General features: G+C 38.3%; 3 protein-coding genes across 5 annotated transcripts; all 3 read left to right on the forward strand.

Annotated features, from left to right (window-relative positions):
* Nucleotides 1-20,500: 20,500 nt before the first annotated feature.
* Nucleotides 20,501-38,206, forward strand: LOC104230725 (uncharacterized). The gene is made up of 27 exons (XM_070156530.1): nucleotides 20,501-20,763; nucleotides 20,961-21,153; nucleotides 21,256-21,383; nucleotides 22,922-23,044; nucleotides 23,189-23,332; nucleotides 23,441-24,093; nucleotides 24,278-24,399; nucleotides 24,498-24,589; nucleotides 26,973-27,195; nucleotides 27,382-27,442; nucleotides 28,544-28,692; nucleotides 28,804-28,874; nucleotides 28,960-29,133; nucleotides 29,218-29,289; nucleotides 32,863-32,964; nucleotides 33,051-33,140; nucleotides 33,512-33,587; nucleotides 33,680-33,776; nucleotides 33,912-33,981; nucleotides 34,084-34,263; nucleotides 34,492-34,614; nucleotides 34,693-34,776; nucleotides 34,938-35,122; nucleotides 35,236-35,374; nucleotides 35,503-35,562; nucleotides 35,824-35,928; nucleotides 37,770-38,206. The coding sequence occupies exons 1-27, from the start codon at nucleotides 20,677-20,679 to the stop codon at nucleotides 37,881-37,883; spliced, it is 3,717 nt and encodes a 1,238-aa protein (XP_070012631.1). The 5' UTR covers nucleotides 20,501-20,676; the 3' UTR covers nucleotides 37,884-38,206.
* A 2,469-nt stretch (nucleotides 38,207-40,675) lies between these two features.
* Nucleotides 40,676-94,511, forward strand: LOC104230727 (thiamine pyrophosphokinase 2-like). Its single transcript, XM_070156284.1, has 6 exons — nucleotides 40,676-40,818; nucleotides 40,898-40,994; nucleotides 41,744-41,816; nucleotides 42,766-42,888; nucleotides 93,883-94,132; nucleotides 94,355-94,511. Exons 1-6 carry the CDS (start codon nucleotides 40,686-40,688, stop codon nucleotides 94,471-94,473), a joined length of 795 nt encoding a protein of 264 aa, XP_070012385.1. The 5' UTR covers nucleotides 40,676-40,685; the 3' UTR covers nucleotides 94,474-94,511.
* Nucleotides 94,512-95,586: 1,075 nt separating this feature from the next.
* On the forward strand, nucleotides 95,587-107,692 carry LOC104226501 (DNA mismatch repair protein PMS1-like). Of its 3 annotated transcripts, XM_070155877.1 has the most exons (11): nucleotides 95,588-96,127; nucleotides 96,666-96,989; nucleotides 97,942-99,174; nucleotides 99,328-99,602; nucleotides 99,690-99,816; nucleotides 100,396-100,464; nucleotides 100,617-100,690; nucleotides 101,834-101,899; nucleotides 106,461-106,564; nucleotides 106,856-107,037; nucleotides 107,369-107,692. In XM_070155877.1, exons 1-11 carry the CDS (start codon nucleotides 95,894-95,896, stop codon nucleotides 107,498-107,500), a joined length of 2,820 nt encoding a protein of 939 aa, XP_070011978.1. In that variant the 5' UTR covers nucleotides 95,588-95,893; the 3' UTR covers nucleotides 107,501-107,692. The 3 variants fall into 3 exon arrangements, 2 of the variants coding, with proteins under 2 accessions (XP_070011979.1, XP_070011978.1); XM_070155878.1 differs by lacking the exons at nucleotides 106,461-106,564; nucleotides 107,369-107,692 and having other exon boundaries at nucleotides 95,587-96,127; nucleotides 106,856-107,027; XR_011402143.1 differs by lacking the exons at nucleotides 106,461-106,564; nucleotides 106,856-107,037; nucleotides 107,369-107,692 and having other exon boundaries at nucleotides 95,587-96,127; nucleotides 100,617-100,813; nucleotides 101,834-101,888.
* The last annotated feature ends 6,781 nt before the right edge of the window (nucleotides 107,693-114,473 follow it).

Below are 114,473 nucleotides of genomic sequence, written 5' to 3' on the forward strand. Positions count from 1 at the left end.
TATAGATCTCAACTAACCTCTCAGAAGAATAGGAGATTGCCATAGGAATAAAATACGCTGACTTGGTCAGCCTATCAACAATGACCCATACTACGTCGAACTTCCTCCGAGTCTGCGGGAGTCCAACAACGAAATCCATAGTGATCCGCTCCCACTTCCACTCGGGAAGCTCAATCCTCTAAAATGAACCATCGGGCCTCTGATGCTCGTACTTAACCTGCTAACAATTCAAACACCGAGCCACATATGCAATGATATCCTTCTTCATTCTCCGCCACCGATAATGTCGCCGCAAATCCTGATACATCTTCGCGGCGCCCGGATGAATAGAGTACCGGGAGCTATGGGCCTCCTCTAAAATCAACTCTCCGAGTTCATCCACATTAGGAACACAAACTCGACCCTGCAATTTTAAAACCGCATCATCACCTAAGGTAACCTGCTTGGCACCTCCGTGTTGCACCGTGTATTTGAGGACACACAAATGGGAATCATCATACTGCCGATCTCGGATACGCTCCAATAATGAAGAGCGAGCGACTGTGCAAGCTAACACACGGCTGGGCTCAGAAACATCCAACCTCACAAACTGATTGGCCAAAGCCTGAACATCCAAAGCAAGCGGTCTCTCACCAACCGGAATATAAGCAAGACTGCCCATACTGGCTGACTTCCTACTCAAAGCATCGGCCACCACATTGGCCTTTCCCGGGTGATATAAGATAGTGATATCATAATCTTTCAACAACTCCAACCACCTCCTCTGCCTCAAATTCAACTCCTTTTGCTTGAACAAATACTGAAGACTCTTGTGATCCGTGAACACCTCACATGCCACGCCATACAGATAATGCCTCCAAATCTTCAACGCGTTAACAATGGCTGCCAACTCCAAATCATGAACCGGATAGTTCTTCTCATGAATCTTCAACTGTTGCGAAGCATAGGCAATGACCTTGCCATCATGCATCAACACTGCACCAAGTCCAATATGAGATGCATCACAATAGACTGTATAAGGCCCTGAACCTAAGGGCAATACCAACACCGGTGCCGTAGTCAGAGCTGTCTTGAGCTTCTGCAAGCTCGTCTCACACTCATCCGACCATCTGAACTGGGCACCCTTCTGGGTTAACCTGGTCATCGGGGCTGCGATAGATGAAAACCTCTCCATGAACCGACGATAGTAGCCTGCCAATCCCAAGAAACTCCGAATCTCTGTAGCTGATGCTGGTCTAGGTTAGTTCTTGACTGCCTCAATCTTTTTTGGATCAACCTGAATACCCTCCACTGATATAACATGACCCAGGAATACAACTGAACTCAACTAGAACTCACACTTTGAGAACTTAGCATATAACTGACTATCCCTCAAGGTTTGAAGCCACTCTAAGATGCTGCTCGTGCTCCTCCCGGCTGCGGAATAAATCAAAATATCATCAATGAAGACTATCACGAACGAATCCTAATAAGGCCTAAACATGTGGTTCATCAAATCCATAAAATTTGCTGGGGCATTTGTCAACCCGAATGACATCACCAAGAACTCATAATGCTCGTACCGAGTGCGGAAAGCTATCTTAGGGACATCGGATGCCCTAATCCTCAACTGATGGTAGCCAGATCTCAAGTCAATCTTCGAAAATACCTTAGCACCTTGAAGCTGATCAAATAAATCATCAATCCTTGGTAATGGATACTTATTATTGATTGTAACCTTGTTCAACTGCCGGTAATCAATACACATTCTCATTGATCTGTCCTTCTTCTTAACAAACAACACTGGCGCACCCCAAGGCGAAACACTCGGCCTAATGAAACCTTTCTCAAGCAAGTCTTGCAACTGTTCCTTCAACTCTTTCAACTTCGGCGGGGCCATACGATATGGCAGAATAGAAATGGGCTGAGTGCCCGGAGCCAAATCAATGCAAAAGTCAATATCCCTTTCGGGTGGCATACTTGGCAGGTTTGAAGTAAAAACCTCAGGAAACGCACGAACAACGAGCACAGAATCAATAGAAGGAATCTCTGTACTAGAATCACGTACATATGCCAAATAGGCCAAACGCCCCTTCTCGACCATACGTCGAGCCTTCACATAAGAGATAACACTACGAGTAGAATGACTAGGAGACCCTCTCCACTCTAAACGAGGCAATCTTGGCAAAGCTAAGGTCACAGTCTTGGCATGACCACCCCGAAAACTCTGGAGCAGCGGTGCACTAATAGGAGCTGGTGGTGCACTGTAGGGCTGTTGATCTAGATACTGCATGTGAGAACCACGACCACCTAAAGCACTGTGAGAACCTGAAGCGCTGACTAAAAGGGCATAGGAGGATGGCCTCTACCATATGAATCCCTGCCTCCATGCGAGGCACCACTGAATCTTCCTGAATGACGGGGCCTCTTGTCCAACCCATAACCACCTCCCTGCGACAAAACCATCTCCACTCTCCTAGCCACATTGGCCGCCTCCTGGAATGTAATCTCACTCCCAGTCTCCCTAGCCATCTAAAGACGAATCGGCTGAATAAGTCCATCAATGAACCTCCTCACCCTCTCTCTCTCTCTCTCTCGGTGGGAAGTATGACAAGAGCATGATGAGCCAAGTCGATGAATTTGGTCTCATACTGGGTAACAGTCATAGAACCCTGCTGGAGATGCTCAAACTGCCTCCGATAGGCCTCTCTCTGAGTGATTGGGAGAAACTTCTTCAGAAATAGCTGAGTAAACTGCTCCCAAGTCAAAGCTGGTGATCCGGCTGGTCTAGCCAAACAGAAATCCCTCCACCAAATCTTAGCAGATCCAGACAAGCGAAAAGTGGCAAAATCGACCCCATTGGTCTCAACTATCCCCATGTTCCTGAGAACCTTATAACAGCTGTCTAGATAATCCTGGGGATCCTCAGTAGATGCACCACTGAAAGTAGCAGTAAAGAGCTTGGTAAACTTATCCAACCTGCACAAGGCATCGACAGACATAGCTGCTCCATCACCGATCTGATCTACCACACCCGGCTGAACTGCTCCAATTGGCTGAACTACTAAAGTCTGAAACTGAGGAGCTACCTACTCCAAGGTGCGAGTAGCAGGAGTCTGGGCTCCTCCTCCAGCCTGAGAGATGGCTGGTGCTACAAGAAGCAAGCCTTCCCGGGTGACACTCTCCATAAGGCCCACTAGACGGACCAGAGTATCCTGAAGTACTGGGGTAGCAATAAACCCCTCTGGGACCTGAGCTGGGCCCACCAGAACTGCTGGGGCTGGAACCTCATCATCAAAGTCAACCTGAGGCTCCGCTGCGGGTGCTGCTACCCTGGACTGAGCTCTGCCCCGGGCTGAGCTCTGCCCCTACCTCGACCTTGCTCTCTGCCCCTCGTGGGAGCTGCTGTTGGGGGCTCGGGATGCTAGTCAGTGGATGAGGAAGCACGTGTTCTTGCCATCTGCGAAAGAACCGAGTAGAATTTCAATTAGCATTGAGAAACCAATCCACACGACAGGAAAAAAAATGTGGAATGTTTCCTAACTCTATAGCCTCTGGGGATAAATACAAACGTCTCCATACCGATCCCGCAGACTCTACTAAGCTTGTCCATGAATTGTGAGACCTATGTAACCTAGAGCTCAGATACCAACTTGTCACGACTCATATTTCTCACCCTCGGGAGTCGTGATGGCGCCTACTCGTAGAAGATAGGCAAGCCACTAAACATAGAAAATTTCTAACTCTTTTATTTTTAACCCTTTTTAACAATCTGAATTAACAGGTATCCAACATTTAGGTATTAACGATAAATGAAATCAAGCGAAAGACTTAATCTAATATAATAACTAAGGCCAGTACGATAATGACAACACACATCTCTACCCGGAATTCGGTGTCACAATATCACAGGCGGACTAAGATTACTACAACAAATGTCTTAAAGAAATACAATCTGTCTCGAAATCTAATGAAAACAGAGTACATAATAAAGTAGAAGAGAACGTCGGGCCTACGGACGCTTGCAGGACTACCTCGAGATATCTGGTCGGACTGAAGGTAGGCTCCCCAAGTGCTACTGTCCAAAAGTTGCTCCGGAATCTGCACATAGTGCAGAGTGTAGTATCAGCACAACCGACCCCATGTGCTGGTAAGTATCTGGCCTAACCCCGGCGAGGTAGTGACGAGGCTAGGGCCAGACTCCAAATAAACATGTGCAATTATATAATATATAGCGGAAAATAAACAGGAAAAAACAATTAACATAGGAGGGGTACATGCTACGGGGGAAATATCGAATCCAGCAGAAACTTAAGAGAATTATGAGAGAACAATTCAAGCTTTACAACAAAACCATAATAACACTGTTGCGGTGTGCAACTCGATCCCTATCATTTAACACAGTTGCGGCGTGCAACCCGATCCATTTATATCATTATTGCAGCGTGCAACCCGATCCAATATAATATTGTTGCAGCGTACAACCCGATCCAACATAACATTGTTGCGGCATGCAACCCGTTCCATATATAATATTGTTGCGGCTTGCAACCCGATCCAACATAACATTATTGCGGCGTGCAACCCGTTCCATATATAGTATTGTTGCGGCGTGCAACCCGATCCAACATAACATTTATATACCTTTAGCAACAACCATACCAAGATTCCCGGCAAGGGATCAACAATAAGCTACACTATCCCGGCAAGGGATTCGACAGTAAAAATAAATACGGCCCAGCAAGGGAGAAACAACTATAACCAATCTTAACCCAACTTCTACTCATCTCAGCTAACACCAATACTCAATCATAAGTAATTTCCACGAAAACAAACTTAATCCTTGCTCAATATCGAGAATCATCAATTAAAGCATCTGTAGTACTATTTAAGAACACAAAATAAATTGCAATTTAAGACTCAGGGTCATGCTCGACACCAACTTATAGATAATCGTCACCATTCCTATACGTCGTACTCAACAAAAAGCAAATAGCAAATACGACACAACTCCTAATCCCTCAATTTAAGGTTAGACCGAACACTTACCTCGATGCCACGAGCACAACTCAAGATTCAATTATAGCTTTACCCCTTGATTCCACCACCAATTCGCTCGTATCTAGTCACAAGTTACTTAATTACATAAATAAATGCTAAATGAATCAATTTGAATGCATGAAAATGAGTTTTCCAAAGTTTTGCCCAAAAAGTCAAAAATCGCCCCCGGGCCCACATGGTCAAAACCCAATGTTCAAACCAAAACCCGATTACTCATTCCCCCATGAACCCAAATATATAATTTATTTTGAAATCGGACCTCAAATCGATGTCCAAATACCCAATTTTTTGAAAAACCTAGGTTCTACCCAAAACACCCAATTTCCCCATAAAAACCATTGATTTTAAATTGAAATCATGTTAAAAGATGTAAATGATTGAAGGAAAGGAGTTAAAATTAACTTACAATTAATTTGGAAGAAGAGTTGTTCTTGAAAAATTGCCCAAAGGAGTTTGTGTTTTGAAAATATGTGAAAAATGAGTTTAAAATCGTCTAAGTATAAAGTTGCAGGTCGCAGGTATGGGAAATGTGAACAATGGTTCGCAATTGCGAACCCGACCTCTGCTAAGTTGGGAAAAGCAAAATGGGGTTCACATTTGCGAAACCTTCAGGAAAGCTGGACTTTCGCATTTGCGAAAGGGACCCTCGCATTTGCGAGCAAGACAGGCCTGGGCTGGTTTCGCACTTGCGATTCAGCCTTCGCATTTGCGAGGCAGGCTTCGCAAATGCAAAGCCTGCAGACCTGATCATACCAGCAAAGTTTCTGCAACTTTCTAAGTCTAAAAATCAACCCCGTGGCCTATCCAAAACTCACCCGATCTTTCGGGGCTCCAAACCAATTATACACACAACCCCAAAAATATCCTACGGACTTATTCGTGTACTCAAATCACCAAAATAACATCATGAACATCGAATTAGACCTCAAGATCAATGAAATTTCTCAAAACTCCATTAAACATCAGATTTGAATTTAAGGTCCGAATCACGTCAAACGAATTTCATTTCTTACCAAACTTCACAGAGTTATCTTAAATCATATATAAGACCTGTACCGGCCGCCGGAACCAAGGTACGGGCCCGATACCAACACGTTCTAATCAAAATTCATTTCCAAAACCTTTAAACCATTTCAAAAACTAATTTTCTTTAAAAAATTCATTACTCGGGCTTGGGACCTCAGAATTCGATTCCGGGCATACGCCCAAGTCCCATATTTTCCTACGGATCCTCCGGGACCGTCAAATCACGGGTCCGTGTCCGTTTACCTAAAACGTTGACTGAAGTCAAATTAATTCATTTTATAGTCAAATTTTTTTATTTTTCACAGATTTTCACATTTAGGCTTTCCGGCTACGCGCCTGGATTATGCACGCAAATCGAGGTGATGTTAAAAGAGGTTTTTAAAAGCCTCAGAACGCAGAATTTTATTTTAAAACAAGTGATGACCTCTTGGGTTGTAACGACCCGACCAGTCGTTTTGCCTTATAGAACCTGTTCCCTTAAATAAAACTCTTTGTGCTTGCTTTAGCTAATTTATGACTTGCAGGGATGGTTGGTGCGGGATTCGGAAGAGTTTGGAGTGAAATATGCCCATTTGATTCCTTAGAATTGTCTTAACAGACTAAGTTTGACTTTGGTCAACATTTTGAGCAAACAGATCCGGATGAAAATATGGGACCTTGGCGTATTCTCGGAATCGAATTCCGAGGTCCCTAGCCCGAGTAATGAATTTTTATTAAAAATTATTAAATTGAAATTCTAAGAGTTTAATGAAAAGGAATAATGCTTGATCATATTGGTATCGGGCTCGTATGTTTATTCTGGATCCCTATACAGGTTCGGTATAATATTTTAGCCTTGACTGTGAAATTTGGTGAGAAACGGGACTGATTCGACATGATTCGGACGTCCGGTTGTAAATATAGGAATTTGAATGTTTTTAAGGATTTCATGCATTTTGGTGTTGGAGTCGTGGTTTAGGGTGTTATTTCGGCGATTTGATCGCTTGAGCAAGTTTGTACAGTGTTGTTGGACCTGTGTGAGTGTTTGGAGTGGAGCCCCGAGGGCTCGGGTGAGTTTCGAGCATGGTTGGGCGTAGAAAAGCACCCCAGTTTTTCTGGTGTTTTTGTTGCTGCTGCAGATCTCACAATTGCAAGATGGTCATCGCAATTGCGAACTCGCAACTGCGAGGTCAGCATCGCATTTGCGATTAGGCCGGCTGGGGGCAGTGGTCGCATTTGCGACTTTTTGCTTCGCATTTGCGAACCCAGTAGATCCCCATTTGTGACCCCTCTATCGCAATTGCGATCAAGGCAGAGGGAGACCTAGTTCGCATTTGCGAACATATTGTCGCAATTGCGACTTTGCAATTAGGAGCCTGGTGTCGCAAATGTGACATCAAAGGCCTGGACACAGCTAAAAACGGGACTTAGGCCATTTATTTCGTTTTATCTCTACACTTGGGCGATTTGGGAGCTTTCAAAGAGGGGATTTCAACATAGCATTGTGAGGTAAGTTAATTCTACTTAATGTGAGTTTAATACTTGGGTTTTGGGTAGATTAACACACTAAAATTTATGAAAATCATGAGATTTGAGTAAAAACCTAGGGTTTTGGCAAAAGTTAGATTTAACCACGAAATTTGTTACGAAATGAATTAGAAATCATATATTATTGATCCTTAGGTTATGGAGCCTTCGAAAATTTTTGGAATCCGGGCACGTGGGCCCGGGGTCGGATTTTAGGAAACTTGTGTTAAAGGTTGGAAAATTGCTTAAATAGCTAGAATTCAATCTTGTGAGTCTATATTGACTAGTTCCTACCTCATTTAACTAGTTTGGGATCGTTCGACTCCGAATTGAGGACTTGGACTCGTTCTTAGTATTGGAAGAGCACTTTGGAGCGAGGTGAGTCTCCTTTCTAACCTTGTAAGAGGGAATTGTCCTCATAGGTGTAATAATTGAATAAATTGCTTCTATATGCGGGGGCTACATATGCACTAGGTGTCCGTGCGTAGCTACTATTATGCTAAGTTCGGGTAGTCTAGGACTCAAAAGTGTGCTTTATGTAATATTCTTGTACCTTTATGTCTACTTCGGATTTGTATAAATCATGTTGATTAGGGTAAATGAGACTAATAAGAGGAACATTATCCTTCTTGGCCTTTTAAAGAGAAATTGATTACTTCTGTAAGTAACTGCTTCCTAGATATACACTATTGCCTGCTTGTTGTTGTGTTATTTATATTTGACCACGTCGCAAGTTTGATTTGCGAGCGGGGTAATAGATGCATCTATGGTTCGAGCCGTTCGACCCTCGGTAGTGCACAATTTACTTTTATGTTGGATCGGACCGCACGTCCTTCGATATTGCTTGCGCATGCTTTACTTAGTATTTCTCTGTGGACTGAACTTCTTATATGCCTTGAAACGTAAATGGATACCCATGATATTATTTGGAAAAAGAATTGTTAATCCTTGCCATGCAATGCAAATAAACTGTGTTATCCATGCTTATTACAGATTCTTTCTCACATTATTTGACCCTAGTAAGTATCAAGTCGACCTCTCGTCTCTACTTCTTCGAGATTAGACGGGATACATATTGGGTACATATTGTTTATGTACTCATACTACACTTCTGTACTTAATTGTACAGGATCTGAGGCAGGTGTATCTGGCTATCGGTTTGGTGCGCATCCCTGAGCGGACTCGAGACTTCTACGGTGAGCTGCTTCCATCCCATGCCGTTTAGCAGCCTAAAGAAGTCTTCCTTATGTATTTTTTGCTGTCTATTCTGTTTCGGATAGTAGGATAGTATGATTCTTTTGTATTTTCTACTAGTTGTCCACAGCTTGTGACACCAGGTCTTGGCACACACATTAGTAGACTATCATTTTGTGGTCGTATGATTATTATGACTTTATTAACCATTTTCGATTTTTACTTCAACTTAAGAAATTATTTCAACTATATTCGGGTAAAGGTGAATGAAAGTTTATTTAGTATCTTCCGCGTTGGCTTGCCCGGCGATGGCGTTGGGCGCCATCACGACCCTTAGTGAATTTTGGGTCGTGACATGGGTCATCACACCATCACGATCTATTATGGAGATGGGTCGTGACATAGCATTATTATGAATATAATCTATGTAAAATACGCAACCTATTAGAAATATAAGGAAATTGTATAACTCTTTTTTCCCCGCCTTGAATAACAATTATTCTAGATAAAATTGTACGTTAATATGAAACTACTATATTTGATATTTATGGATTCATTCCAATCATAATCACTAGAGAATAATTATATATTCCAAGCCGTAGAAATCTAAATTGAAAATTGGAAGTCTATTTCAAGTATAGATTTGTAGGTTATTTTTTTCAGTGCAAGATAATAGAATAAAATTTCTGCTAATTCCAAATTGTATATCATATACTTATTTAACACGTATAATATTGCAAATGCATAAATATAAAATCAACTACATACATTTTTTTTTGGTTTCCTTCCTTTCTTTGTTAAGGAAGTATATGTAGAGAAAAATCTAGTAGAGATAGAGTTACCTCTTTAAGAACGGTCATACATTTGGCTGAAAGGACACTGGGTTGTAGTGGAAAGAAGATAAGTTCATCTTCAACCCTACTTCCTTCAAAAATATTGTGCCGTGGATAAACTCGATGAGTTGCATTTGCTTTTTGATGGCGAAGAAGAACAAAATGACTTGACCTTAATCATGACTAATAATCTTAATCTCTTAAAAAAAATTCAGCCACCCCGCAATGCAATATATGTTTCTTATCATGCGCTAATCTTAATTATTTTAAAGAGAAAAATAGGAATAGAATTGCCTCTAAGAAACGTTTGTCCTTTTGATGTCCCTGCAATAAAATAAGCATGAAAGATGCCAAGTTTTCTGTAACTGTTTTTATGATTAATGAGATGTAATGAGAAGCAATAACATGATAGTAATTAAAATGATCAATTTCCAATGAGTGGAATGAAGGAAATAGGCAAAAAAGGAGAAAAAGGATAAATAGATTTCTTGGCCAAAGAGAAGCGTCAAGTCATCTTTTTTACTAGTATTAGTACCTGCGCGGATGCGCGGACACTAATCATGTCAAATATTTAAGTTATTTGGATTGTATGTAAATAATCTTAAAATTTACATTTTTTTAGTAAATATAGATAATCATTGAATATTAATTACATGAAAAAATTAACAATTTCTTCTATTTTTCTTTTTTGATACAATTCTTGTCAGTGTCATTGAATCCTAAAAATAGTTAGGAAGCAAAATAATAACTCATATTTATGGCAACACAATCAAATGTTGAGACAATGAATGACTCTTTGGATAAGACTTAACTCTTTTACTACTACTTGAACTCTTATTTGATGTGTTGATATCTCTTAAAAAATATTTCTTTCTTAAAATTTTAGTTTTTAAAACATTATTTTTTAATAATAATTATTTTTATAATAATGTAATTGAAATATTATTCTTAATTCAAAACTCATTTTAGTTGGCTATCAAAAATTATAAAAAATTCTTTAGCTAGTGAATTTTTTTTTACTCCATTTTGATATTTGACATTAAACATGTTAAATATTTGAGATATTTGAATTATATGTAAATAACCTTAACATTTAGACCTCCTAAATAATTATAAATAATCGTCAGATATTAGTTAAGAAGCACTACATAAAAAAAGACTAACATTTTCTCAATTCTCGTAGTGATAATTTTATTTTTGCAATATTCTCATAGGTCTCATTGGAACCTAAAAATAACCACAAAGGGAAATAATAACTCATATTTATGGCAAAGCACAAAGGTTGACACGATATAAACGATTCTTTGATTATGACGTGACTCTTATACTACGACTTGAACTCTTATTTGGTATGATTTTATCTTTAAAAAAATATTTTTATTTTGAAATTTCAATTTTCAAAACTTTATATATATTATAATAATGATTATCTTTATAATGATGCAAGTGAAGATATTATCCTTAATTATAAATTCACTTTAGTCGGCTATTAAAAATTTAAATGATTCTTTGGTCGGATTTTTTTCAGTATGACTCCACTTTAAGTTTATCGATATCTCTAGCCCTAGAATTTGAATTTTTAATACCCTATATATACAAAAATTTTGTTCTTTGAGTCATTAAATGTTAAATTAGTTGATTATTATTATAAAATATTGCATATATTATCTTAAAATTATCAAGTAGTTTATTTTTCGACACCATACTTGGCCTAACCTCAACGCAAACTACTCAAATTGCATTCCAATTCAAATTCGAATATCATATCATTTTGTTAGTAATGGTGATTTTTTAAAAATGACATATATTGTAAATTAAAAAAAAATATTCGAAGATATCCTTATCTTATAATCTATGTATTTGAGTTGAAAAAAAAATTGAAATCGATGAGATTAACTTTCAATATTTTATACTCAACAAAGATGAAACATAAGAATAAATTGTTGTCATCTTTTATTTCTTGTTTTCAGATCTTTCTAACATTTTTTTCAATATTTATTTTCTTTTATCTTTTTTTTTATGTCATCATCTGTTGTTACAAAAAATTAATTTATTCCACTATAAAAGGATGAGTTTTAATAAAAATTGTCTACATATGAACTTTAATTATATTTTTTGTCTTTGGATAAAATTATTTCATATTTTTCTTTTGGCTTTATCTAATCAGTCTAAATAGGTGCTCATCCGACCACTTAAATTAAAAAATTGAATGATGTGTAATTTATATATAACCATATCTAATATGTGTATAATCGTGTATTGTCGATATATCATCTATTTATATTAGCTATAAAAAGTAAACAATAAATATGGCCGGATATTATTTAAATATTCCATAAGATTTCGATTTTTCGAGTTTATCCATGATATAACTTCTATTATAATAATTTTAAAACTCTCTACTAATGTTCAAAAATATATTATCTTTTTATTATCTTTGAATCAAAAAAAGTAAAGAGATTTTTCGAAATAATTTGTTTACATTTTAAAAAAAATATTTCACGTCATATCAATTTTTTCTTTATATATACTCTTTGTTACACTTAAAAGTCGCTATAGAAACTATCAATTAAAAACTAATTTATCTCTTATTGAGTTTGAAAAGAAAAACCTTTCACATAATCTAATGATTCAAAACTAATATTGTTCAACGAAAAAAAATTATTATACCCTTGCAACATTGGTTTGACTACAGCTAAATGAAGGGGTTTCAGCTTATACCCTTCAATTCCTTGAATGTGCTAAATTGAAATTAATGATAGCAATTGTATAGCCAAAGTTTTGTTATTTGTTTGATGTCCATTTATGCAAATTGACTCTTCAAACAAATATTCTTCAAGAAGAAAAAAGAAACAATTTTTTTTTTAATATTGACTGATTTTATAATGTTTTTTTCTCGAGCATGTATGTTTACTTTATTATATACGTAAGTAAATTTTTTTGTAAGGTCATCAATTGTTTTAAAAGTGAATTCTGCATTCTGAGGCCTTAAAAACTCTCGGCATCACCTCGATTTGCATGCGCAGTCCGGGTGCGCAGCTGGAAAGTCATTTTGTGAAAATCTGTGAAAAATGATGAATTTTGCATTTAAAATGAGATTAAGTTGGCTTCGGTCAACATTTTGGGTAAGCGCACCCGGACCCGTAATTTGACGGTCCCGGAGGGTCCGTAGAAAAATATGGGACTAGGGCATATGCCCGGAATCGAATTCCGAGGTCCCAAGCCCGAGAAATGAATTTTTAAAGAAAATTATTTTCTGAAATTATTTATGAGTTTTGGAAATGAAAAGTATTTAAAACATGATGGTATCGGGCCCGTATTTTAGTTTCGGTGCCCGGTACAGGTCTTATATGTGATTTAAGATAAGTCTGTGAAGTTTGGTAAGAAGCGGACTTGAAACGACGTGAATCGGATCGTTTTTTGAGAAAAATGGAAAATTTGAAGTTCTTGAGAAATTTCATGATTTTGATGTTAAATTCATAGTTGTTGATGTTATTTTAGTGATTTGAATGTACGAGCGAGTCTGTATGATATTTTTAGGTTGGTGTGAATATTTGGTTTGGAGCCCCGAGGGCTCGGGTGAGTTTTGGATAGGCCACGGGGTGAGTTTTTGGACTTAAGGAATTGCAGGCTTCAGTTGTTTTTGTGCAGGCCTGCAGGCTTCGTAGCCTGGCTCACAAATGCGATATCGCAAATGCAAAGGCAATGTCGCAATTGCGAAAGTAGCCCAGGCCAGCCTATCTCGCAATTGAGAGTGTTTTAATCGCAAATGCGATCCCCCAGCTTGTGGCCAGTCGTCGCAAATGCGACATGTTGGTCGCATTTCCCAGCTTGCAAATGAGAGCCCATTTTCGCAAATGCAAATTTAGCAGAAGTTTCGGTTCACAATTGCGAACCCTGGTCGCAATTCCCATATCTGCAACCTGCAATTTTATAACTTAACTGAAATTTTTTCATTTTTCACACTGTTTCAAAGCCAAAACACTTTTGGACGATTTTTCAAAGACAACTCTTCTTCCAAATCGATTGTAAGTCATTTTTAACTCGTTTTCTTCAATCATTAACATCTTTTCACATGATTTCAACTCAAAATCAATGATTTTCATGGGGGGAAATTGGTGTTTTGGGTAGAACCTAGGTTTTTCAAAAATTGGGGATTTGGACCTCGATTTGAGGTCTGAATTCAAAATAAATTATGTATTTGGGTTCGTGGGGGAATGGGTAATCAGGTTTTGGTTTGAACCTCGAGTTTTGACCATGTGGGCCCGGGGCGATTTTTGACTTTTTGGGCAAAACTTTAGAAAACTCATTTTCATGCATTAAAATTGATTCATTTAGCATTTATTGATATAATTAAGTAACTTGTGGTTAGATACGAGTGAATTAGTGGTGGAATCAAGAGGTAAAGCGATAGTAGAGACTTGAATTGTGTTCGCGGCATCGACGTAAGTGTTTGGTCTAACCTTAGCTTGAGAGATTAGGAGTCGAGTCTTATTTGCTATGTGGTATTTGTCAAGTACGACGTATAGATATGGTGACGAGTATCTATACGTTGATGTCAAGCATGCCCGTGAGTCTTATATTGTGATTATTATGGCTTCGTTGTATTATTCATGCTTTGATGATGATCTCTATTGTCGGGCAAAGTTTTTGGAAGTAATTGTGATATTTGAACATTTAGGAGCATTGGCTCAAGTTGTACAATGAAATGTGAAAGTATAAGTGAAAATTGAAAAGTGAAAATTGAAACTTTTAGAGCATTGGCTCAAAGTTATGAAGTGAGTTGTGAAGTAAAAGTGAAAAAGAGAAGAGAATCATTATATTATCTCCCTTGGCCGGAATTTGTTGTTTTTGATGTTATCTCCCTAGCCGGGATGTTGATGCTTCTTTTGATGCTATTCCTTTGCCGGGACTTGATTATTGAATTATTGTTCCCTTGCCGGGATTCTTATTGTAATTTCATTTATTCCCTTGCCCCAATATTTGTGATTGTTGTTTGGGTGAGGAAAAGTGTTAAAGCACGAAGGGTGATGCCGTGTATTATTTTGGTGAGAGAGTGTTAAAGCACGAAGGGTGATGCCGTGTATGATTTGTGAGGAAAGAGTGTAAAACACTAAAGGTGATGTCGTATCGCACAATGTACAATTCTGTGCCGATTGTATTGATTATATGGTGAGGACGAGAGTAAAAGCACGAAAGGTGATGTCGTGCACATTTTCATTACTTGATTGATTTGGTGAGGACGAGAGTAAAAGCACGAATGGTGATGTCGTTCACTTATTGATTTCTGATTCTTTGTTGATACCTGAGATATGTTGTTTCTTTCAATTATCTGTTGTCTTTCTATTCTAAATTGATAGTTCCCCCGCAGCATGTTACCCCTCCCATACTTGAATGTACATTACTGTTCTTCTTTTTCGCTGTATATAGTTGAATTGCACAAGTTTATTTGGTAGTCTGGTCCTAGCCTCGTCACTACTTCGCCGAGGTTAGGCTAGGCACTTACCAACACATGGAGTCATTTGTGCTGATACTACACTCTGCACTATATGCAGATCCTGGAGCAGCAGCATTTGGACTGTAGATTGGGTGGCTGACTTCAGTCCACGCGGAGATCCAAGATAGACCTGCAGGCGTCCGCAGGCCTTGGCGTCTCCCTCTATTCCTTTATTCCTGTTTCATTTCCTTAATTTAGAAACAGTATATTGCTTATTTTCAGACTTTGTATGTAGCATTCTTAGATCGTCTGTGGTACTGTGACACCAGTTTTAGGTGCTCGAGGTTCAAATAGTTGTATTGGATATATATATCAGATAATTTACTGCATTTCTTCCGCTTATTGAAATTTTCCGTTGTCTACACGCTTTGGCTTTATAATTGTTAAAGAGTATAAATGGATAAAGAAGTAATTTGTTCAAATAATTGGCTTGCCTAGCTCATATTAGTAGGCGCCATTACGACTCCCGAAGGTGGGAAATTCGGGTTGTGACAAGTTGGTATCAGAGCTCTAGGTTACATGGGTATCACAGTTCACAGACAAGCTTAGTAGAGCCTGAGGGATCGGTACAGAGACGTTTATATTTATCCCACAGAGGCTACAGAGTTAGGAAAAACTTCACATTTATTCTTTCCTATCGTGCGGGTTGGTTTCTCAATGCTAATTAAATTTCTACCCTGTTCTTTCGCAGATGATGAGAGCACGCGCTTCCTCATCCACTGACCAGCAGCCGAGCCCCCAGCAGCAGTTCCCACGAGGGGCAGAGGGCGAGGGCGAGGCCGTGCTAGAGGCCGAGGTAGGGGCAGAACTCAGCCCAGGGTAGCAGCACCAGCGGCGGAGCCTCAGGTTGACTTTGATGATGAGGTTCTGGCCCAGACAGTTCCAATGGGCCTAGCTCAGGTCCTCAGATTTTGGAGGATATGCTCCGAGCTTGTGTCATTGACTTTGGAGGCTCGTGGAATCAGTTTTTGCCTTTAGCAGAGTTTGCCTAAAACAACAGCTACCAGTCGAGTATCTAGATGGCTCTGTGTGAGGCTTTGTATGGCAGGCGATGTCGGTCGCCAGTTGGATGGTTTGAGCCGGGGGAGGCTCGGTTGTTGGGTACGGATCTAGTTCAGAATGCCTTGGACAAGGTCAGGATTATTCAGGATAGGCTTCATACAACTCAATCCAAGTAAAAGAGTTATGCCGGCCATAAGGTTCGAGATTTGGCATTCATGGTTGGTGAGCGGGTATTGCTTCGGGTGTCGCCTATGAAGGGCATGATGAGATTTGGGAAAAAGGGCAAGCTTAGCCCTAGATTCATTGGCCCGTTTGAGATTCTGGATCGAGTGGGAGAGGTGGCTTACAGACTTGCGTTGCCTCCAAGCTTATCAGTTGTGCATCCAATGTTTCATGTGTCCATGTTTCGGAAATATCACGGCGATCCATCCCACGTGTTAGATTATAGCACTGTCCAGTTGGACAAGGACTTGTCATATGAGGAAGAGCCGGTAACTATTCTAGACCGGCAGGTTCGTCAGTTGAGATCGAAGAGTTTTTCTTCTGTTCGTGTTTAGTGGAGAGGTCAGCCCGATGAGGCATTAACTTGGGAGTCCAAGTCCGATATGCAAAGCCGTTATCCTCTTCTTTTCCCCGACTCAGGTACTTCCTTCTTCTGTCCGTTCGAGGACGAACGCTTGTTTTAGAGGTGGAGGTTGGGTCATCACTTGTTTTAAAAGTGAATTCTGCATTCCTAGGCCTTAAAAACCTCTTTTGGCATCACCTCGATTTGCGTGCGCAGTCCAGGCGCGTAACCGGAAAGCTATTTTGTGAAAAATTTGTGAAAAATGATGAATTTTGCATTTAAAATGAGTTTAAGTTAACTTCGGTCAATATTTTGGGTAAATAGACCAGGACCCGTGATTTGACGGGCCCGGAGGGTCCGTAGGAAAATATGGGACTTGGGCGTATGCCCGGAATCGAATTCCGAGGTCCCAAGCCCGAGAAATAAATTTTTAAAGAAAATTATTTTCTAAAATTATTTCTGAGTTTTGAAAATGAAAAGTGTTTAAAACTTGATGGTATCGGGCCCGTATTTTGGTTCCGGTGCCCGGTACAGGTCTTATATGTGATTTAAGATAAGTTTGTGAAGTTTGGTAAGAAACGGACTTGAAACGACGTGAATCGGATCGTTTTTTAGAAAAATGGAAAATTTGAAGTTCTTGAGAAATTTCATGATTTTGATGTTAAATTCATAGTTGTTGATGTTATTTTAGTGATTTGAATGCACGAGCGAGTCCATACGATGTTTTTAGGTTGGTGTGCATATTTGGTTTGGAGCCCCGAGGGCTCGGGTGAGTTTTGGATAGGCCACGAGGTGGGATTTTGAACTTAAGGAATTGCAGGCTTCAGCTGTTTCTGTGCAGGCCTGCAGGCTCGCGAAGCCTGGCTCGCAAATGCGAGGGCTATGTTGCAATTGCGAAAGTAGCTCAGACCAGCCTATCTCGCAATTGCAAGTGTTTTAATCGCAAATGCGATCCCCCAGCTTGTGGCCAGTCGTCGCAAATGCGTCATGTTGGTCGCATTTCCCAGCTCGCAAATGCGAGCCCATTTTCGCAAATGCAAACTTAGCAGAAGTTATTCCTATATCTGCAACCTGCAATTTTATAACTTAGCCGAAAATCTTTCATTTTTCACACTCTTTCAAAACCAAAACACTCTTGGGCGATTTTTCAAAGACAACTCTTCTTCCAAATCGATTGTAAGTCAATTTAACTCGTTTTATTCAATCATTAACCTTTTTCACATGTTTTCAACTCAAATCAATGATCTTTAAGGGAAAAATTGGGTGTTTTGAGTAGAACCTAGGTTTTTCAAAAATTGGGGATTTGGACCTCGATTTGAGGTTCGATTTCAAAACAAATTATATACTTGGGTTCGTAGGGGAATGAGTAATCGAGTTTTGGTTCGAACCTCGGGTTTTGACCATGTGGGCCCGGGGGCGATTTTTGACTTTTTGGGCAAAACTTTAGAAAACTCATTTTCATGTATTAGAATTGATTCATTTAGCATTTATTGATGTAATTAAGTAACTTGTGGCTAGATACGAGCGAATTGATGGTGGAATCAAGAGGTAAAGCGATAGTAGAGACTTGAATTGTGTTCGTGGCATCGAGGTAAGTGTTTGGTCTAACCTTAGCTTGAGGGATTAGGAGTCGAGTCGTATTTGCTATGTGGTATTTGTCGAGTACGACGTGTAGGCATGGTAACGAGTATCTATACGTTGGTGTCAAGCATGCCCGTGAGTCTTATATTGTGATTATTATGGCTTCGTTGTATTATTCATGCTTTGATGATGATTTCTATTGTTGGGCAAAGTTTGTGAAAGAAATTGTGACATTTGAATATTGAGGAGCGTTTGCTCAAGTTGTACAATGAAATGTGAAAGTATAAGTGGAAATTAAACCTTTCTAGAGCATTAGCTCAAAGTTGTGAAGTGAGTTGTGAAGTAGAAGTGAAAAAGAGAAGAGAATCATTATATTATCTCCATTGCCGGGAATTTGTTGTTTTTGATGTTATCTCCCTAGCCGGGATGTTGATGCTTCTTTTGATGTTATTCCCTTGCCGGGACTTGATTGTTGAACTATTGTTCCCTTGCCGGAATCCTTATTGTAATTTCATTTATTCCCTTGCCCTATTATTTGTGATTGTTGTTTGGGTGAGGAAGAGTGTTAAAGCACGAAGGACGATGCCGTGTATTATTTTAGTGAGAGAGTGTTAAAACACGAAGGGTGATGCCGTGTATGATTTGTGAGGAAAGAGTGTAAAACACGAAGGGTGATGCCTGCCGCACGATGTACCATTCTGTGCCGATTATATTGATTATATGGTGAGGACGAGAGTAAAAGCACGAAGGGTTATGCCGTGCACATTTTCATTACTTGATTGCTTTGGTGAGGAAGAGAGTAAAAGCACGAAGGGTGATGTCGTGCACTTATTGATTTCTGGTTCTCTGCTGATATCTGAGATATGTTGTTTCTTTCAATTACCTGTTGTCTTTCTATTCTAAATTGATAGCTCCCCCGCAGCATGTTACCCCTCTCATACTTGACTGTATATTATTGTTCTTCTTTTCCACTGTATATAGTTGAATTGCACATGTTTATTTGGTAGTCTGGTCCTAGCCTCGTCACTATTTCGCCGAGGTTAGGCTAGACACTTACCAGCACATGGGGTCGGTTGTGCTAATACTACACACTGCACTACGTGTAAATCTCGGAGCAGCAACAATTGGGTCGTAGATTGGGTCGCTGCCTTCAGTCCACGCGGAGATCCAAGGTAGACCGTTCGCAGACCGTGGCGTCTCCCTCTATCCCTTTATTTCTGTTTCATTTCCTTAATTCAAAAACAATGTATTGTTTATCTTCAGACTTTATATGTAGCATTCTTAGATCGTCTGTGGTACTGTGACACTAGTTTTGGGTGGTCGAGGTTCAAACAGTTGTATTAGATATATATATTCAGATAAGTTACTACATTTCTTCCGCTTATTGAAATTTTTCGCTGTCTACACGCTTTGGCTTTAAAATTGTTAAAGAGTATAAAATGGATAAAGAAGTAATTTGTTCAAATAATTGGCTTGCCTAGCTCACATCAGTAGGCGTCATTTCGACTTTCGACGGTGGAAAATCCGGGTCGTGACAAAATGTGTAAGAGTTTTATAGTTATATGGAGTAGTATTTTTTTTTTCCAGAGGCGAAGTAGTATTTAAATAATTATAAAAAATAACAAAAGTTCCTAACATGATTGCATATGATCATTAACTGAATTAAGTATGATAACATGATAAAAAAAGATAAATTTTATTTTTAATTTAAATTCGAATTTTAGAACTTTATCTATAAACTCAAAATTATATTTGTATTTAACTAAAATAGTCAAATATAGAATAAAGTTACCATATACTATTGACATTTATTAGTTTGTCACTTGGCTTAACTATAATGTCAGTTATATATGGTAACTTTTTTGCTTTAATATATATATATATAGATTTTTGAAGCGCTGGAGTTGGAATTAAATTCAAAATCAAACTGAGTGGGTTGATTTCTTTTAGCCAATTTCGACCCAATCAAAGTAAGCATTGGATAAATTAGGTTTTGACATGTTTGTTGACTCAAATGGTTTCAACTCGTAAAAAATTAACTCATTTTATTTATTTGACGCCCTTATATCTTTTTAATTTTTTTTTTTAACATACGGTCTTTACAAAACAATACAACGGTACTATTTAATTTCCAGAAACGAAAATCAAATGAAAAAAAAAAGACTTGTTCCCTAATTCCTACTACTATCTTGTAGCTGGTCCCTGCCACTTTAAAACTTAGCAGCATATAAATTCAGCAAACAGACGGAACTCTATAACTGATATTCACGCAATCATTCACCTTCTCCCCTTGTCTCTCTATCTCTCTCTCTCCCCATTTTCCACACACACACACTAGAATTCTCTATTTATTACTCCTAACATCCAAATCGGTTTTTGCTTCATTTCTCTATTCTTTGGATCTGTAGAAGAAGAAGGAGCAAAAATCAAACATGGTTGAGACCAGACGCAGCTCTTCGTCCTCCAAGCGTTCTCTCTCTTCTCCCTCCTCTCCTATTTCTAACGGCAAGCGCTCCAAGGTTAGGGTTTCTCTTATCGGATAACTCCTAATAGATTCAGATTTAGGGTTAAATTCATGTAAACAGATTTTAAAAAAATGTATAATTTAATAGACCAGACCACTAAATCTTGATTTTTTTTACATGCCTGCATGTACCCTGCATAAAAGATTTCTTTTTCCTTTGAAATTTTCTATATAAATTGATCCGCTTTGTAGGCGACGGAGGCATTGTCATCGTCGACTAATGATACGCTTGGGGAGAAAATCCAGGGTGAGTTGAATGAATCAGGGCCTGAATCTGCTGAACAAGAGGTTCGATCAGCTGATCTGGCCGCTGCTGCTGATGTGCCACAAAAATCGCTGGAAACTGAAGCGGCAAACGAGCCTTTGGTATCACCCATGACTTTAGGTACAATTTTTTTTCTTGCATGTGCTTTGAGTTTTTTTTAAACATTGATCTTTTGATGTTTCTTTGTGTTGGTTTCTTGAATTTTTATGTGATGGGTTTTAGGTGATTCTGTGATTGATGTGGAGAAATCTAAGGCAAAAGAGTCGGCATTGAATCGGGGAAAGAAGCGGCAGCTGAAATCTAATGTTGGTGCTGCTGCATGGGGTAAACTTGTTTCACAGTGCTCTCAGGTAGGTTTTGCTTCTTATCTTAAACTTTCTATATGTTTATCTTTGATTCTTGTAACTTGGTAAAGTAGTGAAGATTCCAGAAGAATTTAAGATGAAAATTTGGTAAATATGTGATCTTGATCGAATTTTGACGCGAAAATAGTAACCGTTAGCTAGCACACTGCCAATGGGAACCAGCGAGATCCCGGTGACTTGGAGTTGAGAATGAGGAGAGAGGAGGAATATTTGGAGGTTGAGAATGAGGGACAGAGGAGGAGAACGTGGAGGCTAGCACGGTTGTGCCATTTTTGGATGATATGGAAGAGGGGAAGAAAGGATGTTAAAGAAGTTGAAAATATATGGAGAGAGGAATAAATGCCGTTCAAGGAGTTGAAAAGCCGACATGGAAGATCCAGGGTTATCTTTTAATTTACTTATACTGTGGCACGCACCAACTTCCTTTTTTGTATATAGCCGAATTGGTTTTTTTTGAAGCTCAATGCAAACTCTTTGTAAAATTTGGCATTGTCTTGGTTCATGTTCAATAAAATGATTAGCATAGGGCTTGTAGCTTCAACTTATCCATCTTTTGCCTTTCCACTTCTGATCTTCAGTTACTCCCTCCGTTTTAATTGAATGTCTTGATCTGATTTTGTACAATTTTCTGCTGAAACTCTGTGTTTTTAGTGTTTAGATGTAGGGAATGCGTGAGCACACATAATATTTTAAGTTTTCCCTCAAACTGTAAAAAAAAGAGTAGATGTGGATCCGTAGTCTATATAGGGATATTAAATTTCTAAATGTAGTTGCTAAGTCTGGATATTTGTTGCTGATTAAAGGTATTCTTTTTGTTTTTGTTGGTTCTTTTTTGTTTGTTTGTTTTTGTTGATAAAACTAATTTGAAGACTTGTTCAAAGAAGGATTTATTTGAGATTATTCGGCATTTCACTTCTCGAGAAAGCTTGTTTTGTGTGCTGGAAAAGAACTTGTAGAAAAGCATAAGACTGTGAAGTAGTGTCTCATTTCTGTTCAAAAAACCAATATATGTGCCTGAGGTGGGTGAGATGAGTGCTGAAATACCAAAAAAGAAAAAAAAAGAGAAAAGATATAGACATGATAGGTTGGTGTCGGAAACCTTTTGAAAGTTGAGTTAGACTTAAAACTCGAAGTGCAATTTATATTTGTCTCCAGACTGCTTTGGTCTCAACTAACTCCAACTAACTCAATTAAGTCTGGTTATAATTATTCTTATGATAGGGGATCCGGGGTGCAATTTCACTTTAGTGTGTTGAGCAGACAAAGGCTTGGCCCTGGCCAACTCAATTGGCTGTCTTAACATTAGCCATAGGGAAGTTAACAATTAAATTGTTTCTTTATATGTTGTTAAATTCTTTAAATCTTAATAATGTTGAGCTCTTTTCACTTTTTAAAAGTAAGCTGGATCACTTTACATATTTACCATATCAAGTATCAACAACATCCCAGATGCTTACTTTTCATGAGCTTTCTTCTGAAATAAACCACCTAATTCACTAATTTACTTTTATTTGCCTTTGCAGAATCCTCATGTTGTCATGCATCGTGCAACTTATACTGTAGGTCAAGGTCGTGGCAGTGACTTGTGGATAGGAGATTCTTCTGTTAGTAAAACTTTATGTAATCTCAAGCACACTGAGACAGAGGTAAACCTCACTTTTTCTTAAGATGCTACTTTGTCCAGGCTCAGAAGTAGTATTTCTTCATCATTTAACAGTGTTTTCCTTTGTTTTCCACTTGGAGTAGAGAAACAACATTATTCATTCTGTTTATGGTTTCTTTATGACTAGAAAGGGGTATCCATCACTCTGCTTGAAGTTATGGGGAAGAAAGGCGATGTGCAAGTCAATGGCAAGGTCTACCCTAAAAATTCTACTGTCCCTCTCAAAGGAGGTGATGAGATTGTTTTTGGGTCATCTGGTCAACATTCTTACGTATCCTTAATTCATTGTGTTTGAGAGTTCATATACATGTAAAACGATGTGAAATCCGTTTTGGTTACTAGAACTGAGTTACCAGCGTTTCCTTGACTTATACGTTAGATCTTTGATGACAACTTATCTGCTGCAAGTTTTGCTCGTCCTGTTAGCATATTGGAAGCTCATAGTGGATCAATCAAAGGACTGCATCTTGAGGCAAGGTCCAGGGATCCCTCCACTGTAGCAGTTGCATCGACCCTGGCATCTTTGTCAAATCTTTCAAAAGAGTTGTCCCTTCTCCCACCATCATCTCAAAATGGTAAGGATGTAAAACAATGTTCAGAGTTGCCAATACTACCCGCTGCCAGTGGAGTGGCAGAGAAAGATGATTTAGATACTGATATGAAGGATGCTTCTGATTGTAATGATGTACCTCGTGTTTTGGTGGACGAGAAGAATGATGTGATATCTCCTGATGTTGGAAATGATAACTTGAATCTTGATAACACTGCACTAGATTCAGTTGATGCAGAGATTGGGAAGGTGCGACCTCTCCTGGGAGTACATGCTGGATCTTCTGCTTCTGAGTTTGATTTAAGTGGTCGCATTTCCAAAATTCTCGAGGAGCAAAGGGATTTCCGAGAGCTATTCAAGGATTTTGATCCTCCAATTTCGGCTTTAACTAGGCGCCAAGCATTTAAGAATGCCTTACAGCAAGGAGTACTTGATTTCAACAATATTGAGGTCTCATTTGAAAATTTTCCATATTATTTAAGGTGAATCTTGGTCTCACCTTTTTTATATTTAAATTTTAATTTGCTGGTTGATATTGCTTTAGTGTTGTTTTCATTACTTCTCGTTGCAACATTTAGTTTGTTCAAGTTAAAGTTGGTACTCGTATAATTCTGGAATTTGTTTGATTGATTTCTGCACTTATTAATGTTTTTTGTCCTATGACAGTGAGAACACCAAGAATATTCTCATTGCTTCCACTTATATACACTTGAAGTGTAACAAGTTTGCAAAATATACTTCAGATCTCCCCACAGTGTGCCCTAGGATTTTGCTATCAGGTCCAGCAGGTAGTTATTGCCCATATATGCGTAATCTCTTCCTAGTTTTATTGAGTTCTATCCAGCCCTCAATATCACATTTTTGACTCAATGCTGACTGCTCACAGGTTCAGAAATTTATCAGGAGACATTGGCCAAAGCACTTGCTAAACGCTTTGGTGCTAAGCTACTGATAGTTGATTCTCTCTTGCTGCCTGGTGTAAGTATCTTCTGTTACTTGGCTCATATCGTATACTCCTCAGTTGAGGGCTCATATTTTTCCCCACTTGAACACCCCAGATGCCTACCCACCTCATTCATGTTTAGTAAATTTAGTTCAACGCTGTAAGAGAAATACGCAACAAGCTAATATTGTTTTTGGAACACAGTCTATTCCACTTTTTCAATTCATTGTCATTGTAATAAATGGAAATGGGATGGCGTGTTTATTCAGGTTAAAAAGGGAGATTTCTCTCTAAAAATACCGCGAGCCATTTGCAGAGAGGCAGATATTTTTTTATATTTTTAAGTGTAACCATTAAGAGAGAGTACGCTGAAGCTACTGTGCTTAAATGAGATACAGCAATTGAATCTCTTGGACATAAGATTGCTCATTTTCATATCTATTCTCCATTGGTAGCAAACCCCATTACCTGCTCTGTTTCTCTTGTGCAAGATAACTTTACACCCACCACTCTCTCACAGATATACGACAAAAGGTTGGATTCTAAGTGCCCTTTAAGTCCACACCATCTTCGTCTTTTTCTCCCACATAGAAATACTTCTTTCCTCATGGTCAAGTTTTTACGTGAGTTATGGTGAAGCTGGTTCTGAAGTGGATTGCTACTGGATCTCAGGTGGAAATATATCCAATATCAACCAGAAAAGTGGTCTAAGAATTTGGGAGGTGGAACCAAGAAACCATAAGAAATTTTTAGCAAATTGCAAGAAGAAAAGTTCCCAGTTCAAACAGCCAAACTATAGAGAGTAAGGAATATAATGATAAGTGTCCTACATTGGTTGAGGGATGGTTGAGGGATGGTTGAGGGATAGTTGCTTGTCTCATGTAGTTTTGGGCAGCCATCACCTCATGAACTAGCGTTTGAGTTGAGTTAGGTGCAAAGTCCATTTCTTATATTAGAGCCAAGTCTATTCCTGTTATTGTGTGCGCCAATGTTGGGCCCACATGTTATGTAGTCCACGCTCCAGTTGGCAGGCCTCGGCGAGCGGAGGTGTTAAGTATCCCACATTTGTTGAGGATGAGTTGTTTGTTTATGTATATGGTTTTGGGTAATCCTTACCTCATGAGCTAGCTTTTAAGGTAGAGTTAGGCGGAAGGTCCATTTCTTAACAAAGAAATTCAAACACGTCATCTTGTCCCTAGGTCAGAAATATCCTTGCCAGATGCTAAAGGGAACATTTCATTTTTCTTGCCAAAGTTCGTTATTTGCAATTCATAAGCTCTATTGCGCATCCTTACACAACCATGGCCATCATTGTGTTATATTTCAGGTCTTTAGCTCTGTTTTAGCTTTACAATACCTGAAATATACATGGATGCTTATTAATGTTGCATTTCTATATACTTGTATGAGGTATAATGATATGACTCAGTTCGAGGGCTAGATCATAGTAGAAAAGACATGATTTACCGTCATTGTTCGTTCGTGCAATTCAAACAATTTTAATTCACTAGGACATGTATGACAGTTCATTTCATCTCTTGACTTGCTGACAGAACATATGCAAAATGACTTGAAAATCAGGAGAAAAAAGGCTTGTGTAAGGGGGAGGGGGTGAGGGGAAAGAAAGGAAAACATTTTTGGTTGAGCCTCGACCTCAAGAACAACAGAGATATCATTTCGATGGGGAAATAGAGAATGGGATTAATGTTGCATTTCTATATACTTGTATGAGGTATAATGATATGACTCAGTTCGAGGGCTAGATCATAGTAGAAAAGACATGATTTACCGTCATTGTTCGTTCGTGCAATTCAAACAATTTTAATTCACTAGGACATGTATGACAGTTCATTTCATCTCTTGACTTGCTGACAGAACATATGCAAAATGACTTGAAAATCAGGAGAAAAAAGCTTGTGTAAGGGGGAGGGGGTGGGGGAAAGAAAGTAAAACATTTTTGGTTGAGCCTCGACCTCAAGAACAACAGAGATATCATTTCGATGGGGAAATAGAGAATGGGATGGAAACTTGGCTGCAAATTTTCAATCTTAGCTGGGATGTCCCTCTACCCTTTACCTCGTTCCTTAGGGATTTTGTTAGTTTGCTCGTGTAGACCCACCGCAAGCCAAATTAGAAGTAAACAGGGAGGTGCTTGATGGCAGGCTCATCCGCTCAGGGCAATCCAATCTAAACTTTTGCAAAATTTTCAATGATCATATGGAGGGTGGTCAGAATATTTGAAGAGTAATCTATAACTTCACTGCTGGCTATAGTCACCTGAGAGTGATTTTGCAGTATTAAGTGAAATGGGAGGGACGAGTACTCACAACATTTTTGTTATTGTTGATGTACGAGGTTGATGTAATTGAACTTTCTTTATCCTGCAGTTAATTTTTTCCTCTTTAATATACCATCTAGGGTTCAATTGCCAAAGATGTCGACCCTGTGAAAGAAAGTTCAAAGCCAGGGAGAGCTAGTGTATTTGCTAAACGTGCTGCACAAGCAGCGGCACTGCATCTTAATAAGAAGCCAGCTTCAAGTGTTGAGGCCGATATAACTGGTGGTTCAACGATTAGTTCTCATGCTCAGCCCAAGCAGGAGACATCTACTGCCTCGTCAAAAAATTACACTTTCAAAAAAGGTAATTGTTGCTCTCGTAGCGAGAATGCTTTTTAAGGTCTCTCTCTCTCTCTCTCTCTCTCTCTCTCTCTCTCTTCCTTTGACAATGACACAAAACATCATTTCATATTTTATATATGTTGGGTTAGAAAATATCCTGTTGTGGTGGAAGTTTTATGCTTAATGCTAGGACCTGTCATTTTGACAGGTGACAGAGTGAAGTATGTTGGATCTTCATCAGGCTTTTCTCCGCTGCAAACACCTTTAAGGTAAGTGCAATAAGTTCTGTTAAAAATCTTTTTCCTGTGAGATGTTAGTTCAGTTCTCTCATTGATTCTTATATATGCTATGCTTGAGGTTGCATTTTGAATCATTTCCATCTGTTAACTTACTGTTTAATTGTGATGTCTTATTCAAGTCTTCATATGGATAGAATTACGGACTTCCACAATTAACCTGAGTATTCTCTGATATTTACTACGTACTACTTTTAGACACATAATTTACGTGGTTGGCTAGTGCAGGTGCCTAACTTTGTTAGGGCAGCCTATAATGTGCTACCCGAGGAGTTGATCTTAGTACCTCACCGATGGCCGTTTACTTGAGTTTCTGATTTGAATCATTTGTATGGATCAGTTGGAACATTAGTCAATTCTGTAATTGAGTTAGTGGTTGCTTATTAGCCCTAGTACTCTATCTATTTATTTGTATGAATTAAGTGGTCTTATGTGCCTATGAAAGATCTTCCATAGTCCACTTTCTGAAATTACGACTCTGTATAATCTGTAATATCTTCAAAAGTTTCATGGAACCATTATGGGCCAAATTTTATTCGGAAGGTCCAATTAGAGATAAAAATTTGAACTTTTCTTATAACACGCTTAAATCATAATTTCTGTTTGATTTATGTAATTTAAAGTGTTGTGAACAAGTTAAAACATTTGAAATCTTTTGATTCCTTACCTTAGCCTTATCCTTTCTCTAAATGTGAAAATAAAATAGGAACATGGCTATAAACATTTTAGTCATGAAAGGCTTATAAATAGTTTTGAAAGTACCTTATTGAAAAACAATAAAATTTAAATGTTTTGGATAATGTCGGTATATATGAGCACTTAATGCTGTATTTCTTTAATGAGGTTTTTTTCTGCACCAAAGATTCTTAATTATGACCCCTTTGTGCTTTATATGGCAATACTACTATGGGGATTAAAATGGTTTTTTCTTGTTATTCTTTGTGCACAGAGTGGATTGACTTGTTTAGTTAATATTCCCTTTATTCATTGTGAACAGAATGCTCTATGTCTCTATTGGATTTGTCAGTAACTCCTTTATTTTTAAAATCACGTCATCAACACACATGATTGCAGGGGTCCAACATATGGTTACAGGGGCAAAGTGGTTCTTGCATTTGAGGAAAATGGGTCCTCTAAAATTGGTGTCAGATTTGATAAATCAATCCCAGAGGGTAATGATCTTGGTGGTCTGTGCGATGAAGATCATGGGTTCTTTTGTGCTGGTAATACTCTACTGCCTCATTTAACTCATGATCCGCTTTTGTTGCCCGGCTCAGTTATGCCGAATAACAGAGCATGTCTTTTCGGTGGCCTGATCTTTTTTTCTTCCACAGCTGACTTGCTCCGCCTTGATAGCTCAAGTACTGATGAAATTGATAAACTTGCTATCAATGAACTCTTTGAGGTATTTGCTAATATACCTCTCGGTGTTACTATTCCATTTCAGAGTCGAGTGTCCTTGCTTTATTTACTATGTTTTATATATATAGGTTGCTTCAAATGAAAGTAAAAGTAGTCCTCTAGTTTTGTTCATCAAAGACATTGAGAAGTCTATGGTGGGAAACCCTGAGGCTTATGCTGCTTTCAAGATTAAGCTCGAACATTTGCCAGAGAATGTTGTTGCCATAGCATCCCTTACCCAGTCGGACAACCGAAAGGAGAAAGTATGCAGTGACGGTTATTTTCACATTCCTTCAGGATAAAGAAATTGGCTTGTGATTCTGATTGCCTTACCTTATGCTTTACAGTCGCATCCTGGTGGCCTGCTATTTACGAAATTTGGAAGTAACCAAACGGCATTGCTTGACCTTGCCTTCCCCGTATGTACAACTTTCTTTCCCATTGCCTTTTCTTTTGGTTTTTCTATTTCTTTTTCTCGGTGTTGTACCTAAGAAATTCGATGGAATGTAAATATCCACGTCTGAGGGGAGATGTTTTAATATGGATTTTCATTTGTTTTATTGATCCTATAACTGACACTATGGATTCCCTAAGTCTTTCCAATTGGTCATTAAGAATTGTATAGTTTGGGAGCATACAATACAGAACAAACTTTTTTCCTCATGATATAATATGTTGTGGTCTAGGGTTTCAAAGGTGGGTGTCAATTGGGTTTTCAGAAAATGGCTACCGGACTTACCCAACCTACCAAAACCCATTTAATTGATTTCCTCATACTTTGTTCTTATACAATGTCCCCAAGGGCCAGCTAATGCGTCGCTCGAAACATGGTGGATGATGGGCTTATCCCTCTACCCTTGTCCACTTAAATACTAGGCTTTTGTCTGCGGTTGGTTTGAACCTGTAACATGCGCCTAACCCACACATCACATGTTGTGTTCTTGTGCTCTTACCCCCGGGGTCCTATTTTTATCCATTTTTCTCATCTTTTAATTTCCCAAACTACTTTTACCCATCCATGTCTCTTATATTTATATGTGTGTGTGTCTGAAAAATAACTTTCTGATGGCAATTTTTTTTTTTTTGTGTGTGTATGATGTGTACACATTAGTTATCTGAATGTATGCTTGTCGGAAGTAATCTACACAGGCCTTACCCAACCTACCCACGCCTTACCCAACCTACCCACGCTCATTTAACCCATATCCTTATTCTTTCTTCTTATACTACACAAATATCTCTATCTTATTCATTTTGTACCATATATACCTTTCCACTCGGAGGCGGATCCAGAATTTGATGGCTGGGTGCCACCAGATTTAATGTAAACTTGTCACTAATCAAAGGGATTAAATTGGGATGTAAATTTGATCGACTCATTTTGTATTAATTCACTTCCTTTCAATTCGATCCATTTTGAAATTACTTCGGTTTTCTTTACAAAAATTTTGATGCATAAATACCTAGATGATAACCATACTAAAATTTTTTTGTTTTTTTTTAATCAAGGAAAAATAAATTAGATGGATAAAAAAGAAAAATAACTAAAATTAAATACAAATAGTTTTTTTGTGATCTAGAAACTAGAAAAAAGCAGATATAACTTTATAATTTAAGAAAATAATAAAAATAGAATTGCACAAAGAGAGTTACAAAGGTGAAAAAAGTAAAAGAAATTAAGAAAAAGACAAGAAAAAGGAAGATAAAAAGGGGTAAGTAGAATTGGAATGCTAAAAGCGTGAAATGAGTGTTGATCACATGTATTTTGGCTGAAAAGCTAGCCCTCAAACCATGGCACCCACAACCACCTTTGTTAATTAGGGTGCCACTCGTTCTTTATCTACGTTCTTTTGCGTGAAATGTTAGTATACACAGGAAATTTTACCCGAGCAACCGGGTGGCGGACCACCCCTTCTTGTCTACACAGATCCGCCCCTGTTTCCACTATTACCAAATCTCATATATTTCAATCACCAAAACTACTACCACCCACCAAAACTAATGTGTATGATGTGTACACATTAGTTATCTGAATGTATGTGTGTCGAAAGTAATCTACACAGGCCTTACCCAACCTACCCACGCTCATTTAACCCATATCCTTATTCTTTCTTCTTATACTACGCAAATATCTCTATCTTATTCATCTTTTTCTAGATATACCTTTCCACTATTACCAAATCTCATATATTTCAATCACCAAAACTACTACCACCCACCAATGGCCACTAGAAAGTTTTCTTTCACCCACGTGCATATATATGTAGATGCATATGTATGATGTGTCATTGTGTATGAGGGAGGGAGTTATAGAAAGAAAATGCTACAGGGAGGGGCATGAAGATGTGGTAAGTGTCTTTTGCTGGGGTGATCTAGGGGTGGGTATTGGTTGGTTCGGTTTGATTGTGAATGTTATCAGTTCGGTATATCGGTTATCAGGTATCGATTATCAATCGTTATCGGTTTACCCGATAAGATAACTCAATTTTAGAGCGAAAGAGCATAGTGTATAACACTAATTGATCTTATAATCTTGACCCCTTTCAATTATATTTTAAAGAGGGAACACAAGTTTCACGAACACATGTCAACCCTCATCAAAAAGTTTGTCCAATTATAAATAGCAAACTTTGCTCAAATATACTTTCATATTCATACTCAAATGAACATCAATGAGATTATGAAATAAAACAGGATGACTTCACCATATTAACTTGCATCTGACCAAGACAATGAATGAAAAACTCATTATTAATCTTCATCAAACGTGTGTTATATTGTTTAAGATAGAAACATTAAATTTACTGATACCGTAAAATGCATTGATCCAACAATTGTAGCAGGAGTAACAATATATTTTGGAAAAGTGGCACATATACTCAGTGGCTTGGAAGCAAGCTACCTTGACCGTCTTCCGAAGTTCTAAATAATTTACTGATCAAAGGCGGTAAGGGCGGATTGCTCTACATTCAGTCACACCACAGCGACCCCGAAGCGATCTTCTTCTAGTTGCGGGACGAAATCCGACAGCCAATTGCTGGCTCTGAATAACCAGAACAACGGTAATCACAAAAGCTGCTTTCGTATAAGGAATTTAAGAGATTTGCTCAATTCCAGTTGTCCAGACACAATAGAAACAACACAAAATAGTAGTAGCAATTACACCTTAAAAATTAAGAAATCCAAATATAGTACTAATAGAGAATGAAACCTTAAGGTGATTTTATATAATTAAGGGTAAAATTATAGTTTTGATATAGCTTATTGGGTTATCGGTTAAACTGTTAATAAAATTGGCCAAACCGAGACCCGAACCGATAATCCAGTAGTCTAATAATATCAAACCGTTATCGAATCATTATTCCAATATCCCAATACCAATAAACCAATTCGGTTCGGGCTATCGGTTTTACCCGATATATGCCCAACCCTAGGGTGGTCGGGGGAAGAGGGTGGCAGGTGTGTTGTACTAACAAGTTGACTAGAACATGTTGCTATAGTTATGTGCCTTCAAATCCCTTAAGCTTCTGCCTTACCACCCACCCCCTAATTCCTAGACCACCCCCACCCCCCAAAAAAAATGAAGAAACTTAACATTTCTTAAACCCACACCAAACCCATTAAAAATGGGTTTGAAACCTGTTTTAACCATTGCGTGCTAAACCATTTTTTACGAACTAATATGGTTCATATGAGTCAGATACCGACGGACCTATGGACTTTGGTTTTACGTGCTAGCTCTACTCGACAATTGTGTAGTAAAGAGTCGTCGTCATTATTATTAATTTTCTTTTGATAAGTTGTTATTGGTTATCCAAAAAAGTTGTTTTTCTTGTTATTAATATTCTTTTGATAAGGTCTATTGTTGTTATTATTATTGGCATCTCCTTGAAGCTTCTAGGTGAACTTTTGGTTATTACGAATTGCATTCTAGAAGTACTTGCCTCTGTCAAATGGTTGACTAATATGCATTGAATGGCATCTCTTTCCAGGATAATTTTGGTAGGCTGCATGATAGAAGCAAAGAAACCCCCAAGACAATGAAGCAGCTCACCCGCCTGTTCCCCAACAAAGTTACCATACAGATTCCTCAGGTAACTTTCAGTTTATGTTTAGACTGCCAAGTGCCAACTGTATTAACTTTTGATTTAAGTATGTAATATGGATCTTCTTGTGGCAGGATGAAACCTTATTATCAGACTGGAAGCAACAGTTAGATCGGGATATGGAAACTATGAAATCTCAGTCAAACATAGCAAGCATTCGCAATGTGAGTGCTCTATTCTGACCAGCTATGGGCAAAAACCTTTTATCTTAGATCCCTTCATTGTTTTTGGGTTGTGGATTATGTAGGACACATAGGCAACACCATGAACATTTCTTTAGCACTTCAATTTTCATTTTCTTACTGTCTTGTCCTGGATTCAGCTGAAAGGCTGAAACCACCTTCTCATCAGTGCATCCCTTGCCAGAAGAAAAGTTAATTTTACTCCACCACTTGTGGAGTTAGCATAAGATAATATTTACAATTGACAGTTTATGATGATTTGTATAAGAAAGATAAATGAGTATGATGCTTATGGAAATGTATCCTCAATGAACTGATTTATTGAGCTGTTCTAACTATATGTGCGATTTCAGGTTTTGAATCGAATCAGAATTGATTGCCCTGAGCTGGAAACTTTATGCATAAAAGATCAAGCCCTCACAAACGAAAGTAAGTGTTTTCTCGTAGTTTTTGGCCTTTTAGCTTTGAAATCGTTTACTTGATTATAACAGTCTATCATATTTCTTGATGTGGCTGTCAAGGCGTTGAAAAGATAATCGGCTGGGCTTTGAGTCATCACTTTATGCATGAATCTGAGTCTTCTGTGAAGGACGCCAAGCTAGTTATCTCCGGTGAAAGGTCAAATTTAATTTTCACTCTCTAGTCCATAATGTTATAACATGTAAAGAAAGTGTCCTCTTATTTCACGTCTCTAGGGGCCGAAGGTTGTTTTGGGTTGCTTTACATTTCACTGAAATGTCTTTTTATTTGCAGCATTGCTTATGGGCTCAATATCTTGCAAGGCATTCAGAGTGAAACCAAGAGTTCAAAGAAATCCCTCAAGGTGGCTCTGATTTTTCTTCTCTGACTGTGCAAATTTACTTCTTAAAAAAGGTGCTTCTCATTCTGAATTACCTGAAATCTGAGATGGATACTTGACTTTCAGGATGTAGTTACTGAAAATGAGTTCGAGAAGAGACTACTCGGGGACGTAATTCCACCTAGTGATATTGGTGTTACTTTTAATGACATTGGGGCCTTGGAAACTGTCAAGGATACTCTGAAAGAATTGGTGATGTTGCCTCTTCAAAGACCAGAATTGTTTTGTAAAGGACAGCTGACCAAGGTAAAGGATTTGCTTTATGTTGAAGTCCATTTGGATCTTCTTTCTTCTCTCTCTCTCTCTCTCCCCCTTGGAGTAGCTGTCCAAGGTAAAAGTAATTTGCTTTATGTTGAAGTCCATTGGGATCTTTTTTCCTCCCTCGGTTTTTTTCCTGGGGGGGGGGGGGTTAAGGCAGATAGAACTTGGTCGTCAAGTATGCACTCATGTTTCTGAACAAGATGCTATCTACAGCCTTGCAAGGGAATATTGCTCTTTGGACCTCCAGGTACTGGCAAAACAATGCTTGCAAAAGCTGTTGCTACTGAGGCTGGTGCAAACTTTATAAACATATCAATGTCAAGCATTACGTCAAAGGTATCACTGATATCTGCTTTCTGTTGTTTTATATCTGACTGGCCCTTCTTAAAATGGTTGACAACTTTTTCTTATCAGTGGTTCGGTGAAGGAGAGAAGTATGTCAAAGCAGTCTTCACATTAGCTAGTAAAATAGCGCCTAGTGTTGTTTTTGTTGACGAGGTTGGTGACATTTTCTGCAGCTATTGCTGGGCTAAGCTTTTTTCCTATATAGATTACAAAGCTAGGTTTTCTTTTTTCACACCCTAAAAAGTTATAAAGTTTTCTTTACACCGTTCTTTGTTTATATTGTCCTTTTGCCTCCATTTCTTCTTGTCTACTAGGTGGATAGCATGTTAGGAAGACGAGAAAATCCAGGAGAGCATGAAGCTATGCGAAAAATGAAGAATGAATTCATGGTAAATTGGGATGGTTTGCGTACAAAAGATAAGGAACGAGTGCTTGTGCTTGCTGCAACAAATAGACCCTTCGACCTTGATGAAGCAGTTATTAGGAGGCTTCCGCGCAGGTAAAATTTGAATAAATTATTTCCTTATGATTTGTGTAAGTGTAACTGATTGATCAATGATTGATTTTTAAATGATTTACGGCTACTGGTGCTCCAATGATTGATCAATACAGGTTGATGGTAAACGTGCCAGATGCTCCAAACAGAGAGAAAATTTTAAGAGTGATATTGGCGAAGGAAGAATTAGCGCCAAATGTAGATGTAGAAGCTATTGCTAATATGACGGAAGGGTACTCAGGGAGTGATTTAAAGGTCTGGATCAAGATTACTTGCACTTCCTAATGCATTTGTTTTTGCAATACCTCCTTCTAAATAACTGCATTATTTTTAAATCTACATTTGATATCGTACTTACTGCTGTCTGAAATTTCCAATCCCAGAATTTATGTGTGACAGCTGCGCATTGCCCGATTAGAGAAATTTTGGAGAAAGAGAAGAAGGTCAGTTGCTTGAGTTCATTCTAGTTGTTCGTTATAATTCTGTGACCTTCCAACATTTGGTTGAATTGGTGACCTGGATCACAACATACAAAAGTGCTATTACTAATTTTGTTTGGAAGTCTTTTTGTTCTAGCTTCATGATGTGTTTCCTTTGGCGATGTCTTAAATTAATTAGTCATCGTCATCTCCTATGGAGTCTTTACACTTTAATCTGCTAAATTTATTGACTTATTGTTCTTTATTTTTGGTGCATGATTTCAGGAGAAAGCATCGGCAGTTGCAGAGAACAGGCCAACTCCGGCATTGCGTAGTAGTGCAGACATCCGTCCACTTAACATGGATGATTTTAAGTATGCACATGAACAGGTACACAATTGCACGTACTTTGGTTAATCTGATTTTTGTGCCATGCATTCTACTTTCTCTGCAGAGTATTTGGGGTTCAGGAGAAATGTTAGTAGGCTTTATTTACTGCCAAGAAAAGTTTTTAGTAGGCTTTATTTACTGCCAAGAAAAGTTTGGGACTTTCTCATGGATCTTTCTGATATCACACTGTTGCAGATTTTCTAATCAAATTCTCTTTTGAAAATAAACAACTAATCCGCCTTAGATACACTTTCAAGATCGAATTTCTAGTTTGTAGTTCGTACCCAGGCACAAATCCACTTGCCAACTGATCTGAGTTTGAATTGGTGAACTAACGATCTACAATAAGGAGGTAGCTCCAGGAAGGTAGCTCTTTCATCCAGTTCCTTCAGTGGACTTGGGCTCCAAATCCACATCCACTTCACAACAAAGAAAGAGAATGCAGGGATCATAGAGGAAGGAATCGAACATCTCTCGTAACGTCAGATATATATGTACTCACGTGATTAGTTTTTATTTATTTATTCGATGGTGCGAGATACAGATTTGGGATTTGAGAGCTGTTGTCATAAAATTATGGGGTAAGTCATGTTGACTGGTTTGTTGAACTACTTCTCAGCAGCATGCAGAAGACTGAGAGATCAACAACATTCAACCAGTTAACACAACAAATCACATTGACTGGTTGAATGTTGTCGGTCTCTCGTGTCTTCTACATGCTACTGTGAAGTAGTTCAAAAAGGAATTTTGTTCATGTGATTGCACAAGAGACCACCACAACATTTCGGGGTTTCGATCAGCTAGTCTCTATATGTAACTTGAAAGATCAATAGCTCCTCAAACTGATATAATCCTCTCTTAGCGAGTGGCTTTCTTTCATCACTGTTTCATGGAGAAATGATTCTCTATTTATGCTAGTGTATCTCCTAGTCAGCCACTAGTATAGGTACTTGTACCTTCACTGGCTGGCCTTTGCTTTTAAGCCACCAAGCTTCAATCTGATGATCAAATATAGTCTCAAATTCCACTAGTCTTCTCTTCTAGTCTGGTATACACAGTGGTTTCTTTAATTTTACGGAGCCTAATTATATGTGGTGAGTGTCCTAGTTCATCAGCTAATTGCTTTGGCCCCTATACAGAAAAAACACCATCTCCACGGTGGTGCATGACTGCTAATAATGTGGTAGGAGGATGTCCACTGGGTAAAGCCACTGTTGGGGGTCCGAGGAACTTGGGTTCTTAGTCTTGTGAGCTCAAATTCCAGTCTTTAGGCAGCTGATCTTGTTTGGTGCCTCATTTCAGTAAATTCTAGCGGGTCCACTTACATAAATCTATGCTCATCTCTTATCTTTGTTGTTATGCTTGCACACTTCAGTAGACCCTGTATCTGTAATGAAGAACTAAAGTTGAGTTCATGCTATCAGATGACCATCACAATTGGTGACTCCATATATAGCAGCTAATTCATTTCAGGTGGAATAGATAGCAGCTAAATTGATAACCTCAATCTAAATATCGTGTCCTTCTTGAAATGTTGCTGCATAGGCGATGTAGATATCATGTTCTTATTGCAAGCTTTTGTATTTGACCTACCTGGATGACCAACCAGGAATCTTTGATGGTTTTGTACCAATTTGTGCAAATGAAATTGTTTCTTGTTAGCGTGGGGAAAAATGTTTAAGTACTACTACTTTCTTGGGCCCTTGCGTGTTTTTCTTGCTTTATCATCACTGTGGAGTATAGTTTGGTATAGTGTGTATGCATTTAGTTGATTCATGACTTGTTTATAGTGTGTATGCATTTAGTTGATTCATGACTTGTTTATGTGTCAATGAATGCAGGTATGTGCTAGTGTATCCTCGGAATCTTCAAACATGAATGAGCTTCTCCAGTGGAATGACTTATATGGAGAAGGTGGATCAAGGAAGAAAACATCTCTCAGTTACTTCATGTAGAGGAAATATGTTACTATATACCATTGGTTTATTTATTTTCCTGTTCTGCAACCCGAGATCGCAGTGGGACCTACATGGATAATCCATTTCAGGTTCCCCTCAGGCCATTGTGTATCATATTAGTTCATAGGATTTTATCTTAGCAATTGCTAGTCTTAATGAGTCTCTCAAATCTTGTCTTATCCAATTTTCTCCTTTGTAGGTCTCTTCTCTGTATATACGAGTTGACTAATTCAATAACTGTATTCTAATATTCTTTTTCTGTATTGAATATTGTATAGTTTGAATTCTTATGATGAAGCGGGCAAACTTGTTGGGGTTAACTGGAGGAGTAAATACAGACTATTTTATTGGCCTCCATATGTCCGTTCCGTTGAATGTTTCTATTTACTTTGGATAATATTTTGGCTTTGTTGAGTACTTCCACCACCTCAATAACTGGCCTCTCTCACGGGATTGTCCGCAAATGCTTTCATCTGCGAATTGTGGTCACGTCTTGGCATAAGGTCATCGACATTCCTGGACTAAAGCTAGTGCTAAAGTTAATTTGTGTTTGTATTACTGGGACGACTATTTAGGAGCCTGTGTGAAGCTCTCTCCTATTAATCTCCTATTAATTGTTAGGTGAGATTTTGTTATGGTTCCCCATTCATTCCCAGTTGGTCATTGTTTCTCCTCTGGGTGGTTGCCATGACCATAAATTTCATAACTGATACTGACCTGTCACAGTCAAACTGACATTGTCTAGCTGGATTTGCGTGGTTTCATTTTGCTGTATTAGTATCAGCTAGCTCTCTGCTTTGACCAATAGATCTTAAGGTACGCTTATTTAATGTTATTTTTATTATATATTTGTGTTGCTTTCCCTCTTCCTTTCTTAATGTTACTGTTGACAATTGTAATTCTACTTAAATTTTCCAAGGTCATCAGTTTAAGCAATTAGAGAGCGGGCAGTTAAGCTTGATATCTTGTTAGAATTTTGTGACTACTTCATTTAAATGCTTTGGTTATTAGAGGGTGCAATTTAATTACTTAGTAATGTCTTCAGCACCAATGTTTGCATAAAGTACGGAAAATGTTGATATTTCAAGGGAAAGTATTCTCCGTTTTCTAAAGTGTATAGTTTTCTTGATGCCATATTCACTACTTATAGATGAATAAAGATCTCAACGATCATGGCGGAGCTAAACAGAAATTAGAAATCGTATTGGAAACTAAGTAAACAATGAGGAAAGTAAAAGAAAAGTACAAAACTTCACAAGTCACAAACTAAGATGGTTCAGTGCGGTCGAAGAAGAGGACTAAAGTCGAGTCTGAAATTTGGCCTTTATGCCAACCTGGAAAGGTAAATTGCGGAAGAGAAAGGAACAAGTGATTTAGCAGTGCGCAAAAGGACCTTTAGGTTACAACTTGTGATTACTAGTATAGTTGTAATTGTTGTATTTAGCCACTTGATTTTTCCCAACTCCCAAGGGCTTTTAGGTTAATTTGTATGATGAAGTAGAATACCACTTGGGATTACACAAATAGCAGGCCAAATTTACTGTTTACTTTTTCTAGTCGGTGTACAAAGATTATACACATATTATATATGAATTTTACATATATTATACATCCGCCGGATTATTTTTAGTTTAAGAAATTAGGTGGACTACTATTTGAGGTTAATTCTTCATATTTCTATTGCGGAGTAATGCCACGACGGTTAAATTTTTGGGATAAGAAGAAATTACTAGAGTTTGTGTCTATTTCCTTTCACATAGGTCATAATAGAGTTGTTTGACCAAGTTTTTGGCAAGCTAAAAGTACTTGTTTATGATTGAATAAGGATTGTGGTGGAGTGATAAGTATCTTTTATCCTTAACTAGAATCTCGGGTTCGGCCTAAGCATGGAGTTTATCTTTGCTAGGTTGCGCTTTACTCGGAATGTGGAACATTTCAGTGCATATTTGCATTTTATTGGATGTCAGTCAATACGAATACTAGACACCAAATGAAAAACAAACAAGAAAATATTTTTTGTGAAAATTTGAGGTTATTTGGCCAACAAAAAAGTATTTTTGAACTGCGCAGTTATTCTGTCGTTGAAAAAAAACTAGAAGCAGAAGTAAAAAATTTATTCTTCAAAATAAAAAATATTCTTATCAATAACTTTCATTTGGAAAAGTACCTCTTCATTTCAACAAGAAAATCAACCATTAAATTTGGCCTCTTCCTCTTTCATTGTATGCGTTTTTTTCGTTATCTCTTCAACTCTTTTTTTGTGCTAATCATATCAAATCTCAAATAAAAGATGAAATATTTTAATTAAGTAAAACTGAAAAACTTAATCAAAGTCTCTAAAATTAAATCACTAAAAATTATTTTCTAAGATAATATTAAGCAAATGCGTACATCTCCTTCCTAATGTGACTTAAAAATTGGTTAAACACAACCATAAAATCTGCATGTAATAAAGGGGTTGGCCAATCGAAATATTTCCACGAAGTTCTACATTCTATATTAAAATTACTTTTGTGTGAAATAATTATAGTGTTTGACCTGAAATTTCTTCCGTCTCAATTGTTGACCGCTTCTAATATTCTCTTTTCTTCTATCAATCTCGTCTTTAACCCCAATCCTTTGAGGTTTGTATAAGCTTGAGATTTAGAGCACCTTGTCTCTACTAAATAACTTTAGTATTAAGACGTAGTTAATTAATCAATTGATTGATTGGTATATAATGGGGTTCGTATGTTTTCTCTTTCTTAATTGAAAAAACTGAAACATCGGGGCAATTTTGAGGGGCGCAAGTTAGCAAAGATGGGGACGATGTCTCATTCATCTACTTTCCTCCTCCCAAATCTTCCTACCGACAACGGACCTGCTCTAACGTATGCGCTTGTTATCCTTAACCAACACCTCCCTCGATTCACTCCTTTGCTCTGGGAGCACGGTAATGGTCCCTGCGCCTTCCTTTTTTCAACCTTTTTTGAACTTCTCTAATGGTGACATATGTTTGTTGTTTAGAGCAGCACAGGTTCATGTTTGCGCTGACGGTGGAACGAATAGGGTGTTTGATGAATTACCCCGCTTTTTTCCTCATGACGACCCTTCTGATATTCGTAAGAGGTGATTCTGAATTCACTTACCAATTGCTCTTGTTACTGATTATACGTAGCAGCTTGTTGTTGGTTCATTCTTCAATCTCTAAACTTGTTTGCAAATTGGCAAAATAATAAGGAATAAAATCACAGGCGGAGCCACGATTTCAAGCTTATGAGTTCGAGATTCTTATCGTTTTAAGTTGAATATATATAAATTAATAATTTATACATATTCAATGGATTTTTTAAGACAAATACAAGGTTCGAACCAAAGCTATTGGGTTCGGCCGAACCCTCTCCCGGCACTCTAGCTCCGCCTCTGAATAAAATCGGGATTTATATAGGGCAAAGTATTTACTTTTTTCCACCATTTCGAGAAAAGAAAAATCTACTTTAAAAAAATAGTATATATTAGTAGCTTTGAACTCTGTGAACTTGTTTAGGTTTGCTGCACTCCCCTCACGTGGGCCTTGGTATGTTTTTTCTTGGACCAGAATGTGCAAAAGGAAACTAAAACTTGGATTTTTGCTGGAGGAAAGAATGAGTTAATAAGTTACTATTTGAAAATTTTCATGCCATATTAGTAATCCAAGCATAGACAAATACTGAGATTCAAGTTTGAGTTGTAAGTGAGTAAAAACACATGCAGACAATATCTAAAAGCATCGGGATTTCTCTTTTTCTTTTTTGGGCTAAAACACGATTTCTTAATATTCGAAATTTTTTATTTTGTCGTCTTAGATTGAATTTGAGTGAACCATGATTTTTTTGCAGGTACAAGCCATATGCTATAAAAGGAGATATGGATTCAATCAGAACTGATGTTCTCGACTTTTTTAGAGGTCTGGTAAGCTAGAGCTTGCTTGTGATGGTTCTGTAGTTTCTTAGCAAATCTGTTTTCCAATAAATTTTAAAAGCATCCACATTTTTATATTTGTGAAGGGATAAGTGTAAGAAAACATCTAGTTTTGGAGAATAACTAATTTGCCTTAAAAGATAGAATATTTAGTGTTGAAATGAAATGGAACCTGAATGGTGCGGCAGAATAGATACATTGGATTGATGTAGCTGATCTCAATTAATTTGGATTGAGGCAGTCCTGATTGATATATACTTACAAGTCTCCCTTATTAGTATGATTTATCCTACTTTGAATTGAATCATCACTTTATGTTAAATGCCGACCTCCAGGGACGTCAACCTTCAAAGAATTTGATGTTTGACCTTACCGAAAGAATCTGGTGTTTGAACCCTTGGCCTTACAGAACCTTTGTGGTGGATCTTCTTTGATATGTAATGGAGTGGAGCTTCATGTGACAGTTTACTAAGTGTATGGTGTGTTAAGAGCTTCCCTATCTTTCACCTTATCCGAGAGTGAAAAATTTGTTTACAGTATAGTTGAGTTGTGCAAATATATTCTTGATTCTGGAAGAGATTCCCACTTTGTTAAAACCTTGTGGTTTCCAAATATATTGTCGAGTTCAAGTTTTTGCCCTGTGTACGAGCAATTACCACACTTCTACTTACTAAATTTTGTGTAAAGATCAAGAGAATAATATCTGGTCGTGTTTAAATTCTTTCTAATGTAGTATGTAATTAAACTTGTGCATTTTTTCATTTTCAAGCATGTTAGTGAGGATTCTGACTATATATGTATATCATTTCAGTTACTAGATAGTTATTACACTTTTGGATATAATTAGCAATGTGGCTCAAGATCGTTCTTTGCCGTCTTGTTCTTGTGCAATATGTTTGTGCAGTTCATTACAAAGCATGGTTCGAACTATATTTTGAAGATGTATAGCTTGGTGACTTTGCATGGGACCAAGATAATTGATGAATCTCATGATCAAGATACCACAGATCTTCATAAATGTGTTGCATATATTCGTGAATTACTAAACCCAGAACATCCAAATGTAAGTTAAGCTTTTTAACATAGCTCTGGAAATTTTTACCCTTTTCCATGTTTATTAATATGCTATATTCTAATTTATATCCATTAAAAATATCTCTACACCAAATAATTGCTCAAATTATATCTGCATCTTTTCACTGTGGGATATTTGTGCTCTAATTGTTTCTTATTTATGATTATTGCTAATAATAGGATATTATTCATTTAGAATAGATATTTGAAATAAACAATTCATTAGAAAATCTTTCACATGGTGGATCAGATGTATTGCTTATTCGTCATTATTCAATCTGGGTTGGTATAAGCTTCATTTATTGCTTCTTTTACTCATCTTTCATCATCCAATAAAAAGCAGTTTCCTTTTTATTATCATTCCTGATAGTTTTCTTTTCTTTTTCTTCTTTCCTGTACAGTTCTTTTTACGCTGGCTCTAGTGATATGGCATGCATGAGGAATCCTCAGCCCAGTCTTAAAAATCAATCTGGTTCCGAAATAATAATTCAAGAAATATATTGTGATTATGAATCAGAATATGATGAAGATGAGGCTTTTGAAGAGATTAGTAAAGAGTTAATTCACTTTGAGGAAAAAACCAAACCTAACCTGAGTGATACCGAAGACATCAACATAGGGGACACGAATAATATCCGGGAAACTAAAATAAGTGTCCATCTCGAACCAAGGATCCGAGAAGAGTTAATTAAAGCACTCATAGAATTCAAAGATGTTTTTGCATGGTCATATGACGACATGCCGGGCTTGAGCACTGATTTAGTGGTTCACAAATTGCCCACCGATCCAATGGTGCCTCCTGTCAAGCAGAGGCTGAGAAAATTCAAGCCTGATATGAGTGTGAGAATTAAGGAAGAAATCACCAAACAGTTGGAAGCAAAGGTCATTCGAGTCACTCGATATCCTGTTTGGTTAGCTAATATCGTTCCTGTACCAAAGAAAGACGGCAAAATTAGAGTATGCGTCGACTACCGCAATCTCAACAAAGCAAGTCCGAAGGATAATTTCCCATTACCCAATATCCATATTTTGATCGATAATTGTGCCAAGCATGAGATAGGATCTTTCGTGGATTGTTATGCCGGGTATCATCAAATTCTAATGGATGAAGAAGATGCAGAAAAGACGGCATTCATCACACCATGGGGAACTTATTGCTACCGGGTAATGCCATTCGGTTTGAAGAACGCCGGAGCAACCTACATGAGAGCGATGACCACAGTGTTTCATGATATGATACACAAGGAGATTGAGGTATACGTGGACGATGTGATCATAAAATCAAAGCATCAGGCCGACCACGTTGGGGATTTGAGGAAATTCTTCTTAAGACTTCGCAGGTATAACCTCAAGCTTAACCCTGCCAAATGCGCATTTGGAGTTCCATCTGGAAAGTTGCTGGGATTTATAGTCAGTCGGCGAGGCATCGAGCTAGACCCGTCAAAAATCAAAGCCATCCAAGAATTGCCACCTCCAAGGAACAAAACTGAAGTAATGAGCTTGTTGGGAAGGTTGAATTACATCAGCAGGTTTATTGCTCAGCTTACGACAACCTGTGAGCCTATTTTCAAATTGTTGAAAAAGGATGCTGCGGTCAAATGGACCGATGAGTGTCAAGAAGCGTTTGATAAGATAAAAGGATACTTGTCGAACCCACCCGTGCTGGTCCCGCCAGAGCCAGGAAGACCTCTAATTCTTTACTTGACGGTCTTGGAAAATTCATTTGGTTGTGTATTAGGGCAACATGACCTCACCGGCAGAAAAGAACAGGTCATCTACTACCTTAGCAAGAAATTCACAGCTTATGAGGTTAAGTATACTCATCTGGAGAAGACATGTTGCGCCCTAACATGGGTAGCTCAGAAGTTGAAACACTATTTGTCGTCCTACACTACTTACCTTATTTCGCGTCTGGATCCATTGAAATATATTTTTCAAAAGCCTATGCCAACAGGGAGACTTGCAAAGTGGCAGATATTGCTCACAGAATTTGACATCATCTATGTGACTCAGACTGCAATGAAAGCCCAAGCACTGGCTGATCATTTAGCTGAAAACCCGGTCGACGAGGAGTACGAGCCATTGAAAACCTATTTTCCCGATGAAGAAATAATGCATATCGATAAGATGGAGCAAATTGAAAAATCTGGCTGGAAACGTTTCTTTGATGGGGCCGCTAACATGAAAGGAGTCGGGATTGGAGCTGTAATCATTTCTGAAACAGGGCATCACTATCCTGTTACGGCTCAACTACAATTTTATTGCACCAATAATATGGCTGAATATGAAGCTTGTATTTTGGGGTTAAGGCTAGCCGCAGACATGGGTATCCAGGAAATCTTAGTCATGGGAGATTCAGATCTTCTGGTACATCAAATTCAAGGAGAATGGGAAACCCGCGACTTGAAGCTCATACCATACCGACAATGTCTATATGATCTTTGTCAGCGGTTTCGATCAGTGGAGTTTCAGCATATTCCAAGGATCCATAATGAGGTTGCCGATGCATTGGCTACCCTGGCATCAATGTTGCACCATCCGGACAAAGCTTATGTGGATCCACTACATATTCAAGTCCACGATCAGCATGCCTATTGTAATAGTGTTGAGGAGGAATTTGACGGTGAACCATGGTTCCACGACATCAAGGAATATATCAGAATGGGGATATATCCAGCACAAGCCACAGGAGATCAAAAGAGGACCATTAGGCGATTGGCAAATGGATTCTTCTTAAGCGGAGGAGTTTTGTATAAAAGAACACCAGACCTTGGATTATGCATAGATGCCAGACAAGCTACAGCTGTTATGTCTGAAGTACATTCGGGAGTTTGCGGACCCCACATGAGCGGATATGTGTTGGCAAAGAAAATCCTCAGAGCCGGTTACTATTGGCTTACCATGGAGCGAGATTGTATCAGTTTTGTGCGCAAGTGTCATCAATGCCAGATACACGAGGATTTGATTCATTCTCCACCATCCGATTTGCACACAATGTCGGCACCGTGGCCTTTCGTCGCCTGGGGCATGGATGTGATTGGACCAATTGAGCCGGCAGCATCCAATGGGCACAGGTTCATTCTGGTAGCCATTGATTATTTTACCAAATGGGTTGAGGCCAAAACATTCAAATCAGTGACCAAGAAAGCTGTGGTCGATTTTGTCCACTCAAATATCATATGTCGATTCGGAATCCCAAAGGTGATCATCACAGATAACGGTGCTAATCTTAACAGTAACTTAATGAAGGAAGTATGTCAACAGTTTAAGATTACACATCGCAACTCTACCCCATATCGGCCCAAGGCGAATGGAGCAGTCGAGGCAGCCAACAAAAACATAAAGAAGATACTTCGGAAAATGGTAGAAGGTTCAAGACAATGGCACGAAAAACTACCATTTGCGTTATTGGGATATCGCACTACTGTTCGCACTTCAGTAGGAGCAACTCCTTATTTGTTGGTATATGGCACTGAGGCAGTAATTCCTGCAGAAGTTGAAATTCCTTCCCTTCGGATCATCGCCGAAGCAAAGATTGATGATGATGAATGGGTCAAAACCCGTCTGGAACAGTTAAATTTGATTGATGAAAAACGATTGGCCGCAGTGTGTCATGGCCAATTGTATCAAAGAAGAATAGCAAGAGCATACAACAAAAAGGTGCGTCCCCGGAAGTTTGAAGTGGGTCAACATGTGCTGAAACGTATTCTTCCACATCAGGTTGAGGCAAAAGGCAAATTTGCCCCGAATTGGCAAGGACCATTCATTGTGACCAGAGTATTATCGAATGGTGCACTATGTTTAACAGATATCGAAGGAAAATGCATAGACATGGCTATCAATTCTGATGCGGTAAAGAGATATTATGCATGATTTTTGGTATAATTATTAAATGTTTGTATTCGGCATTATTTCGAAGATTGGAATGACAAAAACAATTTATTCTGCTATCCAAACACTATACCCTTTGCTTCCCCTTTGAGCCACATTTGTTTCTTTCCTACCCTCTCTTGGAATCAATGAAAATCAAATATGAACAATATAAAAAAAAATCACTATTATTGTAATGAACTACGTTTGACCTGATTCCTCAAAGAAGGATACGTAGGCGCCTCACGGCTCGGTCATAGGGTATACGATATGCATAATGTGCACAAAAAGAAACATCAAGAGACCCCAATCAAGAAACTGGGGCAGGAATTGTATTGGAAATAAGAAAAAGATTCCAAGAGTTGTAATTTTAAACCCATATCAAAACTGTTTAACTTTTGATACCTTTTCGTTCTAACCACATACCAAAAGACCTTTCGACCAATTTTAGAAATAACGCCGAGTCAAACAAATGAAGATGATTCATAACACTTTGGTCCAAACAAGAAGAAGTAATGAAAATGAGAGAGTCTTATAGGTGAAAACCCTCACGGGCACCATGAGGCGACGGAAGCTGAGAGAAAGAAAAATGAGAGAGTCTTATTGGTGAAAACCTTCGAAGGCACCATAAGGCGAAAAGGAATTAAGAAATGAACAAATGAGGAAGGTTTGTCGGTGAAAACTCTTTTAGATGCTGCAAGTCGAACAAGGTTTGTAAATTAGCAAAAGTAAAATTGGGTTGCGGAAATTTTGGGAAAACGAAATGAAACAATTGGAAAAGAGATTGGTTAAAAAGACTGGGTTGATTAATCCAAAATGCATACCCTGATCATTGGTGTCAGTGATCCCAATCAGATAAGTTTTTTATTCCTTTTCCAACAGTCATCCAAATTTGGATTTTTCTTTTCATTCTAGATTTTTGAAATCGTCATGTTTTCGTCACTGATAATCTTACTCTTCTAAAGTTTTTGAGATGAGTTTTGTCCCAAACAAATAAGAAGGAATGTCAAGGTATACTACCAAGATTCAAGATTGCATAGGACAAAAATACGGCCATGATGGGCAGTAGGTAATATAAAAATAAAAAAAAAATAAGTTATGGGTGTAAGAAAAGTGGAATCAAAAGTGGTTCAGCAATGTCAGGAGAGTCATATGATTACAGTTGAAAAGGTTTGAAGTGAAAACAACAGTTGGGGATCCTATAGTCAAGGATCAATTACAAGGACAAAACAGTCTTCTCAACCATTCCAAGGCAATAAAACAAGACGAAGAGAAACCCCACCGTCGACAAGAATGCCCCAGTTAACCACCCTACTTTAAACTAACGAAGTTTTCTGTGATTTGAAACAGGGGAAAAAACAACATTTTGTGTCAGGAAACACCCGGAGAAAGAATTAAAGAAGAAATCAGGCGTCCACCTGGAGAATGAGGATGAAGAGATAAAGAAGAAATCAGGCGTCCACCTGGAGAATGAGAATGATAGATAAAGAAGAAATCAGGCGTCCACCTGGAGAATGAGGATGAAGAGATAAAGAAGAAATCAGGCGTCCACCTGGAGAATGAGGATGAAGAATTAAAGAAGAAATCAGGCGTCTACCTGGAGAATGAGGATGAGAATTAAAGAAGAAATCAGGCGTCCACCTGGAGAATGAGGATGAAGAATTAAAGAAGAAATCAGGCGTCCACCTGGAGAATGAGGATGAAGAATTAAAGAAGAAATCAGGCGTCCACCTGGAGAATGAGGATGAAGAATTGAAGAAGAAATCAGGCGTCCACCTGGAGAATGAGGATGAAGAATTGAAGAAGAAATCAGGCGTCCACCTGGAGAATGAGGATGAAGAATTTAAGAAGAAGTCAGGCGTCCACCTGGAGAATGAGGATGAAGAATTAAAGAAGAAATCAGGCGTCGACCTGGAGAATGAGGATGAAGAATTTAAGAAGAAGTCAGGCGTCCACCTGGAGAATGAGGAGGAAGAATTTAAGAAGAAGTCAGACGTCCACCTGGAGAATGAGGATGAAGAATTAAAGAAGAAATCAGGCGTCCACCTGGAGAATGAGGATGAAGAATTAAAGAAGAAATCAGGCGTCCACCTGGAGAATGAGGATGAGAGATAAAGAAGAAATCAGGCGTCCACCTGGAGAATGAGGATGAAGAGATAAAGAAGAAATCAGGCGTCCACCTGGAGAATGAGGATGAAGAATTAAAGAAGAAATCAGGCGTCCACCTGGAGAATGAGGATGAAGAGATAAAGAAGAAATCAGGCGTCCACCTGGAGAATAAGGGAATACAATTGAAGGATCAGCAGTCAGGCGCCCACCTGAAGAACAGAATGGCAATGTAGTTTGACATTACGGATGAAGTCAAAAGCCCGCCCATGTGAGAAAGGAGCACACGTAAAGTCAATAAAGCAGAGGAGTCCAACCAAATCCCCAGCAAGAAACAACAAGAGTCCCAAACAAATAAAGGAAATACGAGGCACAATGAAAGGAAATGCGGAACAAGTCAGAAGCAAAAGATGCCCAAAAGTCACCAAGACATCAAGACAACAAGAAACGCAAGGGCATGATCTAGATAAGATCTGTAATTCATATACCATAGTCTAGTTTAGCTTTTGTTTTACCTTTGAAGCAAGGTGTAATAAGGAGGTCAGCAAGCAGTAAAAGCAGCACAAAACAGCAGTAACATCACAGTCTCATGGTAGTCCCAGCTACCCAAACTTCCCGAACTACATTGACCTGATTCCTTTATAGCCAAGGATATGTAGGAAACCTTTGAAGCAAAGGTTCGGTCAAATCTTTCAAAAAATGCTTCCCACGGAGTATTTGAACGGGCAAAAATCGCTCGTATCCGCTCACTTTATCTTTGCACGAAAACTCTTCGAGTTTCCACACAAAGAGGGGCAGCTGTGAGCACGTGATTTTTGCCTCACGAAAATTACTCCAAAATAAATAAAAAATAATAATAAAACAATTTTTACTTAGTGTGCAATTTTTAGAATTTGTGTGGCGTTTATTAAATATTTGTGTTATGTCCGTAAATGTCTACTTTGTTTGTTAAAATGAAAAATAAAATAAAAACACATGTTGCATGCATAATTAGGATTTAATTATGCATTTAAGAGTTAATTTAAAGAAAATCACAAAAATAGGCATTTATCTTATTTTGGTCATTTAATTTTGTCATTGTGTGATTAATGTTTTGTCTATGTATTAATAAAAGGTAATTAATATTTTTAAAGGGTAATTTAGATTTTTTATAAATTAAAATTAGGAATTAAGGTGTAAAGAAAAACGGATTGGGCCGTTTTAATTAACAAAACATTCAGGCCCAAAGCAAAGCATTTACCCAGCCCAGATCTGTCAACCCAAAAGACATCAAACGACGTAGTATAGGGCAGAAGCTACGTCGTTTTGATGGTACCCATTTAGCTGATTCCCAGACAGTCAACGACGCCGTATTGGTATGTTTATCTGGACCGTTGATCAAGTTGATCTAACGGTCCAGTTCAGCTCTTTCACTAAACCAAACGGCGACGTATGGTCATATTTAATTAGATCCGTTCAGTGTATTTGATCCAAGGGCTCTTAGAGTTTTGACCATACCCGTAACCCTTACCCGACCCACTGCCCCGATCCAGCCTGACCCCAACCTTTAACTAAACGACAACGTTTGGTTTAATGAACTGATCTTAACCGTGCATCTTAATTGATCCAACGGATGAGATCAATCCACCCTACTCGTATATAACTCCAATCCACACCCCAGCCCCCCAAACCAAATACCCCACCCCTGTGTCCTGTTCATCATCTCTTTCAAGAGGTCTGATGAACTCCGCCATTTATCACCGTACACCGCCTACCGGAAATCGCCTCACAGCGGTTCCGATAGTCCAAACAACCCCACCTTAACACCCTCGACTCCCCACAACCCCCTCTTTACGGATCCGGGGTTAGTTTCCCTCGAATCAGACCACATAGTCTCGAATCTTCGATTGAAGGTTGGTCTGAAAACCCAACCTTCTCCGATGACTTCCAAATTAACACCGTAGCTTCCCCTAACTACCCTAGCTATGGATCTGGTGTTTGTTTGGCTCGAATCACCTCAGAGTTCTTCGAATCTTCTTTTGAAGGTTCGAACCAAACATGAACTCACTCAGATTCGTTCCAAACTAACACCAAATGACCCCTAGGCTTCCCTCACCCTTGTGTCATCTTTGGTTCCCTTCGAATCTGCCCAGAATTGTTCGAATTTAAGATCCAAGAATTAGAAACCCTAAAAATTTCAAAACATGGAATTTGCCCGAATTAAATAAGGGATTGAAGTCTAAGAGACTTTAATCGAGGTATTCTCAATTGAGAATACTTCGAATAAAGTCTGTTCCGCCTCAAAAAGGTCCGAATTCAAAGTCAAGCTTGAGTCCATGTAAATTTAAAGATTCAGAGGTATTTTTCTTATTTCAGTTTGTATCCTATGTGTATATTGTTGCCTGTTTCAGTAGCTTGTGTAATTTATTTTTCACATTTTTGTTTATTTAAATTCTGTGATTCTGTCTCATATCCGTATATTTGATCAAATAAGTGAATTGTTTCTATTGGTTATGTTTGTTTACAATGTGTGTAATCGACTCGATTAAGTTCGTCGATTAGTTACATTATGAATTCCCGTTTATGATAATGCATTGTAATAACCTGCTCACCTATTTTGATTGACTATTATCATGTTGTTGTAATAAGTTAATTAGTTCTTGTTTAATAAGTCAGAAAGTTTATCAAACATTTGTGTATTAATTTCTGAGTAGTTGGTTTCAGGCAGTGTCAATATACTGACAATGCCCCTGCATTCATAAATATTTCAAATTAAGTTTAAATTGTTCTGTTGAATTCTGTGTGATGTTGTTGTGATGTTAGGTTTAAATTCAATTTCACAAATGTTGATTAGATACAATTGTGTTAGAAAATTGCATTCTCAGTTAAGATTCAGTCCAGAACTTAAGAGAATTGGTTATAGCTGTTTTAAATCAGGTTGATAATTAAGTTTGAACAGATTTTTAAATCTGTTTTGTACTAGATTCTGATTTTTGTATTAAGGGCAGTAATAACAGTAGGATTTCAGGGGTGTTTTGGGAATGAAACAGTGAAAGTCATATGATAATGTTAGTGTGCTGTTGGTGGATTGTTAATGGCTATAATCTAATAGGATAATGGGAAACAAAGGGTAATGGGGATGCTGAAAATCAGGATAAGATCACTTAATGGAATTTAAAGTAGTAAAAGCAGATTTTAATGGGATTTTCTGATTTTTAAAAGAAGAAGGGGGTCCAGGCAGCACTGAAAGGAAAAGGGGCAGACCTGTATAAATACAGGGATCTGTTTATAAAGAAGGGGCAGATTTTAAGAGAGAGGGACTGAGATTTTAATACACACAGAAATACATATACACAGAGAGAGACAGAGAGAGACAGAGAGAAAATCTGGACAGAAATTAAGAGAGGAAAAAAACACAGAAGCAGAAATAGAAATCTGATTCAAGAAAAAGAAAGAAAACAGAAATAAAGAAAGAAAAATCAGAAGCAGGAAAAAACAGATTTCTACAATAGAAGCTAGTGTTAAGGTTGAATTTCTGAGATTGAAATTGTTAGTTTGCCTTCTCCTAAGTCTTGAAAAATCAGAAATACTGTGTTTTATCTGTCTGGATTTGTTCAAATCCCATTGTTGAGTTTAAAGTCTGAAATTTCTTAAAGAGTCATTCTATGTTGTGTCTGGGTTCTCGGGTTCTGTATTGTTGCTCAAATCTGTGGAAATACTGGCATTTTCTGCTGATTTTGTTACTGTTGTCACTGCTGAAATTTACTTCTTCTACCTTCATTTCCAGGTACATATTTGTAAACTCATGTCATGCAAAGCTTTCAACATGACAAATAAATGAAGCTCGAATTGTAATTCTGTCTTCTATACATTTAAGTTCGTTAGTTTAAATTTCAGCTTTGTTTCATGTTGGTTAACTAGTAGTGAGTTCGACACGATGGCTATAAGTTAATTATCTTATTTTGAAATTCGTATAAAAGCTTTGTAATAATGTTATCCATTTCGAAATTTCATTAGTATAGTTATATCTGAATTGTCAAGATAGGGAACATGGCATAAAGTTGGCCATTAATTAAGTCTTGTGACATTGTTAGTTAGGTACAGAATAGTATGGAAATGTCAAGAAAATACATTGTTAGCATATTTTGTTAATTATTTGGTTGTGGTTTAAGGCTAGATGATGTTGGTTGCATTTTGTTCATATATGGCGTAATAATGGTTATGTTTATAATCAATAGTCGAAAGATGCATTGATAAAATCCGTTAGGTTCACAATGTTGGAATATGGTGAATGGTGTAGGGGTATATTCATGTTATATATGATATCGTCTTATTAAAGACAACAGGTAGATTAGTTCTTTTCTTAATAACAAATGGCCTAGTTATTTGAATGCAATCACCTCATTTCTTTAAAAAATAATGTAAACAATAAGTCAACAATTTTTTTTACGTGTAAAGTTAGTGTTTGCTAATAGTTCGCATAGGTTGAGAATAAAATCGTTTCGATTAGGTATATCCCAAACTCAATCATAAGCAGAATTAACTAAAATAATCATGCATATCGGATTAAGAACAAGTGATGTGGAAGGAGATTAGGCTTATAAATTGTAACAATTTTAAGAATGTAATATAGCATTCGTTACAAATAAAATAATGAAAATTCTTCGAAAACATCTCTTCCTTTCATAAATCAATTTTTTTAGTTTCATATGCAATTCACTTTTTGGGTATACATATATTGGATTTACGAGAAAAATGGTAGTATTAATCACACTTTGTTTATTTTTACTCCTAAAATTTGAATGGCTCGGAAGAATATAATTCACACGTAAAAATATAATCAGCGGTCAACATTTAATAAATTGTGAATTCTTTTCAAAGAATTTAAGGGCATCTCAAATGGGGATTTCTCATGATTTTCACATAAAAATAATATGGATGTAATAAACAATTTGTAAACAAATTTATACTACCATCAAGAATATTTTTGTGATTAGGGATACGTTCGCGTAACCTGATTATATTTCTAAAAGCAATTCGGATTATGCGTTCGCGCAACTTCGAGCGAATATTTAATAAAAGGGATTTTTCGGAGAATAGCAAATTAATTTCCTAAAAACCCGAGATGTGCAGTTCATTGTTTAATCATACAAGGGCGACGATGTTCTTAATTTTATTTTTAATTTTGAACGTATGGTTTTTTTTATAATAAAAATATAAAAAATATTATCAACCTTTTTGTGTACACGTATGCGTGGCACGATTCTCTACAATTATAAAAGGTATATAATACGAATATACGTACGCGTGATTCGTTTATATAATTGTAAACAATCTAAACAAAAGCAGTAATAAAATCAGGTAACAAGAAAAAGGGTATTTAGTAAATCAAGATAATTAAGCCAAATATAAAAATGGTTAAGCGACCGTGCTAGAACCACGGAATTTGGGAATGCCTAACACCTTCTCCCGAATTAACAGAATTCCTTACTCAGGATTTCTGGTTCGCAGAATAACAAACATAGTCATATTCTCCTCGATTCAGGGATTAAAACCGGTGACTTGGGACGCCTTAAAATTCCCAGGTGGCGACTCTGAAACAAATAAACAAATCCCATTTCGACTGTCCTTTAATTGGAGAAAACTCCCCACGCGCCCCCGCGGGCGCGGAAAAAAGGAGGTGCGACAGCTCTGACGACTCTGCTGGGGAATTGGTGAAAACTGTAACCCAGAACCACTGGTTCAGGGTTTATGAATTCGAGCTTAAAATAACTGTTATAGTTGGCTTTATTTATTATCTGATTTTTACATGATATATGCTCAATATGCTAAATGAAATTTTTACTGCTTTAATATTATTTGAATTGTGCATATACAATTGCTACGAAACCCCCTTCTTTCTGAGTCTTCTGAATTTATGGTGCACACGTGTGCGTGGCCCACCTTTCTGTTAAAGGTCATACCAAATAAGACGAAGTTGGGATAAGTAACTAGGCCGGGTAGACTTTCGCGCTCCCGGTACGTTGCCCCCACTTCGGCTCAAACTGTCCGTTTGGGTGAGCCAGGTTTAGAACAATATGCCTCAGGTTTTTCACCTAGAATAACTCAGCCATGTACCGGATCCCTAGTAGGAACGTCTATTTGCATCATATACATTTGGCCTTGGAGACTCAACACAGGGGTTGGGTCTGTCTAGGACAGGTGAACCCAAGATGAAAAGACTATCCTGATGCATCCTACTTGCTACCTGTGCATTCATTTGCCTCAGATTTGCTTGTTGACCAGCTTAATCGAAATCATTGTGAGAGCCGAGGAATAAAATGGGTTGTTTTAGAAAATTCCCAAAAATAATTTTAAATCTTGAAAAAAAAAGTGTTAAATAAATAAAAATGATTTTTTTTATTTTGAGTGTATATTTTCAAAATGAGTCTTAATTTTGTTAAAATTAAATTTCAGATACAAAATGAGCACCATACAAAACCCCCGTCCACGAATACAGACGAGTTTCTATTTCAGCTTCAAATGTGGTGGTATGAGTTAGGCGAAGATGGTCAAAAATGGGTATTAAGTATTTGGGAAATATCCCAGATATTATGAAAGTTAAACCACGTGATGATCTGATTGCGGCGTTAGTAACTTTTTGGGACCCTGTTCACAATGTCTTTCGTTTCTCTGATTTCGAGCTTACTCATACATTAGAAGAGATAGCTGGATATGTTGGTTTTGACGGAAGTCTAAGAAATCAAAACCTGATATTCACAAAGGCTCCCTCGGTACATCGATTCTTCGGTTTTCTGAACATCAGTAATCAAATCAGGAAAAACAATGTCATCAACGGATGTTGTTCTTTCAACTTCTTGTATTCAAGGTTCGGAAAGCCAAATGGATTTGAAATTCATGAGAAAGGCCTTACTAACAAGCAAAACAAAGACACCTGGCAGATTCATCATCGTTTCGCTTTCATGGTGGCTTTTCTAGGAATCATGGTCTTCCCAAACAAAGAGCGAACAATTGATATTCGCACAGCGAAAGTTGTACAGGTCCTCACCACCAAGGAAAATCACACTCTTGTCCCGATCATTCTCTCAGATATTTATCGGGCGTTGACTTTATGTAAATCAGGGGCAAAAGTCTTCGAAGGATGCAAAATTTTGTTGCAAATGTGGGTGATTGAACATCTCCAACATCAGCCCAAGATCATACAGTATGGGCCAAGCAATGATAATTTCATCGAGAGTTATGAGGAAAGAATAAAAGATTATAAGTCCCCAGAAGGGATAGAAGCCTGGGTATCTCATCTAAGGGCTTTAACGTCAAATCAAATTGAGTGGACTTTGGGATGGCTCCCGATGAGGGAAGTGATACACATGTCAACCTCAAATAGTTATTTGCTATTATTGGGATTGAGAAGCATCCAGCCATATGCGCCACTAAGAGTTCTAAGACAACTAGGGAGATACCAAGTAGTTCCTGATGATGAAGATTTGAGTATGCAAGTAATCGAATTACACCCTGAAGCCACTATTCCCGAGGCTCTAATTCAGCAGATGTGGAATGGATGTCGATACTTGAAAAGTGATACTCAAGTCCCAGATACTACAAGGGGCGAGATAAATCCATGATATGCAAGGTGGTTTGAGAAACGGTCTCGCGTGGATGATGTACCAGAACCCGAGCTAAGAAGGCCGACAAAAAGACCCCATGTTCAAACCTTTAATGATAAAATCCAAGAGCGGTTGATTTGGGAAGAAAAGGAAAAAGGGTACAAAGCAACTATCCATGCCCTAAAGGAAAATCTGAGAAGCCTCAGTCTGGAGAAAGATTTGCAAGCACAAGAAGCCGAAGGCGAGAAGAAGAGTTTAGCTTGTGAGAATGAAAATTTTCACGCTCGATTTCAAAAAATGAAAAAAGCTTCTGAAACACCAATGAGGAGTTGGAAGGATCAAAAAACCATCGCCAATCTTTTTGAAAGAATGCAAGATTATGATTCCATTCTTGCAAAAAATGAAAGGGTGTTGAGCAAAGCTAAAGAAAGAATCCAACAATTAAATGAAGAAGCCAGATCTAATAAGGAACGCCAAGTAAGGCAATTCGAAGAAGACAGGGCACAATTCGAGAAGGAAAAAGACCATTAGATACGTTCAGAAGACCAACTTCGTGCACAACTGGAAGAGGCGAGAAGATACAACAGAGAACATCAACGTGTGGACATCGACAGAGAAAGGGCACAGGCAAGACTCGATCTGGCCAGACTCTGAGCTCAGTTAGAGTCAGCTTTAGATCGTGAGGACCGTATCAGAGATATAGCCACCACTCGCCAACAGCAATTGCAGAACCAAGACCAACGTCTCCAAGATTTCAGGGCACAAATCCACGACCTGGCGGTCTACACCTCTCAAAGTTATGTAAACTGCCAAGGAATGGATTATGAAAGGTTTACAGAGCATGCACCTATTTTTGCCCGTCATCTAGCAATGGAGTTAGAAAGGATGTATCGTACGCTGGGAGGTCATCCAGGTCAAGCCCCACATTGAGCTGATAATCCAATGATTGACAACAAAAGTGGAAAGTGGAGCATGATAAGAGATGTTAAGAGTTGTGTCTTTTATTTTTTTGAGTGTGTGTGTTTCAAACCATTTTCTTATAAGGTTTTCAAATGTAATGTGTGTTCCATCTTTGTATAATAAATAAAAGTGTTTGCCTTACGTACGAACTACGCAAGGTCTGATTCATGCGGGGGCATGATACGTAGGTAATCTCTATAAGATTCGACCACAATAAAAAATATAAAAAAAATAATAAAATAAAATAAGAGTGAACAACAATAAAAGACCAAGAAAAGCTGGGATGACACAAGCAGCCAAGCAAATGCATAATAGAAATGGGTTATTTGTCTAGGAGCATTGCATCTCAACGTGTAATTATATATGTGTTAAAACTCTCAAAACTAACAAGTTTGCTCATTTCCAGAATTCAAGCAGTTAGTTTCTCTAAAGAGTATACTGGCATATTATCATTATCACACGAGATCAAAAGGACCAATACCCGAAAGTATGTCTATCCCAGATGTTGACACAGGTATTGAGCTAGAGGAGATGGATGTTGGGAAAATGAAAGAAGAGATGTTTAAACTCAAGCAGCAAATGGCTGAGATGTACCGGGCCTGGTCTACAGGGCAGTCACCCCCATCTTACCCAACTAACCCTGCTCTATCAATGGCCCAAACTCAGGATAATCTTACCACTGAATTATCCCCAAATTTCCCCATCTACCAACACTACCGAGGCACCACCTCTCAGACACCGCAGTCTCCCCTCCTAAACCAGTTCCATACTTTCCTCCACCTGCAACTCCTGTCTTTGTGACACCTCCCACAGCTACACTCCACAAATCTCCTAGTGAGCCTACATTCCAGGCCCAGGACAACCAATATTACCCCCGGAGCCCACCCTCAAAGCCTCCGAAATCCATTCAACTACTCCTCGTTTTGACCTCCCGACCGAAATTGACAAGCCAGCCAAAAATGCTGAACAAGAAGAGATGTTCAGGAAGGTCAAAAGCCTAGAACAATCGTTCCGAGACATGTGAGGGTTAGGTGGACAAGTCAGTGTAGCATACAAGGATTTGTGTTTGTTCCCAAATGTACAATTACCAGTTGGCTTCAAGATGCCTAAATTTGACTTATACAATGGGCACATCGACCCAGTAGCCCACTTAAGAGGTTTCTGCAGTAAGATGCGAGGAGCTGGGGGAAAGGACGAATTATTGATGGCTTACTTCAGTCAAAGTTTAAGCGGATCAGCTTTGGAGTGGTATACACGCCAGGACCATGGGAGATGGTACACCTGGGATGACCTGGCACAGGCATTTGCATACCATTTCCAATACAATCTGGAAATCATCCCAGATCGACTATCTTTGACAAAATTTGAGAAAAAACACAATGAAAGTTTCAGAGAGTATGGCTTCCGGTGGAGAGAACAGGCAGCAAGAGTGGATCCTCCTATGAAGGAGAGTGAAATGGTAGACTACTTCCTTCAAGCCTTGGAACCAACTTACTATGCCCATTTGGTTTCAGCGGTAGGAAAATCATTCAACGAAGTAGTGAAGATGGGAGGTATGGTGGAAGAAGGCCTCAAGACAAATAAAATCATGAGCTATTCGGCTATTAAGGCGACTACTCAAGCTATTCAAGGCGGGGTAGGAGGAATCGGAAGAAAGAAGAGGGAGAAAGCAGCGGTAGTTGATTCAGGAACTTGGACGGGATCCAGAGGATCACCTCCTTACTATAATCAACCTCGACCTCCCCAATCAACTCACCACCACAATTCATCTCAACACTACTATCACCCTTCGGAACCTTATTTTTCCATCAACCATGCACAAGCATACAATCATCCACCTGCACACGCTAACTGGCGTGCTCCTGTCATACCAGGTACTTACCCACGAGCCTATCCCGGACCAGGTTTCAGGCCTAGGCCAGCATTCAGGGGAGAAAGGGAACAGAAAAAAAAACCTACACTCCATTGGGAGAGTCCTACACTAGTCTGTTCCACAGGCTGAGACAACTGGACATGCTAAGACCAATACAATCCAAGCTACCCAATCCTCCTCCAAAGAATCTGGACTACACCATTAGCTGTGAGTATTGTTCCGGTACACCAGGCCATGATACGGAAAAATGCTGGCATTTAAAAAATGCAATACAAGAGCTGATTGATACTAATAAAATCGAGGTTCAAACCCCCGAAGCTCCCAATATCAACAGAAATCCAATGCCAGCCCATCAGGAGGCTAATATGATAGAAATAGTACAGGTTGATGGGGAGACAAAGAAGCCGTCACAAACCGTCATGATGATCAGGTCTCATGAAGCCAAGCCGGATAAGCAGTTAACAGAGGAGAAGTCGGTACCTAAGCAGAACAGAAATAGTGATGAACCATTTGTGGTAGTCGAGAAGGGATCTTCGAGCAAAGTAGCCATAAAGCAAGAAAGGCCGAAAGTGATAGTACCAGGGGTTGCCAACAAACCCATTGTATTCGTGGAAGGAGCCCGTACAGATCGGGTTATTATCAAACCTGTAACCCAGCTACCAGTGATCAACAACAAGGCCATTCCATGGAACTATGAACGGGTGACTGTAATGTACAAGGGAAAAGAAGTCAAGGAAGAAGTCTGTGAGGTGCAAGGCTTGACTCGTTCGGGAAGATGTTTTACTCCCGAAGAGTTAAGAAAAACTAAAAATAATCCAACACCAATAAAGAAAGCTGTGACGGAAGAAGAAGCGGAAGAATTCTTAAGAAAAATGAAGCTCCATGATTATTTTGTTGTGGATCAACTGAAGAAGACGCCCGCTCAAATTTCATTATTATCATTACTAATCCATTCAGAGGAGCACCGTCTGGCTTTGATGAAAATCCTGAATGAGGCTCACGTTCCTGATAAAATCTCTGTAAATCATTTGGGAAGAATAGCCAACAGAATCTTTGAGGCGAACAGAATTACATTTTCTGATGATGAATTGCCTATGGAAGGGACTGAGCACAACAGAGCTCTTTACCTCACCGTGAAATGTGAAAACTCCGTAGTAACCCGGGTATTGGTTGACAACAGGTCAAGTGAAAACATCTGCCCTCTCTCCACTTTAAGCAAATTGAAAATCAAAGAGGAGAGGATCCAGAAAAATAGCATTTGCGTACGGGGGTTTGACGGTGGAAGCAGAGATTCATTTGGCGACATAGTGTTGGAACTGACAATAGGGACGGTTGAATTCACGATGGAGTTTCAAGTACTGGACATAACTGTTTCTTATAATTTGTTGTTGGGTCGACCATGGATCCATGCTGCTAAAGCAGTCCCGTCAACACTACACCAGGCGGTCAAGTTTGAATGGGATCATCAAGAAATAGTTGTGCATGGGGAAGAAAGTTTAAATGCTCACAGCAGTGCCATTGTACCGGTCGAGGGAATAGAAAATGACCAGGGACCATGGGTATACCAAGTGTCCGATACAGTGTCGGTAGAGAAAATTCCAGAGGGGAAGTACCTTCCGAATCCAAAGATAACCTCTGCATCAGTCATGGTAGCCTATGAAATGTTAAAAAATGGTTTTATACCCGGCAAAGGTCTGGGCTCATCTTTGCAAGGAATTATACAACCAGTATCTCTCCCCGAGAACTGGGGAACATTTGGTTTGGGATTCATACCCACTGTCACAGACGTGAGGAAGGCCAGAAAGCTGAAACAAAAGGCATGGGTTCTTCCAAAACTAGTCCCACATCTATCAAAGTCTTTTGTCAAGACCGGTGCTAAAAATCGCCCGATAACAACAATTCCTAAATCCCTGGTCAATCCTGAGGAGGAATTAATTGAAAGATTCGAGAAATTGTTTGACGATGTGAATATGGTGGAAAGCGGGGAAGGTTGTAGCAACGCAGAAGTTCAATTCGTTGGGCCAGAAACAAAGCTTAATAATTGGAAAGCCACTCCTCTCCCCATTCGAAAGGAGTCTTGGTAGTTTATTTTGATTTTCCTTCAGTTTGTTTGGGTTACCTCAGGGTTGTAATCCCAATGCTTATCTTACAGTTTGTTTGAAGTGTGCAAACCTTGTTATCTTTCATCATCCAATAAAATACAGTTTCCTTTTTCATTATCATTCCTGATAGTTTTCTTTTCCTTTTCTTCTTTTTCTGTACAGTTCTTTTTACGCTGGCTCTAGTGATATGGCATGCATGAGGAATCCTCAGCCCAGTCTTAAAAATCAATCTGGTTCCGAAATAATAATTCAAGAAATATATTGTGATTATGAATCAGAATATGATGAAGATGAGGCTTTTGAAGAGATTAGTAAAGAGTTAATTCACTTTGAGGAAAAAACCAAACCTAACCTGAGTGATACCGAAGACATCAACATAGGGGACACGAATAATATCCGGGAAACTAAAATAAGTGTCCATCTCGAACCAAGGATCCGAGAAGAGTTAATTAAAGCACTCATAGAATTCAAAGATGTTTTTGCATGGTCATATGACGACATGCCGGGCTTGAGCACTGATTTAGTGGTTCACAAATTGCCCACCGATCCAATGGTGCCTCCTGTCAAGCAGAGGCTGAGAAAATTCAAGCCTGATATGAGTGTGAGAATTAAGGAAGAAATCACCAAACAGTTGGAAGCAAAGGTCATTCGAGTCACTCGATATCCTGTTTGGTTAGCTAATATCGTTCCTGTACCAAAGAAAGACGGCAAAATTAGAGTATGCGTCGACTACCGCAATCTCAACAAAGCAAGTCCGAAGGATAATTTCCCATTACCCAATATCCATATTTTGATCGATAATTGTGCCAAGCATGATATAGGATCTTTCGTGGATTGTTATGCCGGGTATCATCAAATTCTAATGGATGAAGAAGATGCAGAAAAGACGGCATTCATCACACCATGGGGAACTTATTGCTACCGGGTAATGCCATTCGGTTTGAAGAACGCCGGAGCAACCTACATGAGAGCGATGACCACAGTGTTTCATGATATGATACACAAGGAGATTGAGGTATACGTGGACGATGTGATCATAAAATCAAAGCATCAGGCCGACCACGTTGGGGATTTGAGGAAATTCTTCTTAAGACTTCGCAGGTACAACCTCAAGCTTAACCCTGCCAAATGCGCATTTGGAGTTCCATCTGGAAAGTTGCTGGGATTCATAGTCAGTCGGCGAGGCATCGAGCTAGACCCGTCAAAAATCAAAGCCATCCAAGAATTGCCACCTCCAAGGAACAAAACTGAAGTAATGAGTTTGTTGGGAAGGTTGAATTACATCAGCAGGTTTATTGCTCAGCTTATGACAACCTGTGAGCCTATTTTCAAATTGTTGAAAAAGGATGCTGCGGTCAAATGGACCGATGAGTGTCAAGAAGCGTTTGATAAGATAAAAGGATACTTGTCGAACCCACCCGTGCTGGTCCCGCCAGAGCCAGGAAAACCTCTAGTTCTTTACTTGACGGTCTTGGAAAATTCATTTGGTTGTGTATTAGGGCAACATGACCTCACCGGCAGAAAAGAACAGGCCATCTACTACCTTAGCAAGAAATTCGCAGCTTCTGAGGTTAAGTATACTCATCTGGAGAAGACATGTTGCGCCCTAACATGGGTAGCTCAGAAGTTGAAACACTATTTGTCGTCCTACACTACTTACCTCATTTCGCGTCTGGATCCATTGAAATATATTTTTCAAAAGCCTATGCCAACAGGGAGACTTGCAAAGTGGCAGATATTGCTCACAGAATTCGACATCATCTATGTGACTCGGACTGCAATGAAAGCCCAAGCACTGGCTGATTATTTAGCTGAAAACCCGGTCGACGAGGAGTACGAGCCATTGAAAACCTATTTTCCCGATGAAGAAATAATGCATATCGATAAGATGGAGCAAATTGAAAAATCTGGCTGGAAACATTTCTTTGATGGGGCCGCTAACATGAAAGGAGTCGGGATCGGAGTTGTAATCATTTCTGAAACAGGGCATCACTATCCTGTTACAGCTCAACTACGATTTTATTACACCAATAATATGGCTGAATATGAAGCTTGTATTTTGGGGTTAAGGCTAGCCGCAAACATGGGTATCCAGGAAATCTTAGTCATGGGAGATTCGGATCTTCTGGTACATCAAATTCAAGGAGAATGGGAAACCTGCGACTTGAAGCTCATACCATACCGACAATGTCTACATGATCTTTGTCAGCGGTTTCGATCAGTAGAGTTTCGGCATATTCCAAGGATCCATAATGAGGTTGCCGATACATTGGCTACCCTGGCATCAATATTGCACCATCCGGACAAAGCTTATGTGGATCCACTACATATTCAAGTCTACGATCAGCATGCCTATTGCAATAGTGTTGAGGAGGAATTTAACGGTGAACCATGGTTCCACGACATCAAGGAATATATCAGAATGGGGATATATCCAGCACAAGCCACAGGAGATCAAAAGAGGACCATTAGGCGATTGGCAAATGGATTCTTCTTAAGCGGAGGAGTTTTGTGTAAAAGAAAACCAGACCTTGGATTATTAAGATGCATAGATGCCAGACAAGCTACAACTGTTATGTCTGAAGTACATTCGGGAGTTTGCGGACCCCACATGAGCGGATATGTGTTGGCAAAGAAAATACTCCGAGCCGGTTACTATTGGCTTACCATGGAGCGAGATTGTATCAGTTTTGTGCGCAAGTGTCATCAATGCCAGATACTTGGGGATTTGATTCATTCTCCACCATCCGAGTTGCACACAATGTCGGCACCGTGGCCTTTCGTCGCCTGGGGCATGGATGTGATTGGACCAATTGAGCCGGCAGCATCCAATGGACACAGGTTCATTGTAGTAGCCATTGATTATTTTACCAAATGGGTTGAGGCCAAAACATTCAAATCAGTGACCAAGAAAGCTGTGGTCGATTTTGTCCACTCAAATATCATATGTCGATTCGAAATTTCAAAGGTGATCATCACAGATAACGGTGCTAATCTTAACAGTAACTTAATGAAGGAAGTATGTCAACAGTTTAAGATTACACATCGCAACTCTACCCCATATCGGCCCAAGGCGAATGGAGCAGTCGAGGCAGCCAACAAAAACATAAAGAAGATACTTCGGAAAATGGTAGAAGGTTCAAGACAATGGCACGAAAAACTACCATTTGCGTTATTGGGATATCGCACTACTGTTCGCACTTCAGTAGGAGCAACTCCTTATTTGTTGGTATATGGCACTGAGGCAGTAATTCCTGCAGAAGTTGAAATTCCTTCCCTTCGGATCATCGCCGAAGCAAAGATTGATGATGATGAATGGGTCAAAACCCGTCTGGAACAGTTAAATTTGATTGATGAAAAACGATTGGCCGCAGTGTGTCATGGCCAATTGTATAAAAGAAGAATAGCAAGAGCATACAACAAAAAGGTGTGTCCCCGGAAGTTTGAAGTGGGTCAACATGTGCTGAAACGTATTCTTCCACATCAAGTTGAGGCAAAAGGCAAATTTGCCCCGAATTGGCAAGGACCATTCATTGTGACCAGAGTATTATCGAATGGTGCACTATGTTTAACATATATCGAAGGAAAATGCATAGACATGGCTATCAATTCTGATGCGGTAAAGAGATATTATGCATGATTTTTTGGTATAATTATTAAATGTTTGTATTCGGCATTATTTCAAAGATTGGAATGACAAAAGCAATTTATTCTGCTATCCAAACACTATACCCTTTGCTTCCCCTTTGAGCCACATTTGTTTCTTTCCTACCCTCTCTTGGAATCAATGAAAATCAAATATGAACAATATAAAAAAAAATCACTATTATTGTAATGAACTACGTTTGACCTGATTCCTCAAAGAAGGATACGTAGGCGCCTCACGGCTCGGTCATAGGGTATACGATATGCATAATGTGCACAAAAAGAAACATCAAGAGACCCCAATCAAGAAACTGGGGCAGGAATTATATTGGAAATAAGAAAAAGATTCCAAGAGTTGTAATTTTAAACCCATATCAAAACTGTTTAACTTTTGATACCTTTTCGTTCCAACCACATACCAAAAGACCTTTCGACCAATTTTAGAAAGAACGCCGAGTCAAACAAATGAAGATGATTCATAACACTTTGGTCCAAACAAGAAGAAGTAATGAAAATGAGAGAGTCTTATAAGTGAAAACCCTCACGGGCACCATGAGGCGACGGAATCTGAGAGAAAGAAAAATGAGAGAGTCTTATTGGTGAAAACCTTCGCAGGCACCATAAGGCGAAAAGGAATTAAGAAATGAACAAATGAGGAAGGTTTGTCGGTGAAAACTCTTTTAGATGCTGCAAGTCGAACAAGGTTTGTAAATTAGCAAAAGTAAAATTGGGTTGCGGAAATTTTGGGAAAACGAAATGAAACAATTGGAAAAGAGATTGGTTAAAAAGACTGGGTTGATTAATCCAAAATGCATACCCTGATCATTGGTGTCAGTGATCCCAATCAGATAAGTTTTTTATTCCTTTTCCAACAGTCATCCAAATTTAGATTTTTCTTTTCATTCTAGATTTTCGAAATCGTCATGTTTTCGTCACTGATAATCTTACTCTTCTAAAGTTTTTGAGATGAGTTTTGTTCCAAACAAATAAGAAGGAATGTCAAGGTATACTACCAAGATTCAAGATTGCATAGGACAAAAATACGGCCATGATGGGCAGTAGGTAATATAAAAATAAAAAAAAAATAAGTTATGGGTGTAAGAAAAGTGGAATCAAAAGTGGTTCAGCAATGTCAGGAGAGTCATATGATTACAGTTGAAAAGGTTTGAAGTGAAAACAACAGTTGGGGATCCTATAGTCAAGGATCAATTACAAGGACAAAATAGTCTTCTCAACCATTCCAAGGCAATAAAACAAGACGAAGAGAAACCCCACCGTCGACAAGAATGCCCCAGTTAACCACCCTGCTTTAAACTAACGAAGTTTTCTGTGATTTGAAACATGGGCAAAAACAACATTTTGTGTCAGGAAACACCCGGAGAAAGAATTAAAGAAGAAATCAGGCGTCCACCTGGAGAATGAGGATGAAGAGATAAAGAAGAAATCAGGCGTCCACCTGGAGAATGAGGATGAGAGATAAAGAAGAAATCAGGCGTCCACCTGGAGAATGAGGATGAAGAGATAAAGAAGAAATCAGGCGTCCACCTGGAGAATGAGGATGAAGAATTAAAGAAGAAATCAGGCGTCTTCCACCTGGAGAATGAGGATGAAGAATTGAAGAAGAAATCAGGCGTCCACCTGGAGAATGAGGATGAAGAATTGAAGAAGAAATCAGGCGTCCACCTGGAGAATGAGGATGAAGAATTTAAGAAGAAGTCAGGCGTCCACCTGGAGAATGAGGATGAAGAATTAAAGAAGAAATCAGGCGTCCACCTGGAGAATGAGGATGAAGAATTTAAGAAGAAGTCAGGCGTCCACCTGGAGAATGAGGATGAAGAATTTAAGAAGAAGTCAGGCGTCCACCTGGAGAATGAGGATGAAGAATTAAAGAAGAAATCAGGCGTCCACCTGGAGAATGAGGATGAAAAATTTAAGAAGAAGTCAGGCGTCCACCTGGAGAATGAGGATGAAGAATTAAAGAAGAAATCAGGTGTCCACCTGGAGAATGAGGATGAAAAATTTAAGAAGAAGTCAGGCGTCCACCTGGAGAATGAGGATGAAGAATTGAAGAAGAAATCAGGCGTCCACCTGGAGAATGAGGATGAAGAATTAAAGAAGAAATCAGGCGTCCACCTGGAGAATGAGGATGAGGAATTAAAGAAGAAATCAGGCGTCCACCTGGAGAATGAGGATGAAGAATCGAAAAGGCAAACAGGCGTCCACCTGGAGAATAAGGGAATACAATTGAAGGATCAGCAGTCAGGCGCTCACCTGAAGAACAGAATGGCAATGTAGTTTGACATTACGGATGAAGTCAAAAGCCCGCCCATGTGAGAAAGGAGCACACGTAAAGTCAATAAAGTAGAGGAGTCCAACCAAATCCCCAGCAAGAAACAACAAGAGTCCCAAACAAATAAAGGAAATACGAGGCACAATGAAAGGAAATGTGGAACAATTCAGAAGCAAAAGATGCTCAAAAGTCACCAAGACATCAAGACAACAAGAAACGCAAGGGCATGATCTAGATAAGATCTGTAATTCATATACCGTAGTCTAGTTTAGCTTTTGTTTTACCTTTGAAGCAAGGTGTAATAAGGAGGTCAGCAAGTAGTAAAAGCAGCACAAAACAGCAGTAACATCACAGTCTCATGGTAGTCCCAGCTACCCAAACTTCCCGAACTACATTGACCTGATTCCTTTATAGCCAAGGATATGTAGGAAACCTTTGAAGCAAAGGTTCGGTCAAATCTTTCAAAAAATGCTTCCCACGGAGTATTTGAACGGGCAAAAATCGCTCGTATCTGCTCACTTTATCTTTGCACGAAAACTCTTTGAGTTTCCGCACAAAGAGGGGCAGCTGTGAGCACGTGATTTTTGCCTCACGAAAATTACTCCAAAATAAATAAAAAATAATAATAAAACAATTTTTACTTAGTGTGCAATTTTTAGAATTTGTGTGGCGTTTATTAAATATTTGTGTTATGTCCGTAAATGTCTACTTTGTTTGTTAAAATGAAAAATAAAATAAAAACACATGTTGCATGCATAATTAGGATTTAATTATGCATTTAAGAGTTAATTTAAAGAAAATCACAAAAATAGGCATTTATCTTATTTTGGTCATTTAATTTTGTCATTGTGTGATTAATGTTTTGTCTATGTATTAATAAAAGGTAATTAATATTTTTAAAGGGTAATTTAGATTTTTTATAAATTAAAATTAGGAATTAAGGTGTAAAGAAAAACGGATTGGGCCGTTTTAATTAACAAAAAATTCAGGCCCAAAGCAAAGCATTTACCCAGCCCAGATCTGTCAACCCAAAAGACATCAAACGACGTAGTATAGGGCAGAAGCTACGTCATTTTGATGGTACCCATTCAGCTGATTTCCAGACAGTCAACGACGCCGTATTAGTATGTTTATCTGGACCGTTGATCAAGTTGATCTAACGGTCCAGTTCAGCTATTTCACTAAACCAAACGGCGACGTATGGTCATATTTAATCAGATACGTTCAGTGTATTTGATCCATGGGCTCTTAGAGTTTTGACCATACCCGTAACCCTTACCCGACCCACTGCCCCGATCCAGCCTGACCCCAACCTTTAACCAAACGACAACGTTTGGTTTAATGAACTGATCTTAACCGTGCATCTTAATTGATCCAACGGATGAGATCAATCCACCCCACTCGTATATAACTCTAATCCACACCCCAGCCCCCCAAACAAAATACCCCACCCCTGTGTCCTGTTCATCATCTCTTTCAAGAGGTCTGATGAACTCCGCCATTTACCACCGTACACCGCCTACCGGAAATCGCCTCACGGCGGTTCCGGTAGTCCAAACAACCCCACCTTAACACCCTCGACTCCCCACAACCCCCTCTTTACGGATCCGGGGTTAGTTTCCCTCGAATTAGACCACATAGTCTCAAATCTTCGATTGAAGGTTGGTCTGAAAACCCAACCTTCTCCGATGACTTCCAAATTAACACTGTAGCTTCCCCTAACTACCCTAGCTATGGATCTGGTATTTGTTTGGCTCGAATCACCTCATAGTTCTTCGAATCTTCTTTTGAAGGTTCGAACCAAACATGAACCCACTCAGATTCGTTCCAAACTAACACCAAATGACCCCTAGGCTTCCCTCGCCCTTGTGTCATCTTTGGTTCCCTTCGAATATGCCCAGAAGTGTTCGAATTTAAGATCCAAGAATTAGAAACCCTAAAAATTTCAAAACATTGAATTTGCCCGAATTAAATAAGGGATTGAGGTCTAAGAGACTTTAATCGAGGTATTCTCAATTGAGAATACTTCGAATAAAGTCTGTTCAGCCTCAAAAAGGTCCGAATTCAAAGTCAAGCTTGAGTCCGTGTAAATTTAAAGATTCAGAGGTATTTTTCTTATTTCTTTTTGTATCCTATGTGTATATTGTTGCCTGTTTCAGTAGCTTGTGTAATTTATTTTTCACATTTTTGTTTATTTAAATTCTGTGATTCTGTCTCATACCCGTATATTTGATCAAATAAGTGAATTGTTTCTGTTGGTTATGTTTGTTTACAATGTGTGTAATCGACTCGATTAAGTTCGTCGATTAGTTACATTATGAATTCTCGTTTATGATAATGCATTGTAATAACCTGCTCACCTGTTTTGATTGACTATTATCATGTTGTTGTAATCAGTTAATTAGTTCTTGCTAATTAGTTGGTTCTTGTTTAATAAGTCAGAAAGTTTATCAAACATTTGTGTATTAATTTCTGAGAAGTTGGTTTCAAGCAGTGTCAGTATACTGACAATGCCCCTGCATTCATACATATTTCAAATTCAGTTTAAATTGTTCTGTTGAATTCTGTGTGATGTTGTTGTGATGTTAGGTTTAAATTCAATTTCACAAATGTTGATTAGATACAATTGTGTTAGAAAATTGCATTCTCAGTTAAGATTCAGTCCAGAACTTAAGAGAATTGGTTATAGCTGTTTTAAATCAGGTTGATAATTAAGTTTGAACAGATTTTTAAATCTGTTTTGTACTAGATTCTGATTTTTGTATTAAGGGCAGTAATAACAGTAGGATTTCAGGGGTGTTTTGGGAATGAAACAGTGAAAGTCATATGATAATGTTAGTGTGCTGTTGGTGGATTGTTAATGGCTATAATCTAATAGGATAATGGGAAACAAAGGGTAATGGGGATGCTGAAAATCAGGATAAGATCACTTAATGGGATTTAAAGTAGTAAAAGCAGATTTTATTGGGATTTTCTGATTTTTAAAAGAAGTAGGGGGTCCAGGCAGCACTGAAAGGAAAAGGGGCAGACCTGTATAAATACAGGGATCTGTTTATAAAGAAGGGGCAGATTTTAAGAGAGAGGGACTGAGATTTTAATACACACAGAAATACATATACACAGAGAGAGACAGAGAGAAAATCTGGACAGAAATTAAGAGAGAAAAAAAACACAGAAGCAGAAATAGAAATCTGATTCAAGAAAAAGAAAGAAAACGGAAATAAAGAAAGAAAAATCAGAAGCAGGAAAAAACAGATTTCTACAATAGAAGCTAGTGTTAAGGTTGAATTTCTGAGATTGAAATTGTCAGTTTGCCTTCTCCTAAGTCTTGAAAAATCAGAAATACTGTGTTTTATCTGTCTGGATTTGTTCAAATCCCATTGTTGAGTTTAAAGTCTGAAATTTCTTAAAGAGTCATTCTACGTTGTGTCTGGGTTCTCGGGTTCTGTATTGTTGCTCAAATCTGTGGAAATACTGGCATTTTCTGCTGATTTTGTTACTGCTGTCACTGCTGAAATTTACTTCTTCTACCTTCATTTCCAGGTACATATCTGTAAACTCATGTCATGCAAAGCTTTCAACATGACAAATAAATGAAGCTCGAATTGTAATTCTGTCTTCTATACATTTAAGTTCGTTAGTTTAAATTTCAGCTTTGTTTCATGTTGGTTAACTAGTAGTGAGTTCGACACGATGGCTATAAGTTAATTATCTTATTTTGAAATTCGTATAAAAGCTTTGTAATAATGTTATCCATTTCGAAATCTCATTAGTATAGTTATATCTGAATTGTCAAGATAGGGAACATGGCATAAAGTTGGCCATTAATTAAGTCTTGTGACATTGTTAGTTAGGTACAGAATAGTATGGAAATGTCAAGAAAATACATTGTTAGCATATTTTGTTAATTATTTGGTTGTGGTTTAAGGCTAGATGATGTTGGTTGCATTTTGTTCATATATGGCGTAATAATGGTTATGTTTATAATCAATAGTCGAAAGATGCATTGATAAAATCCGTTAGGTTCACAATGTTGGAATATGGTGAATGGTGTAGGGGTATATTCATGTTATATATGATATCGTCTTATTAAAGACAACAGGTAGATTAGTTCTTTTCTTAATAACAAATGGCCTAGTTATTTGAATGCAATCACCTCATTTCTTTAAAAAATAATGTAAACAATAAGTCAACAATTTATTTTTTTACGTGTAAAGTTAGTGTTTGCTAATAGTTCGCATAGGTTGAGAATAAAATCGTTTCGATTAGGTATATCCCAAACTCAATCATAAGCAGAATTAACTAAAATAATCATGCATATCGGATTAAGAACAAGTGATGTGGAAGGAGATTAGGCTTATAAATTGTAACAATTTTAAGAATGTAATATAGCATTCGTTACAAATAAAATAATGAAAATTCTTCGAAAACATCTCTTCCTTTCATAAATCAATTTTTTTAGTTTCATATGCAATTCACTTTTTGGGTATACATATATTGGATTTACGAGAAAAATGGTAGTATTAATCACACTTTGTTTATTTTTACTCCTAAAATTTGAATGGCTCGGAAGAATATAATTCACACGTAAAAATATAATCAGCGGTCAACATTTAATAAATTGTGAATTCTTTTCAAAGAATTTAAGGGCATCTCAAATGGGGATTTCTCATGATTTTCACATAAAAATAATATGGATGTAATAAACAATTTGTAAACAAATTTATACTACCATCAAGAATATTTTTGTGATTAGGGATACGTTCGCGTAACCTGATTATATTTCTAAAAGCAATTCGGATTATGCGTTCGCGCAACTTCGAGCGAATATTTAATAAAAGGGATTTTTCGGAGAATAGCAAATTAATTTCCTAAAAACCCGAGATGTGCAGTTCATTGTTTAATCATACAAGGGCGACGATGTTCTTAATTTTATTTTTAATTTTGAACGTATGGTTTTTTTTATAATAAAATTATAAAAAATATTATCAACCTTTTTGTGTACACGTATGCGTGGCACGATTCTCTACAATTATAAAAGGTATATAATACGAATATACGTACGCGTGATTCGTTTATATAATTGTAAACAATCTAAACAAAAGCGGTAATAAAATCAGGTAACAAGAAAAAGGGTATTTAGTAAATCAAGATAATTAAGCCAAATATAAAAATGGTTAAGCGACCGTGCTAGAACCACGGAATTTGGGAATGCCTAACACCTTCTCCCGAATTAACAGAATTCCTTACTCAGGATTTCTGGTTCGCAGAATAACAAACAGAGTCATATTCTCCTCGATTCAGGGATTAAAACCGGTGACTTGGGATGCCTTAAAATTCCCAGGTGGCGACTCTGAAACAAATAAACAAATCCCGTTTCGACTGTCCTTTAATTGGAGAAAACTCCCCACGCGCCCCCGCGGGCGCGGAAAAAAGGAGGTGCGACAGCTCTGGCGACTCTGCTGGGGAATTGGTGAAAACTGTAACCCAAAACCACTGGTTCAGGGTTTATGAATTCGAGCTTAAAATAACTGTTATAGTTGGCTTTATTTATTATCTGATTTTTACATGATATATGCTCAATATGCTAAATGAAATTTTTACTGCTTTAATATTATTTGAATTGTGCATATACAATTGCTATGAAACCCCCTTCTTTCTGAGTCTTCTGAATTTATGGTGCACACGTGCGCGTGGCCCACCTTTCTGTTAAAGGTCATACCAAATAAGACGAAGTTGGGACAAGTAACTAGGCCGGGTAGACTTTCGTGCTCCCGGTACGTTGCCCCCACTTCGGCTCAAACTGTCCGTTTGGGTGAGCCAGGTTTAGAACAATATGCCTCAGGTTTTTCACCTAGAATAACTCAGCCATGTACCGGATCCCTAGTAGGAACGTCTATTTGCATCATATACATTTGGCCTTGTAGACTCAACACAGGGGTTGGGTCTGTCTAGGACAGGTGAACCCAAGATGAAAAGACTATCCTGATGCATCCTACTTGCTACCTGTGCATTCATTTGCCTCGAATTTGCTTGTTGACCAGCTTAATCGAAATCATTGTGATAGCCGAGGAATAAAATGGGTTGTTTTAGAAAATTCCCAAAAATAATTTTAAATCTTGAAAAAAAAAGTGTTAAATAAATAAAAATTATTTTTTATTTATTTTGAGTGTATATTTTCAAAATGAGTCTTAATTTTGTTAAAATTAAATTTCAGATACAAAATGAGCACCACACAAAACCCCCCGTCCACGAATATAGACGAGTTTCTATTTCAGCTTCAAATGTGGTGGTATGAGTTAGGCGAAGATGGTCAAAAATGGGTCATTAAGTATTTGGGAAATATCACAGATATTATGAAAGTTAAACCACGTGATGATCTGATTGCGGCGTTAGTAACTTTTTGGGACCCTGTTCACAATGTCTTTCGTTTCTCTGATTTCGAGCTTACTCCTACATTAGAAGAGATAGCTGGATATGCTGGTTTTGACGGAAGTCTAAGAAATCAAAACCTGATATTCACAAAGGCTCCCTCGGTACATCGATTCTTCGGTCTTCTGAACATCAGTAATCAAATCAGGAAAAGCAATGTCATCAACGGATGTTGTTCTTTCAACTTCTTGTATTCAAGGTTCGGAAAGCCAGATGGATTTGAAATTCATGAGAAAGGCCTTACTAACAAGCAAAACAAAGACACCTGGCAGATTCATCGTCGCTTCGCCTTCATGGTGGCTTTTCTAGGAATCATGGTCTTCCCAAACAAATATCGAACAATTGATATTCGCACAGCGAAAGTTGTACAGGTCCTCACCACCAAGGAAAATCACACTCTTGTCCCGATCATTCTCTCAGATATTTATCGGGCGTTGACTTTATGTAAATCAGGGGCAAAAGTCTTCGAAGGATGCAAAATTTTGTTGCAAATGTGGGTGATTGAACATCTCCAACATCAGCCCAAGATCATACAGTATGGGCCAAGCAATGATAATTTCATCGAGAGTTATGAGGAAAGAATAAAAGATTATAAGTCCCCAGAAGGGATAGAAGCCTGGGTATCTCATCTAAGGGCTTTAACGTCAAATCAAATTGAGTGGACTTTGGGATGGCTCCCGATGAGGGAAGTGATACACATGTCAACCTCAAATAGTTATTTGCTATTATTGGGATTGAGAAGCATCCAGCCATATGCGCCACTAAGAGTTCTAAGACAACTAGGGAGATACCAAGTAGTTCCTGATGATGAAGATTTGAGTATGCAAGTAATCGAATTACACCCTGAAGCCACTATTCCCGAGGCTCTAATTCAGCAGATGTGGAATGGATGTCGATACTTGAAAAGTGATACTCAAGTCCCAGATACTACAAAGGGCGAGATAAATCCATGATATGCAAGGTGGTTTGAGAAACGGTCTCGCGTGGATGATGTACCAGAACCCGAGCTAAGAAGGCCAACAAAAATACCCCATGTTCAAACCTTTAATGATAAAATCCAAGAGCGGTTGATTTGTGGAGAAAAGGAAAAAGGGTACAAAGCAACTATCCATGCCCTAAAGGAAAATCTGAGAAGCCTCAGTCTGGAGAAAGATTTGCAAGCACAAGAAGCCGAAGGCGAGAAGAAGAGTTTAGCTTGTGAGAATGAAAATCTTCACGCTCGATTTCAAAAAATGAAAAAAGCTTCTGAAACACCAATGAGGAGTTGGAAGGATCAAAAAACCATCGCCAATCTTTTTGAAAGAATGCAAGATTATGATTCCATTCTTGCAAAAAACGAAAGGGCGTTGAGCAAAGCTAAAGAAAGAATCCAACAATTAAACAAAGAAGCCAGATCTAATAAGGAACGCCAAGTAAGGCAATCCGAAGAAGACAGGGCACAATTCGAGAAGGAAAAAGACCATTGGATACGTTCAGAAGACCAACTTTGTGCACAACTGGAAGAGGCGAGAAGATACAACAGAGAACATCAACGTGTGGACATCGACAGAGAAAGGGCACAGGCAAGACTCGATCTGGCCAGACTCCGAGCTCAGTTAGAGTCAGCTTTAGATCGTGAGGACCGTATCAGAGATATAGCCACCACTCGCCAACAGCAATTGCAGAACCAAGACCAACGTCTCCAAGATTTCAAGGCACAAATCCACGACCTGGCGGTCTACACCTCTCAAAGTTATGTAAACTGCCAAGGAATGGATTATGAAAGGTTTACAAAGCATGCACCTATTTTTGCCCGTCATCTGGCAATGGAGTTAGAAAGGATGTATCGTACGCTGGGAGGTCATCCAGGTCAAGCCCCACATTGAGCTGATAATCCAATGATTGACAACAAAAGTGGAAAGTGGAGCATGATAAGAGATGTTAAGAGTTGTGCCTTTTATTTTTTTGAGTGTGTGTGTTTCAAACCATTTTATTATAAGGTTTTCAAATGTAATGTCTGTTCCATCTTTGTATAATAAATAAAAGTGTTTGCCTTACGTACGAACTACGCAAGGTCTGATTCATGCGGGGGCATGATACGTAGGCAATCTCTATAAGATTCGACCACAATAAAAAATATAAAAAAAAATAATAAAATAAAATAAGAGTGAACAACAATAAAAGACCAAGAAAAGCTGGGATGACACAAGCAGCCAAGCAAATGTATAATAGAAATGGGTTATTTGTCTAGGAGCATTGCATCTCAACGTGTAATTATATATGTGTTAAAACTCTCAAAACTAACAAGTTTGCTCATTTCCAGAATTCAAGCAGTTAGTTTCTCTAAAGAGTATACTGGCATATTATCATTATCACACGAGATCAAAAGGACCAATACCCGAAAGTATGTCTATCCCAGATGTTGACACAGGTATTGAGCTAGAGGAGATGGATGTTGGGAAAATGAAAGAAGAGATGTTTAAACTCAAGCAGCAAATGGCTGAGATGTACCGGGCCTGGTCTACAGGGCAGTCACCCCCATCTTACCCAACTAACCATGCTCTATCAATAGCCCAAACTCAGGATAATCTTACCACTGAATTATCCCCAAATTTCCCCATCTACCAACACTACCGAGGCACCACCTCTCAGACACCGCAGTCTCCCCTTCCTAAACCAGTTCCATACTTTCCTCCACCTGCAACTCCTATCTTTGTGACACCTCCCTCAGCTACACTCCACAAATCTCCTAGTGAGCCTACATTCCAGGCCCAGGACAACCAATATTACCCCCGGAGCCCACCCTCAAAGCCTCCGAAATCCATTCAACTACTCCTCGTTTTGACCTCCCGACCGAAATTGACAAGCCAGCCCAAAATGCTGAACAAGAAGAGATGTTCAGGAAGGTCAAAAGCCTAGAACAATCGTTCCGAGACATGTGAGGGTTAGGTGGACAAGTCAGTGTAGCGTACAAGGATTTGTGTTTGTTCCCAAATGTACAATTACCAGTTGGCTTCAAGATGCCTAAATTTGACTTATACAATGGGCACGGCGACCCAGTAGCCCACTTAAGAGGTTTCTGCAGCAAGATGCGAGGAGCTGGGGGAAAGGACGAATTATTGATGGCTTACTTCAGTCAAAGTTTAAGCGGATCAGCTTTGGAGTGGTATACACGCCAGGACCATGGGAGATGGTACACCTGGGATGACCTGGCACAGGCATTTGCATACCATTTCCAATACAATCTGGAAATCATCCCAGATCGACTATCTTTGACAAAATTTGAGAAAAAACACAATGAAAGTTTCAGAGAGTATGGCTTCCGGTGGAGAGAACAGGCAGCAAGAGTGGATCCTCCTATGAAGGAGAGTGAAATGGTAGACTACTTCCTTCAAGCCTTGGAACCAACTTACTATGCCCATTTGGTTTCAGCGGTAGGAAAATCATTCAACGAAGTAGTGAAGATGGGAGGTATGGTGGAAGAAGGCCTCAAGACAAATAAAATCATGAGCTATTCGGCTATTAAGGCGACTACTCAAGCTATTCAAGGCGGGGTAGGAGGAATCGGAAGAAAGAAGAGGGAGGAAGCAGCGGTAGTTGATTCAGGAACTTGGACGGGATCCAGAGGATCACCTCCTTACTATAATCAACCTCAACCTCACCAATCAACTCACCACCACAATTCATCTCAACACTACTATCACCCTTCAGAACCTTATTTTTCCATCAACCATGCACAAGCATACAATCATCCACCTGCACACGCTAACTGACGTGCTCCTGTCATACCAGGTACTTACCCACGAGCCTATCCCGGACCAGGTTTCAGTCCTAGGCCAGTATTCAGGGGAGAAAGGGAACAGAAAAAGAAAACCTACACTCCATTGGGAGAGTCCTACACTAGTCTGTTCCACAGGCTGAGACAGCTGGACATGCTAAGACCAATACAATCCAAGCTACCCAATCCTCCTCCAAAGAATCTGGACTACACCATTAGCTGTGAGTATTGTTCCGGTACACCAGGCCATGATACGGAAAAATGCTGGCATTTAAAAAATGCAATACAAGAGCTGATTGATACTAATAAAATCGAGGTTCAAACCCCCGAAGCTCCCAATATCAACAGAAATCCAATGCCAGCCCATCAGGAGGCTAATATGATAGAAATAGTACAGGTTGATGGGGAGACAAAGAAGCCGTCACAAACCGTCATGATGATCAGGTCTCATGAAGCCAAGCCGGATAAGCAGTTAACAGAGGAGAAGTCGGTACCTAAGCAGAACAGAAATAGTGATGAACCATTTGTGGTAGTCGAGAAGGGATCTTCGAGCAAAGTAGCCACAAAGCAAGAAAGGCCGAAAGTGATAGTACCAGGGGTTGCCAGCAAACCCATTGTATTCGTGGAAGGAGCCCGTACAGATCGGGTTATTATCAAACCTGTAACCCAGCTACCAGTGATCAACAACAAGGCCATTCCATGGAACTATGAACGGGTGACTGTAATGTACAAGGGAAAAGAAGTCAAGGAAGAAGTCTGTGAGGTGCAAGGCTTGACTCGTTCGGGAAGATGTTTTACTCCCGAAGAGTTAAGAAAAACTAAAAATAATCCAACACCAATAAAGAAAGCTGTGACGGAAGAAGAAGCGGAAGAATTCTTAAGAAAAATGAAGCTCCATGATTATTTTGTTGTGGATCAACTGAAGAAGACGCCCGCTCAAATTTCATTATTATCATTACTAATCCATTCAGAGGAGCACCGTCTGGCTTTGATGAAAATCCTGAATGAGGCTCACGTTCCTGATAAAATCTCTGTAAATCATTTGGGAAGAATAGCCAACAGAATCTTTGAGGCGAACAGAATTACATTTTCTGATGATGAATTGCCTATGGAAGGGACTGAGCACAACAGAGCTCTTTACCTCACCGTGAAATGTGAAAACTCCGTAGTAACCCGGGTATTGGTTGACAACAGGTCAAGTGAAAACATCTGCCCTCTCTCCACTTTAAGCAAATTGAAAATCAAAGAGGAGAGGATCCAGAAAAATAGCATTTGCGTACGGGGGTTTGACGGTGGAAGCAGAGATTCATTTGGCGACATAGTGTTGGAACTGACAATAGGGACGGTTGAATTCACGATGGAGTTTCAAGTACTGGACATAACTGTTTCTTATAATTTGTTGTTGGGTCGACCATGGATCCATGCTGCTAAAGCAGTCCCGTCAACACTACACCAGGCGGTCAAGTTTGAATGGGATCATCAAGAAATAGTTGTGCATGGGGAAGAAAGTTTAAATGCTCACAGCAGTGCCATTGTACCGGTCGAGGGAATAGAAAATGACCAGGGACCATGGGTATACCAAGTGTCCGATACAGTGTCGGTAGAGAAAATTCCAGAGGGGAAGTACCTTCCGAATCCAAAGATAACCTCTGCATCAGTCATGGTAGCCTATGAAATGTTAAAAAATGGTTTTATACCCGGCAAAGGTCTGGGCTCATCTTTGCAAGGAATTATACAACCAGTATCTCTCCCCGAGAACTGGGGAACATTTGGTTTGGGATTCATACCCACTGTCACAGACGTGAGGAAGGCCAGAAAGCTGAAACAAAACGCATGGGTTCTTCCAAAACTAGTCCCACATCTATCAAAGTCTTTTGTCAAGACCGGTGCTAAAAATCGCCCGATAACAACAATTCCTAAATCACTGGTCAATCCTGAGGAGGAATTAATTGAAAGATTCGAGAAATTGTTTGACGATGTGAATATGGTGGAAAGCGGGGAAGGTTGTAGCAACGCAGAAGTTGCCAGAAACAAAGCTTAATAATTGGAAAGCCACTCCTCTCCTCATTCGAAAGGAGTCTTGGTAGTTTATTTTGATTTTCCTTTCAGTTTGTTTGGGTTACCTCAGGGTTGTAATCCCAATGCTTATCTTACAGTTTGTTTGAAGTGTGCAAACCTTGTTATCTTTCATCATCCAATAAAATACAGTTTCCTTTTTCATTATCATTCCTGATAGTTTTCTTTTCCTTTTCTTCTTTTTCTGTACAGTTCTTTTTACGCTGGCTCTAGTGATATGGCATGCATGAGGAATCCTCAGCCCAGTCTTAAAAATCAATCTGGTTCCGAAATAATAATTCAAGAAATATATTGTGATTATGAATCAGAATATGATGAAGATGAGGTTTTTGAAGAGATTAGTAAAGAGTTAATTCACTTTGAGGAAAAAATCAAACCTAACTTGAGTGATACCGAAGACATCAATATAGGGGACACGAGTAATATCCGGGAAACTAAAATAAGTGTCCATCTCGAACCAAAGATCCGAGAAGAGTTAATTAAAGCACTCATAGAATTCAAAGATGTTTTTGCATGGTCATATGACGACATGCCGGGCCTGAGCACTGATTTAGTGGTTCACAAATTGCCCACCGATCCAACGGTGCCTCCTGTCAAGCAGAGGCTGAGAAAATTCAAGCCTGATATGAGTGTGAGAATTAAGGAAGAAATCACCAAACAGTTGGAAGCAAAGGTCATTCGAGTCACTCGATATCCTGTTTGGTTAGCTAATATCGTTCCTGTACCAAAGAAAAACGGCAAAATTAGAGTATGTGTCGACTACCGCAATCTCAACAAAGCAAGTCCGAAGGATAATTTTCCATTACCCAATATCCATATTTTGATCGATAATTGTGCCAATTATGAGATAGGATCTTTCGTGGATTGTTATGCCGGGTATCATCAAATTCTAATGGACGAAGAAGATGCAGAAAAGACAGCATTCATCACACCATGGGGAACTTATTGCTACCGGGTAATGCCATTCGGTTTGAAGAACGCCGGGGCAACTTACATGAGAGCAATGACCACGGTATTTCATGATATGATACACAAGGAGATTGAGGTATGCGTGGACGATGTGATCATAAAATCAAAACATCAGGCCGACCACGTTGGGGATCTGAGGAAATTCTTCTTAAGACTTCGCAGGTACAACCTCAAGCTTAACCCTGCCAAATGCGCATTTGGAGTTCCATCTGAAAAGTTGCTGGGATTCATAGTCAGTCGGCGAGGCATCGAGCTAGACCCATCAAAAATCAAATCCATCCAAGAATTGCCACCTTCAAGGAACAAAACTAAAGTAATGAGTTTGTTGGGAAGGTTGAATTACATCAGCAGGTTTATTGCTCAGCTTACGACAACCTGTGAGCCTATTTTCAAATTGTTGAAAAAGGATGCTGCGGTCAAATGGACCGATGAGTGTCAAGAAGCATTTGATAAGATAAAAGGATACTTGTCGAACCCACCCGTGCTGGTCCCGCCAGAGCCAGGAAGACCTCTAATTCTTTACTTGACGGTCTTGGAAAATTCATTTGGTTGTGTATTAGGGCAACATGACCTCACCGGCAGAAAAGAACAAGCCATCTACTACCTTAGCAAGAAATTCACATCTTATAAGGTTAAGTATACTCATCTGGAGAAGACATGTTGCGCCCTAACATGGGTAGCTCAGAAGTTGAAACACTATTTGTCGTCCTACACTACTTACCTCATTTCGCGTCTGGATCTATTGAAATATATTTTTCAAAAGCCTATGCCAACAGGGAGACTTGCAAAGTGGCAGATATTGCTCACAGAATTTGACATCATCTATGTGACTCGGACTGCAATGAAAGCCCAAACACTGGCTGATCATTTAGCTGAAAACCCGGTCGACGAGGAGTACGAGCCATTGAAAACCTATTTTCCCGATGAAGAAATAATGATTATCGATAAGATGGAGCAAATTGAAAAATCTGGCTGGAAACTTTTCTTTGATGGGGCCGCTAACATGAAAGGAGTCAGGATCGGAGCTGTAATCATTTCTGAAACAGGGCATCACTATCCTGTTACGGCTCAACTACGATTTTATTGCACCAATAATATGGCTGAATATGAAGCTTGTATTTTGGGGTTAAGGCTAGCCGCAGACATGGGTATCCAGGAAATCTTAGTCATGGGAGATTCGGATCTTCTGGTACATCAAATTCAAGGAGAATGGGAAACCCGAGACTTGAAGCTCATACCATACCGACAATGTCTACATGATCTTTGTCAGCGGTTTCAATCAGTGGAGTTCCGGCATATTCCAAGGATCCATAATGAGGTTGCCGATGCATTGGCTACCCTGGCATCAATGTTGCACCATCCGGACAAAGCTTATGTGGATCCACTGCATATTCAAGTCCACGATCAGCACGCTTACTGCAATATGGTTGAGGAGGAATTTGACGGTGAACCATGGTTCCACGACATCAAGGAATATATCAGAATGGGGATATATCCAGCACAAGCCACAGGAGATCAAAAGAGGACCATTAGGCGATTGGCAAATGGATTCTTCTAAAGCGGAAGAGTTTTGTATAAAAGAACACCAGACCTTGGATTATTAAGATGCATAGATGCCAGACAAGCTACAACTGTTATGTCTGAAGTACATTCGGGAGTTTGCGGACCCCACATGAGCGGATATGTGTTGGCAAAGAAAATCCTCCGAGCCGGTTACTATTGGCTTACCATGGAGCGAGATTGTATCAGTTTTGTGCGCAAGTGTCATCAATGCCAGATACACGGGGATTTGATTCATTCTCCACCATCCGAGTTGCACACAATGTCGGCACCGTGGCCCTTCGTCGCCTGGGGCATGGATGTGATTGGACCAATTGAGCCGGCAGCATCCAATGGGCACAGGTTCATTCTGGTAGCCATTGATTATTTTACCAAATGGGTTGAGGCCAAAACATTCAAATCAGTGACCAAGAAAGCTGTGGTCGATTTTGTCCACTCAAATATCATATGTCGATTCGGAATCCCAAAGGTGATCATCACAGATAACGGTGCTAATCTTAACAGTAACTTAATGAAGGAAGTATGTCAACAGTTTAAGATTACACATCGCAACTCTACCCCATATCGGCCCAAGGCGAATGGAGCAGTCGAGGCAGCCAACAAAAACATAAAGAAGATACTTCGGAAAATGGTAGAAGGTTCAAGACAATGGCACGAAAAACTACCATTTGCGTTATTGGGATATCGCACTACTGTTCGCACTTCAGTAGGAGCAACTCCTTATTTGTTGGTATATGGCACTGAGGCAGTAATTCCTGCAGAAGTTGAAATTCCTTCCCTTCGGATCATCGCCGAAGCAAAGATTGATGATGATGAATGGGTCAAAACCCGTCTGGAACAATTAAATTTAATTGATGAAAAACGATTGGCCGCAGTGTGTCATGGCCAATTGTATCAAAGAAGAATAGCAAGAGCATACAACAAAAAGGTGCGTCCCCGGAAGTTTGAAGTGGGTCAACATGTGCTAATACGTATTCTTCCACATCAGGTTGAGGCAAAAGGCAAATTTGCCCCGAATTGGCAAGGACCATTCATTGTGACCAGAGTATTATCGAATGGTGCACTATGTTTAATAGATATCGAAGGAAAATGCATAGACATGGCTATCAATTCTGATATGGTAAAGAGATATTATGCATGATTTTTTGGTATAATTATTAAATGTTTGTATTCGGCATTATTTCGAAGATTGGAATGACAAAAGCAATTTATTCTGCTATCCAAACACTATACCCTTTGCTTCCCCTTTGAGCCACATTTGTTTCTTTCCTACCCTCTCTTGGAATCAATGAAAATCAAATATGAACAATATAAAAAAAAATCACTATTATTGTAATGAACTACGTTTGACCTGATTCCTCAAAGAAGGATACGTAGGCGCCTCACGACTCGGTCATAGGGTATACGATATGCATAATGTGCACAAAAAGAAACATCAAGAGACCCCAATCAAGAAACTGGGGCAGGAATTGTATTGGAAATAAGAAAAAGATTCCAAGAGTTGTAATTTTAAACCCATATCAAAACTGTTTAACTTTTGATACCTTTTCGTTCCAACCACATACCAAAAGACCTTTCGACCAATTTTAGAAAGAACGCCGAGTCAAACAAATGAAGATGATTCATAACACTTTGGTCCAAACAAGAAGAAGTAATGAAAATGAGAGAGTCTTATAGGTGAAAACCCTCACGGGCACCATGAGGCGACGGAAGCTGAGAGAAAGAAAAATGAGAGAGTCTTATTGGTGAAAACCTTCGCAGGCACCATAAGGCGAAAAGGAATTAAGAAATGAACAAATGAGAAAGGTTTGTCGGTGAAAACTCTTTTAGATGCTGCAAGTCGAACAAGGTTTGTAAATTAGCAAAAGTAAAATTGGGTTGCGGAAATTTTGGGAAAACGAAATGAAACAATTGGAAAAGAGATTGGTTAAAAAGACTGGGTTGATTAATCCAAAATGCATACCCTGATCATTGGTGCCAGTGATCCCAATCAGATAAGTTTTTTATTCCTTTTCCAACAGTCATCCAAATTTGGATTTTTCTTTTCATTCTAGATTTTCGAAATCGTCATGTTTTCGTCACTGATAATCTTACTCTTCTAAAGTTTTTGAGATGAGTTTTGTTCCAAACAAATAAGAAGGAATGTCAAGGTATACTACCAAGATTCAAGATTGCATAGGACAAAAATACGGCCATGATGGGCAGGAGGTAATAGGATAAAAATAAAAAAAATAAGTTATGGGTGTAAGAAAAGTGGAATCAAAAGTGGTTCAGCAATGTCAGGAGAGTCATATGATTACAGTTGAAAAGGTTTGAAGTGAAAACAACAGTTGGGGATCCTATAGTCAAGGATCAATTACAAGGACAAAATAGTCTTCTCAACCATTCCAAGGCAATAAAACAAGACGAAGAGAAACCCCACCGTCGACAAGAATGCCCCAGTTAACCACCCTGCTTTAAACTAACGAAGTTTTCTGTGATTTGAAACATGGGCAAAAACAACATTTTGTGTCAGGAAACACCCGGAGAAAGAATTAAAGAAGAAATCAGGCGTCCACCTGGAGAATGAGGATGAAGAGATAAAGAAGAAATCAGGCGTCCACCTGGAGAATGAGGATGAGAGATAAAGAAGAAATCAGGCGTCCACCTGGAGAATGAGGATGAAGAGATAAAGAAGAAATCAGGCGTCCACCTGGAGAATGAGGATGAAGAATTAAAGAAGAAATCAGGCGTCTTCCACCTGGAGAATGAGGATGAAGAATTGAAGAAGAAATCAGGCGTCCACCTGGAGAATGAGGATGAAGAATTGAAGAAGAAATCAGGCGTCCACCTGGAGAATGAGGATGAAGAATTTAAGAAGAAGTCAGGCGTCCACCTGGAGAATGAGGATGAAGAATTAAAGAAGAAATCAGGCGTCCACCTGGAGAATGAGGATGAAGAATTTAAGAAGAAGTCAGGCGTCCACCTGGAGAATGAGGATGAAGAATTTAAGAAGAAGTCAGGCGTCCACCTGGAGAATGAGGATGAAGAATTAAAGAAGAAATCAGGCGTCCACCTGGAGAATGAGGATGAAAAATTTAAGAAGAAGTCAGGCGTCCACCTGGAGAATGAGGATGAAGAATTAAAGAAGAAATCAGGTGTCCACCTGGAGAATGAGGATGAAAAATTTAAGAAGAAGTCAGGCGTCCACCTGGAGAATGAGGATGAAGAATTGAAGAAGAAATCAGGCGTCCACCTGGAGAATGAGGATGAAGAATTAAAGAAGAAATCAGGCGTCCACCTGGAGAATGAGGATGAAGAATTAAAGAAGAAATCAGGCGTCCACCTGGAGAATGAGGATGAAGAATTGAAGAAGAAATCAGGCGTCCACCTGGAGAATGAGGATGAAGAGATAAAGAAGAAATCAGGCGTCCACCTGGAGAATGAGGATGAAGAATCAAAGAAGAAATCAGGCGTCCACCTGGAGAATGAGGATGAGGAATTAAAGAAGAAATCAGGCGTCCACCTGGAGAATGAGGATGAAGAATCGAAAAGGCAATCAGGCGTCCACCTGGAGAATAAGGGAATACAATTGAAGGATCAGCAGTCAGGCGCCCACCTGAAGAACAGAATGGCAATGTAGTTTGACATTACGGATGAAGTCAAAAGCCCGCCCATGTGAGAAAGGAGCACACGTAAAGTCAATAAAGTAGAGGAGTCCAACCAAATCCCCAGCAAGAAACAACAAGATTCCCAAACAAATAAAGGAAATACGAGGCACAATGAAAGGAAATGCGGAACAAGTCAGAAGCAAAAGATGCCCAAAAGTCACCAAGACATCAAGACTACAAGAAACGCAAGGGCATGATCTAGATAAGATCTGTAATTTATATACCATAGTCTAGTTTAGCTTTTGTTTTACCTTTGAAGCAAGGTGTAATAAGGAGGTCAGCAAGCAGTAAAAGCAGCACAAAACAGCAGTAACATCACAGTCTCATGGTAGTCCCAGCTACCCAAAACTTCCCGAACTACATTGACCTGATTCCTTTATAGCCAAGGATATGTAGGAAACCTTTGAAGCAAAGGTTCGGTCAAATCTTTCAAAAAATGCTTCCCACGGAGTATTTGAACGGGAAAAAATCGCTCGTATCCGCTCACTTTATCTTTGCACGAAAACTCTTCGAGTTTCCGCACAAAGAGGGGAAGCTGTGAGCACGTGATTTTTGCCTCACGAAAATTACTCCAAAATAAATAAAAAATAATAATAAAACAATTTTTGCTTAGTGTGCAATTTTTAGAATTTGTGTGGCATTTATTAAATATTTGTGTTATGTCCGTAAATGTCTACTTTGTTTGTTAAAATGAAAAATAAAATAAAAACACATGTTGCATGCATAATTAGGATTTAATTATGCATTTAAGAGTTAATTTAAAGAAAATCACAAAAATAGGCATTTATCTTATTTTGGTCATTTAATTTTGTCATTGTGTGACTAATGTTTTGTCTATGTATTAATAAAAGGTAATTAATATTTTTAAAGGGTAATTTAGATTTTTTATAAATTAAAATTAGGAATTAAGGTGTAAAGAAAAACGGATTGGGCCGTTTTAATTAACAAAAAATTCAGGCCCAAAGCAAAGCATTTACCCAGCCCAGATCTGTCAACCCAAAAGACATCAAACGACGTAGTATAGGGCAGAAGCTACGTCGTTTTGATGGTACCCATTTAGCTGATTTCCAGACAGTCAACGACGTCGTATTGGTATGTTTATCTGGACCGTTGATCAAGTTGATCTAACGGTCCAGTTCAGCTCTTTCACTAAACCAAACAGCGACGTATGGTCATATTTAATCAGATCCGTTCAGTGTATTTGATCCAAGGGCTCTAGAGTTTTGACCATACCCGTAACCCTTACCCGACCCACTGCCCCAATCCAGCCTGACCCCAACCTTTAACCAAACGACAACGTTTGGTTTAATGAACTGATCTTAACCGTGCATCTTAATTGATCCAACGGATGAGATCAATCCACCTCACTCGTATATAACTCTAATCCACACCCCAGCCCCCCAAACCAAATACCCCACCCCTGTGTCCTGTTCATCATCTCTTTCAAGAGGTCTGATGAACTCCGCCATTTACCACCGTACACCGCCTACCGGAAATCGCCTCACGGCGGTTCCGGTAGTCCAAACAACCCCACCTTAACACCCTCGACTCCCCACAACCCCCTCTTTACGGATCCGGGGTTAGTTTCCCTCGAATCAGACCACATAGTCTCGAATCTTCGATTGAAGGTTGGTATGAAAACCCAACCTTCTCCGATGACTTCCAAATTAACACCGTAGCTTCCCCTAACTACCTTAGCTATGGATCTGGTATTTGTTTGGCTCGAATCACCTCAGAGTTCTTCGAATCTTCTTTTGAAGGTTCGAACCAAACATGAACTCACTCAGATTCGTTCCAAACTAACACCAAATGACCCCTAGGCTTCCCTCACCCTTGTGTCATCTTTGGTTCCCTTCGAATCTGCCCAGAAGTGTTCGAATTTAAGATCCAAGAATCAGAAACCCTAAAAATTTCAAAACATGGAATTTGCCCGAATTAAATAAGGGATTGAGGTCTAAGAGACTTTAATCGAGGTATTCTCAATTGAGAATACTTCGAATAAAGTCTGTTCAGCCTCAAAAAGGTCCGAATTCAAAGTCAAGCTTGAGTCCGTGTAAATTTAAAGATTCAGAGGTATTTTTCTTATTTCTTTTTGTATCCTATGTGTATATTGTTGCCTGTTTCAGTAGCTTGTGTAATTTATTTTTCACATTTTTATTTATTTAAATTCTGTGATTCTGTCTCATACCCGTATATTTGATCAAATAAGTGAATTGTTTCTGTTGGTTATGTTTGTTTACAATGTGTGTAATCGACTCGATTAAGTTCGTCGATTAGTTACATTATGAATTCCCGTTTATGATAATGCATTGTAATAACCTGCTCACCTGTTTTGATTGACTATTATCATGTTGTTGTAATCAGTTAATTAGTTCTTGCTAATTAGTTGGTTCTTGTTTAATAAGTCAGAAAGTTTATCAAACATTTGTGTATTAATTTCTGAGCAGTTGGTTTCAGGCAGTGTCAATATACTGACAATGCCCCTGCATTCATACATATTTCAAATTCAGTTTAAATTGTTCTGTTGAATTCTGTGTGATGTTGTTGTGATGTTAGGTTTAAATTCAATTTCACAAATGTTGATTAGATACAATTGTGTTAGAAAATTGCATTCTCAGTTAAGATTCAGTCCAGAACTTAAGAGAATTGGTTATAGCTGTTTTAAATCAGGTTGATAATTAAGTTTGAACAAATTTTTAAATATGTTTTGTACTAGATTCTGATTTTTGTATTAAGGACAGTAATAACAGTAGGATTTCAGGGGTGTTTTGGGAATGAAATAGTGAAAGTCATATGATAATGTTAGTGTGCTGTTGGTGGATTGTTAATGGCTATAATCTAATAGGATAATGGGAAACAAAGGATAATGGGGATGCTGAAAATCAGGATAAGATCACTTAATGGGATTTAAAGTAGTAAAAGCAGATTTTAATGGGATTTTCTGATTTTTAAAAGAAGAAGGGGGTCCAGGCAGCACTGAAAGGAAAAGGGGCAGACCTGTATAAATACAGGGATCTGTTTATAAAGAAGGGGCAGATTTTAAGAGAGAGGGACTGAGATTTTAATACACACAGAAATACATATACACAGAGAGAGACAGAGAGAAAATCTGGACAGAAATTAAGAGAGAGAAAAAACACACAGAAGCAGAAATAGAAATCTGATTCAAGAAAAAGAAAGAAAACAGAAATAAAGAAAGAAAAATCAGAAGCAGGAAAAAACAGATTTCTACAATATAAGCTAGTGTTAAGGTTGAATTTCTGAGATTGAAATTGTTAGTTTGCCTTCTCCTAAGTCTTGAAAAATCAGAAATACTGTGTTTTATCTGTCTGGATTTGTTCAAATCCCATTGTTGAGTTTAAAGTCTGAAATTTCTTAAAGAGTCATTCTACGTTGTGTCTGGGTTCTCGGGTTCTGTATTGTTGCTCAAATCTGTGGAAATACTGGCATTTTCTGCTGATTTTGTTACTGCTGTCACTGCTGAAATTTACTTCTTCTACCTTCATTTCCAGGTACATATCTGTAAACTCATGTCATGCAAAGCTTTCAACATGACAAATAAATGAAGCTCGAATTGTAATTCTGTCTTCTATACATTTAAGTTCGTTAGTTTAAATTTCAGCTTTGTTTCATGTTGGTTAACTAGTAGTGAGTTCGACACGATGGCTATAAGTTAATTATCTTATTTTGAAATTCGTATAAAAGCTTTGTAATAATGTTATCCATTTCGAAATCTCATTAGTATAGTTATATCTGAATTGTCAAGATAGGGAACATGGCATAAAGTTGGCCATTAATTAAGTCTTGTGACATTGTTAGTTAGGTACATAATAGTATGGAAATGTCAAGAAAATACATTGTTAGCATATTTTGTTAATTATTTGGTTGTGGTTTAAGGCTAGATGATGTTGGTTGCATTTTGTTCATATATGGCGTAATAATGGTTATGTTTATAATCAATAGTCGAAAGATGCATTGATAAAATCCGTTAGGTTCACAATGTTGGAATATGGTGAATGGTGTAGGGGTATATTCATGTTATATATGATATCGTCTTATTAAAGACAACAGGTAGATTAGTTCTTTTCTTAATAACAAATGGCCTAGTTATTTGAATGCAATCACCTCATTTCTTTAAAAAATAATGTAAACAATAAGTCAACAATTTTTTTTTACGTGTAAAGTTAGTGTTTGCTAATAGTTCGCATAGGTTGAGAATAAAATCGTTTCGATTAGGTATATCCCAAACTCAATCATAAGCAGAATTAACTAAAATAATCATGCATATCGGATTAAGAACAAGTGATGTGGAAGGAGATTAGGCTTATAAATTGTAACAATTTTAAGAATGTAATATAGCATTCGTTACAAATAAAATAATGAAAATTCTTCGAAAACATCTCTTCCTTTCATAAATCAATTTTTTTAGTTTCATATGCAATTCACTTTTTGGGTATACATATATTGGATTTACGAGAAAAATGGTAGTATTAATCACACTTTGTTTATTTTTACTCCTAAAATTTGAATGGCTCGGAAGAATATAATTCACACGTAAAAATATAATCAGCGGTCAACATTTAATAAATTGTGAATTCTTTTCAAAGAATTTAAGGGCATCTCAAATGGGGATTTCTCATGATTTTCACATAAAAATAATATGGATGTAATAAACAATTTGTAAACAAATTTATACTACCATCAAGAATATTTTTGTGATTAGGGATACGTTCGCGTAACCTGATTATATTTCTAAAAGCAATTCGGATTATGCGTTCGCGCAACTTCGAGCGAATATTTAATAAAAGGGATTTTTCGGAGAATAACAAATTAATTTCCTAAAAACCCGAGATGTGCAGTTCATTGTTTAATCATACAAGGGCGACGATGTTCTTAATTTTATTTTTAATTTTGAACGTATGGTTTTTTTTATAATAAAAATATAAAAAATATTATCAACCTTTTTGTGTACACGTATGCGTGACACGATTCTCTACAATTATAAAAGGTATATAATACGAATATACGTACGCGTGATTCGTTTATATAATTGTAAACAATCTAAACAAAAGCGGTAATAAAATCAGGTAACAAGAAAAAGGGTATTTAGTAAATCAAGATAATTAAGCCAAATATAAAAATGGTTAAGCGACCGTGCTAGAACCACGGAATTTGGGAATGCCTAACACCTTCTCCCGAATTAACAGAATTCCTTACTCAGGATTTCTGGTTCGCAGAATAACAAACAGAGTCATATTCTCCTCGATTCAGGGATTAAAACCGGTGACTTGGGATGCCTTAAAATTCCCAGGTGGCGACTCTGAAACAAATAAACAAATCCCGTTTCGACTGTCCTTTAATTGGAGAAAACTCCCCACGCGCCCCCGCGGGCGCAGAAAAAAGGAGGTGCGACAGAGTCCTTTTGTGGATAGGGTGAGGATTGAGGGAGAGGAGGAGGTAAAAGGAGCGATAGTGGGGTTTTATGAGAACTTATACAAAGAGGAAGTTAGTTGGAGGCCGACTTTGGGGGAACAGAGTTCAACCACATAGGGGAGGGAGATAGTGAGTGGCTAGAAAGGGCTTTCGAGGAGGAGGAGGTGCACGAGGGCTGTGTCGAGTTGTGCTGGTGATAAGGCCCCTGGCCCTGATGGTTTCTCCTTGGCCTTCTTCCAGCTCTGTTGGGACACCATCAAGGGGGAGTTGATGGAAGCCATTGAATAGTTCCATGTGAATGGTGTTTTCAAGAGAAGTATCAATGCTTCTTTCATTACTATTGTGCCTAAGAAAGAAGGTGCATCTTGTATCAGTGACTATAGCCCTATTAGTCTCGTGGGGAGAATTTACAAGATTATTTCTAAAGTGCTTTCCAACAGACTCAAGAAGGTTTTTGACGTGTTTGTTTCGTCCTCCCAGAATGCGTTTGTGGAAGGTATGCGTTTGTGGAAGGTAGGCAGATCCTGGATGCAGCTTTGATGGCAAATGAACTTGTAGACTCTAGAAAGAAAAATAGAGGTCCCGACTTACTATGAAAGTTGGACCTTGAGAAGGCTTTCGACCATGTCAATTGGGAGTTCTTGGATTTCATTATGATGCGGATGAGGTTTGGGGCAAGATGGAGGGGATGGATCAAGTTCTGCATTTTCTTAGTCAGATTCTCTGTCCTGGTTAATGGTAGCCCGTGTGGTTTCTTTGACAGCTCCAGGGGTCTCAGGTGACCCGCTATCCCCCATGCTATTCATTCTAGTGATGGATGCTTTGAGTAAAATGATGGATCGTGCGGCGAGCGAAGGCTTCTTGAGAGGATTCTCAGCTCCGATCGGGGTGCCCAGTGCCCGAAGAGTCTCTCATTTGCTTTTTGCAGATGACACTCTGGTTTTCTGTGATCCCGATATGGATCAGTTGACCTACCTGAAGCAGGTCTTGCAGTGGTTTCAGATAGTATCAGGTCTCAAAATCAACCTCGGCAAGTGTGAGATTTTTTCGGTGGGTAAGGTTGCTAATATTGATGCTTTGTCTTATGTTATCAGATGTAAGGTGGGCTCCCTTCCTACTACTTACCTGTGTCTCCCATTGGGCGCTTCACATAAGGATAGTACAGTTTGGAATCCAGTGATCGAAAGGGTTGAAAAAAGATTAGCAGGCTGACAAAAACGGTACTTGTCAAAAGGAAGTGCTCATTAAAAGCACTTTATCGAGTATGCCCACCTATTACTTGTCCTTGTTGTAAGCTCTTGTGAGCATCACAGAAAAACTAGAGTGGCTTCCAAGGAATTTTCTTTCAGATGCAGCGAATGGAACTAGAAAGTATGATCTAGTGAATTGGCAGACAGTCACTTCCCCAAAGAAGTGGGGTGGACTTGGAGTAAAAGATCTTAGGGTATTCAACAGAGCTTTATTGGGGAAATGGTTGTGGAGATTCGGGGTAGAAGAGCATACTCTATGGAAGGAGGTCATAATAGAAAAGTACGATTCCACGGGAGGGGGTTGGAGGACCAATGCTATCACAACACCTTTCGGGTGTGGCATGTGGAGGAACATCCTTCAGTGGCAACATCTCTCACAGGGTGGGAGATGGAAGGAGAATCAGCTTTTGGAATCATAGGTGGTGTGGAGAGGATACTCTGAGGGTTTCCTTCCCCACATCTTCAAAGTTTCAAACCAGAAGGAATTGATGGTCCAACAGATTCGTAAGGAGCATGAAGGGGGGGGGAGGTAGTATGAGACCTCTCATTTAGAAGGAACATGCAAGATTGAGAGATTGCGGAGCTCTAAGATTTATTGACACTGTTATATGGGCAAGACAGGCCCCAGCCATCTTGTGATTCTTAGAGATAGGGTTTGTGAGGGGATTGAGTCTCCTTTTTTCACATCTTAAGAATAGTCTTTTATCTTTGATCGCTTTTTAGTACACTTATATAGCCCCTATTTGTATAGAAGATTGGGCGTCTTTTGTAAAGAATCATATTCTTATGTAAATTTTCTACTTTTTGGTATACTTCTTGTATACGGGAGTTCTCCCCCTTTTGATTAATACAATTTACCTTATCAAAAAAAAAATCTTCCTTGTCCTCTCTAGTAGGGTATGTTGTAAGGTTATTATGGAAAAAAATGTGATATGACTTTTCATATATAGTGGAAGTTTTCTACTTGTAAGCATGATTGATCAAACTTCTATTACCTTTGCTAAAAAAATATAGTAAAGTATTTTGTAACCAATTGAATAATTAATTAATTAACATCTCTACCACCACCTAAGGGTGTTGGATCAAACTAAAAGTTGACAAATGATAAACATTTGACAGGATGGCGAAGTATAAAGTGGTATTAAAATGAACAGTATATTTGTTATTGTCTTTTTATGATTACCATTATTATGATTTTGAGTGGATCTACTGACATTAGAGAAAAGCCACTATTATAAAGATCACAAATCTGATGCAATATTACAACTCTAACATAGTAAGATGATAATTACAAGCACACACAGGGAGAGCCAAAATACAATTTAGCATAATCTCAGAGCAATTAGAAGATTATAGGACCCCATTACTGGAAAAAATGCCGTAATGTAGTTTAAGTAGGATTGACTTGTATCTGTGTGTAATTACAGTTGTGTATTCTAGCCACCGGAGCACTTGGTGGATTGTTTGACCATGAGATGGGAAATATTAATGTCATATGTCGTTTCTCGTCCATGCCGATTATTCTTCTCTCTGATGATTGCCTCATCCAACTTCTTCCGAGTACACATCATCACAAGATTCATATCCAGTCCTCTGTTGAGGGCCCACATTGTGGACTCATACCCATTGGAACGGCTGCTAGAAGAACCACAACCACAGGTCTCAAATGGAATTTGGGTGAGCAGCTCCATCTACTCTTTTCTTATTAACTTTTAATATAGTAGTTTAGACTCAACCTGCCTCAATTTGTTATAGGTTGATGCCTTATGTGCTGCATATCTCTATTTGTTTTTGGTTCAATACAAGAAGGATAAATTTCTCTCCAGATTTGATGCCATCATAGTGGTGGTATCTACTTTTTCTACTAGATTGACTTGTGTTCACTTGACTTTATTTCAGACAAGACAGAAATAAGGTTTGGTGGTTTAGTCAGTACATCTAATATCGTGAAAGAGAATATAGTAACAGTGCAATCTGAATCTGACCTCCTATGGACGATTTCTATAAAAAAAGAATGAAGGATGCAGCTTGCAGATGACACAAATGAAGAGCCAAATTTTGCTAGATGAATCGTGGGTGCTGACCTCCATTTTCTGTTCAATTCTTTCCGGATAAAGAAGTTTCGCAGCGTTTGAAAATTGTTGGGGTTCTTATTTTTTTGGAAATATAGTATCTCTCCAGTCCGATTGTGTGCTGGCACACAACAGATTTCTTTGGCGTCAAGTGCCTGTATTGCAGTAGTCTTGGGGAAACAAACAACACGGGGTCTTATGAGTAAAGAGTACTTGTGGGGGGTTAACTTTGATTATCAACTTCTGTTTATGTGCTTGATTCATTAAACACATTTGGTCCAGCAATTCTCTAATCTTTTGTATACATAACTCTTTTAGCATTATAATGAAACATGGAGAAGTATATTTTTTATTTGCGGTGATACACTGGCATGTCTACAGTTGGTAAATATGGAAGATTGCAATATAAATGAGAGAAAGGGTTCGCTCGTTCAATTGCTCGTAGAAAGGGATTGTTTGAAAATTGTTCCTAATGGTGTTTAATTCTCGGGCACCAACAAATCAGCATGCTTAAGAGGAACTACCAAATATTTGCTACTTAAAAATTAGAATGACCAGAAGATGGTAGACGATTTCATTTTAGAAAATGTAATGGTGAAGAATCATATTCGAATCTGATTCCGCGAAAGGTAGAGTGCCCGCTCGTGTCTCTCTTTAAGGTGTTTGCGTTTATATGCACCATAATATATATAGTATATCTCTCTGTCTTCGACATGAGAAGGAAAGATAACAAAGGTTAAAAGACACCAAGTGTGTGCGTAAATCAAGCATTTTAACCGAGTGACAAGTTGAAGCGCAAGTACACATCCAACAAACTTTGATGCTCCTTTGAACCTTGCTACTTTACTATAATTTTCTAAAATTGAATGAAAATATATCACTTGCACTTGAAACATAACTATGTTTAATATACAAAGACACGTCTATATTTTTGAGTAAACTTTTTTCAATTAAGACCAATACAATTTCTTTTGAAAAAACACCAAAGTCCAAATGATATCGAGTTAAAAATACAACTAAAATATATATTAGTGGCGTCGCCAGAAGTTGAACTGGATACATTCAGTGAGTTAGACCGACGTCACAACCAACTACACCACAACAGCATTGCGTTACCTCGTTTCAATATATTTTATATCCGGGATAGATTCTCTTTTGGCGGCCAATAAGTGATTTTCTGAACAGTAATCAAATGGAAACCATAGGGTTTTGTTGCTTGGTTTAATTTCTGGTCCTTGAAGCTCCACTACTCAATAATCAGTTAAAAGCTTAAAAAATTGCAGATATGCATCCCTAAGTTCTCAGCATGAAGTCGATTTGATACCTTACAGGTACCGGCATTGCCCTGTAATCGAGCACCATTGAAATGGACAGAGGACCAGCAGCTTCACCATCGACTATAAAGCCCATAAACAAGGGCGTCGTGCATAGAATTTGTGCTGGTCAAGTTATTTTGGACCTTTCCTCCGCCGTCAAGGAGTTGGTTGAGAACAGCTTGGACGCCGGCGCCACCAGCATCGAGGTTTCGCTCAAAGACTATGGCGCTGAATCCTTCCAGGTTATCGACAACGGTTGTGGCATCTCGCCTCACAATTTCAAGGTCTCTCTTTGCCGTTCTATTTTCTGCTCTTGTCCTAAATTTTTGTCACTCTCTCTTCCATTTGCTTGTTATTTGTGAATAAGCCAGTAAAATTGTGTTTTGTGTGTGTGTCTGTGTGTGTGTGTGTATTATGCATACAGACACCCACACTTATGCGGTTATGCCTGTATATGTGTATGTGTGTAGGCTTTCTCCATACTACTATCTATTTTCAATCAATTTGTGTCTTGTGTGTGTTTTGTGTGTCTTTATGTATATGTGTCATGTGTGTGTTTTGTGTGTGTTTATGTAGATGTGTGTGCCAGTGTGTGTAATTGTGTATATATATGTGTGGTGTTTCCTTATGTATCACATTTAAACTTTCTCTATGCTAATCTCTATTTTCAATCAAGGTTGTCTCTTGTCCTCTGTAGCTCCCTTGCTGCTGTTTTTCACTGTTTGTTAATATTTCTTAGTTTGTGCTGATTAAGTGCACTGTTTGTCGTGTTCATTGAGAATTGGTCTAATGGTACAAAGTGGTGTGTGTTTGGTTTTGAAGGTACTGACGCTAAAACATCATACCTCAAAACTATCAGATTTTCCTGATCTTCAGTCATTAGCGACTTTTGGATTTAGAGGGGAGGCATTGAGTTCACTTTGTGCTTTAGGGGATTTGATGGTTGAAACAAGAACAAAGAATGAGCAAGTGGCGACACACTTGACTTTTGATCGTTCGGGCCTTCTGTTAGCTGAAAGGAACACAGCTCGCCAAGTTGGTACCACTGTCACTGTTAAGAAGTTGTTCTCCACTTTACCAGTGCGAAGTAAAGAGTTTCACCGCAACATCCGAAAGGAATATGGAAAGCTTATTACATTGCTGAATGTATGTTGCCTTTAATCTGCATTATCTACTTGCCTTTGGCTACTGATTTCTTAGGAAGAATTTAATTGTAATTCAACTAAATAATTGAAGATCAAAATTTCAACTGGTGCCTTCAAAACTGTAGGACAGTTCGTGGTGGTATAATTCGATTCAGTTCAAGTTGGTTCAGACTTCAAGCTCCAAACTTTTATGTGTTACAGTAGCACTCCTGTCTTTGACATTTTGGAGGACATTGATTTTTAAACTTAGAAATTTGTTGAACATACTTATTTCAACCAAAAAAGGAAAAAAAAAAGAGTTAAAGGAAGAGAATTTCTTCACTATATTGGAAATATATTATTAATCATTCTATTTGAGGTATCTCGATAATGAATAATTATCTAACTGACACCGTATTGTAGATGAATTTGTATATTAGCAGTTGTGCTGTGTTTGTGCTGTAGTGTTTTTTGAATATTCTTTATATGTCTGCTAATTCTTTTTATATTCCTCTTTTTTTCGATCGGAAATGCTTAAAGTAAGTTGGAAATACCTGACTGAATTTGAGTCCCTTTATAAACTCAAATTCTAAGAGGGATGCAACTGTGCAAAATAGAGATCTTCCTTGGAAAATGAGGTTCCTGTCTATATAGAAGATTGGGTGCAATTTGTAGAGAACCATATTTTTGTGTAAGTTCTCTGTTTTTTTGGTATACATCATAAGGGAGATTTTCCCACTTTAATGAAATTGATTTACTTCATCAAAAAAAACCTTTGCTTCTGGCAATTCTAAGTCGCATTTTGCTATAACCTTGGTGACCAAATCATCCATGTTAGCCTTCTTATATAATTTTTTCTTGTCAATATTTTTAATCTTAATAAGAGATTATAGGCATGACATCCTGTTGAAGAAGTATTTTTATGCTTTAGTTGTTTAAGTTATTTATTTTTTTTGTCTTTCTTGCACTCCTAGGCCTATGCTCTTATTTCTAAGGAAGTCAGAATAGTTTGCACCAACACAGCTGTAAGAAATGCAAAGTCTGTAGTTCTGAAGACTCAGGGAAGTGGATCCCTGAAAGATAACATCATAACAGTATTTGGTATGAGTACCTTTACTTGTCTGGAGCCTCTTAAAGTATGTACTTCTGATGGTTGCACAGTTGAAGGATTCATTTCCAAGCCTGGTTATGGTAGTGGACGCAATATAGGGGATCGACAATACTTTTTTGTGAATGGACGGCCAGTAGATATGCCAAAAGTTGGCAAGCTTGTCAATGAGTTGTACAGAGGTGCAAACTCTCGACAATATCCCATTGCAATCATGGACTTCACGATCCCACCCAGAGCATTTGATGTCAACGTAACTCCTGATAAAAGAAAAATATTTCTGTCCGATGAAGGCTCCATATTGCATTCTTTGAGAGAAGCTTTAGAGAAGATATACTCATCAAATCATGCTAGTTATGCTGTTAATAGTTTCCAAGAGGTTTTTGAAGAAAAACATACATCCACTCATTCCCAACTCGAGGCCTTTCAGTTTCAATCCAAGCAATTATTGTCAGATAGCGATGATACTCAGGAAGGTGACTGCATTGGGGAGCTACATAAAGATGGTCACTATCTCAAAAAACCTCTAAAGGAATTAAAAGATACTTCTGTCACGGGCATGTTAAATGATGGAAACAGGTCAACAGAGAAAGACTTCAGTCTTCAATTCCATGGAAAGAAGAAAGACAATCGCAGTTCCAGAAGTCCCTGGAAGGAAGTCGGAGGTCTGATTACTGCTGATGGACAAGCACTCACCCCAGGATCAAAAGATAAAAGCTGTATCGATAATGCACATTATGTGGATCGTGCAACCATTGTCCAGTCATCACTCACCAAATTTGTTACAGTAAATAAGAGAAAGCACGAGAGTATGAGTACTGCATTATCTGAGGTACCTCTCCTGAGAAATAGATTGACTCTATGTCCTTCAGGAGAAGACAATTATTTGAAGGATACGACATCCTTAAGATCTCCAGATAATCCAGTTAAGGCTGATAAGTGTGATGAAGTAACCAGTGATAAGTCTGGATCTTCCAAGTTCACAAAGATAGATAGATTTCTTCATCAAGTGAAGCAGTCAAGAACGGATACAGTCCTTGATCAAACAAATAATTTAATTCGGCCTGGAAATAGTATACAAAATGGAAAATTTGAGGAGGTAAGAGAGAACTAGTAGATATTTCCTTTCTGAGTTTTTTTAACTATCCTTGCTTTGTTGGATTAGAATTATAGTTGCAACAGGAGACAATTTCAATTCATTCTCTATGCTATTTTTGTTAGTCCTTTTAGTTTTGAACCATTTCATTTTCAGGAGCATGAGGTTCAAATGAACGAGTTATGTGTGACTGAATCGGTGCTTGTTAATTCTACTTGCAACAACATTCACGATGTGTCAGAAAATATGGTAGATGCTGTTTCTATTGAACAGCCTGCTAGTCTGACTTTGGATGCTCCTAAGGCTTCATCTGATTTAAAGATTGGTTCGACATTGCAATTTTGTGTGAACGACCTCATATCAAGAAGGAAGCAGAGACTGTCAAGATTGCAACTCCTTAATCGTACATCTCAAAGAATGAAAACAAAAAGGTACTATACAGTAATCTCCTTTGACTTGGGAAAAGAGCTTTTGGTCTTTCAATTAGTTAAAAGAAATTCTTTAATTGGCTTCGGTAGGGATTATGCTGCAGCTACCCTGGAGCTCACCGAATCAGAAAATGAAGTGGCCAAGGAAAAGGCTTTGATTGCTGCTACCAGTGAGCTGGAGAGATTTTTCAAGAAAGAAGATTTTACTAAAATGAAGGTCCAAAACTCATCCATTAGTATTCAAAAGCAAACCTGTATTATAAACCCACTTCTTCACTCCGTAATGCAACTCTGAAGTGCAGTCTGAACATGTTCCCTCATTTAACGCTAGATAATACTCATTTTCAATTTCAGCTATTCTTTGTAAAATCAATCCAATCCAAGGCATGACAGGAGTCACTATTTGCATTTTGGAATTTGTCTGATCTCTTTTTCCTCTCTTTACACCATGAAACCTTCAGTGTTCTGACTTAAATTATTGTAACAGATTTGCTAGTCCATAATAAGTGATTTTTGTCGTCCTCTCTTGGATATGCTGATATAAACCTACTCTTTTGAACTTCTTAGTATTTGCGGAGCTGTATTTGTGCTATATATCTGTAAAATGTGAGTTTTATTGCATGCTATTTGGTTGTCATGCTTCCAATACTAAATGCGGTCAAGCACTAGTTTATTTACATGCAATTGGCAATCATTCCATGTCCGTGTTTACTTTTGTCATTAGTAGTTTAAGCAGAAATGCAGAGTTTTAGTATCAGCATTTGAAAATTCTCAACTTCAAAATTTGGTTATGCAGGTGATTGGGCAATTCAATCTTGGATTCATTATAGGCAAGTTGGATGAGGACCTTTTTATTGTTGATCAGGTATTATTCCGTTGCTTTTGTATACTGACCTCTCTGTAGTAAAAGTAAATTAGTCTATCATTTGAGTTTGGTTTTTGAATGTTGCTTATGTGATTTGAATTGGATGATCTCTCTCTCTCTCTCTTTTTTTTCATTTTTCTTTGGTTGGTCAGCATGCTGCAGACGAGAAGTATAATTTTGAGCGTCTGTCACAGTCAACTATCTTGAATCAGCAACCTTTGCTTCGGTGAGGGTCTTCATTCTCCTGCTATGTGTTTTGTGTAAGATTGTTTTTAAGTTCATAATGGATCAAGATAGATGCAATCCCTCCAACACAATAGTAGCTGGAAAATGATGTGTTTTTATTAAGGTAAATCTATACTGATGTTACTTTACTCGACCAAAAGAATAAAGGGATTACCTTCTCTTTTTCCTTCTCAATAAGTCATTTTGCACGATAAAAATAGCAGCATAAATTTTAAAAGCAGGGACTGGGAGAAGACTTTATTTTTGTCCCTTGTGTTTTGTTTCTTTAATTGCTTCGAATGGGATTTGAGCTACTTTTACTCAAAGCGACTAAACAAGTTTACATGCCAACTCATATCTTGATGCTTCAATCTTAAAGTAGTAACTTGTTATCTGGTTTGAGTTGGTGCAGGATTTGGTGAATGATTTTGTGATTATCTCTGCTTTTATCTTTCATCCGTAATGTGGGAAGTCATTAGATGTTGAAACTCGGAACAACTAGTGGATTAATCAAAATATTCTCTTCTTGGTGTCATGGCTAGATAATCTGAAAAGTAAGATCAGTAGGCCCGTATGGTTGATGTATGTCATAAGTTGGCTCATGCAGATGCTAGGTCAAAGTTATAATCCTCGTAATTCATCTTTTCCATATTTCATGCTAAAGATGATAAATTAGCATTTATGTTGGCCTCTCAAAATTGAGTTCATATCCCTCAACTACATTTACATTCTCCGGCTTGGAAATTTTGGACATTTCTCGAATGTGGGATGTAACCGCACTGTATTGGTGCAAGTTCTCGAATTGACATGCTACTCCATTTGACATGTTGATCTATTGAGAGTCATGCAATCTGTTCGGAATATTGCAGGTGAAATTACATGTTTATAAGTTATTTATGCATGATGACTAGTTGCTCTGATTGCTGAACCTTTATCGTTCTCCCATATCATCTGTTTTGTCCTGGCAGCAGGGATGGGTTATGGGTTGTAATTAATATCAGTTATCTTTGAAGGTGTGATGCTATATTCTATAGTAGAATTGTTGTTGATTGGAGCTGCTGTAAGTTGTAATATTTCTTTTCTGCATCCCTTGAGAACTTTTTATTCCTGGCTCCAAATGTAATTCTTTTTTTCTTGAATCTAGGCCCTTGAAGATGGAGTTATCGCCTGAAGAAGAAATAGTTATTTCCATCCACAATGATACTTTCAGGTGATTGAGAATCCTTATTGCTCTTGTTTATGGTGAATTCTTATTGGCATTTCTTTTCATCATTTGGTTGTGTTTCTGCCTGAAAGATCTGCAGTATGGTTATGTTCAACTTCTGAGGTTAAGATGACATCATTTCAACCTTTGCATGCTATCCTTAACTTTATCAACCTGTTTGAAAAGTCAAAAGCATGACTGCACTGATGCTTAAGCCAATCAGTCAGTTGTCAGGGATAAGCAGTCCTTTACTTTTTAACTTAAATCAGAATTAATAAACATGTCATTTGTTGTTTAATTCTTTTATCTAGTTTGTCACATCACACTCTCTTCTTCATTTGGTTGGTCTAATGTTATGATTATCTTTTCCTCCCATTCTTTGCACCCTAACGCATATTATCTTTTCCTCCCATTCTTTGCACTCTAACGCATATTTCTCCTGGCAAAAAATATGAGAGAAAAAAATTTGCTGGAATTTGTGGTGAAGTTCAAAGGGAAATGTATTTTGGGGGGGGGGGTGTTGGTAGAGGCAAAGGTAGGAGGGCTTTGGCTATTTCTTAATGAAGTTGTTGATAAAAAGAAAAGAAACTGGGTAGATTTGCTTTTCAGAAATTGGAACGCAGACATTGTTTGTCTTTTTGAAACAAAGATAAGTGGTCTAACTCAGGAAGGTATTAAACAAGTTGGAGTTAAATTGGAGGCTCAAGGAAATAGTGGGAGAATTGTGGTGTATTGGGACAAAAGGAGATGGAAATGCAAGGAGAAATTGTCGGACAACATTCTGGTACTCCTTTTATGGAGGAGGAAATACTGCCTTTGACTGCACATTCACAGGGGTATATGCACCTTGTGATCGGAAGATAAGGAGGAGCTTGTGGAAAGAGATGGGTGCAATCTATGGCTTGATTTCACAGCCATGGGTTATTGTTGGAGATTTTAATGTGGTCAGATTTGAAGCAGAAAAGAAAGGGAATGCGAGAAACACTAGAGCTATGAGGGAATTTTCCAGATTAATTGATGATACTGGATCCTCCACTTCATGGTGGCAAACACACTTGGTTTAGGGGGGGGGGGATAGTACATGTCCTCTAGAATAGACAGAATCCTCTTTTGCTGAACGATGGGATGAGCAATTTAAACTCTTAAAACAAAGAGTGTTGCCCAGGGTTACTTCAGACAATTGTCCCATTCTGCTAGAATGTGGGGATTGGAGTAAGGGAACGGGTTATTTTAAATTCGAGGACATGTGGCTTGAACATAAAGATTTCAGTGATTTGGTTGATAATTGGTGGAACTCATACAATGTACTTGGCAGAGCTGATGAAGTCCTGGCTAAAAAGCTGAAATTATTGAAAAAAGACTTGAAAAAGTGGAATAGAAAGGTCTTTGGCAATCTGATAGAAAGGAAAATTAAGGCTTCGGAAAAAATAGAAGTCTTGGATCAAAGAGCAATTTTGACTCAAAGTTCTGATCAAGTTGAGGCTAAAAGGTGTGCTATCCAAAGTGAGCTAGAAAATATTGCCAAAGCAGAGGAAATGTCTTGGAGACAAAAGTCCAGATGTTTATGGATTGATCATGGAGATAGAAATACCAGTTTCTTTCATAAACAGGCAAATGTGCATAAAAGGTACAACTGCATTGACAAGATTGTTATAGAAGGTGAATTGACTGAAGATGATATATTAATAAAGGAACCTATTCTGGGATTTTATAAAAGTTTGTTTAGAGAACCTGAAGCATGAAGGCAAAAATGATTAGGAGACGATCTAAGCAAGCTGACAGAGGAGGAGAAAGAATGGGTATAAAGACCTGTTACAATGGAAGAAGTGGAAACGGTTTATTTTAAGGGAGAGCTCCAGGTCCAGATGGTTTTACTCTCCACTTCTTTCAGAAATGTTGAAGTACAGTAAAAAATAATGTATGGAACACTGTAATTTTTTTCTGTTTTCAAGAAGGTAATTTCACTAAGAGTTTTAATGCTACATTTATTGCCTTGATACCAAAAAAGAAAAATGCTGGGAAATAAAAGACTACAAGCCAATTAGCCTCCTAGGAAGTGTATATAAAATAATTGCTAAACTTCTGGCAAAAAGGATCAAGGTGGTGATGGGAAATTTGATCTCTGATAATCAGAATGCTTTTATAAAGGGGAGGCAAATAGTTGATGCTTCTATGGTTGCAAATGAGTGTGTGGAGTATTTGATCAGAAACAAAAAGCAAGGAGTACTCTATAAATTAGAGCTAGAAAAGACATATGATCATATTAATTGGGCATGTGTATTGGATATCATGAGGCGGATGAATTTTGGTGAGAAATGGATAAAATGGATTGAATATTGCATCTCTACCGTAAGATTTTTAGTACTTATTAATGGAAGCCCACAAGATGCTAAAGAAAGCTGAACAATTGGGGTGGATTAAAGGCTTAAATATTGAAAGAAGGGGTGATGCAAGTTGTGTCATCTCGCATATTTTATATGCAGATGATTCCTTACTGATTTGTGAAGCTAAAGAAGAAAAAGTCTTTTATCTCAAAGGGGTCTTGCTAGTCTTTGAAGCAGTAACGGGTTTGAAGGTGAATTTGGCAAAGAGTAGCATGTTTAGCACTAATGCAGAACATTGTATAGGTGATCTTGCCGAGTTAATGCGCTGTGAAGTGGAGCAGTTATCAACATCTTATTTGGGGCTTCCATTGGGTGCTAGGAAAAACGAACAGAGGATCTGGCAAGGGGTAGTTGATAGATGTTGCAAAAAATTGATTCCATGGAAAAAGCAATACTTATTCCTTAGAGGCAGACTCACCTTGGTTAGTAGTGTAATGGATGGGATTCCAACTTATTTGATATCTTTATTTCAGATACCGGTGAGTGTGGAGAAGAAACTGAATACTATGAGGAGCAATTTTCTGTGGGAAGTTAATGCAGAAAAAAGGAAGTTACATCTGGTCAAATGGCAAAAGGTGATGACTGTTAAGAAAGGAGGTGGACTGGGAGTTAGAAACTTGAGATTCCATAATAAAAGCTTGCTTATAAATGGTTATGGAGATGTAATGATTGAAAAGAGAGCATCTGGAAGAATCTTATAAATGCCAAGTATGAGAAGAAGGAAATATGGAGCCCTCCAGTTATCATTATTTCCTCAAAGGGAGCACCTGGAGCAGCATAAGTAAACTGTGGAATGAATTTCAGCAACATGCTAAATTAAAGTTGGGAAAAGGAGACAAAAATCAGATTCCGGTCTAAGTATGGGTGGGGATGTGAGCTTGAAAGACAGATTTCTGTCCTTATACAACTGCTCCCTCACTAAAGAAGGAAGTGTGGCTGAGCATTATTCTTCCAATGGCTAGCAGATAAATTCTAGAAGAGATTTTAATGATTGGGAGATGGAAGAAGTTCGTCAATTTTTTTCAATTAATGGACACAGTTATGATAGAGGAAAATAAGGAGGACACCATGGCTCGGACAGCAAGCGCAAATATGAAGTATTCTGTCAATAGTGACTATAAACTTCTTCAAAAACAAGCAGACCATTACGTATCTAATTGGCCATGGAAAATGCTATGGAGTACAAAGGCACCTGTTAAAGTAGCCTGCTTTGAGTGGTTGGTTATCAGAGAGGCCTGCTTAACTCGAGACAATTTGCAGAAAAGAGGTTTCAATTTAAGCAATAGGTGCTATCTGTGTGAAGAAGGTTTGGAATCAGTCAACCATCTGTTTATTCATTGTAAAATTGCAAAGCAATGTTGGGAGCTATTCTTGAACCTTTGTGGAGTTACTTGGGTTATGCCTTCAAGCATTAGAAATCTATTGGCTAGCTGGCATGGACAGAAGATAAGGAAGGAAATGAGGCAGATTTGGAGAACTATCCCATTATGTAATTTTGGACCATCTGGAGTGAGAAGAACTATGTTTGTTTTGAGAACATAAGAAATCAGATTTCTAGAATCAAAACTCTTGTCTGCATAACTTGTTTTTTTGGTGTAAGAGCTGTATATTAGAAAACAAGGATCAATATATGGAATTTTTGGATTTGCTAGGGAAGATGTAATTGGAGGTTTGTGTAGATGTTGTCTGGTGCTTTTATGTTTCTGTACTTGGTACTTTTTATCAATAAAACTTTACCTTGTCAAAAAAGAAAAAAAAATGACTGTTGTCTTCACTCTTTCACCTAACACACACGCGCACAAAGAGAGAGAGAGATAGAGAGTATTACTGTTTCCCTTTTACCTATTTTCAGATATATCTAATTTGGTGAAGAAACTAAAAAAGAAAAGAAAAAGAAAACATTTCAAATGAGAATAAGAGTAAGAAAAGACTTTTAGGTTTAAGTCAGATAGAAGTGCCAAAAATTAACAGTTGGAAGGTTCTTTATCTACTTAATCAAATAGAGGTCAATGAAATAAATAGATCTTGTGATATAGCAGCCAAAATGCAGTCCACAGAATCATCTTGGCATCTGGCACTTCTCTGTTTGATAAACTACTAATCATATTAGGTTAAAAACTATTTGGTCCGATATGTCCTCTCTTAGAGTGATGACAATATCATTTCTGTCTTTGGGCTCACAGGAGAAATGGATTTCTATTGGAAGAGGATCTGCATGCTCCTCCAGGGCATCGATTTAAGCTAAAAGCAGTTCCCTTCAGCAAAAATATAACTTTTGGAGTTGCAGGTAATCACTCAGATGCATTGGTCAGTAGGACATTGGTCAGTGTTTCATCTTTGTGTTGCAACTTCACAAACGACTACACAAGTTGGCAATCCTTGATAAGATAGCTAAGAAGAGCATCATAAAAAAATAACTAAAGAGAACTTCATAATTTGGAATGCGCTTTGCATTAAGGGGGGCCTGATGTAATCTACAGAATGTAAGGGGGGACAAGTCGTGTTAGCTCCTGCATCTGCTTTATTGCATTAAGAAACTTGGCTCATCTTTTTTTAATATACTTTATTGTCCTTGCAGATGTGAAAGAACTCATTGCGATTCTTGCCGATAGTCAGGAAGAATGTTCCATGATGGGTACTTATAAGGATGATACCGCCGATTCACTATGTCCTCCTAGAGTTCGTGCAATGTTGGCATCACGTGCCTGCAAATCATCTATTGTTATTGGAGATCCACTTGGGAGAAATGAGATGCAAAAGGTATTTTTGTCCATTTTACCGTGGTCTTGAAATTTATGCTCATATCATAGTATCTTTGGTATCATCCTCTCTGCGTTGCACTTCTGCAATTGAATAGCTTAATATAGAAGGGAAAAAAGGTAAAAAGAATTTTGGCCAAATACTATTTCTAGTTTCGAAGTGTTTGTTTGATAGTTTATGCAAAAAAAAGCTTTATTTTTTCTCCAAAACTCTGAAAAACATTTCATATTTCTGAGAACTTGCTTGAGAACAGCTATCAGGAGTTTTTGGCCAAAAATTGTTCTTCCCTCTGGTTGCTTCATGACCCGAGATATAAAATTCATTGTTTCAGATACTTGAAAATCTATCACGACTCAAGTCTCCGTGGAATTGTCCACATGGTAGACCAACAATGCGTCACTTGGTTGATCTGAGGACTGTACATAGAAGAATAGAAGCGGATGAGAATGAGACCGCCTTATAAACTCCAGTTGGTAACACAGCCACCAAACTGAAACGGGCACTTCTTTCTGTAAATTATTGGAAACCTGTAAATCAAGGCTGCATTTTGCCTAGAATTATCAAAATGTTGAGGAATTAATTGAGAACACAGAAAGGGGTCTTTTGCTTTCCATTTACTTCGTTTTATACATTCTTTTTTTCGTTTTTGTTTAAAGCGCGATCTTTATTACATACCTTTCTTGCAAACACTTTATCTTGTTCCTTTAACGGTGTTTATTTCTCTGTTTGTTCGATTTTCTCCATTTCCACAATGAGCAAGAGGTTTAATTAACTGATTGAGTGGATTCTCAAGTTACACTTCCTTGAAATGCGTAAGTATGGAAGGCTGAAATATTGTGCCAACAATTGCTTGCCAGAAAGAGAATTTATTGCGTCAACAGTCAGATGAAGAGTCAATGAACCAAAGCCTTGATCTTAAATTAATTAAAATCTATTAAGAAACTTAGCTCAAAGTAATAATATAAAACAAGAAAATAGACAAGAATGTTGAGAGCAGGAGATGAGAGATTCTTATTGAAATATGTACAATGTGATGCCCAAACCCTCTATTTATAAGATGATATTTAGGTAATACAAAGGGATGTCATGGTAAATTTTGAGATAATGGGGAAAGATGATGGAGGAGGTTATGGAGGTGTGGGAGTTACAACCATAATGGTAAGAAGTAGTGGGAGGTTAATATAGAAGATTAGCGGAAGTAACTTCTTTAGGAGTTATAGACATCCACTACATAATATAATATTTCATAACACTCCACATTGGATGTCTATAGATAATGTGTCTCGTTAAAACATTACTAAGAAAAAACCCTGTGGGAAAAGATCTTAGTGAAGGAAAAAGAGTACACATATCTTGTAATACGCATTATGTTACATCTCACATTTTTCGTACGTTAAAGTTTCGTCTTCAGTTAATTGACATAAACTCGGGGATGAGATTATCTTGAGGTTAGCATATTTATGCTATTTATAACAAGCAATAACTGCCATGAAGGAAAGGGTATACGAATTAAAGAAAATGAGTTTCGTTAAAGGTTGTCGAATTTGGATAAAATACGGTCCGAGCTATAATACCCGATACTTAAGGACTAGTACCATACAAGGTACCATATGACCACAATAGTATGATGTATAAGGTGTATTAAAAATGAGTAGTATTTTAAGTAAGTTGAGACAATTCTTAATTATGTGGGTAATTGGTTAATTATTGGGTAATGGGATATTACCTAATTAATTAGGGATATATGTGATATAAATGTGGCAGCCCCTTCATTTAAAATAAGTGACTAATGATCTTAATTGAAAGGTGGCATCATAAGTGAATACGTGTAAGTCATGTAGTATTTGGCTTCATTGGACTTAAAGAAACAAAGTAAGAGATCTTATAACATTTTTCCTAATTCAAACATTTCTAACCGACGTCTCTCAATCTAGCAAGTTTTTATAAGAAATCTTATAACACCTTCCTAATTCAAACAGACGCTATAATCTAGCAAGTTTCAACAAAATTTCTTGCAACAACACAATTCCAACAAGAATTATTGAAATCATAGCAACGTAAAATTTTGCGGTTCTAAAGGAGTACATGCAACCTTTTTCAAGAATATCATACGGATTTTTCCCTCCAAGTATGTTAAGGCTAAGCCCTTTCTTCATTTTGGCATGATCTCGTAATTACACGAGTTTGATAATGAGGCATAAAGAAAAATTCATATCCCGAAATTTACGTATATTTTTCTAGTCTTGTAAGTTACAATATTCTCCTTATCAGGACTTCATATTCAATTGAGTATTTCTTTTTTTTTTGTTTGATAATGAGGCATAAAGAAAAATTCATATCCCGAAATTTACGTATATTTTTCTAGTCTTGTAAGTTACAATATTCTCCTTATCAGGACTTCATATTCAATTGAGTATTTCTTTTTTTTTTGTTTGATAATGAGGCATAAAGAAAAATTCATATCCCGAAATTTACGTATATTTTCCTAGTCTTGTAAGTTACAATATTCTCCTTATCGGGGCTTCATATTCAATTGAGTATATTTTTTTCCAGTCATGAGAGCAGAGAATTTTTTATACAGTATTACAGTATTTTCATTACCATCGAGTTATAATCGATGGGCAGGCCCCTGTTGGGCAACCTTTGATCAGATGGTAAGTTATATATCGAGCCTACTGTGGCTGAGCGCCTATGAGCGAGCCCAGTTGGTCGAGATACAGAGCCTAATATGGCCGAGTGCCTATGAGCGAGCATACTACGACAAAGCAGTTATATATATATACCCTTTTACTTGCTATATTGAGAGAGTTGAGTCAGTATCAGCAGGTAAGCATATGTTCAGATTATCAGTTTAGTTTCAGCTTTCTATATATTGCCTTACATACTTGGTATATTATTTTGTACTGACGTCCCTTTCTGGGGGCGCTGCATTTCATGCGTGCAGGTTCAGACAGACAGACCGGTAGACCTCCTCAGTAGGTGTTGCCCGAGTTCAACTTCATTAGTAAGCTCCCCGTTGTAAGCACGTGATTTTTGCCCTATATGAGAAATACTCCCAAAAAATGCAAAATAAAATGATTTTCCTTGGTGTGCAATTTTGAGTATTTTTGTGATATTTTTGGATAATTATTTGTATTTGTTTGTGTTTGCTTATTTGTTAAATTAATAAAAAAATATAAAAATATGTCTCATTTTGCATGTAGGATTTAATTCTACAATTGTTAGTAATTAAATTAGTTTTACAAAAATTAAAAATTACAAAAATAGGCACCTTTTGCATTTTTAGCATTTAATGTCCAAATATACAATTTTATGCTTAATTATTACTTAATTGTGCGTTAATTGTTATTGGGAGTTAATTTGTGCTTTTATAACTTAATTTAGTTCTTAATAATAATTTAAGTACTTTTATAATTTAGTTTTAGAAAATAAAAGAAGAAAAGAGAACAAAAATACAAAAGAAAATCGGAATGGGCCACTTCTTCAATTGTAAGCCAAAGGCCCAAAAAATTGCCCAATCTTCTCCACGACCCAGTCCACTTCAGACCGGGTCGACCCGGTCCGCCCCATGACCCAAATACCCAACACCCCTTTTTCATTTGTCAAAACACAAAACAAAACAAAAAAATAAAAAAACCCCAAAACCCTAAAAACCTAAACTAACCCATCTGCCCCTTCCCTATCTTCTTCTTCCCCAAACTCAAAAAACTCCTCCAAAGCTCCAACCAAGCATCCATGGCTGCCCAGCTTCCCGTCCCAAACACCACCAAACGACACAACCTCCTTCGCGTTCAAACGACCCCAGCCCTATCCGCCATTGATGAAGCTCGTCGAGCTCAAGCTTGAGCTCGACGTCCATGTCGCTGCTGCTTCTGTTTCAACCAAACAACCTGCTACTCCTGCCTTCTACTTCATCGTCCAAACAACCAAACGACCACAGCCTCGACGAGTCAGCTGTTGTTCGAAGCTCCCATCGCCGCTGCTCGTCACGGCCAAGCTCGCACGCTGCCATCGGGTCCAGTACCATTTCGCCATGGACGTCGTCGACCAGTTGCTTCTACTTGCTGCGTCGACCAGCTTCACGGCTTCATCTTCCCCATGGCCAAACGACCTCCGTTACTGCTTCGCTTCTCCGAGCTTGGGCATCACCATGGCCAGGCTGTCGCCGGACTGCTGCTGCTCGACGTCCAGTTCCTCCGAGCTGCTGCTGTTCATCACTTCTCCTTCGTCCAGCTGCTGTATCTTCAGACGAGCTGCTCGTTTGAGTTTTAGTCGAGGTCGTCGAGCGTCGTTTTGAGTTCGTCAAGTTTACAAGGGAGGTGAGTTCGTCGTTGAGTCCGGACAGATTTATTCCCATTTGAGTTTTGTCAAAACAGTTCATACATATGTCGTGTTGATCCGGTTAGTAGTTTTTGAATTTTATGTTTGTCCGTATTTTGTTTTGATATTTTCGAATCTAAAATCGGCAAATGTTTGTTTTGTTTATCGTTTGAATTAATTTTTAGTTCATGTTCATGTGTTGTTTGTTAAATTAATTTTTCAGATTTCAAATGGAAGTTAATTAGTTATTTTTCATGTTTATTTCATGTTTGTATTGTTGTTTAAGTGAATATTTGTTAGTTTTATGTTTGTTAGATTCAAATTGAAATTTAATTAATTATTTCTTCAATTTGTTTCATGTTGTTTCCAGAAAATATTAATGTTGTTTGAATCGTTAGAATCCGTTCATGTGTGTTGCTTAAAAACAGATTTAATTCATGTTCATCTTTGTTTGAAGTTCATGTTTAAATCCAGCGATTTAATGTGAGTTTATGTTTGTTTTGATTTGTTAGTTTAATTTGAATCATGCATATTGTTGTTTGTATTATTGTCTCTTTGTTCATCCATTAATGGTCTAAATTAACCAGGATTGGTTCCCGATATGGTTGATTTATTTCCATTAATTTGGAGTTTGTGTTGTTCATCATGTTCATGTAAATTGTTGTTGAAGATTGTTGAGAAATTGGTCATCTTGACTATATTTTGGTTGAGTTATGATTAATTGATTGTTTAGAGCAGAGGGGTAATTTGGTAAATTGCATTGCATTCGGGGGGTAGATGTGTAATTGCAATAAGGTCGGAAGGGTAGTTTGGTAATTGAACATTATTTTGATTCTTTATGTTAAGCATGGGGGACAAATATAATGGGGTGGGGTTTTTGATGTACTTGTTTAATATAATGGGGGACAAGACAAAACATAATGGGGAGGAATCTTGTACTTATTTAATATAAGCATGGGAGACAAATTATAATGGGATTGTGTGGATGTACTTATTTAATGTAGGCATGAGAGACAAAATTTAAAATAAAGAAGACATTTAATAGTGGGCCAAAGCATGCCATTGGGGGAATAATTTTGGGATTGGGAATGGAAGACTTGTCTTGCTATATATAGAGTCATTCTTGACATTAAAAAGGGGACTAGAACTTGAACATTCAGAGAAAAAGGGTGGAGACTATTGAGAGATTTTTTTTATACTTGAGAGTTGACATACTTTTATACTTGAGAGAGTTTGTGATAGTAAAAGAGAAAGACAATTTGAACTTTCACTCGAACAATTCTGTTTGCTTTTCTTCGAGTGTTATTCAAAAGTCAGAAACTACTGCATCTCGTATCTTTTCTCTCTTCTGCTTTGACTGCGATTGTACTTTTGCACTGCTGAGTTTTCAATCTGTTACTGGGTCATTCTACTGGTTGTTACTGGTTTTGCGGTGTTGCTGAACCTGCTTGTTGCCGCGTTATTACTGTTGCTGACTCCTACTTCTTTTGTTCTTGTACTGCTATTTCCAGGTACACATTTGTACACTCTTGGCTTGAAGCGAAAAATGAAATATTAATCAGGCTCTTGTTCCTGTTGAATTCTTTTGTTTGGATCTGTGTTTGAATATTAATTTTTCTCTCTTTGTATAAAAATGTAGTCGATTAATTAACGAGTAATGAAGCTGCATATGTATGATTTCTTCATCTAATAATGCTAGTTTAAATTATTTGAAGAATAGTTAATCTGCTTTGATATTATTGTGTATCCCTCTCATGTTCTAGCATTAGTAAATAATAGAATATAAAAATGAAAGCAGTTTTTCTTTGTACAAACTCGATCGCAATTTTCCAATCGCATTAGCCGTAAACTAATAACTAATAAGTTACGTTTTCAGCATGTAAATAATTAAGAGATTTTCTTTTATTTTAGAGACGAACTTAATAGAAAATATAGTCACTATAGGTTTATCCTTTAAAATAAAAATGAGACGAGCCTCGCCAAATAAATCACAAACCGCCGGGGCCCTCAATAAAATACATAACCATTGACTAGACTTTGGATTTGGCCGTTTAATGAACCTTCACGGCCTCTTCCTAAAATAACAATACGTTAGACTCTTTAGGACGCGCCTTAATAAATCTTACCTTCTTAAACTCGGGTGCACATTTATGTGACCCAAATCCAATTCTCAACGGAGTCGAAATGTGTTTCTAATCACGGGTACATTGATTGTGACGTGGTTCGAGATGCGTGTCCATGACGTTGCAAATTCATTTTAAAAAAAATAAGAATGAGATGAGCCTCGCCAAATAAAATACAAATTGCGGGGCCCTCAGTAAATATTTGCTTTAAAAATTGTTTAGACTTCGGGATGGACCGTTTAGTAAAATTCCACGGTCCTACCCAAAATAAATACGCTAGTCGCTTTAGGCGCGCCTTTAATAATTTAATTTCCTTAAACTCGGGTGCACATTGATGTGACCCAAATCCAAATCTCAACGGAGTCAAAGCGTGTCGATGACCACGGGTACATTGATTGTAACGTGGTTCGAGATACATTTTATAACGTTGCAATTCTTGATAAAAATAACGGTAAATGATAAAAGCGGTTGAAAGATAAAATTTGCACATAAGTTCATATTGTATTTAAAATCAGATAAATAAGCCAAATATAACAGTTGAGCGACCGTGCTAGAACCACAGAACTCGGGAATGCCTAACACCTTCTCCCGGGTTAACAGAATTCCTTATCCGGATTTCTGGTATGCAGACTGTAATATAGAGTCATTCTTTTCCTCGATTCGGGATTCAAATTGGTGACTTGGGACACCCTAAATCTCCCAAGTGGCGACTCTGAAATAAATAAACCAATCCCGTTTCGATTATCCTTTAATTGGAAAAAACTCCCTTGCACCCTCTCGGGTGCGGAAAAAGGAGGTGTGACAGCTCTGGCGACTCTGCTGGGGATTAAACCCAGAACCACTGGTTCAGGGTTAGAAATTCGAGCTTAGATAAATTGTTATATTTGGTTTTATCTGATTTTTACATGTTTGATCCTAATGTGCTAAATGTTGCTTTTACCGCTTTGATATTATTTGAACTGTACATATAAACTGTGCCGAAACCATTCTCTT

Source organism: Nicotiana sylvestris, chromosome 9, assembly GCF_000393655.2.
Source record: "Nicotiana sylvestris chromosome 9, ASM39365v2, whole genome shotgun sequence".
NCBI classification, from domain to species: domain Eukaryota; kingdom Viridiplantae; phylum Streptophyta; class Magnoliopsida; order Solanales; family Solanaceae; genus Nicotiana; species Nicotiana sylvestris.

Bases quoted from the DNA above. Each gene is read 5' to 3' on its own strand.
- LOC104230725 (XM_070156530.1), top strand. From the start codon at position 20,677: ATGGTTGAGACCAGACGCAGCTCTTCGTCCTCCAAGCGTTCTCTCTCT. The intron at 23,333-23,440 runs GTATCCTTAATT...CTTATACGTTAG, and splicing joins CATCTGGTCAACATTCTTAC to ATCTTTGATGACAACTTATC. The intron at 34,777-34,937 runs GTTGGTGACATT...CTTGTCTACTAG, and splicing joins GTGTTGTTTTTGTTGACGAG to GTGGATAGCATGTTAGGAAG.
- LOC104226501 (XM_070155877.1), top strand. From the start codon at position 95,894: ATGGACAGAGGACCAGCAGCTTCACCATCGACTATAAAGCCCATAAAC. The intron at 96,990-97,941 runs GTATGTTGCCTT...TTGCACTCCTAG, and splicing joins AGCTTATTACATTGCTGAAT to GCCTATGCTCTTATTTCTAA. The intron at 106,565-106,855 runs GTAATCACTCAG...TTGTCCTTGCAG, and splicing joins TATAACTTTTGGAGTTGCAG to ATGTGAAAGAACTCATTGCG.
- LOC104230727 (XM_070156284.1), top strand. From the start codon at position 40,686: ATGGGGACGATGTCTCATTCATCTACTTTCCTCCTCCCAAATCTTCCT. The intron at 40,995-41,743 runs GTGATTCTGAAT...ATTTTTTTGCAG, and splicing joins CCTTCTGATATTCGTAAGAG to GTACAAGCCATATGCTATAA. The intron at 94,133-94,354 runs GTGAGCAGCTCC...ACTTTATTTCAG, and splicing joins AGGTCTCAAATGGAATTTGG to ACAAGACAGAAATAAGGTTT.